Source organism: Peromyscus maniculatus, chromosome 5 (assembly GCF_049852395.1).
Source record: "Peromyscus maniculatus bairdii isolate BWxNUB_F1_BW_parent chromosome 5, HU_Pman_BW_mat_3.1, whole genome shotgun sequence".
Lineage (NCBI taxonomy): Eukaryota > Metazoa > Chordata > Mammalia > Rodentia > Cricetidae > Peromyscus > Peromyscus maniculatus.
The window spans coordinates 144,552,068-144,696,246 of NC_134856.1; the positions used below are offsets into that span (position 1 = coordinate 144,552,068).

General features: G+C 42.8%; 2 protein-coding genes across 14 annotated transcripts; one reads left to right on the forward strand and one right to left on the reverse strand.

Moving 5' to 3' along the window:
- Nucleotides 1-14,643: 14,643 nt before the first annotated feature.
- On the reverse strand, nucleotides 14,644-22,067 carry LOC102903114 (procathepsin L). 2 transcript variants are annotated; one of them, XM_006981736.4, is made up of 8 exons: nucleotides 21,921-22,067; nucleotides 20,860-20,996; nucleotides 20,103-20,225; nucleotides 19,860-20,006; nucleotides 18,680-18,904; nucleotides 18,298-18,460; nucleotides 16,063-16,180; nucleotides 14,644-15,034 (listed from the first exon to the last, which is right to left on the reverse strand). In XM_006981736.4, exons 2-8 carry the CDS (start codon nucleotides 20,983-20,985, stop codon nucleotides 14,932-14,934), a joined length of 1,005 nt encoding a protein of 334 aa, XP_006981798.1. In that variant the 5' UTR covers nucleotides 20,986-20,996; nucleotides 21,921-22,067; the 3' UTR covers nucleotides 14,644-14,931. The 2 variants fall into 2 exon arrangements, with proteins under 2 accessions (XP_006981798.1, XP_076429690.1); XM_076573575.1 differs by lacking the exon at nucleotides 21,921-22,067 and adding an exon at nucleotides 21,900-21,918.
- Nucleotides 22,068-37,709: 15,642 nt separating this feature from the next.
- Nucleotides 37,710-96,237, forward strand: Cdk20 (cyclin dependent kinase 20). Of its 12 annotated transcripts, none has more exons than XM_076573578.1 (13): nucleotides 37,710-37,804; nucleotides 37,880-37,971; nucleotides 39,886-40,051; nucleotides 40,199-40,355; nucleotides 46,178-46,271; nucleotides 89,907-90,020; nucleotides 92,701-92,889; nucleotides 93,077-93,198; nucleotides 93,348-93,410; nucleotides 93,979-94,102; nucleotides 94,400-94,555; nucleotides 95,314-95,507; nucleotides 95,636-96,237. In XM_076573578.1, exons 7-13 carry the CDS (start codon nucleotides 92,761-92,763, stop codon nucleotides 95,883-95,885), a joined length of 1,038 nt encoding a protein of 345 aa, XP_076429693.1. In that variant the 5' UTR covers nucleotides 37,710-37,804; nucleotides 37,880-37,971; nucleotides 39,886-40,051; nucleotides 40,199-40,355; nucleotides 46,178-46,271; nucleotides 89,907-90,020; nucleotides 92,701-92,760; the 3' UTR covers nucleotides 95,886-96,237. The 12 variants fall into 12 exon arrangements, with proteins under 12 accessions (XP_076429693.1, XP_076429692.1, XP_076429691.1 ...); XM_076573577.1 differs by having other exon boundaries at nucleotides 39,937-40,108; XM_076573576.1 differs by having other exon boundaries at nucleotides 39,937-40,051.
- The last annotated feature ends 47,942 nt before the right edge of the window (nucleotides 96,238-144,179 follow it).

Consider the following 144,179-nt stretch of genomic DNA (forward strand, 5'->3'; position numbering starts at 1 on the left):
GTCTTGGCAAAGCTGGCTTCACCTTTATGGATCTACCTCAGGGATGTGTCCACTCTGCAGCACTGTCATAATTTAGTCATCGGGGCTCTTAATTGCTTCTCCCTTCCAAAAGACACACTGGTCCGTGACTCTTGATGACATTATACCGATTGGAACTAGTGAGCAAGGACCATCTTCATGAGGTGTTTGTGTCATGTCACCTTCACCTCAATAAAAGTGCTGTGTCCAGTTATGTGCATATGTTGAGAGATACCTCTTCCAAAGTGAAGAGATTGCTATATCCATCCCCTCTGATAGCCACAAAAAATACCGAACACTTTTGGGACCCCTTTGGATTGTAAAGAAAACATATTTAGCTGTCACTATGGCCCATGTCTTGAATAACCCTAAAGCTGTGGCTTTTGAATGAGGCCAGATGAAAGGAGACTTTGCAAGAGCTTCAGGCTGCTGTCTATGCTGTTCTACCACTTGGACAATATGACCCAACATTCCACGCCTCAGTGATACACAAGGAAACGTCTGAGACAGGGATAAAGTATTGACAGGGCTCCTAGTGGTAAAGCAGTCTTAGGAAGCCCTGGAATTACAGGCATGTGCTACTTTACCTGATTTTGTATATGTTCTGGAGAACCTGAACAATTTCTTGCCCTTACATGGCAAGTGGTTTTACCCACCATGCTATCTTTCCAGGTCAGTTCTGGTTTAGGTCTTGTGCCATCTAGTTACCCTTTGAACTAAATTGTTTGCCATAAACTGGGTGTTGTCTGGTCTACCATGACCTAAAATTTGACCAAATGCATTGCATCATCAAATGGAAGTGGTGCATATGGTTGAGCTTGATAACCAGTAAGTTATGGAGAAATATGTTTTAAATGCTGATGGCACTTGGTTCTGTTATTTTCTCTCCAGTCACAAGCAGGGTATTATGGAAAACTATAATTAAGAGAAAACTTGGGTCTTGTTCACAGGAGTTTTGGAATACTATACCTACAGCACCAGAGTGACAGTGGCAATACTATATTGGAATGTCCCTACAGGACAGGGTGAGGGAAACCCTGGTAATTCATTTTGCTTGGAAAGGGAAATGGCTAGACACATCTATATACTGGTTTCATGGTCTGTGGCCAAAGGTTTGACTGGTCAGAAACTTGGAAGGAGCAAATAGAAGACAGTAGATATGTGGGTCTAACTCTCTGTTAAGGGCAAAAAGAAAAAAAATGGGTAGGTAGGTGATGATTATATTCTATGAGAATTCTCAACAAATTGCAACCTCACAGGAGAGGATTTTTCATACTCAAGTGAATATACCTGTTGGTCTTCCCCTGCAGCCACACAGTATGATCCAAACAAGTGACCATGGTGACAGAAATGAGAGTTGTATGTGTGTGGCTTGGGAAGAACCATGATTATTCATTTCATTCTTTTGTTCCCAGAGGCAGCTCAGAGTTGTTACCTAGGTGTCTAATGGACATTTCAATGAGTAAACAAGAATTATAAAATTCTTAAAATGTAGGGAGTAGGCCAGTTCTGAGAATGACTTCATTTAAAAATAGAGGATAAGGAACATTTGTACATTTCAGTGTTTACTTCTATCTTAGGTATTTTTATTGACACTATAATACACCATAAGCAAGGCAAGTTATAAAAGCAAGCAGTTAATTGGGGGCTTGCTTATAATTTCAGACATGGCAGGAAGCATGATAGCAGGCAGGCAGGCAGGTATGGCACTGGAGCATTAGCTAAAAGCTTACACGTTGAGATAACAACTATGAAGAAGAGAGCTAACTGGAATGGCATGAGCTTCTGAAACCTCAAACTCACCACCAGTGACACACCTCCTCCAACAAAGTCACACTTCCTAATCCTTCCGAACAATTCTACCAACAAGCATTCAAACATAACAGAATATGGAGTCCATTCTCATTCAAACTACCACAACATGCATGCCTCACCCCCAGTAAATAAATGTAATAAAGAATTAATTTTAAATGCCACAGGCAAAACACAAACATGACATGAATGTGCTATGGAGGTTTCCTGTTTACTCTAGGTTCCTGCCTACTCCAATAAGATGCCTGTGTCATAGCTCACCCTGTGACCTGAGCTGGCCATCTTGATTTGCACAATCACTTTTTACCTCTCTATACTTCCACTGCAGTTTAACTAAGATATTTAGATGCTAGAGTCAAGAAAACAATACGGTAGGTTTGTGCTACTGACTTGATTTTTCATGCCTATCAGTATCTTTGAAAAATGTTTAAGGGGCTCTGTGGTGACTTAAAAGAAAATAGCCTCCAAAGGGAGTGGCACTATTAGGAGGTGTGGTCTTGGTGGAAATGTATCACTGTGGGGGTGGGCTTTGAGGTCTCTTATATGCTCAAGATACTGCCTAGAGTCTCAGTTCATTTCCTATTGCCTGCAAGATGTAGAACTCTCAGTTACTTCTCCAGAGCCATGTCTGCCTGCACACTACCATGTTGCAACAATGATAATGAACTGAAACTCTGGACTGTAAGTGAACAACTACAACTAAATGTTTTCTTTGGCCATGGTGTCTATTCACAACAACAGAAACCCTAACTAAGGCAGGCTCAGAGGTTAAGATCACTTGCTGTTTTTCCAGAGGAACTGAGTGTGGTTCCCAGCATCCATTATCAGATTGCTCACAATAGCCTCTAAGTTCAACTACAGGGAATATGATGCTCTCTTCTAGTCTGTACATACATGGCAAATGTACACACACACACACCGACCTTTTAAAAAAGTTTTCAGATGAGAAGCGTGGCCTGTCATTTTTGAAAATGACAAAACCTTCATGTATCATTATATTTCAAGACATCTCAGGGCTCTGCTCAAACAGTCTTGAAATTGTGTTTAAATAAGTTGCCACATACTCATCCAACTAAGTGCTTACAGTCTAGAGTTGGTTCAGCAGTCTATGATTAATGTTGAATTATACTGCTGTGAAGAGCTGGGTAAAGAAACCTGTTTCTGACCCAGGAAGACAGCTCTGTAGTGATATTTTGTTTGTGCTGTAACAAATAAAGCTTTCCTGAAGATCAGAGGGTAGAGCTAGCCATTAGCTAACCATAGAGGTCTGGAGGACTGTATAGAAAGACAGGAAGTGATATGGCTAGGCAAAGAGAGTAAGTGATAAGGAAGGATGGAGACAGGAGCTCAGCTCTTTTTCAGTCTGAGTCATTGTGGAAGTAAGAGGTGACCTTGGCTGGCTCCTTTACTTCTCTGATCTTTCAGCATTTACCCTTATATCTGACTCTGGGTTTTTATTATTAAGAGCAATTAAAATTTTTGCTACATCTGGCTTCCAACTTGTGGGGCACAAATTCATGAAAAAGCTGCTTGCCTATGGCTTTGCAGCCACCCACACAGGTCTGAGCGGCATGCCAGAGTCACTACCCTGCCAGCTAGATTTTCCATTCTTTTCTGCAAGCCCTCTGAGTTTGGGATTTTTCTGTTGCAACCTCTCTGCAGCAAACCCCACAGGCCTTTGGGTTCTGAATGCTGTCAGAGTTAGCTTCTCACCACCAGCCAGCTCTGACTTTTAGGCAGCTCCCAACACAGGTGTTTCTTCCCTAAGATCTCCTGCATTTTCCAGACAGTGGGTTTCCTCTTCTGGTGGGTTGTGGGTTTCCCTGAGCCCCCTCCTAGGGCTGCTGCCAAACTAGGTAGGATGCTTGGGCTTCTTCTGTTCTATGCAGAAGAAGTCAGCCTCACATCTTTATCGTCATCATTGGCAGATTTGGTGAGACAATTGGGAATTCTTAAAAGGGGGGAATTAGTTAAAAGAGAGTTTTTATCCCACATTTAAAAATGGGAAAAGACTATTACAATGGAGGGAGTTGGGTCTCTATATGATAATATGGTGGACAATTTGAAAATGGAACAATTAAATGAGAGGATAATTTATGTAATGTCATTATAAACATTATAAACACTAAAAAAGTTGATTAATATGAACACTAAAATAAAAGTTTTAGAAAAACTTATTAAAACAGATCATAGAGATAGAACCAGAAAGAGGAACAAAGGAGAACCACTCTCAACTTTGCATTATAAGGTTAAAGAACAGCCTATGGTTTTTCAAACACCAACTTAAATTTATCCAGTAACTTTACAGAAATTACCAAATGATAGATATCCTCAAGGCTGTGTAAGAGCTGAATGGATTCCTATGGAAATATTAGATTTAAGGAAAGTCAAGGAAGTGATAGTCTCTACAGCATGCATTCACCTTTTTTGAAGCAGTTGTTGAACTCATGGTGAACTTGTAATAGAATTATCTCTCAAGACTGGAGAGACTTGGTTATAGCAGTCTTGGAGCCTGGTCCTCAATTACAGTGGAGGACCTGGTGGAAAGATGAGACTAGGACTATTGAATAGTGAAGTAGAGCTAGAGGTATAAAAATCTCCCAAGACCAACTGCTGTGGGATAATGCTTTTGTACACTGTAAAAAATTGTCACTTGCATTGGTTTAATAAAATGCTGATTGACAAGTAGCCAGGTAGGAAGTATAGGCAGGGCGAGCAGACTAAGAGAATGCTGGGAAAAGGAAGGGTAGAGTGAGGAGTCATCAGCCAGACACAGAGGAAGCAAGATGAGCATGCCAGACTGAGAAAAGGTACCGAGCCTCATGGCTGAACATACATAAGAATTATGGGTTAATTTAAGTGTAAGACCTAGTCAGTAATAAGCCTGAGCTAATGGCTGAGCAGTTATAATTAATATAAGCTTCTCTAATAATTTGGGAAGTGGCTGCTAAGTATTTGGGAGTTATCGGCAGAACAGAAACTTCTGCCTACAACCAACTTCTTGGAGAGGGAGGTTATGCTAAAGTAGAAAGCCAATCTCTATATGAAGACTACACCTTGGCTTTATGCCATTTGGCAGTTTTGAATGCTTGGGACAGAATTGAAGAAGTAGGAAAGAAAACTGAGTTATTTACTAAGTTATACAGGGCCCAGAAGAAACCTTTACTGATTTCTTACAAAGATTGATTTCAGCAGTAACTAGAATGATACCAAATTCAGAAGCTAGGCAAATAGTAATTGAATCTCTGGCTTTTGAAAATGCTAATGCACAATGCAAAAGGGTAATTAGGCTGTTAAAGGCACGATTAGCATCCTTAGCAGAATAGATCCAAGATATGGTCAATATTGAATCTCATAAAAATTGAAATGTCAAGCGTTTCAATTGTGGCAAACAAGTTCACACACACACACAAAAAAAAAAAGATTGTAAAAAGGCATTCCTAGGAACAATGCTTCTTCTAATAATCCAAACAGAACGCCCCTCCCTTCTGAAGTATGTAGTGAATGTAGATCAACAAGAGACACTCAAGGTAACCCTTTGCCATTGGGAAACACCTTGAGGGGCCTCTCGCAGGCCCCCATGTCAAATTCAGTTCAGTTATTTCTGGTCATCATGGAGGAAACTACTTCCTAGAGCAATTAAAGAACCTAATGCCTATTGTAAAAAAACATACTGCTCTGGATGATAGAAGAGCTTTAGAAAAAAAAAATCAGGAGAAACTGTAAAGCAAATATATTGGCAAACTTCTATAAAAGAACAAAGACTAAAATTAAAAATATGAATAAATGACATCATTGAAGGTCTTATAGACATAGGTGCAGATGTAGCAATAATTGCACCAGAATCTTGCATTTTGGCATTCAAATTGGCCTCTTCTCAGCTTTTAGGGATTGGAATGTTATCTCAGGTAAAACAGAGCAGAAGATGGTTTGAATGTATAGGGCCAAAAGAACAGAGAGGAAAATTAAAGCCTCATGTGGCTAATATAGCAATGAATTTATGGAGATGTGATTTGTTACAGCAATGGAATACTCAGATTAACATTCCTCAGAAACAAACCATAAATTAACATATATTTTGGGGAAAATATTAGAAGGTATTATAAAGAACAATCAATGGTCATTCAGGTTGTAAAAGAACAGGGTACAATAGCTGCTGATCTTTCAAAAGCACCAACAGTCCCACCTTTAAAATGGTTGACAAAACTGTATGGGTTGAACAATGGCCTTTAACAACAGAGAAACTACAGGCCTTAGAACAGCTGGTACAGGAGCAGCTAAATGCTCAGCATATTGAAGAATCAACCAGCTCTTGGAATTCTCCTGTATTTGTTATTAAAAAGAAATCTAGTAAGTGGAGAATGGTAACAGACCTAAGAGCTGTTAATAAAGTGATTCAGCCAATGGGCTCTCTACAGTGTGGAATTCCTTTGCCCTCTCTGTTACCTAAAGGATGGCCTTTTATAGTTATTGATTTAAAAGATTGTTTCTTCACTATAACCTTGCAAGAAAGAGAAAAATTTGCCCTTACAATGCCTATGTCTAATAATTCTCAGCCTGTTAAGAGATATCAATGGAGGGTTCTCCCATAAACAATGTTAAATAGCCCCATCCTGTGTCACTATTTTTTACATCAGCTGTTGGAAATGATAAGTAAGCAATTTAATCAATATATAGTTTGCTGTTATATGGATGACATTTTGCTAGCTGACACAAATGTAGATACTTTAGAAAGAATGTTTGAAGGAGTAGAAAAAAATTGTATTGTTGGAGATTACAATTTGCTCCAAAAAAATATGAAGAGGCGATTCTATTAATTACTTAGGATACAAAAAATTCAACCCCAAAAGGTGCAAACTAGGAGAGATTAAGTACAGATTATTAATGTTGTTGAAGGTTTTTGCTCTCTTCTGGGAGGCCTGCCACCCAGCTTCCAAATAAATCATACATGGAGGCTTATTATTACTTATGAATGCCTGGCTTAGCTTGGCTTAGTTTCTAGCCTGCTTTCCTTAACTTAAATTATTCCAACTATCTTTTGCCTCTCAGCTTTCATGGTCTCTTCTGTATCTTACTCTTACTCCATGGCTTCCTGTGTGGCTAGGTGGCTGGCCCTTTGAGTCCTTTTCCTTCTCTGGCTCCTAGATCTTAGATTCCTCTTTCCAGATTTCTCCTGTTTATACTCTCTACCTGACAGCCCTGCCCATTTCTATCCTGCCTTGTTATTGGCCAGTTCTTTATTAACCATCAGGTGTTTTACACAGGCACAGTAACACAGCTTCACAGTTAAACAAATGAACATAAACAGAAGTAACACACCTTAAAATAATATTCTACTACATCTTAATGACTTTGAAAGATTGCTGGGAGACATTGGTATCTATGGCCCACTATTGGAGTAAAAAAATCAAGAACTTAGTAATTTGTTTCTAACCTTAAAAGGTGACAAGGAATTAAATAGTCCAAGAGAATTATCAGCTGAACCTGAGAGAATTGGCTTTGGTGGGAAAGAAATTACAGGATGCACATGTGGATAGTTTGGAACCAGAGTTTGATTTCATTCTGGTTATCTTACACTCTATGCATTCTCCTACAGGAATATTAATTCAGAGGGAAGATATTATCTTAGAATGGATCTTTTTATCACATAAACAGAGTAAATAATTAAAAACTTATATGGAACAGGTTTCTGAGTTGATTCTCAAAAGAAAATTGAGACTTTATCAATTAGCAGGAATAGACCTAGCAGAAATTTTAGTACCTTTTTAAAAAAGTAATGATGAAATGGTCAAATTATGGGCAGAAAGTGAATCAAATTTATAAAGAGAACTAACTGGATTCTTCCTCACATTGTACAGGGAACATCAATATCTGGAGCCCCTACATTATATTCTGATGCAAACAAATCAGGAAAGGCAGGTTATAAGTCAGGAAATTTAAGTGGCTCAAAGCCCTTATGATTGTGTCCAAAGGTCATAATTATATGCTATTCTAATGGTATTAATGGATTTTACAGACCCCCTTAACATATTTACTGACTCTCAGTATGCAGAAAGTTGTTTTACACATTGAAACTGCTGAATTTATTCCTGATGAGTCAGAATTAACTTTGTTATTTAGCTACAAGAAATAATCAGATATAGAAATCATCCCTTATATAACACATATCAGATACCATATGGTTCTGATAGGCTCTCTAGTACAAGGTAATGAAGAAATTGATCAACTATTGATAGTAAATGTGTTGGAGGCCTCAGATTTCATAGAAAAACATGTCAATAGTATGGGTTCAAAAAAGGATTTTTAGATCACTTGGCAACAAGCCAAGGAAATTACAAGGAGATGTCCTACTTGTTTTTTTTTTTTAATTTGTTGTTTGTTTGTTTGTTTTTTAAGACAGGGTTTCTCTGTGTAGCTTTGGTGCCTGTCCTGGATCTCACTCTGCAAACCAGGCTGGCCTCAAACTTAAGAGATTCCCCTGGCTCTGCCTTCCGAGTGCTGGAATTTAAAAGCATGAGCCAACATTTCTTTTTTTTTTTTTCCCCTGGAGCTGAGGACTGAACTTAGCCAGAGCCTTGCGCTTGCTAGGCAAGCGCTCTACCACTGAGCTAAATCCCCAACCCCTTACTTGTTCTTTTTATACAACCACACTCCACAACCTGCAGGATGTAACCCAAAAGGTACTCAAAGGAATGAAATCTGGCAGATGAATGTGTTTCATTTTATAGAATTTGGAAAATTAAAATATGTACATCACATCACTGATACCTATTCAGGATTTTAATGGGCAACTGCTTTGAGTTCCAAAAAGGCTGATTCTGTAATTACACATCTATTAGAAGTCATGGCCATCATGGGGATACCTGTAAGTATCTGTAAAGTAAGTACCTGTAAAGTAAGACAATGCTCCATCATATGTCTCTAGTAAAATGAAACAGTTTTTTGCTCATTACAATATAAAGCATATTATAGGTATACCACACCATCCTAAAGGGCAAACAGTTATAGAAAGATCAAATTAAACTCTAAAGGATATGCTAAATAAACAGAAAGGGGTAATAAAGACCCCAGAGGTAGATTGAATAATGCTTTATTAACTTTAAATTTTCTAAATGTTAATGAGAAAGGAACAATAGCTGCAGAGAGACGTCGGATAATAGAAAAGACTACAGAGTTAAATCAGCCTGTATACTTTAAGGATGTGCTGACCTCAGAATGGAAACCAGTATATATGTTACATGGGGATAAAGTTTTGCTTTTGTTTCCACAGGAGAATAAAAGCTATGGATGCCATCAAAATTGATAAAGATTAGATTTGAACAAGGAAGACCTCTTGATTAGAAGATGTGACAGTTCATCAACCAGCATGGTAATTCAATCTAAACTAACTTTAAAACTTTTAAAACTAACAAAAGCTTTTCATTTGATCAGCTATTACTTGACAAAAGGGAATCTCCCCAAAGTTAGGGTTGGGGCAGGGTTTGTTTTTGTCTTTTCAGGAGAATGAAGTCATCCAACTAAGGAATCTGAAGATCACTGAACAAATGAGACATGTGAAGAAAAAGGACAAATCATCCAGAAACAAAAAATGTCCCAAGAAAAAGAATAAATTGGCCTATTGATATATCATATCACCAACATGATTAAAATTTCATAAATCTTCCTGTTTTTTTTTCTGCTGTTCTCTACAGACACAAAACAAAAATAAATGATCTTTTTATAGTCCTAATCCGATTGAAAATTAAAGTGGGCTTTGGAGCTGGAGTGTGGCTCTCACCTTTTCTAAACCCAAGCATGCTTGTTAAAGTAAAATCCAAAAATTTCTTTCTCATGTCAGAAGAGCCACCTGGTATGGGTCAGAAGAAAAACTAAAATTTAGGGACTATTCTATTGCCACTAATCTCATAATCCTTTGGTTTGATTTTGACTCTTTAATACTTTGAAGGTATAAATATTATCTCAAAATTTAGAAGATTTATATACTTTAACTTTTGTCATGATATTGATCATATACAGTACTAATTCCAGAAAAAAAGTTTTATCTATCTTCCTGTGCAAGATCTTGTTTGAGTCTCTTATCAGTTATCTAGGAATTACATTTTTGTACTCTGAATGTATGTAACAAATTATGGTCCTTCAACCTCTTCAAGATCTGCTGCATAGGACATTTAAAATGTTTAAGTTTTCTGCAGTGAACCATGACCATGCCTACCAGTGATCTTTGAAGTCTCCAAAAGGAGAATGGGGCCCCACAACGATGATTCCACTTGCACTATGATATCGCCACTAAGCTGGCAAACACTCCCCAAAGATCAGCTTTGGACTACAAACTGCTCAGGACAATTTTGAGATGAGATGATCTAGCCTCACAGACTACTCTAGCCAGTACTTGAAACAAGCCCTGCACTTTAGCATTATGCAGAGACTGGATAACAAATGATACAGCTACCTCTCCTAGGACTGGACAATTAACCCTAATTTTTCTTTTCAGGATCCCCTAAAGATGTTGTTGCCCCTAGACAGCAGGAAGTAATTTTAAGAACACAATGCCCACATTCCCAAGAGGTAGGGAGGATGGTTTTTGATCATTCAGTGGGTTATGGATAGTTGTCATTGTTTAGGGTGGTTGGTTTTAAGTTATTATTGGTAATGGTCAGGAAAAAAGTTGTACCAAGGAGTTTAGATTCAGGGTTCTTCTGAAAAAAAAAGGGGGGGGGGAGGATATAGATATGAAAGGATATAAAGGCAGATTATTGAATCTAACTGAAAAGAAAAAGGGGGTGATATAGAAATAGGATAAAAAGGTGGATTACTAAATCTACTTTTAAACCAAAAGAGCAAGTAATAGTCTTAAATATTTTACATTGATATGGATCTTTGTTTACTGATACAAATTTAAGGTCATTTTTGCTAGAACATACTGTATACACATTTCTAGTTTTGTTCAAGGTATTGTACCTATACAGCTCATTTAATAGTCCTTGAAAGTTATTATTACCAACTATTTAGAATTAGGAAATGCAGGTTAGTAATCAGTAACATACAATCGAACTTGTAGTCATATTAGGTATGTTTTCAAGGTCAGAGCTATATTTTTAGATAGACAAGTCATCTTCAAACACTTCAGAGATCTACAAACTATGGTATCTAAGATGTTTTAATAACATTGGTTCTTTTTCATGACAATGAGACATGTCTGCTCCTGGCAGCACCAATCTACTTCAGAAAAGATGGGCAAAGGAACTCCCCAAGGAATTCACTTTCTTTGTAGCAAAGGTTAGCGACTGGGCATGAAAGTGCTCATCTCAACTGCTGACAGTATGCTGTCCAAATTGGATAAGCAGGACACAAGAGTGACTGCCAAACCAAGACAAGGCAGGACAGTCCTTCAAAAATTCTGTTTCATACAAGTCTGTCTTATATTCTAGGCCTGTAGGCTGAAGATTGATGCCCCAGCATTACAGAGGAACCTTGGTTGACTGTCCAGGCAGCCAGCCTTTTCTGTCATCTTTTTTGGAAGTCACCTGCTTGTACTTCCTGGTTACTCAGGTAATATTTCCTTCTCTGATCTATGATGGAGTTGAAGACTTTATAGTTATAGTTTCCTTTGTTAGCAGACTCAGAAAAGAAACTCATTAAAGAGGTGTAAAGTATATAGCACTGAGAGATGTTAAAGATAGTTTGGTAATGCAAGTTAGACTAGAAAGTAAATTAGGTAAAGCCTTCTGGACTCACCAAAATAGCATAGACAATGGAGTATTTTCTCTGAATTTGTCAAATGTTTATGGACTAAGGCATTGTTGATGTAGTTATTGCCTGTATATATTGTATATAGTTATTGTACTTACTACATATAGTTTTTTATTAGTTATAACCTTTTTTAATTTTAGACAAAAAGAGGGAAATGTGATATTTTGTTTGTGCTCTAACAACTAAAGCTTGCCTGAAGATCAGAAAGTGGAGCTAACCATAGATGTCTGTATAGACAACAGACAGGCAGTGATATGGCTGGGCAGAGAGAGACAGGAGCTCAGCTCTTTTTCAGTCTGAGTCATCGTGGAGTTAAGAGGTGACCTTGGCTGGCTCCTTTACTTCTCTGATCTTTCAGCATTTACTCCTCTATGTGACTCCGGATTTTTATTATTAAGAGCAACTAGAATTCGTGTTACACAGCTCAGCAGATTTCATGTCCCAATGATTCTGAGGGTGAAGGACTTGTTGCTGAGCATAATTTTAGTCCTTGGCACCTATATGGTAGGAGAGAAGTGACTCCCACACCTTTTCCTCCAACCTCCACATGCACAAATGTATGTGAACACACACATATCCCCCCTCAAAATAAATGTATAATAAAAAAATTAAAGAAAATTAAGCACTGGGCATTTGTGGCACATCATGTCTTTAATATCAGCACCAGGTAGGCAGAGGCAGGCAGACCTCTGAATCTGAGGCCAGACAAGTCTACTTAAGAGTTCTGGGATAGCAATGGTTATATAGAGACCTTGTCTCAAAAAAATGAATGAATAGCCGGGCGGTGGTGGCGCACGCCTGTAATCCCAGCACTCGGGAGGCAGAGCCAGGCGGATCTCTGTGAGTTCAAGGCCAGCCTGGGCTACCAAGTGAGTCCCAGGAAAGGCACAAAGCTACACAGAGAAACCCTGTCTCGAAAAACCAAAAAAAAAAAAAAAAAAAGAATGAATGAACAGAAACTCTTTTTTAGAAAAATGCAGTCTGGTAGATGGCTGTGAACTAAAGTCACTTCACAGTATCTCATGCCTGTTCCTCAGCACCCATTTCCTTTACAATAGCTTATGGCTTTGGTAAGTATTTCACCAGGTTATCACTTGCATTTCCTTATTTGACTGAGGACAGAGGTAGGTCTTATACATTTTACACTTGCACAAACATTTGGCTCCCAGAATGTAGGGATATTTTCACTATCTTTTAAACAAGAAAATACTGCTGGGTGTCATGGTATATGTCTTTAACCCCAGCAACTGGAAGGCAGAGGTATGTGTATTTCTGAGTTTGTGGCCAGCCTGGTTTAAAGAGCTCCAGGACAGCCAGGGCTATAGAGACCCTGTCTTAAAAAACAAACAAACCAAGCAACAACTACACCACAAAAATAAAATGCTGTTTTAGTCACATTTTCTGGCTGTGTAACTATGTCAGTCTATTTTATTCCCTTCCAAGGTTATTTTAAGTCAGGGATTAGGTTACTGACGCTTATTTGGCCTAGAGACTTCTGGCCTGTCCTTCCCTCATGGTTTCTCAGTCATCTTCCAAAGCCCGAGAGCAACTTTTGTGGTCTCAGCTGATTTTGCATGGACCTTGAACATACTTCTCCATGTTACCAAAACCTGAGATATGTTAATCCCGACTGTTCAATGTATTGTTGCCAATCCTGGTAGCATGAGGTGGATATCAGCTGAGGTGACATGACAAAGCCCAGTATCCTGGCAACCCACTGTGTCTGGTCTTTGCAGTATTGTGGTCTTCATCTATAATGTAAGGAGCTTCCCTAGCACCTCAGAGCTTCATCACCTAACCCCCTTCTAGTCAGCAAAGCAACCTCCTAACATGGAAAACCCACACATCTGCATCTGCATGTCTGCTCACTCTCTAGAAGTCTGTGGTTCAAGACTCCTTTGGCAAACCTGTCTCCAAAAATATTTACATTATGATTCATAACAGTAGCAAAATTATACTTATGAAGTAGCAATGAACATAATTTTATGGTTGGAGGTCACCACAACATGAGGAACTATATTAAAAGAGTTACAACATTATGGAGTTTGAGAACCACTATGTAGAACAATTTGCACTTATTCTTCTGAATTTGTTAAGTTTTGCCAGATACAAGACTTGAGACTGAGTATAACAACACATGCTTGTTACTTTAGCCCTTAGAAGGCTGAAGGAGGGGATCATGGGTTTAAGACCAGTCTAGGCTACATAATAAGACTGTCTCTAACAGTAATATACTGTGTACTTTAAGAACAGCTAAAAAAGATAAATAAAGAAGTGATAAATGAGGTGAGCTTATTAACCCTATTTAATCATTTCATATTATACATGTATCAAAACATTATATTGTATTTCATAAACACATGTAATTATATGGCACTTAAAACTAGTGGGGCTGGCAAGATGGCTGTGTTAAAAGGCACTTGAAGCCAGCCTGACAACCTGATTTTTTTTTTTTTTGGTTTTTCGAGACAGGGTTTCTCTGTGTAGCTTTGCGCCTTTCCTGGAACTCACTTGGTAGCCCAGGCTGGCCTCGAACTCACAGAGATCCGCCTGCCTCTGCCTCCCGAGTGCTGGGATTAAAGGCGTGCGCCGCCGCCGCCGCCGCCGCCGCCGCCGCCGCCGCCGCCGCCGCCGCCGCCGCCGCCGCCGCCGCCGCCGCCGCCGCCGCCGCCGCCGCCACCACCACCACCCGGCTCTGACAACCTGATTTTAATCCCTAAAACCAACACTGTAGAAGGAAAGAATGGACTCCTCCAAGTTGTTCTTTGACCCCCAACATGTATCGAATCTAACACACACACACACACACACACACACACACACACACACACACACACACACACACACACCCCCAAAACCCCCTAAGGCCCCCAAAACCCAATTATCCCATAAGCTAGATTCACCTACATATACCTGATGGGAAGCTGATGGAAAAAAGTCTATGTATCCTTAAAACCAGAAGGCCTCAGCAGCACCTGTTAGCCTTTTCATACTGTACAACGACACCCTGAGCCAGTCTTTAGTCCCAAACATTTAACACATTACAAAAAGAAGTCCCACCTATACACACTGAACTAAAATTTATTTTCAAAAGCTAAAGAAAGCTTTATACATACATCCTTTATAAAACAAATATTCCAGACTTGGAATTAAGCAATGAGTGTTCAATATTATAAAGTTGTTTATAAGAGCAGTTTAAGTAGTGGTAACATTTAACCATGTATAAATGTCACAGAATTCAAATCATGACTTGGATCTTCAATGATTCAAGTACTACAGTCTCAATAAAGGTTTGGTCAATTTTAAGATTAAATTCCGTAGTGTCTGTGAGTCTGTAATTACCACTTTCCATCATTTCACGGTAGGATAGCTGGCAGCAGTGGCAATTCCACAGTGGTTGTTCCTGTCTTTGGCTATATGGAAGAAGCCTTTCATGCCCCATTCATCACCCCAGCTGAAAGAGATTCAAGGAAATGAGAGTGATTAATAATTAACACTTAGTTAGCTCTGAGTGCTCCATATCTACACATAACTATACAGAGCACTCATTCCTGTCGGTCTAACTGTGGAAACTATAGGTAGATGTTGGTGCTTTCCTCTAGCATTCTTTTACTTTTTTGAGACAGGATCTCTCACTGAACCTGAAGTGACATCCCCTCAACCGCCCAGCATTGGGGGTACAGTTGTTATAGTACATGGCTTATATGTGGGTGCTGGGGAGCCAAACCTCATGACCGAGTGGCAAGTACTTTATCCATAGAGTCATTGCCTCAGCCCCTCACTTATTTTGAGACAGGGTTCTGTGTAGCCAAGGTTAGCCTCATTAACTCTCTAAAAGAGGATGCCCTTGAATTTGTTGGATCTCCTTCCTCCATCAGTGTTGGGATACAGGCACGCCCACCACACTACGTTTTACGTGGTGCTGGAGACTGAACCCAGGCTTCTGCATATTCCAGGCAAGCATTTTACCAACTGGGCTACATCCTTAGTACCCTCTTAACTTTTAAAAGGTAAATGAGGCAAACTGGGATTTTAATAGAATGCTGTGTCTCCACATTCAATGTTATGCTATATCTCAATGAAAAATAACTAGCTGGAAGACTTAATTCTGACAGGTTTTAAGGCTGGTGAGAGCTGAGAACAAAATGCAGATAACACAGGGAAGCACATGTGCCAAGGTTTCTGCTGGCCATCTCTTGCTGAAAACTAGAAAAAGAAAAGCAGGCTAAAATCACACAGGTCTCACAGCCTTATTTTAATTTTGGGGCCAAATTTGGAAATTCAATATTACAAATATGTATGAATCTCCCCCAACAAGCTTAGTTCAGAATCTTAAACACAAATCCTTCACTCTAAATGTGAGAAAGACTTCCAGGATTTTATAATTTGACTGCATTGAAATATTGACACACACACCCCCCACCCCACCCTCCGCACCAAGAACTCTCTTTTCAATTTGAAATACAACATTTAGAATCTTACCTGTTCTTGACAATCCAAAATCTATTCTTATTTGAATCTGTCCCTTCATATCCATAGCCAATCACCAGAACCCCGTGGTCAAGTTCCTTGCTGCTGCAATTCGGTTCATAGTAAATGCCTGGCAGTTAAATGAACACTGGGTGAGAGGTTCCAATCACCATAGGACAGTGACCCACCCTGTCCCCCACAATGTCACAGATCCCAATTCTGTAGAAGATACTAGTTAAAAAATGGTAGTGGTGCATGCCTTACTCCCAGCATAGCAGAGACAGGTCTCTAAGGCCAGGCTGGTCTACATGGAGAGTTCTAGGCCGGCCAGGGTGACAATAATAAAATCCTATCTCAAATACTGAGTCCAAGCTGCTCTCCAACTTGCTTTGTAGCCAAGGATGGGCTTGATTGCTGTGGGATGCTCTGTATGTCAAATGTGTTGCTCGGAGAGGTTAATAAATAAAGCACTGATTGGCCAGTAGCCAGGCAGGAAGTATAGGTGGGACAAGCAGAAAGAATTCTGGGAAGTGGAAGGCTGAGTCAGACAGACACTGCCAGCCGCCACCATGAGAAGATGTTAAGATACTGGTAAGCCATGAACCATGTGGCAAGGTCTAGACTAATAGGAATGGGTTAATTTAAGATAGAAGAAATAGACAAGAAGCCTGCTGCGGCCATACAGTTTGTAAGCAATGTAAGTCTCTGTGTTTACTTGGTTGGGGCTGAACGGCTGTGAAACTGGCGGGTGAAGAGAGATTTGTCCTGACTATGAGCCAGGCAGGAAAACTCTAGCTACACTTGATTGCTTGGTTTTCCTGCCTCTGCCTCCTGAGTGCTGGGATTACATAAATGAATTACAACACCTGGCTCATGTGGTGCTGGGACTGAACCAGGGCTTCAAGAATGCCAGGAAACACTATTGACTAAACTACATTCTTATCTCAATTAAAAAAATTCTATTGTTTTAAAGCCTATGGTGTCAGGACCCATTTTCTACCTAGTCCCTGATGTATGAGCTGGCTCTTTGGAACCTATTCCCCATGTTGGGATGTCCTGGGCAGCCTTGATGCAGGGGGGAGAAGCTTGGTCCTGCTACAACTTGATATGCTTTGTGGATTCCCAAAGGGAGACTTTATCCCATCTGAATGGAGAGGGAGGAGGAGTGGATGTGGGGGTAAGAAGGGAGGTGGGGGAAGAAAATGGAGGAGGGAGGGGAAACTGGCTAGTATGTAAAATAAAAAAGGAAAAAAAAAAAGATTAAAATGTGTTTCACAAAGATAAGGAAAAAAAAAACCTTTAATGCCAAACTATCCCACTCTAATCCCAGCATGGTAAGAAATTTTGAGAACCACGTATCTTGTGTTAGATATCTTGGTCGTAGCATTGGTATTGGTATGCTTATCTACTAGCATGCCAATTACCATAACCCCTGCTACTCTTAAATCTAAAGACAAAGCTTATCAATGAGCAAGCTTTCTCTCCCCTCCCCCCGACAACTGAACAACAGACCCCTAAAAGTCCTAATTATAGCAGTAAGAAATCTTTTGGAGAAAGATCCAGCTATTGGAGAAAGAGTTAGGTAAATTAGGTTCTATCTATAGAAGCAATTCACAATATTTAAATATTCAGATGGTAAGATGGCTCAACCAGTAAAGGTGCTTGTTAAGAAGGCTCAGGGCTGAGCCGGGAGGTGGTGGCTGCACTCCTTTAATCCCAGAAGAGGCAGGCGGATCTCTGTGAGTTCAAGGCCAACCTGGTCTACAAAGTGACTTCCAGGAAAGGCGCAAAGCTACACAGAGAAACCCTGTCTCAAAAAAAACCAAAACAAAACAAAACAAAAAAAGAAGGCTCAGGGCCTGAGTTTGATTCTGAGGCCACACACAGTGGAAAGAACTGACTCCTGCAAGTTGTCCTCTAACCCCATATGCATGCATAGACACATTCATCCCCCAAGAGGGTGCTGGAGAGATGGCACAGCAGTTAAAGGTATTCCCTGCTCTGAAGCATATTAGGTGGCTTACAATTAATTGCCTCTTAGTCCAGATCCAGGGGATCTGATGTTTCAGGACTCTGAGGGTATTTGCACTTACATGCACACCCCCAACATATTTAAATAAGATAAACTTTGAAAATGCCTAATCAGTCAAATAGAAACATCTGCCCATTAAATGCAGACTCAAAATTCCAACAGTCTTGGGAAGCAAAACATCATAAACGCAGGGTGCCACTAATTCTAACAATTACCTTTACTGTAGAACTGGAAAGACGGATGGCTGGCATCTATAGCGACAGCAATAGGCCCCACAAGTGCCACAGCCTTCATAAGGGCCTTCTCCAGCTGAGGGATATCCACGTAGCCTGTGTCATTAGCTGCAGAAAACTCAGGTCTGTACTTACAAGTTCCATCCTTTGAAAGTTAAAGGAGAGACTTGATCATTACCTGTTTACTTTTTAGAACATGAGTTCTAGAAACAAAACACTGTGATGTGCAGCTCACAATGTTAGGTCAATACTCAAAAACCATCCCTCGAAACAGAATGCTATTAGTTACCCACAAAGTACAAACTCTGAAAACCAGTCTGGTAATGTTTCCTTTTCTGAAACAAAGATGAAATAAATCAATTACCTTTCCTTCATAGGGATAGGACTCCTCTGAATCCAGACCTTTGTTGTTAAAAACATACTGGAAGGCATAATCCATCAGGCCACCATTGCAGCCCTGATTGCCTTCAGCCTGAGAACAGTCCACAAGGTTCTGCTCACTCAGTGAGACGAGTGTGCCAGTCTTAAGGTACATCTGTGCTTCTAGGGCCCCAGTCGCACTAAAAGCCCAACAAGAACCACATTGGCCCTGAAAAGAGAAAGAGGTCAGTGGTTTACAAGACAAAGACAGCCAACAGCTTTTACATATGCATACCTTAAAAATAGTAAACAGGAAGCTGGGTGTGGCCATATATGCCTGAAATCCACCTGGGAGATTAAGGCAAGAGGATTCTGAGTTCAAGGCCAGGCTAGACTCTATAGTGAGATCTTGTTTCATTCATGCTCCAAAGATGTAATGCACCAAGGATCAGACAGATCAGAATACTGCATGGGGTCAAGGCTAATGCACAGAGAACAGAGAGAGGGTCTAACAGGGCCTGGCCCCTCTCAGGAGCTACTGGCACTTGATGGCTACTGGGGGAGGGAAATCATCTTCAGTGACGTCAGTGTAGAGTGGCCCATGCTCTAGTGGGTGGACAGCTATGTCACACCCTGTTCACGGCAGGCTGGGTGGCCCTGGTTAAACTCCATGGGCTACAGAACGAAAAGACTTGAGGGTGGGATGGGGACTCGTTGGGGGTGTTGGTGTTGGTATGGTTGACAAGGGGATGTCAGGGGCTGAGTGTATAAAACCTCCAAGGAATAATAAGAACTCGCATATCACACTGCATTATAGCAAAGCAAACTCCAATTCCTCCATGGCCTTTATGCAGGAGAAGGTATGAACCAGGCATGGTCACACCTGATTCTTTAGGGGAAAGGGGTAGGTATGTATGTATGCCAGAGGCCAACCTTGGGTATTGCCTCAGTCACTATCTACCCTGTTTTCTGAGACAGGCTGTCTTAATTTTATTTAGCTGGAACTCATTGATTTGACCAGGCTGGTGGGCCAGTAAGCCCTGGGAACCTATCTGTCTGTCTTGCTTCCTACTCACTGGCATTATAAGAGCTACCACATTGACTTTCTCTTCCAAGTGCGGACTCTGGGGATCAACCTCAGGTCCTCATGCTCGTACAACTGAGACTTCTCCCAGCCCTCATACCTGATTCTTTATGGGAGTCACACAACCTTTTTCTCTCCAGTCCACAGACTTAGGGACCTGAAACAGCAGAGGCTCCTGAAATACCTTCCCCTTCCTGTGCTTCTGGTGTTTATAGCCATTCACCAACTGCCGGAACTCCTCATTGGTCTTCCAGGAAATGCAAACAAAAAGTTGAAAAGGTGAGATAGCTTTGTAAAAAGAAAATGGAGAAGGCACAGAGAGTCTGCATCATGTCACACTTACCATGTCACCAAAGGCATTCATCTCCATGGTGAAGCCATGCTTCCCCTCACTGTATTCCCCATTGTGCAGCTGGATCATTTTCATATTCTTCTCCCACACTGCTCTCCTCCATTCTTCCTCATTCTAAAAGCAAACATGGAACTGGCAGTTTTTATTTTTGTTAAAAATCCAGGGGAAGCCAGGTATGCTGACACATGTCTTTACTCTCAGCACTGGGGAGGCAGAGGCAAGTGAATCTGAGTTCGAGGCTGGTCTCCAGTGAGTTCCAGGACAGTAAGAGTTAATAGTGAGACCCTGTCTCCCCCCAAAAGGGAGTTGGCTAGGGGCCTGGAGAAATGGCTCAGTGGTTAAAACCGCTTGTTCTCATGGAGGACCCAGGTTTAATTCTCAGCATCACATATAGATCACAACCGTTCATAACTCTAGTTCAAGGATGCACATGATACAGACATAAATGCAAGCAAAACACACACACACACACACACACACATATACATACATACATATTAAAATAAAAGTCTTTAAAAAATCCAGTCCTCCTGACCAAGCGGACCTACTGTAACAGGGAGAGCTATACACTCTGGAAAACATTCCTCCTCCCCAAAACACACAACAGAGATATTTGTGCTCTATTCTGTTCACAATGGGTATGTGATTGGGCTATTCCTGCTAAGAGCCAGCTTCTAGAGACTACTCTGGCTATAAACTTCCAAGAGCAAGGAGGACCGTTCTTGCCGACGCTGTGAACGTTACAAACCGTGCCATACAGCCTTCTGTATGTGGACTTCCACTGGTGCCACTGGGCATCAAATGTTTGATTAAATTTTGGAATGCCTAAGGCTGTTCCCAAGCACAGGATAGCCAGGAGGAGTAAAAGATTCATGGTTCAAACACCTAGGGAAGGAAAAGAAGAGGAAATGAGAATCCAACAAAGCCTTTTTCTTTTATAGACAGGGTCTCATGTAGTTCAGGCTGGCTTTGAGCTCTTATTTGGCCCTATCTCTCAAGCGCTGGGAATTTAGTCATGAGCCACCAGCCCAGCAGCAAACCAGTTCATTTAAAATAGTTAAAATCACCTTATCAGAGCAGAAATGTCTTTCCACATGTTAAGAAGTGTGGGTGTTGAGTGGAGAAAAACAAGCCAGGAATTAATCTTTGAAAGCTATTCGATTCAGCTGTTGAAATGAAAACCTGCCAAGTAAGTGGCATAGGAACTGGGATAAACTCTTTTCCATTATAGTGCCACAATAGTCTTGAGTCTCCTCATAAACTTAAGAGGGCAACTTGGTCCAGGTTATTTACTGACAGTATTTTGTGACCTCAAATGGGGACACAGGAGTCCCTAGAGGTAGGATGCCATCTCACACTTTAAGTAATGCACAGCTGGAGAACTGACTTTCCAGAACTGAAGCCTCCGGCGGCGATACCTCCCTGGGTGATCCTGGTTCGGGTTAGGGTCCAGGCTGGGCCGGGCCGAGGGCTTGACGTCCGCTCTGCCTTCGTAGCCACCGCCCACGGGTGTTATGGCGGCACAGGGAGCCCTGGGCCCGTGACCGGCTTGAAGGGGTCCTGCTGCCCCTTCGGGTCCCGTCAGGCCCGGAGTCTCGCGGCCTGACGACGACTCCGCTCGGCAACACGGGCCCGTCCCTCCGCGGAGGCCGAGGGACCACCCCTACCCCGAGGTCCTGGCCCATCCTGAGGTCCCCAGAACCGGTTGCAGATGCTGTGGTCCCCAGACGCTCCATTTTCCTCCCTATACCCGCTCGCGCAGCGTTCAGGCCCGCTGGGGTCACTCACCTGGGGCGGCCAGATACTTACAAGGACTCCGAAGACTCAGCTCCTGAGAGGTCGCTGAGGTCCGAAAATCTGGCGGAGCAGCCCTGGGCTCTGGCTTTAAAGCCTCCCAGGCTGCGGCCCCGGCAGCGCCCGCCCCCGCACCATCATTGGCTGTGCCTGCCTCGGGGCGGAGCCTGCGGGACTCCAGGCGCGTGACGCCGCGGGTCCTAACCTGTCCAGCTGGGTGATCGCCAGGGGCCGAGGAAGAGCTCCTCCCTGGAGGGTGGGTGTCCGTGTGGTGCCTTGGTCCAGTAAGATAGGCTTAGGAACAAAGGTCTGCTGCGGAATAGCCACCCAACCCTCCGTTTTTGAGTCTTAAGAGTTTTAGATTAAAATCTGCTGGGTGGAGAGCTTTTTTAGCCCACAACAAAGCTGGGTCTTAAGTGGAAGAAGGCAGGGCCGAGGGCAACAGTCTGAGCGGGCTTCCATAGAAGTTAGAAAAATCTAGAGATGGGAAAAATAAATCCAATACGATGAAGCTGTGGTCAGCGCGTAGCTCCTCCTAACGCCGCACTTCCTGCCTTACCTAGTCACAGACTGTTCCTTAGGAGCCTTTCTTTCAAGCCTGCTAGAAATTATTCACGTGGCGGGCGTGTGGGTGTGGGTGTTGGGGGGTGGGTGGGGGGGTGGCTTTTAAAAAAAAGAAAAGGAGTTGAGAACGATGAAAGCTGTTTTTCCTTCCTTCCTACTCTGCGTTATGAATTATTTTTCATCTTAAAATGCTTCTTCTGGAATTTGATAAATTCGATGAAAATGTATATATATTTGTTTTAGATAGGGTTTATAACGTTTCACTATGTAGACTAGGCTGGGTTTGAACTCACAGAGATACTCCTGACTGCTTCTCAAATATTGGGATTAAAGGTATGAAACATTACACACACACACACACACACACACACACACACACACACACACACACACACACACACTCTTACACCCTCAAGAAATTTTGATGCTATCCACTTCAGTTTTCTCCAGCCTCCCCTCAGTTGAGAGTATATTTAATATGAAGGTTGTAGTTGTATAGTTTGAAGAAATTCTTGGATAGAGGGGAAAAAATACAGATACAAGTAAGGATTTAAGGACAATAATTCAGAAAAGTGTAATTTTTTTAGTCAGATAAGAACTTTTTCTATTGGCTATTCTGTTTAGAAGTTCATTGAGTTGTATAATCTTTCATTGAGTTAATTTCAATATGTGATTTTTTTATTTGCAATGTCTTTTATAATGAAGTTTAACATTCTATTTTTATTTATTTATTTGGTTTTTTTCAAGATAGGGTTTCTCTGTGTAACAGCTCTGGCTGTCCTAGAACTTTCTTTGTAGACCAGGCTGGCCTTGAACTCACAAAGACCTGCCTCCCTCTGCCCCCAGGTGCTGGGATTAAAGGTGTGCACACCATCACCTGGCTAAAATAGTATTAAAAAAATAATTTTGTCAGGCAGTGGTGATGCACACTTGGGAGACAGAAACAGGGGGATCTCTGAGTTCAAGGCCAGCCTAGTCTATAGAGTGAGTTCCACAACAGGGATACACAGAGAGACCCTGTGTTGAAAAACAAAAACAAACCAAAAACAAAACCAAGAAAAAAATTTAAAAGTCATATTCAGGGCTTGGTGAGATTGCTGAGTATTATGGTTGCCTGAAGCCAAGCCTAAGAACCTGAATTCAATCTCAGAGATCTATATGGTGGAAAAAAAGAGATTTGACTCCCTAAAGTTGTCCTCTGGCCTCCATAGGGGTTTTGGCACATGCACATCTACAAAAAATGAGTTTTTAAAAGGTGTCTTTAAAAAACTTTTAAAAAAGCATATTCATGCTGGCCCTGGTGGCAGATTCCAGCACTCTGGAGGCAGAACCAAGTGGATCGCTATGATTTTGAGGCCAGCCTAGTCTACATAGTGAGGTCCAACCAAGGCTACATAGTGAGACCTATTTCATAAACAACAACAAAAAGCATATTTGTTTTCAGAAAAAAAATTAGAAAAATAAACATTTCTTGTCTTCCCCATGGTCCTTTTCTAGTTTTGTTTTTTTAAACAAGAGTGAGGTGATGCCTCAGCTTTTCCAGAGGAATCTGAATCCGTTCCCAGGGCCCAAACTGTGGTTCATAACTGCCTGTAATTCTGAGTCCTGGGGGATGATGCCCTCTCCTGGCTTCTGCAAGCACTCCTGGCATACATATAACTTGTGCTCACACACACACTCACACTCACACACACACACACACACACACACACACACACACACACACACACTTACTGTGCCTATGGGTAAACGCTTAGTGAAAAACTAAATTGAAGGATCTACATAAATTTTGTGTCTCAATTTAAAAACAACAAAGAGAAAAGGCCAGGCTTTCTAGAAACAGGCAAATTTTTTTTGAGACAGGGTTTCTCTGTGTAGCTTTGTGCCTTTCCTGGATCTTGCTCTGTAGACCAGGCTGGCCTCGAATTCACAGAGATCCGCCTCGCTCTGCTTCCCGAGTGCTGAGATTAAAGGCATGTGCCACCACCGCCCGGCTGGTTTGTTTGTTTTTTGAGAGAGTCTTACTATATGTAGTCCAGCTTGACCTCAGTCTGAAAATCTTCCTGCTTCAACCTTTGGACTGCTGGAGTTACAAGTATGTGCCAAAGAATTCAGCTGGAATAAATTCTGTTGTTGATGGAACATGGTCTTGGGCAAGACTACTAAGTTACATTTTCATGCCACCTCTTTTATTTTGAAATGGTCTCTCTGTGTTGCCCAGGCTGGCTTTGAACTTGTGATCCTCCTGCCTCAGCCTCTTGAGTAGCTGGGATTCTAGGATGGAGCTACCAGACCAGGATTCAAACAAGTGTTGTGTGTTTGTTTGGTTTGGTTTGGTTTTTCAAGACTGTTTCTCTATGTAGCCCTGGCTGTCCTGGAACTAGCTCAGTAGAGCAAGCTGGCCTCAGATTCAGAGATCTGCCTCCCTCTGCCTCCTCAGTGCTGGCTGGGGTTAAAGGCGTGCGCCACCATGACCAGCCAATTTATTGAAATTTTTTATTGACATCCTTTGACTGCTAGAGAGGCTGTTCTAGAAGTTCTCAGCTGATTAAAAAAAAGTACCTCCTAACCCCAAATTAATCACAGTTTTCTTTTTTAATTTTTTTTAAAGTAGCTGGATGGTAGTGGTACATGCGTTTCATCCCAGCACTTGGGAGCCAGAAGCAGGTGGATCTCTGAGAGTTCATGGCCAGGCTGGTCTACAGAGTGAGTTCCAGGACAGCCAATGCTACAGAGAAACCCTATCTCAGGGACTTTTTTTTTTTTTTGTAAAGCTCTTTCTGATGGCAATAATCAGTTTTCAAAACAGTCATTCATGGATGGGAATAAGTACCCACCACCTCTAGCTGGGATGGGGAGCAGATTTAGAACTTGCTATATAACAAGGAGATAATGTAAAGGAAGAGAAGATGATGCTTTAGGGTGAGGGTGGGGACCCAGTTGGGTATGCCCTGACTGATTGTTGGCTGTCACTTGGATGCTGGGGGAGGAGTGACCAGAAATGGAACATCCTTGTGGTTGATTTGGGGACTTGGATTTGGAGAACATACCTGGTGTTGTCTAGTTCATCTGGGGTGGTAAGTAGAGGGAAAAAATGAAGTCATCAGCTATTGAGTAAGTTTTGAGATTCAGAGCTATTCACCTAGGCAATGGTTTCTTTTCTTCTTTGGGTCAGAGTTCTGTGCTGCTTAGTTATTCCATTGTATGTTTGTTTACTCAGTCTATCACAAGCAATCTAAGTTATTTTAACACGTGGGTTTTACAGCTGCCCTTGGGCCACAGCTCACAAGATTGCACTGGGCGGGAAAAACCTGCCTCTGCTTTAAGCTCTACACCTTGAGCAACAGATTGGCAACAGGTCAAGCAGAAGTGCCCTAGAGAATGGCACCCCCTTGCCTTTTGGTGTGTGATATGGTTACCCTGGAGAAACCATCAGGTCCTTTTATGGCCTCCAAATCTAACTTAAGCCAAAGAATATTGAATATGGGAGACAGCCACTAAATCTTGATGAATGCCAATTATTAAAACAGTCATGTTTTAGTCATGTGGCTGAGCTCCATTTTTTGATAAAATACAGTTGGCTGAACTTCCCAACTCCTATTTTCTTGACGTGTGTGTGTGTGTGTGTGTGTGTGTGTGTGTGTGTGTGTGTGTGTGTGTATACTGACATGTTTAATGCAGTGGTATTCAAGACAGTGATGCCACTTTATATTGATCTCCAATGTAACTACCCTTCCAAATTTTTAAAATTCATGAAGCCGAGGATTATTCTTTAAAAACACTATCCAAACTGGGGATGTAGCTCAGTTGGTAGAGTGCTTGTCTAGCAAGCATGCTTGGAGCCCTGGGTTTGATCTTAGTACTGCATAAACCGGCATAGTGGTACATGCCTGGAATCTCAGCTCTCAGGACTGTCCAGTGTCTTCCTCTGCTACACATTAAGCTCAAGGCCAGCTTGGGATATAAAAGAAATAGAGAATGAAAGAAACAATATGTAGTTGTTCCCCCCACCCCCCATCCCTCCACACACTGTGCAGACCGGAACTGTATTCATTATCTCACAGAAATGGAGGTCAGGAGTCTGAAGTTGTCCTCACTGGGCTGAAAACGAGGTGTCAGCAGCCCCTGCTGCTCCTTTGGCTGACAGAGCACCACTCTAATCTCTGCGATAACACTGTTTTCTTCTATGTGTGTCCTATCTTTCTCTGTCTTTGTTCTCCACAGACACAGTGACTGCCTTTGGGACTCAAACAGGTAATCATTCAGGGACAATCCTTCCTTCCCAAGATCCTTAAAAACATTTGCAAAGACTTTGCTGTAGAAGATAAGTTCCTGGTTGCAGGAATTAACATTTCATATCTTTGGCAATTATGTTCATTCTGTCACTTGTAGCCTAAGTAAAAGTGCCCTCCCTTCTTCTCTCTTTCCCTCCCTCCCTTCATTGACAGGGCCTCTTGTACCCCAAGCTGTCCATATATAGCAGAACTGATCTTCCTGCCTCTACCACCAAATGCTGGAATGATAGGTGTTTGCCATCTTGTCTGGTTTATGTGGTTTAGGCATTCAGCCCTAGGCTTCATGAATGCTAGGCAAGCACTCTACTAAACTATAATCCCAGCCCTAGGGTCAGTTTCTCAACAAGTCTGTAGAACACTCTGTGCTCCCTATTAGTTGGGGCTGTTCATGCTGGGTGGTGGTAGCTCATGCCTCTAACCCCAGCACTTGGAAGGCAGAGACAGGCAGATCTGAGTGAGCTCGAGGTCAGCCTGGTCTACAGAGCTAGTTCTGGGACGGCCAAGGCTACATAAAGAAACCCTGTCTCAAAAAAACCAAAACCAAACCAAAACAACAACAAAGTAAAAAGTTGAAGCTGTCCTAACTAGGAACTTCCCATACTGTCATACTGTCATTTTTTTGTTCCATCTAAGTCTCAAATCTGTGCCTCATGTGCCTTCCTACAAACATCTTTCTTTCTTTGTTTCTTTGTTTCTTTGTTTCTTTCTTTCTTTGTTTCTTTCTTCCTTCCTTCCTTCCTTCCTTCCTTCCTTCCTTTCTTTCTTTCTTTCTTTCTTTCTTTCTTTCTTTCTTTCTTTCTTTCTTTCTCTCTTTCTTTCTTTCCTTCTCTCTCTCTCTCTCTCTCTCTCTCTCTCCCTCCCTCCCTCCCTCCCTCCCTCCCTCCCTCCCTCCCTCCCTCTCTCTCTCTTTCTTACTTTCTTTTCCCAGAGCTGAGGACCGAACCCAGGGCCTTGCGCTTGCTAGGCAAGTGCTCTACCACTGAGCTAAATCCCCAACCCCACCTACAAACATTTTCTGCTTCAACTTTCCCTTGCAATGTTTGACCCACTGTTAGAAAAAAACTTTAAAAAAAAACCCAAAACATTATAAGTGTGTATATGCACATAAGCCATGGTGTGCATTCTACATGACTTCTACCGTCAGAGGACAGCTGCAGGAGTTGGCCTCTTGTTCTATCATGTGTGTTTTGGCAAATAAACTCAGTTTACTGGGCTTGGTAATAAGTGCTGATACCCAGTGATCCATCTCACATCTGGCCTTTTGCCCAGGGTTTTAAGTAAGTTTCAAGACTCCCTACACAAGAATTTTACTAAGACCTTTCCTCTTTCCACAGCCATCCATCTGATGTACTCTGCCTATGAAAGAATTGCTTCAACCCAGCCTTTTTCTGAGGTGTTTCCGGTTCAGGCTAGGGGAATCTCTCCATTACACTAGACCCAATTAATAAATTATTCCTTTACTCATGCAAGGACTTGCTCCCCTCCGCCCCCCGATTTCATGTCTCTCATTATGGTTCATGGTAAAGACAGTGAAGATCTTTGTACTGTGACAGTCAGGTGCACACACACCTGACCTGGGTTGTTTCAGGGGAAGAACGTCACCATGTGTGAGAACCCAGCACTATGGCAGCGAAAGCCTTGCTAGAGCAAGCTGTGGTAGTGCTGATTCAGGTGGTATCATAGCTGAGCAACTCTGAAGCTTCAGGCACAGTTCTGAGCACTTCACACATGCTCCTGCTGTCATTCCTGTAACAACTCTGAGATAGTTCTCAAACTTCCTGGAGGGCTTGGGAAATCAGAGAATTGAAACTCACCCCTGGATCTTTTTGTTCAGTAGATTTGGGACAGAGCTCTAGAATTTTGCTTTTGTGTATGTAGGTGCATGTGTGTATATGTGTGCCCACAGATGCTTGTGCATGGATGTGTGTGCACAAATGTATGCACATGGAAGCCAGAGGTCTTAAGTCACTCTCCACATTGTTATTATTATTATTACTATTATTATTATTTACTGGAGATCACCAATTTGGCTAGACTTGTTAGTCATCCAGCTCCAGGGATCTGCCTGTCTCAGCCTCTTTTCCCCACCCAACTCTGGGTTTACAGCCTCGTACTCCTGTGTCTGGCTTTTATGTGGGTGCTGGGGATCTGAACTCAGCTCCTTATGCTTGAACAGCAAACACTTTACCCATTGAATTAATCTCCCTAGCCTCTAGAATTTGCTTTTTAAAAAGTTCCTAAGAGGTGCAGGTACTATAGATTGGTAACATGTCAGGTCCCTTTCTAAAGTGAAGAAGTAACTTAAGTGAAAGACAGGACAGCATGGCCTTTAAAAAGGAAGCCGAGCTTTCGGGCTTTTGCTGTCTACCTTTCTGCTAGCCCGCATCACTAACAAACTCAACTCTGGGAGTCCCAGGGCACCTGGGGAAGCAGAATGTGATTACTGGGGCCAGAGGAAGTGAAGCTTCAAGACTCCCCTGGGCCAGTCTCTTGACTCTGATGCAGATGCTAGCTCATCTGGTGTCACCCTGGAAGGAGGAAAGACAGGTGAGCCATGTAGAAGGTATGCTGCCTGGTCTGGACTGATATCTGAACTTTCCTGCCCCACCAGACTTCAGGAGGTCATTTCGCCTTGTGTCTCCTGGGTGTGGCTAGGAGACAAAAGCCCTGCACCTTCCCTAGGATGGATTCAAGGTCAGGCTTATAAGCCTAATTAGGTACCACACTTAAGTGACAATCTCAGGTACTAAAAAGTGGGGTTCATTTATTCATCGGTTCCAAAACCCAATACATAAAACATTTTATATATGTTATATAAATAGACAAATATATTTGAGATCACAAAAAAGAACTAGAACCATGTAGTCGAGCATCTCAGGTTCTCTCCAGGATTCCCTCAAAAACCCAAACCACAATATGCTTTGGAAGTTTTGCTAAGTTATTGACTCCACAGTCTCCTAGTCCCTCCCCAAGTTTCCCACAGCAACAGCTGTTGCCTCCCTAAATAGGTTTCAGACCCATGACTGTGGTTTAAGTAAGTGCAACTGAACTTCATCCTGAAGTCTACATGCTCTCACAAAGAAGCCATGTCTTTGAAGAACCAATCTCTTTCTGAATAAGGAAGCTATTGTTTCCTGGGGTTCACTGCTAAAATGACAGCTGAAAAGCATAGGAAGAGCTCAGCATATAACACATAGTCTGACCCACGCAAGCATCACCAGTGACCAAGGTTTGGGCTGGGTGTTTCCAGGTTCTTGGTGCCATTTACTCATTTGTTTAGTTATAGATAATTTCACTCATTTATTCTGTATTTCTATGAGTGTACACAGGCATGTGCCATGGCATGCATGTAGAAGTCAGAGGGCAACCTGTGGGAGTTGGCCTTCTCCTTCTACCATGTGGGTCCCAGGGATCAAACTCAGGTTGTCAGGCTTTGTTTTGTTTTGTTTTGTTTTATTTTATTTTAATGGGGTCTCAAGAAATGAGAGGCTGGTTACTAAAGTGTATAATCTGAGTAGTTCTCTCTACTAGGGGTGTTTTTTCTTTCTGGTTTTATGAGACATGGTTTCTTTGTATAGCAACAGGAATCCTCGAACTTGCTCAGTAGACCAAGCTGGCCTCAAACTCAGAGATCCCCTGCTTCTGTCTCTCATGTGTGTGCCAAAACCACAGGGCTTTTTTTTTTTTTTTTGACAAGGTCTTTCTGTTAGAGCTTGGGCAGGCCTGGGACTCACTATGTAGACCAGGCTGGCCTCAAATTTATAAAGAGCTGCCTGTCTCTGCTTTCCGACTGCTGGGATTAATGGTCTGCAGCCCTGACTCTACTCTTTGTTTTTGAGACAGGGTTTTGCTGTATCTGGTTAGCCTAGAACTCAGAGTCTGCCTACCTCTGCCTTCCTAGGGGTAGGACTAAAGGCATGTGTAGTAAGCTTTATCATTGGACTTGCTTTGGGCTGCCAGCCGCAAATAATGACACAGAGACTTATTATTACTTGTGAAAGCTTGGCTTTTAGCTTAGGCTTGTTCCAACCTAGCTTATAACTTAAATTAACCTGTTTCGATTAATCTATGCTCTGCCATGTTGCTTTTTACCTACCTTCCTTCCATTCTGAATGTCTGACTCCCTCTGTGTCTCAACGGTGTCTCTCACATGCCTAGATTAATCCTGAGTTCCTCTCTTTGCCCAGAAGTCTGCCTAACCTCTTCTACCTAGCTATTGGCCATTCAGCTCTTTATTAAACCAATCAGAAGGTGCCTTAAGCAGAGACACATCTTTATAGTGTACAAAAAGATTATCCCACAACAGGCATGTGCCACAATGTCCAGGGGATAGTTTTCTATTTTGATTGATTGATTTGAGTCACATAATCTTGACTGTGAATGTTCCTTCCCACAATGCATATGACTTTAATTTTATACACATCCAATTATACATATGCATAAATAGTAAATAGAAAATTCTCCCTGAAAGCTCACTGGAGCACACAGTTTATTTTACTGCACACATACCCAAAACCAGTTCAGGCTGGATCGGTGGCCCTTTACTATCCAGTTTCAGCTGTAACTGGATAGAAATTGTTTGCACTTGATGGTTGTCAAGGGGAAGAGAAACTTATTCCATTGTTTGGAGCAGGGAGTACATGCAGTAGATGGGGTGCTTGGTTGCTAGGTGCCTTATTAGGAGAGAGGTGTCTGTGCACAGCATGCACAGACTGGGGTCCTAGATTGCCAAGTGTATAGACAGAAGAGGGGTGTGTGCCTAGCCCAAGCCAAGTGCAATCTCAGGTTGCTAAGCTACTCTCTGCATTTGTCTGCCTTACAAGTAACAATTGCTTTTTAAAAAATGCATCCTGTTCATAAAATCCTCTGCCCAGATGTTGCCCACCCCCCTCAGATGACAGCAGAAGAAGGTATCCTGGTTTTGTGACCTGGCCACATGGTGATGCAGTGAGCCTTGGAGACTGGCTGTTCTACCTCAGTGTCTCCTTGGCCAGCACCCTAGGTTTTCTGTCTAGGGAGCAAGGATGACACAGGTGGGTATTCTCAGGCTGATTAGCATGTATACTGGGATAAGGCCTCTGTGTTCCACAAGGTACCCATGCCTCTGCACAGCCCTCCCACCCCCATACACTTACCTAGATTCTAAAGGAGTTCCACATGAAATGTTGCTGCTGTGTGACATTTAGTACCTCCATTCAAGGAAGGTCACATCCAGGGAGCAAAAAGAAAGTCAGCAAGATACCTCAGCAGGTTAAGGTGCCAGTAATGTGCCTGTAATACCAGTGCTAGAGATTCAGACGAGGATTCCTAGAGTTTGCTGGCCACCCTATCTATCCTAATCAGTGAGCTCCAGGCTCAGCAAGAGACTCTGTCTTAAAAAATAAGGTGGAGGGCTGGGTGGTGGTAGCACAACCTTTAATCCCAGCACTTGGGAGGCAGAGGCAGGTGGATCTCTGTGACTTCGAGGCCAGCCTGGTCTACATAGTGAGTTCCAGGACAGCTAGGGCTGTTCCACAGAGACACCTTGTCTTGAAAAACAAAACAAAACAAAAGGTGGAGAGAGTAACTGAGGAACAGACTGACATCAACTTTTACCTGTACATTTACATTTACACGTGTGAACACACACAAACATATATATATACATTCTGCAGACACACAGGAAGAAGCAACAAGGGAGTTCCAAGCTCCCTGGGAACATTTCAAAACTTACAAAGGACATGAGAAAGGCACAGGATTTATATGTCCTGGGACCAAGGGTTTCCTGAATCCATTTGAGACCTGTTGAGTTCTGGGGTCGTGTCCCAGGATCTCAGGAAACTGTAGCCACATTGGCAACAGTTTCTCTCTTAGCCTAAGAGATGTCACCTGTAATGCTAATTTAGTGTGTGTATATCACAGATAAGACCCAGTGTGTGAAACAAAATCTCTGGCCTTGAATGCTTCTGTGGAGATGGATATGTAACTTAGTTCTGCTTTTCCTGCAAGAGGAGATGATGATGATAACAATTATTATTATTATTTGTTATTATTATTGCAGTGTGGTGTGTGTGTATGTGTGTGTTCTAGTGCTATAGCATACATGTAGAGATCAGATAGAAGTCAGATCTCTCCTTCCACCTGTAGAGCCATCTCATCCACCCTCACTGGAAAAATAATGAACCAGTCAATACAAGGAACAACTTTCATTATCATTTGACCCAGTTTACCATTCCACTCATGAAGACTGAAATGCAAGCAGAAACTTAAGACCAGTGTTGTGCTCTTTTCAAGCCTTGGCTTCATCTATTATAAAATAATGAGTGATGATGACCTCATAAGACTATGAAAAATGAGATGGGATAACAGTGGTGTATAAACCAGACACTTTTCATAGTTTCTCTCTCGAAGATGTATATATCCTTGAGAAATGAGTCACCAGTCAACATAAAGCCACACAAATACTGCAGCTGAATACAGCAAATTTTTCTCATTCCTCTTTTTCCTCTCTTCATTCTTTCCTTCTTCCTCTTCTCCCATCCCTCCTCTCCCCTCCTCCTCTACCACAGTTTCCTCTTCTTCTCCTCCCTTCCTCCCCCTCATTCTTTTTCCTCTCCCACTTTCTCCTCTTCCCACTCTTCCTCCCCTTCTTTCTTATAAAATATTCAAATTCCACTGGAGAAAAGGTGTTGGCTTTGAGGTAGAGGGTCTTGAGTAGTTCAGATTTGATTTGCTTAGTGCTCACTTGGGGAAGGAGGCCAGAATAACGCAGGAGACAGACTTGGCTCTGACATCTAGTGCTTTGGTCAGATCCATGGGACTTGACTCTTCCTTTTCTAGTAGCCTCCACATGTTTCTGGTAGGGAGAAAGTGTAATGTGTTGAGATGGAAAGAGCGGGGAGCTTGGGATGATTGATGCTCACTGTATGGACGCAGGAAGTGGTGGTTTTCTGTTCTTTCATTTTGAAAATCCTTGAGTCTCTTCTTTGTCAGGCCTCAGGATTACCTATACCGCTATACTCCTGTGCTGGGTGGTTTACAATCCAATGAAGCAGTAGATAGTGATCAATATTTCCTTTGAATCATTTTTTTCTATTGAACTAACATCCCAGGTAATTTTCTTATTTTGGGGATCCCTAAGTGGTGAGATATTCTAGTTTATTTTTTGTTGCTATAATAAAATACTTGAGGCTGGATAATGTATATAGAGAAGACATTGACTTAGGCTCACAGTTGAAGGATAAAGGTCTAGTAGTCATAGGAAGGGTTTCCTGGCTATGTTAGAGAGATGGAAAGGAAAATGTGTGTTTTCTTAAGGGACACATGCACAAGAGAATGAAAGAACTAGGGAGGGGGCCATACTCTTGGTTTTATGTCATTCTACTTCTGCAGAACTAACCCAGTCTTGTGAGAACAACATTCCTTCCAAGAGTGGTGGCCTGATTATCTAACCACCATTCACTAGGCATTACCTCTCTCAATAACATCACAATGGAGACCAAGACTCTAACACAGAAAGCTTTGGGAGAACAAATTATATCCTTACATAACATAAGGTTCACATAGACACCAAATCTCTCTGATTGAGGGGTCTCTGCCCCCTGAGATTTCATCGTGTAAAAGCCCAAATGTGTTGTTTGTTACTCACTGTCTTTAAAGACACTCTGACAAAGCTGGCTGGTGCCCTTCATCGTGGATGGAATGTGACTCTATGAGTCAGGTATTTCTGGCCCACTGTAAGGGCTCACAGTCTCACTGGCTCTGCCTCAGCTCCTTTGGTAGTGACCTGGCATCTGGTCCTAGTTTTCAAGGAGTCTATAACTGCAATTGAGAGGGAGGTCCTGCGCAGCTGTCGTGGTGACCTGGAGAACGAAGGAGGATATTTCCACTGGAGAGAACAGGTGATGGTGGGTATGGCGTAGCTCTCAGGCTTGCAGACATGGAGTATAAATCAGACACTGTCAGACCTTTCTCAGAGGCCAAAGAATCATGTTAGCAAAATAGGTCCTAAAAACGTTACAGTCTTAGCAAATGTCTAGGATCTTATATGGCATCAAAATTGCAACTTTTTACAACTAGTGTCACACTAGTTTTTTTAAATTTTTTTGGTTTTTCGAGACAGGGTTTCTCTGTGTAGCTTTGTACCTTTCCTGGATCCCACTCTGTAGTCCAGGCTGGCCTCGAACTCACAGAGATCCACATGCCTCTGCCTCCTGAGTGCTGGGATTAAAGGCGTGCGCCGCCGCCGCCGCCGCCGCCGCCGCCGCCGCCGCCGCAGCCGCCGCCGCCGCCGCCGCAGCCGCCGCCGCCGCCACCGCCCAGCTGTCTGCCTCTGTTTTACATCTGGTGTCACACCATAGCTGTCTTTGTCTATTTTATCTATCTATCTAAATTTTTGAGACAGGGTTCCACTGTGTAACAGCCTTGGCTGTCCTGGAACTCTGTAGACTAGGCTGACCTGGAACTCAGAGATCAGAATGCCTCTGCCTCCTAGGTGCTGGAATTAAAGGTGTGCACCACTACCATGTGGCTTATTTATTTTTATTTTTAAAATTATTTTTTACTTTATGTGTTTTGCCTACATGTATGTCTGTGCACCACATTCATGGTTAGTGCCAAAAGAGGGCATCATAACAGCTGGAACTGTTACACAGTTAGGAGCCACTATATGGGTGCTGGGAATCCTCCGGAAGAGCAGTCAGGGCTCTTAATGGCTGCGCCATCTCTCCAACTGTTCTACTTTACATCTGGTGTCACCAGGGGTGTCTTCCTCTGTGTCTTTTATATCCAGCATCACCATGGATATCTTCCTCTGTCCATTTTATGCCTGCTGTCATACCATGGATGTCTTCCTTTGTCAATATTTACAGAGCATTAATTCTTAGACTACGGCTTCCTTGGGGAGAAAGAGAAATCCTCCCATGGTCTTGACTTTTCCAGAGAGTTCTGGCATCCTTTTCCTGATGTTCTGTTCTTCCTAGTCAGCCCACACAACTGTACCAACCATTTCTTTGCAGTAAGTCTGTTAATAGCTCCTCCTGCTTCTGCCTCCTGAATACAAGGAGAATGTGCTCAGATGAAATTACTGAATATATGCAAATTGGGTTAGGATGCCTGTGAATTGTATGTATAACACAATTTACAGGTTAAATGTGCTGGCCAGGAAGCAGAACAGGAAGAATAAAAAGATTTCTTGTTGGCTAGGCATTGGTGGCACAAGTCTTTAATCCCAGCACTTGGGAGGCAGAGGCAGGCAGATCTCTCCAAGATTAAGGCCAGCCTAGTCTACAAAGCAGATGCCAGGACAGCCAGGACTATTACACAGAGCAACCCTGTCTCATAAGAAAAAAAAAAAGAAAGATCTCTTGTCACCTGCTGTACTTGATGTGGTCTCATCCAAGGAAGAAGTTAATGAGATACTATAGACAAAGACTGCAGACGTGAACTGGAGTCAGCGTGAGACTCCGTGTGTTGGCCTAGGTCTAGCTTCTCTGGAAGGAAGGAAAGAAGGGGGCAGGGAGGAGAAAGGGAGGCCAGGAGGGAAAAAGGGAAGGAGGGGCAAAGGAGGGAGTCAGGAAGAGAAAGAAGGAAGAGAGTAGTGAAGGAGGAGGAAGAAAAGGAAAGAAGGCAAGCAGGCAGGAAGGAAGAAGGAAGGAAGGAGGCAGGCGTAGGTCTGTGAGCAGGGATGTGTGATTTTGAACAATAAAAACCCTCTCTGGGTGTCAGTTCCTCCATTTATAAAACAGAAAAGAAAGGCATTGAACCTTGGACCTTTTATGTGACTGCCTCATTGGGCTGTACAATCGAGATAGTTTATATACAACAGAATTCACCAATTTTAAGTGTATATTTTGATAATTTTCAAATACTTAAAAAATACATAGTTATGTAACTATCACAATCATGCTAAGGAACATCTCCATTCCAAAAACCCCCTCCTCCACACCTGGCATCAACCCATCAGCTCTCCATCCCTCTAGCTTTGCTTTTTTTATTTAATCATATTAAATTTAATTAATTAATTAATTAATTAATTAATTTTTGTGTGTGTGCTATGTGTTTTCAAGTGCCCACAGAGTTCAGAAAAGGAGGTTGGATTTCCTGAAGCAGGAGTTAAAAGAAGGTGTAAGCTGTCCAACCTGGGTTCTGGGAGCTGAGGTCCTCTGGAAGGGCAGCAAATGCTTCTAACCACTGGCACAATCTACAGTCCCTGGCTTTGCTTTTATTAGAATTTCATATAGCCAGGCATAATGACACATGTCTGTAATCCCAGCACTTGGGATGTGGAGGGCAGTAGGATCATGAGTTTAAGGGCACCTTGTACTGTATATCAAGTTTAAGACTAGTCTGGGCCATATGAGACTCTTAAAAAAAAAAAAAAAAGGAAGGCAGGAAGAACCTCATGGGAACAGGCATGTGTAGTATGTCTTTGTTACATCTTTCATTTAGCATGTGGTATTATTTCACATTGTCTTTTTGTATATCTTTAAAAAAAGAAAACAGACTGTTCATGTTCTTTGTACATTTTCTATTGGGTCATTGGTCTCATTATAAATTCATTTTTAAAGTAAGTTCATTTTTTGAATGTCAGTGAGTAATATAAAGGTTACTTCTAGTTTTTCTAAAGTTTCTTGGCTATGTTTTCCCACCCAGTGGCTGTTGGAAGTGCTTGGTTCCTTCTCCTCCGTAAATTGCTTGGGGGTGCACGCTCTTTTGTGCCTCCCTGTTCTGAATCTCACCAGTGCCCAGGGAGGTGGGTTCCTCAGAGGAGGGTTGGCGAAGACCACTTCAACCACTGCTTCTTGTCTCTCATTCATGTGTGGCTTAACTCAGTCAAGGTTACAGCTCCAGCCCCCGATGTTTGTTATCTCTGTTTACCAGAGCCTGAGACCAGACACCCCACGGTCAACGGACAGAAGAACTTTGACCTCATCATGCTTTGTTTCTTGAACTTTGAACACGTGGAGGGCAGGGCATCTATCTCCACAGCAGCGACTTCGCAATTCTTAGCGAGAATAGCACACTGGGCAAGTCTGTGGAGTAGGAAACCTACTGTGACAGGCAAGGAGGTTTCTCCATTCTTGCTCAGCACCAAGGGCTGGCTGGACCCTGACTCCCATTTCTCTTCTTTCTCAGGCTGCAGTATCCGGAGGCACTAGGGAGACCTCTCTGTTACTGGGAGCCTTGCACTGGGCAGTGGCAGGGAAGTGCAGGCCCTGATTCTGTAGGTGAGTGCCAGGCTTCCTGGGGAAAACTTTCAGCCTACAGGGGTAGGCTATAATGTGTAATTGGTGTGACATTCTCTTATGGTATCTTCCCTATCAAGAAGCTGCTATGTACCAGCAAGCCTCGGTGCCCAGCTACCATGCACAGGGTGTCAGCAGACATCCATCTTGTTTTCAGGACAGGCAACTGGCCCCACACTAAGGACACAGGGCTTGCTTATAAACTGCTGTGTTCCTGTTTAAGTCCTATAGGAAGCTTGAGTGTGCTCCCCAGAAAGACATGGGAACAAATGGGTGGCTGTCTGTCTGCCTGCCTGCCTGTCTGTCCATTTTTTGAAACAGGGCTCATGGAGCCTAGGCTGACCTTGAACTTGTTATATGGCCTGAGAACAGTCTCATATTCCTGATACTCCCAAGTACTGGGTTGACAGGTACATGTCGCCGTTCCCACTTTACACAGTGCTGAGAATGGAACTCAGGGTTCTGTGCATGCTGGGCAAGCACTCTACTGAATGAATGGTATCTCCAGCCCTAAGAAACAACTTAGTGCTGTTACCTGGTTTTTCTTTCTATTCTTCCTCAATGTAGCACAAAAGGGAAATGAAGAGGGTGTAAAACAGTGAGGAGGAATTTGGAATTAGTGATAATAGAAGAAAATGGTCTTGGTGCAACTCCAATGTCCACTTAAAATGCTTTTAGTCAGGAGCTGCTGACTGGAGATAACTGGGGTTACAGACACACCTTGATATGTTCGGATTTTGTGTAGATTTTGAGGATTCAAAGTCATACTTGTACAGCAATTGCCTTACCCATGGAGCCATCCCCTCAGTCCTAGAATTTCCTCATGGAATTTTCTGAGATTTCAATTTCTTTCTTTTTCTTTTTGTTTAAGATTTATTTATTTAATTTCAGTTTTTTAGAGATGGGGTTTCTCTATATAACAGTCCTGCCTGTCGCTTTGTAGACCAGGCTGGCCTCGAACTCACTGAGATCCTCCTGCCTCTGTCTCCAGAGTGCTGGGATTAAAGGCGTGTGCCCCTACCACCCGGCTTATTGATTTATTTTCTATGCATCAGTGTTTTGCCTGCATGTATGTCTGTGTGAGGGTGTTAGATCCTCTGGAACTGGAGTTACAGACAGTTATGAGCTGCCACGTAGGTGCTGGGAATTGAATATCAGTCCTCTGGAAGAGCAGCTAGTGGGCTGCTATCTCTCCAGCCCAGATTTCAATTTCTTTTTCTTTTCTTTTTTTTAGACGGGGTTTCTCTGTGTAGCTCTGGAGCCTGTCCTGGAACTTGATCTGTAGACCAGGCTGGCCTAGAACTCACAGAGATCTTCCTGCCTGTGCCTCTCAAGTGCTGGGATTAAAGACAAGCACCACTACTGCCTGGAACAGATTTCAGTTTCTTAACCCAAGAAATCTCCCCTGAAATCTGAACACTCTCCATATCTTTAGAGTTGGTGATCAATAAATACATTATCCTCAGTCAGGGACATTATAAAAGGATTTTGGAGAGTTTGGTTCAGTGGTTAACAAAGACCTTTCCAAATTCTTTTTTGTTTGTTTGTTTGTTTGTTTTTTGTTTTGAGACAAGGTTTCATAAAGTCCAGGCTGTTCTTAAATTCATTACATAGGGGGCTGGTGAGATGGCTTAGCAGCTAAAGGCCCTGGTGAGTTCAATCCCCCAAATCCAAATAGTGGAAGGAGAGAACTTATTCCTGAAAGTTGTCCTCAGATTTCAATATGCACATCATGGCATGGGTGCAACCACACATACATAGAAATAAATAAACAAAATGCAAGAATTTTTAAAAATGTACATGAATAAAATGGTTTAATACTTAGTAATTTAAAAATGAGATACTATGTAGCCAAGATGACCTTGAACTCCTGATTTTCCTCCTCTTCTTCCCAAGTGCTAGGATTACAGGCACAAGTCATCATAGATTGCCTTTCTAAACCCTTAGAGTGTGATTCTGGGGTCCTGAAAGAGACTGGGAGCCTTTCTCAACATCTCTTGTGTGGGAAGACCATCTGTTCCATGCTCCTTTGCAACACAAATCACCATTGTGCAGCCCCACGGTGAGTTTCAGTGAGTCGGTTCTACCACGTGTGACACAAGTAGGCTTGGACTCACAGGTATGTTTGTTCTATGGTTCATATTCAGATGTGTGGCCCAAGTAGTTTACTTTAGCAACTATATTCTTTGTCTTCCTTGTGCTCTCCCAGGCATTGAGCATACTGTCATCTCCGTGTGGGTGCTCTGCAAATAGTAATTGATGGTGACCAGGATAATGATGTTGATGAATGGCTCCATGAAACTGTTGAGTCACTTGACTGGAAAGGCTCAGGCATAGCAGTTATGTAATGTTGCTTCACCAAACAGGTAATGTTTCATACCTCAGAGCAACACAGGACATTCTGCCTGACAGTGCTTAGTCACTGTTTCTAGTCTAAGCCCCAAAGGTATCTCTGATTAGAGACTTTCTGAAGGCCAGTGGTTGTGTATGGTGACTGTTTATTCAAGGGACACAGCTGATTCTTTTGGCTCAAGATCCACCAAAACTTACCAAAACTCCCACAGAAATTAGCCATTAAGCAAATGAGAAGATGAAGCCAGAAGTCTGATTCAGACAATAAAAATAGTCTAACTGACATGAGACACACATATACACTTTATTGAAAATTCAAATTTTGAACATAGGATTGCCCTACTTAAAAATCCAGTAATTAAATCAACATTTCCTTAGGCAATAAGATTCTTCATTGTTTTACATGAAGAGTATATTGGAAGCCAGATGTGACTTGCAGACTCATGGTGGTCAGTCAGCCCAATGAGTACTCCAAAAAGACAAGTCCTTTAGAGAAGGTGAATTCTCTACAGAAAGCATCTATTTGCACTTTTGGAAGGACCCCGCAAAGCACATCATTCCCAGTCTTCTTCTTAGGGGACGAGGATGCCTAGAAATTCCTCCTCCTCTCACATGAGGAGAGCCTTTTGGGTCAAGCATTCAGAGAAGCTAGCTCCTTCTGTAGATTCTCCACCCCCAGGGCCATGTCATATTGTCAGTGTGAGCAGAAGGGAACACACTTCCAGGAGATAAGTAACCCTTCAAAACCCAAATATGTACCTCAAAATATCTTTCAAGCTTTTAAACAAATTCATGGTATTTGGTACTGATGACAGGGTAGAGAAAGGGATATTTTTATTTGATGGTAACTGGTGTAATTATTGTTTTTAGACAGGGTCTCGTGTATTCTAGGCTGATTTCAAACTTGATATTCAGTATCCTATTTCTTCTACATAGGAGTAAATAAATTTCTTCTATATAGCTATCTGCTGATATGCTCAACTGTGATCTATTTCTGTAATGCCAGAAAATTGGGAATGTTTGTAATTAAGAAAAAAAATGCAGCTGGCTATGGAGGCTTGTGTTTGTAATTCAGAAAGTTCAGCCAGGAATATTGTGAGTTCAGAGCCAGCCTGGGCTACATAGCAAGTTCCAGGTCAGCTCAAGATGCACAGTAAAACCCCATCTCAAACAATAAAACAAAGCTGTATATACTGTTTGTCTCAACTTATATCTTATTAAAGCAGTTGTCTAAGTGGGAGATCATGTGCTTCATGTCATGATTTTTCTCATAGTATAGATTGTAATAGAAAAAAAAAGAAGCCTGAAAATAACCTAAAAGCCCACCAATAGAGAAATGTGTAATTATTGCTACGTATGACGGTTAAAAAGACTAGGACAAAGGGCTGGAGAGGTGGTTCACTGGTTAAGAGCATGCACTACTCTTCCGGAGGACCTGTAGTTTGTTTCAGCACCCATGTTGGTGGCTCACAGCTGACTATAACTTCAGGTCCAGGAAAATCTGAAGCCTCTGACCTCCTTCCACATAAACATACATACAACAATATATTATGTGTAAGAGACTCATTTTGGGGGTCAACAAGATGGCTCAGCAGGTGAAGGTACTTACTTCCTGGCCCATTAATCCTTGGGCCCACTTGTAGGAGAGAGAAAATTCCCACAGATTAGTCTTTGGCCTCAACACATACAATGTGGCAGGAGTGTGTGTGCACTAAATATATAAAAAAAGATGACCTTGAGGCTCAGTTTGCCTTTGGAATATACATAGACTAAAGTGAGAGCAGGAGTATCTGTGGATGTATCACAGAAAAAAAAGGCTTTAAGTTAAAAAAATGTAGTAAGAGGGGCTAGAGAGATGGCTCAGTGGTTAAGAGCATTGGCTGTTCTTCCAGAGGACCCAGAAACACACACACACACACACACATACACACACACACACACACACACACACACACGGCAGTTCACAACTGTCTGCTTAATTATAGTTTTAAGCACACACATGGTGTATAGACATATATATATATATATTATATATATAATATATATAATATATATAATATATATATAAGCAAAACATCCACACTCATGAAAATCAACCAATAAGTTAATTAATGTTTAAAAAGATGAAAGAATCCAGCCAGGCTTGGTGTCTAATTTTTGTAATCCAGGCACCCCAGCACTTGGACGGCAGAGATAGGCAGATCTCTGTGAGTTCAAGGCCAACCTGGTATACCTAGCAAGTTCCAGGCCAGCTCAAGATGAAACTTATCCATGTGGGTAAAAATGTTAGTATAATCTTGCTCAAGGCATACATCCATAGAAACATAAATCAATAAAAAGGGATAGTCACACTCTCATGTTGACTTTTGTGTAACACATGGTTGCCAAGATCAAACCATGTGCCCATTAGTGGGTGAGTGAGTAAAGAAAATGCTTACATATGCATCAAGACTTCTTTTCAAAAGGTGGGTGTGGTGGTCTATGCCTTTACTACCAGCCCTTGGGAGGCAGAGGCAGGTGGATCTCCATGTGTTCGAGGCCAGCCTGGTCTACGTAGAAAGTTCCAGTGATAAATATGGAGGACATTCTGCTAAGTGGAACAAAGCCAGCCACAGAAAGACAGACTACATGACTTCATTTACTTGTGTAATCTGGAAAAGTTGAGTTTATAACAGGGAAGCGGTGGTGTCCACCTTCTGGCTAAGGTCAAGAACAGAACAGTGATTCTCAGAGGCTAGGATTGGAGGAGGAAGATATGGGGATTGTTGGTCAAAACACATAATTTCAGAGAGGCAGGGGGATATCTATGACCATAGCAACCTAAACTCACTAGGTTGCTTCAGACAGGCAAGATGAATAGGTTTTGAGATCTATATATAGCACAAAAGGGTGACAGAGTCAGTAACATTGTATGATATTTTTCAGAATACTTACATTTCAAATGTATCATTAAAAAATAATATACATGACTGAGGACATGATAATTAGAGTCAGTCTTGCCACATTGTGTGTATACATAAAAATGATTTGATATGTATGATGTATGTATGTATGTATCTCTATCATCTATCTATCTATCATCTATCTATCTATCTATCTATCTATCTATCTATCTATCTATCTATCTATCTATCTATCTATCATCTATCTATCTATCTAGTGTATATAACTATGCTTTGTGAACCAAAAGCAGTATACATTTAAAAAGTGAATGTAGTATTGAGTGAGCACTGAAGGGAAATGAGATGTCCCAATGTAGAGATTTTTTTTGAGCTTCAGAAGTCTATTTTCATTTGTTATAAATGAAACAAGATCTTTCCATTTAAAAGTAAAGGTGGTGTTTATTAAGAATAAGATTTTAGGGCCCGGAAATGTATATCTGTTGGTAGAGTGCTTGCCAAGCATGCAAGAACCCTGGGTTCCACCCCCAGTATTAAATAAAGTAGGTACAGTGAACATGCTTGTAATCCTAGCCTTTACAAGGTAGAGACAGAGGACCAGGAGTTCAAGTTCTTGGCTAAGGTAGTGAGTTTGAGGTGAGCCTGGAATACATGAGACCCAGGCTCTCTCTTGCTCGTTTTTTCAAGACAGGGTTTTTCTGTGTAGCTCTGACTATCCTGGAACTCACTCTGTAGACCAGGCTGGCCTCAAACTCACACCAGCTTTTTCCTCCTAAATTCTGGTATTAAAGGTGGTGCCACCACCACCCAGTTAGACCCAGTTTAAAAAAAAATTAAAACAAAACAATTCTTTTGTTCTCTCTCTCTCTCTCTCTCTCTCTCTCTCTCTCTCTCTCTCTCTCTCTCTCTCTCTCTCCTCCCTCCCTCCCTCCCTCCCTCCCTCCCTCCCTCCCTCCCTCCCTCCCTCCCTCCCTCCCTCCCTCTCTCTCTCTCTCTCTCTCTCTCTCTCTCTCTCTTTCATTTTCAGCTTTTCAAGACAAGGTTTCTCTGTGTAACATCCCTAGCTGTCCTGGAACTCACTTTGTAGACCAGGCTGGCCTTGACCTCACAGAGATCCACCTGACTCTGCCTCCCAAGTGCAGGGATCAAAGATGTGCGTTACCACACCTGGCTCTTGATTAAAGCAATTCTTAATTTAAAACTTACATTTATTTTTTTTATTTACTGTGTGTATGGTGATATGGATTGTGTGTATGTGTGTGTGTGTGTGTGTGTGTGTGTGTGTATGAGTATACTTATTCAGTTGTATGTGTGCAGTATTTATATAGCTATGTGTGTGCAGGATGGTACTTATTTAGCTGTGTGTGAGTATGTGGTACTTATTCAGCTGTGTGTGGGGTGGTATTTATTTAGCTGTGTGTATGGAGGGTTGGCATGCATTCAGCTGTGTGTGAGGTGGTACTCACCAGCTCTAAGTGTGTGGAGTAGTACTTACTCAGCTGTGTGTGTGTGTGTGTGTGTGTGTGTGTGTGAGGTGGAACTCATTCAGCTGTGTGTGAGGTGGTACCTATTCAGGTGGTACTTACTCAGCTGTGTGTGTGTAGGGTGGTGCGTATTCAGCTGTATGTGTGTGGGTGGTATTTATTCAGGTGTATATGTGGGATGGTACTCATTTAGGTGTGTGTGTGTGTGTGTGTGTGTGTGTGTGTGTGTGTGTTACTTATTCAGCTGTATGTCAGGAGGTCATAGTTATTTCCCAGCAGCACTTGTAAAGCTAAAGTGTAGCCAGAAGTTTTTCTGTGTCCTGTCCCTCAGCCACTCAGGCCCAAATAAACACACAAAGGCTTATATTAATTGCCAACTCTATGGCCATGGCCTATGGCTCAAGCTTCTTGCTAGCTAGCTCTTATAACTAAACTCAGTCCATTTCTATTAATCTGTATGTCACCACATGCTCCGTGGCTTCAACTGTGTGCCATTACATGCTGCTCCCTCGACCATGGGATGGCGTCTCCCCTGCCTCTCCTTTCTCCTTTTACTATCTGTTTGGATTTCCACCTGCCTCTAAGCTGCCTTGCCATAGGCCAACGCTGCTTTATTTATCAACCAATCAGAGCAACACATATTCACAGTGTACAGAAAGACATCCCACAGCACTAAAGAATGATTTAAAAAGAAGTCGTCGTCGTCGTCGTCGTCCCCCCCCCCCACACACACACACACAGGGTGTTAGCATTCAGGCATCTGTACTGGCTTGCCCTTAGGGTCCTGACAGGACACATCCTCAGCTGCAGCCATTAAGAGCACCCCCTGTGTGCATTTGCTATGTTCCCTTATAAAAGGCAGACCATGCCTGGCTTGCCTCTCCTCTTTCTCTTCCTTCGAGTTTCTGCCCATTCTCTCCCCTCCCTTCAATAAACCTCCCCCTGTTGTATGGTGTTCCCGCCACTTTTAGAATACAACACAGGGTTTCTTTGTGTTGCCTTGGCTGTGCTGGATTTAGCTCTGTAAACCAGGCTGGCCGCAAACTCAGAGACCTGACAGCCTCTGCCCCCCCAAATGCTGGGATTAAAGGCGTTCGCCGCCGCCGCTGCCACCACCACCACTGGGCTTTAAATTATTCTTAAACTGGGCGGTAGTGGTGTACACCTTTAATCCCTCAGGAGGCAGAGGCATGTGTATCTCTGTGAGTTCGAGGCCAGCCTGGTCTACAAAGCAAGTTCCAGGATAGCCAGGATTGTTATACAGAGAAACCTTATCTCGAAAATCAACCAACCAACCAACCAACTAACCAACAAAAGATTTAAAAATTGAGACAAAAATAGCTATTGTAAGCAAGAAATCCATGTTAGCAGATAGTGAACCTGCCCTCTCAGGACTGATTTTGCTATAAAAAGAAACACTTCTATCTTTAGCTATCCATGCTTCCTTTCCAGGAAGACCTTCATAAGGCTTGTCAGTGTTATCTGCTCATGTGCCTGGTCCTTGGCCCCTCAGCACACATGGAACTGAATCTCTGCCAACAACCATGTGAGTCTGACACCAGTTGCTTCCCTCATCTGTCCTGTATGGGGCCTTGTACGTCAGGTGCCTGAGTTATAGCCTCACAGGAACTTGAGCAGAGGACCTGCCAGGTAATGCCTGGACCTCTACCCATAATAATGGTGAGATCAGAAGTGTTGTGTTGTGAGTGACTAAGCTTGAATTCATTTTTTTATGCAGTAGTAGTTAACTAACATTTGAGACATCTTACAGCAGCTGTGGATTACTGGATTTTCCTTGTTTTGAAGGGTGGTACAATGTCATGTCACTAGCCAAGAGCACTTGGAACACAATTCCTGGGTTAAAAGAAAGGAAGGTCTGGGGATGTGGCTTATTTGGTAATGGTCTTGTCTTGCTTGCACGGGCCCTGGGTTCAATCCTTAGCACCACAAAATGTGAAGGTGGTAGAGCAACCTTGGAATCAAAGCACTGGGGTGATCAGGAGTTAACAGTCAGCCTTGGTGGAGTTTGAGGCCAGCCTGCGATACAAGACTGAATAAATGAACAAATGAACAAAATCAAGAGAAATTAAATAGAATAAGCTAGGCTTGATATTGCCAGCCTAAGATCCCCAGCTACTTGGGAGCCCGAGGTAGCTGAATCCCAAGTTCAAGGCTCTCTGGACAACTTTGTGAGACTCTGTCCAAATGCAAAATAAAAAGATAGCTCAAGATATAGCTTAGTGATAAATTAGCTGTTTACATTGGGGCCTCACAGTGTGTGTGACTCAAGCTGTGTTTTGAAGTATGTTTCCACTTTTAGGTATTTAAGATCTGGATGTAGCTCATCTCTGGGACTACCACAGAGATCCTAGGGATAGTTGCCCATTAGAAGACTTTTGCTTTCAAAAAGCTTCCAGGGAGGGATGCACTGTGGTATGGAGCTTCTATTGACTTATCAGAAAAAGTCAGTGTCCTAGAATGTGGACAGTTGGACAGTATTCTAAGGAGTCATGTGGTCAGTTGACAGGCACACACAAGGCTTGGGTGTCACAATTTTAGGAATGGGTGTCATCAGATAAGGGTGGATGAAGACCTCCCACATGTTACCACAGGGAATGCAAGTATCCTTTGGCTCTGATTCGTTCTTAGCTAGAATCTTGCTTCCATTTCCTTCAAGGAACACAAAGCATTATTCAACATTTAACAGTCTGAACAAAGTAGAAAATGTTGCTCGTGATTACTTTCTGATCACTTATTCAGCCCAGGTATTGTGCCAGTGTGCCTGACACACTAGGGTTGGCATGCTGCTGTATGGCTTGGGCACTTGCCTAGTTTGTACAAGGCCTAGGTTCTACCCCCAGCACCAGACTGAAATCAGTAAACAGAGTGAGGAGTTTCATTCTCTACTATGAACTGCAATTCTCCAATCTTTTGAGGAAAACTTGCCCTGTACTTTTAGACAGTATGTGGTGGTGCACACCATTAATTCTGGCACCCAGGAGGCAGAGGCAGATGGATTTCTGTGAGTTTGAGGTCTACATAGTGAGTTCAAGCCAGGAAGATCAGGAGTTCAAGGTGCTCTTCTGTTACATAGGATCAGCCTGTAAGCATACTCACATCAAGAGAGAAGACATTTTAAAGAAAGAATGTAGCTGGAGTTTTCTCTCCCGGTCCCGCCAAGCCCTGGCAGTCTGAAAGCCCACTTATGAAATAAACACACAGATGCTTATATTATTTACACACTGTATGGCTGTGGCAGGCTTCTTGCTCACTGTTCTTGTATCTTAAATTAACCCATTTTTATTAATCTATAAGTTGCCATGTAGCTCGTGGCTTACCGGTATCTTAACATCTGCTTCTCATCATGGTGGCTGGCAGCGTCTCTCTGACTCAGCCTTCCACTTCCCAGAATTCTCTTCTCTCCTTGTTCCGCCTATACTTCCTGCCTGGCTACTGGCCAGTCAGTGTTTTATTTATTAACCAATCAGAACAACACATTTAACATACAGAACATCCCACAGCAAAAGACACTTGAGGTACCAGGCTACTAAAACAGTGAACCTCAAAAAATTAATGAATGGCTAAAGTCCTGGTGTCAGTCAGAGGAACATGCCTCACAGGAAGAAAGTTCATACACTTATCAGACTACCTTGTAGGAGAGATTGCAGCTGAGATAATGATGAGTCAATGATGGATACGAGTGCTTGACCAAGACTGCTGAATCATGTATCCTCTTGGTCTGTTTAAACCTAACCATCATGTTGGTGTCAGAAATAGACATTTTTGGTTCTTTGCAATGTGACCAGGTTGAATACATCTTTCTCTCCTTTTTTTTTTTTTTTTTTTTTTGTTTTTCGAGACAGGGTTTCTCTTGTGTAGCTTTGCGCTTTTTCCTGGAACTCATTTGGTAGCCCAGGCTGGCCTCGAACTCACAGAGATCCTCCTGCCTCTGCCTCCCGAGTGCTGGGATTAAAGGCGTGCACCACCACCACCACCACCACCACCACCACCACCACCACCACCGCCCGGCTTCTTTCTCTGCTTTTTACTGTAACTTACCTCTTTAATGGTGTGTTAAAAGTGAGTGGCCACACCTAGCTTGTTGGGGCCACCTTAGGCTTTGACCCTTAAAACTCAAGTAACTTAAGCTATACCAGACCCTGTCTCAAACCACAGAAAACAACAAAGTAAATACTTTGAGTATTGAAAAGAAAATCGGGCTGGGGAGATGGCTCAGTGGGTAAAGTGTTTCTGCACAAGCATGAGGAACCAGAGTCAATACCCAATACCCACCTTATAAGCCATGTTTAAGGCATGGTGCTTGGTGAAGCAGAGACAGGAGGGCTTCTGGAAGTTTGATGTCCAGTCTAGCTTAATAGAGGAGCTCCAGGGTCAGTAAGAGACACAATCTCAGAAAATAAGACAAATAGTGACAGAGGAGAACACTCACACCGGAAAAAAAGAAAAGAAATTCTATAAAGGATGCTTTTTTGATACAACTTTTGCTTTTTAGAACTTCTGAAAAAGGCAGGTAACATGAACAGAATTTCTAGAATTTTGAGTGTGGGACCCTCAACACTGGTAAGTTTAAGGCTGACGGTTGCTGCTCAGCAGTCTAGCAGTTGCCTGGCAGGCACAGGACCCTGGTTTTGACCCCTCACACTTCATCATTGGGGAAGAAAAAAAAAGATGAATACTTTTGTAGCCTATGGGCATAATTTTTCATGGGTTTATTTGGACTCCAGAAATAACAAGCTCACTGGGCTTAGGAAAGCTTTGCTTGTCATCTGGGCTTGGAATACAGCTGTGAGGTTCTGCTTGACTGCTGTCTGTGAGAGGAACTCCTCCTGATTCTGGCATTCTGATTGCCTGGAGGTGCCCCTCCCCTGGAACCGGATACTGCTTGCTGCTGGCGATTTGAGCTTCAGCACAAATTGTACTCCACTCAAAGCAGCCAGAGTCTCAATAAACAAAACTCAAACTTTGATCTGGAAGACTGTGAAGAAACCTGGTGGAGTCTCAGACAGCATGGATGCTGGAGGGACGGTGTGGTCATACACAGACGCCCAGGGTTATACACAGACGCCCACAAGAGAGGGCTTGTTCTCTAATGGAGCCTTCTGCTTCAGGCTTCCCATTCCACTAATACAAAAAACTAATTGCATTCCTTTCTTGTGATGTCTGCCAAAACTCACAAGTTCAGGCTGGCGCATCACGGGGCCATGAACACCCCACTCATTCCTGGCAGACCGGACTCCTGACCTCATTTTGGGGATGGTTCAATGAAGTCTGTTAGCTGTTACTGCTAGCGTTCCAGATTGTTTCCAGTTTGCAATAACAGACTTAGATGGATTGCACTTTCCTTCTGGTACATCGAATACTTTGGTAAAAACAAGTGTTCTTTACAGTGCAGCAATCCCTGAAAAGGAATCTTTTCTAGGCTGTTCTCTTAATGAGCCATTAAGAAGAAAGATTGGGAAGCAATGCAAGCATATTTAGAAAATTCTTCCTAACTCAGGATATCCATTCTGCCCATTCTGGAACATGATGTGTCTTAGTGAAGTTGTGTAAAACATTTTCTAGTGATGATGCTTTTACAAAATCTCTTCCTGATATAATGTCTGAACGGGAATTGGGGATGATTTTTAAAATGTAGAATTATGACTGGTGAGAAGCATTTAGTGATTTTGCAATCACAGAAGGAAAAAAATACCCCATTCCGAGAAGATACAGTGGAGAGCGATTATCAAGTCTGTTTTTCAAAACTGTTCTCAAAGGCTCATCCCTCCTCTGGAAGGAAGGGCCTCTCTGTATTCTTTGTCCAGCTGGGAGGATGTTTTGAATTCCAGCTGACTCCTGACTCTGCATCATGCCCCACAGTGCTGACTCTAGTCAGAGAAAGCTGAGAAGAACAGAAGTTAAAAACCCAAAAGGCAAATTCTGTTCAGGAACTGTTGCAACAAGGGAAGAGGGAACTCTGTAGAAAGAGCTCTTCTCCAGACACAGACACCAGTACAAATTAGGATTTGTGGTCAGGACTGGGAGGGGCCAGTGGATGGGAAATTACTAAATAGAAACATTAGAAGTGACTGGGGTTCTAAGTATATTGACTTTGCAGTGTTCTTGAATTAGCAGGCCAGGGAGCAAGGACAGAGTCCGGGGTTGGGTCTGTAACAACTTAGTGAGGTCTCAGTGGTGTCAGAGCAAGGCCAGTGTGTCTGTCTCTTGGAGGAACAGCTGCAGAGCTTGCTGGTTTTTTTTTTTTTTTTTTTTTTTGAGACAAGTGTACTGTGTAGCCCTGGATGGTCTTGGACTCACTATGCAAACCAGGCTGCTCCTGAACTCAGAGGTCTACTTGCTTCTGTTTCCTAAATACTGGGATTGTAGATGTGCACCCCCGGGCCTGGCTGAACTTCTGTGGTTTTGTTTTTGTTTTTTTTTGTTTTCCAATGAAGGACACCTCTAGCTCATTCACACTCATAGTCCTGAAACAGGTGAATTGTCCCAGAAAAATAAATCGGCTGTTTGCAGTTCCTCTAAACTAGCAACCCAACTACGAATTTCAGAGGGAACTACAGATCCTGGGGTAGGAGACTGGCTGCTCCCCTGTAGAAAGCCACAATGTGGCTTTTCTTCTACATGCTCTGTTACATGAAGTTCAGGTGGGAAAGGCTTCCAGTCTTTCTCTGCTAACTTCTTCCATTAACATGTTAATCTTCCTAAAATAAGTTTTTATTGTAACATTTATTCTTTATTTTTGTGTCTATGTGAGGGTGTGGGGATGTGCATGCATTCTATGGAGCATGTGTGGAGGCTAGAGGAAACTTGCAGAGTCAGAATTTTCATCTTCCACCACGTGGAACCGCGCCAAGCACCTTTACCTGCTGAGTTATCTTGCCAGCTCTCAGATGTTAACCTCATAGCTTTTTTTTTTTTTTTTTGGTCTCTACTCTGCAGCTACAGACAGTATTATTATCTGCCTGAGTCGATGCCTCAGATAAGTTAAAAAAATATTTAAAGGAAGTCAAATAGAAAGCTACTTAGCTTTGTTAGTTGATATTTTTGTTTTCTTGAGACAGGATCTTGCTATGTAGCCCAGGATGGCCTCAAACTCACAGTGCTCTTCCCCCACAGCCTCCCAAATGCTGGGATTGCAGGCAGATGCCATCATGCCCAGAGCCACATTACTTTTGTTCTCTAGCCATTTCCTTGCAACAGAGACGTGCCTTCCTGGGCTGAGCAGGAGTCTCATAAGTGTAGCATGAATTCTAATTAGTCTTAATAATAAAAACGCAGAGCCAGATATCAGGGTAAATGCTGAAAGATCAGAGAGACAAAGGAGCAGGGCACAGCCACTTCTTACCTCACCAACTCCTCAGCCTGAAAGGGGTGAGCTCCTGTCTCCTCCCACTTTGTATTCCTCCCTCTGCCCAGCCATATCACTTTCTATTTCCTCCTCCCAGTGCTGGAATTAAAGGTGTGTGCCTCCAAAGTACTGGGATCAGAGGCATGAGATCCCAGGTGCTAGGATTAAAGGTGTGCCACCACTGCCAAGCCTCTGGTTAACTAGTGGCTGGCTCTGCACTCTGATCTCCAGGCAAGCTTTATTTGTCAGAGCACAAACAAAACATCACCACACCTAAGACTGAGGAAACTAATGAAACTCACAAGGCTGAGGAAGCTGAGGAAGTTACTGGATTAAAAAAAAAAGCTTGACCTGACCTTATGAGACAAGGAGTCTCCAAAGATACTGTTGAGTTTCGTTTTGTGTTGGCCGTCTACTGCTGGGCATGCAGCCTACCCTTAGGAGTAGTTTGTTTCGTGCCGGCAGTGGTGGCACATGCTTTCAATCCCAGCAGAAGCAAGTGGATCTCTATGAGTTTGAGGCCAGCCTGGTCTACAGATCAAGATCCAGGACAGGCTCCAAAACTACACAGAGAAACCCTGTCTCGAAAAACCACCCACCCCACACACAAAAATGTTTCCTGAGTGAGACCCCCTTGGAGAAAACTAAATTTTCATTTGCAAATGGTTATCAATTGGAGATAGCTTCTAGGTTAGTAGGTGGGGGCTTGTGTCCACTTCTCCTTCAGCTCTAGGATCCCATGAGCGCAGATCTATACAGGCCTTATGTTACTGGTACCTACCAGATATGACCACTCAGACACAGTTTATAGCCAACCGAAAGTCTTTATTCCACATGTGCCTCCTGCTTTGGTCTCTGTGAGCTCTTATGTGGGGCGATCCTGTTAAAGTGGAGGGCCTTGTTTCCTTGTGTCCTTGATCCCCTGTGGCTCTTACCCTCTTTCTGCTTCACCTTCCATAGAGTTTCCTGAGCCCTGAGGGGAAGGATTTGATGGAGACATCTATTTAGTGCTCAGTGTTACAAGGTCTCTCACTCTCTGCATATTAGTGGTAGGTCTTAGTATTTATTCTTACCTTCTCCTAGAGAAAACTTCTCTGATGATGACTGAGTAAGGGACTCATCTACAAGTACAGCAGAATGTCATTAGGAGTCATTTTATTGCTTTCTTCTCCTCCTCCTCTCCCTCCTCCTCCTCCTTTCTCCTCCTCCTCCTCCTCCTCCTCCTCCCCCTCCTCCTCCTCCTCCTTCTCTCTCTCTCTGGTTTTTTTGAGACAGAATTTCTCTGTGTAGCGTTGTGCCTGTCCTGGAACTCACCCTGTAGCCCAGGCTAGCCTCGAACTCACAGAGATCCTCCTGGCTCTGGCTCCCAAGTGCTGGGATTAAAGACGTGTGCCACCACCACCCGGTACCATGTTCTTTTAGTAGAACAGTAGTAATTGGTTTTACTCTGGGTTCCTGAGCTATGGGTTTCAAGTTCTTGGTCACCCAAACAGCACTGGGTATGGGTTCCATCTCATGGAGTGGGCCTTAAGTCAAACCAGATATTAGCTCATTACAAGCAGGACACCATTGTAGATCAAAGGGTTTGTCACTGGGTTGATGTTTAAGTTTTTCCCTTGGTAGCATGAAGAGTACATCCCTAAACCAAAGATGCTAGCCTGTAGGGGTGAAGGCTCTATGTAGGCACCAGCCTGACTTGTCCATATTCAGTGAGTTGCTTTGGTGTTGTCTTCAACAATAGGGTCTTGCTTAAGTTTGTGGAGAGCAACCGGTAGTCTTGGCAACAGCATAGGTTGTTTAGGGGTTTCCATGAGACTCAATTTGATGTAACCTAATCCTTGTACTGGAAGCTTCTTTGTGCCAATGAGTGGGTCTCTGAGTCTATATTGGTTTCTTGTGCCTTTTCTTGGACTCTTTTCCTTCTGTTTGTTTTGTCCTATTATGATGTATTAATTTTTGTTTTATCTCATATTTTACTTTATTATTGTCCCTTCAAATTCAGTTTGTTTTCTAATGAGAGACAGAAATGGGGTGGAACCAGATGTGAAGGGAGGTGGGGAGGAACTGGGAGTAGAGGGAGGGGAAACCATAATCAGGATATAGTATCTGAGGGGGGAAAATCTATTTTAAGTAAAAGGAAAAAAAAAAGAAAGTTACAAGATTCACAAGACCCTTCCTCGAGGTTGTAACTGCTAGGCAGAGGAAGTTCTCCTGCTGGCTGGGTTGTCTGCACATTGGGTGAGATAGCTGCTGGATGCAGTGTTCATGACTTGTCACCCACGTTGAGGTTGGGTATTCAATGATGCAGCTGCCTTCGAGTCACCCATTCTCCTGTAAGTAAACCAACTAAGCTGACTAAACCGAACTTGAGTGCAATCGTTTCTTTGATCTGTTATCTGTGCCTGATCTGGGGTAAAGAGGTTTTCATGTCTTCCCAGGAAAAGCCTCATACCAGATTTCCAATACAAAGCTACATCAGTGAGGTTTGTTTTAATTCCCAAGAGACATAACTGAGATCAGTTGTGAAGGCTGGTTTCACTGGGCTGCAAAGGACTTAAATTATACATAGCTTAGCCGAAGGCCTGTCAATAAATGGTTCTGAAGAGGCTGATGCAGCAGCTCTGAGATGCCTTCTCAATTCTTCCTGCTTGCAGGGATAATTCTTGGTTGAGACCTGATAGATTTTACAGCCACTTTCACCAACCAGACCTGATACGAATAATTTATTGCAACTAAACTGTTTGTATAAACAGCGTGCTTCCTCTGAAAACCTGGGGGTTTTGCAGCTGGAAGGCACTGTGTGCTGCTGGGAGCACCCTGAACTTGGCTGCTGAATCTGAGAAGCCTCTGTGGTTGACAATACTTAAACACATCCTGTGCGACTGCACTGTGGAGAGCAGCCAGAAGCTTCATTTCCCCGGAATTCCCTCAATGTGCCTTTTCCCTTTGTTTTCTTTCACGGGAGCAATAATTGACTGTGAGAATAACAGTGCCTGTGAGTCTTTCCCATGAATCATTGAACTTGATGGTGATCCTGGGGGATTTGGACAGTCTTTTCTCTAAAATCTGTTCTGTTCTTTCTTTTTAAAATAATATTTATTTATTTATTTATTTACTTATTTACTCATTTATGTGTGTGTGTGTGATATTTATATGGTTGCCTATGGAGGCCAGAAGAAAGCATTGGGAGCCCTAGACTTAGTTAGACCTGAACTTAGTTCCTCTGGAAAAGCAGCAACTGCTCTTAATCACTGAGCTGTCTTTTTGGAAAAGTGTATAGAATTCCATGATTTTCATAGATCCTTGAAGATCTAAAACAAAAGAAATATACGTAGTTTCTTTCTTTCTTCCTTCCTTCCTTTCTTTCTTTCTTTCTTTCTTTCTTTCTTTCTTTCTTTCTTTCTTTCTTTCTTTCTTTCTCTCTCTCTCTCTCTCTCTCTCTCTCTCTCTCTCTCTCTCTCTCTCTCTCTCTCTCTCTCTCTCTCTCTCTCTTTTGCTGTTGTTGTTGAGACAATTTGACTATGTACTCCAGGTAAGCCTCAAATTCTCAGCAATCCTCCAGTGCTGGAATAATAGGTATGTGTCACCATGAAAAATATTTCTATATTGCTGGGCCTGGTGGTGCATGCCTTTAATCCCAACACTCTAGAATCTGAAGCAGTGAACTCCGTGAGTTCGAGGCCAGCCTCATTTACCCAAGTTTCAGGCCAGCCAGAGCTACAAATTTCTATAACTTTTCTATATAATATCATAAGCCTTTCCCAATACCTGAGAGTTAAGGTACTTGAAGACAGCAGATAAAGCTATAATTACCTGCAAAGATAATGTGTTTTTCTTAATGTCATCACAAACACAGATGTTAAGAACAACAAATTTGAAGCCTGAATGACAGCTTATTGGATAAAGGCAAGCCTGACTTGCTGAGCTCCCACCCTGGGACCCACATGGTGGAAGGAGAAAACTGACTTCTACATGCTGTTCTCTGACCTGCCACCACACTAAAAATAAATAATAAGATGTAAACAATATTACCAACAACAAAGGACAGCTGGGTGTCAGAGCTGAGTCTGTAATCCCAACACTCAAAAGGTTCAGGCAGAAAGATCATTATAAGTTTAAGACCAACTTGGGCTCTAAGATGAGTTCAAGGCAAGCTCAAGTTATATATAAAGGAAAATTGAAACTACAGCAAATGAGCCTTGCATCTTAGGTCAGAATGTTCGTGATCTTGAGTTTTGCTGTATTGGCATTCCTCTCTCACCTCTACATCTAAATAGTATGCCTCATAAAACCACCTTACAGTGTCATTTACAAAAGGAAATTCTTTTAATTAATTTGAAAACTATATTTATTTATTGTGCATGCACATGTATCTGGATATAAAAGGATAACTTCTGTGAGTCAGTTCATTTCTTCTACCTTGTGGATTTTGGGGAAGAACTTGAGTTGTCAGGCTTGGTGGTAAGTTCTTTTACCTGTTGATCCATCTCTCCAGGCACAAAAGGAAATTCTTTTTTCTTTCCTCTTTCTTTCTTTCTTTCTTTCTTTCTTTCTTTCTTTCTTTCTTTCTTTCTTTCTTTCTTTCTTTCTTTCTTTCTTTCTTTCTTCCTTTCTTCCTTCCTTCCTTCCTTCCTTCCTTCTTCCTGTCTTTCTTTCTTTCTTTCTTCCTTCCTTCCTTCCTTCCTTCCTTCCTTCCTTCCTTCCTTCCTTCCTTCCTTCCTTCTTCCTGTCTTTCTTTCTTTCTTTCTTTCTTTTTCTTTCTTTCTTTCTTTCTTTCTTTCTTTCTTTCTTTCTTTCTTTCTTTCTTTCTTTCTTTCTTTCTTTCTTTCTTTCTTCCTTTTTTGAGACAAGTTTTCTCTGAGTAGTCATGGCTGTCCTGTAACTTGCCCTATAGACCAGGCTGGCCTTGAACTCACAAAGATACACCTGCCCCTGACTCCTGAGTGCTGGGATTAAAGGTGTGAGCCACCACACAAAAGGAAATTCTTTAAGATGGGAGAAATAAGTAGAACTGACTCATTTGTTTTACAGTGTCAAACTTCACATTTAAGCTTTGCTTAATGTTTAAACCATGTTGAAAGTGTATCTTTTAAGGAATATAATTTAGAAAGCCACAGGATCATATATGTAGCCATTCTAGACACCTAGAAGCCTGTACCCATGTCTCAGGGACTTGTACTGCCCTTTACCTATACAAATCTGTCTAACAACTTAATAACCTTGATTCTTGATCTGGCTGAAATGCTTTTCTGTGATGTGGTCAAGGATTTGTCTTTACCTGATGTAGTTCCAATGAAAAAGACTCATAAATGCTCATATATTTGAATGCTTAGTCACCAGGGGGTGGAACTGTTTGGGAAGGTTAGAAGGTGTGGCCTTGTTGGAGGTTGTGTATCACTGGGAGTGGACTTTGAGGTTTCATAAGCCCACATTTGTAGCTGGAACTTTCTCCAGTCCCATCCAGCCCCCACGGTCCAGCAGCCACTTATAAAATAATCACTCAGAGGCTAATATTAATTATAAACTGTATGGCCAATGGCTTAAGTTTCTTGCTAGCTAGTTCTATCATCTTAAATTAACCCATTTCTATTCATCTATAAGTTGCCACATGACTGTAGTATTGCCAGTCTGTTGGCACGTTGCTCCTTGGGTGGCGGGCTGGCGTTTCTTCCACCTCTGCTTTTCTTATTCCTGTCTCTCTCTAGGATTTCCCACCTGGCTATAGCCTATCTCACCAGGGGCCAGGGCAGTTTCTTTATTAACCAATCATAGCAACACATATTTACAGCATACAGAAAGACCATCTCACAGCACTTCCCCTTTTCTGTCTAATCAAAAAGGAAGGTTGTAACTTTAACATAGTAAAATTACATATAACAAAACAGTTATCAAGTAAGAATTACAGTTACAATATCTAGTCTATTTGTATTTGGCAAATTTAAAGAAAATATTCTATCATCTGTCCTATATTTGTGAGTCTAAAGTTTCATATCTAGTTTATATTTTATCATAATGAGTGAAAATTATAACTGTCTATATGAGATGGTCCATCATACTACACTTCTAGCCAGAATCTCAGACAGTTCTCATCCATTACTGAGACTGGCTGTGGACTCAATGGCTAGCTATATTAAGACCTAACTATCTAAGCTTTCTTACAGGACCCCACAGAGATATCATTACCCCCTAAACAGCAGGAAGTAATTCTTTTTTTTTTTTTTTTTTTAAGATTTATCCCTACACACCAGAAGAAGGCACCAATCTCATCATAGATGGTTGTGAGCCACCATGTGGTTGCTGGGAATTGAACTCAGGACCTCTGGAAGAACAGCCAGTGCTCTTTAACCTCTGAGCCATCTTTACAGCCCCGTAGGAAGTAGTTCTAAAAAAATGATGCCCCTCTCCCAAAGGTTTCATTTTTCTCAGGGTTATGGATAGATGGTTGTAGGGTTGGGGTTGGAACCATAAAATTTGAACTTGGCTTCTCCTTTAGAAAAGAAGAAGGGGAATAGATAGGTATAGGATATTAAGGTAGATTATTGTATTTACTACTAAATTAATTCAGTAAAATATCAGCCTTACATAATTTGCACTGATATGGATTCTTGTATATTGGTACAAATGTAAGCTATTCTTATATTCCTATTTAAGATAATTTGTATATTGATACAAATGCAAACCTATATTTGTTGTATTGTACACATATTCCTACTCCTGTTTGAAATATTTTGTATATTGATGCAAATGTAATATTATATTTGTCATACTGTACATATGTTCTATCTCTGTTTAGGACATTTTGTATATTGATACATATTTAGGATTATTGTCATATTGCATGTTGCACTATACATTCCTATGTCTTTTTAAGCTATTTTGAGGTCATTGTCCTTATATGGTACATCTACTTTACAGACTGTTTATCTTGATATTGTGAAGCCTTAGTCTTTAGGTTATTTAGGTAGATAAGACTTCCAGATTAATAGTCACCCATGCTTGTCATTTCTATAGTTATGCTAGTTAGGTTATCCAGATTTACAGAAACATATGTCAGACAAATAGGTAATCTTCAAACACTTCATAGACCTAGAGAATATGGCATTTAAATGTTTTGATAACTTAGAATTCTGTTGACGTGAGACATGATTGCTTCTGGCAGCACTGATCTAATTCTGAGGCAATGTTGGGCTTCTGAGACATTTCCATTTGGAAGTTTGTCTTCTTCTTGGCACAAATTGGCCTGCTGGGCAAAGAACTGCCCTTGCCTCGACTGCTGACAGTATGAACACTGTCCTTTCTGGATGAGTGGGACACAAGGAAAAGCGACTACTGAACTCTGCCAAGAAGGGTGAGAAGGTCTTTCAAAATTCCTGCTTCTGAAAATGGTCTGTCAGATTCTAGGCCTATAGCCAAATTGGTTGCCCCAACGATGCTGAGAAACTTTAGGTGACTGTCCAGGATGCCAGCTATCCCTGTCTATCCTCGCAAGAATTTTGGAAATTGCTTGCTTGCATTTTCCGTTTTCTCATGTATTATTTTGTTCCTTTTCAGGTCTTTGATGGAGTTGAAGACTAGATAATTACAGTTACAATCTTCTCATATCTTAGCTACAAGATATTAGTACTAGAGTTAGAATCTTCAAGACAGGACAGCTATAGGAGTAATCTCAGTAACTTGACATTTATCCATATTCTGGACATTTTAGCAAGTCTTTCTTGTTTGATGTTACTCTTGTTGGTTGTAGTTCCATTTTTTTGTTTATGTTAATACCCTTTGTTTTTCCTGGACAATACTTGATAATCATTCTTATTGTATATAGTTTGCATTGAGATTAGAACCTTCAGGAGCTGGAGAGATGGCTCAGAGGTTAAGAGCACTGGCTGTTCTTCCAGAGGCCATGAGTTCATTCCCAGCAACCACATGGTGGCTCACAACCATCTATAATGAGATCTAGTGCCCTCTTCTGGCATGCAGGCAGAACACTGTATACATAATAAATAAATACATCTTAAAAAAAAAAGATTAGAATCTTCTAGTGCAGTGATGGCGCACGCCTTTAATCCTGGCACTCGGGAGGCAGAGGCAGGCAGATCTCTGTAAGTTCGAGGCCAGCCTGGGCTACAGAGCGAGTTTCAGGACAGGCTTCAAAGCTACACAGAGAAACCCTGTCTCGAAAAACCAAAAAAAAAAAAAAAAAAAAAAAAAAAAAAGATTAGAACCTTCTTACTTAGACAAAAAGGGGAAATGTAGAAGTATTTGCTCCGCATGAGTCTCTGTCCCTCTCTCTGCCAGCTGCCTGAGGACCAGGATTTAAAGCTTTCAGCTACTGCTTCCCCACCATGATGATCATGGATTAGCCCTCTAAAACTGTAAGCAAGTCCTCAATTAAATTCTTTTTTTTTTTTTTTATAAGAGTTGCCTTGGTCATAGTGTATCTTCACGGTGATAGAACACTGATAAGATGTCTAAGTAGAGGTGGTGGCTGTGTCTCCTTGCCATCCCTGCCACCTCTACCTCTGAAGTGCTGGGATTACAGGTTTGTACCACTACACCTGCTGTTTTTCATCCTGTGATGATAGACATTCTGACTGACGTGAATCTAATATGGTTTAAGTTTTCTTTCCCCCAATGACCACTTGTATTTTTCATTTGAATAATTTTTGATTGGATTATTTTCTCTTTTGTTGTTTAATTTTTTGAGTTCCTCAGGGTGTTCTATCACAGCAACAGGAATGTAACTAATATAATCATGATAAACTTCCTGTTAACTTATTACTCATACACATTTGCTTATGCCACAGTTAGTTTCCAAATAAAGTGACATGTTCATGCTTCTGACTCACATGCCACAACCATCATGCATACAATTGAAATCTCTTCCTAGAAGACGATGCAGACTCTTTGTTTTTTGTCTTAGTCAAAGTTCTATTGCTGTGAAGAGATGTCATGACCATGGCAACTCTTATAAAAGGAAAAATTTAATCAAGGCTTACTTATATTAAGAGGTTTAGTTGATTCGTCATGACAGGAAGCATGGTGGCATGCAGGCAGACATGGTGCTGTAGAGGTAGCTGAGAGTTCTACATCTTGCCAGGCAGCAGAGATAGAGTGACACACTTCCTCTAACAAGGCCTTGCCTGCTCCAGCAAGGCCACACTGTCTCACCCCTGTCAAGGTAGCACCACTCCCTATGAGCCCATGGGGGTCATTCTTACTCAGACCACCACAGCATTCATTCTTCGCCATGGTGTCTCAAACTATGAATACCCTAAGGAGGATTTAGTTACTTATTTGCTTGTTTAGGCAGGGTTTCATGTAAATAAGGTAGTCTTGAACTCCGGATCCTCCTGCCTCCTCCTCTCAGGTGTTGGGATTATAGGTATGTGTTCTGGTGGAAGGTCCACCTCAACTCCCTTTCCCCATTTCTCTCCCCAAACCCGCCCCCTTAAAGCCCTACAAACACAGCTCCTCTCCCAGAGATGTTCAAGACCACTCCCACAGAGTATTTAAACAACATCCCAGAAAACAGACACGTGGTTTTTCGGTCTTTTGTCTCCCCCACCCATGTCTCCTCTTTGAGGGGTCAGAGAATCACCTGGGAATGCTTTGCCCATTAAACCAGGGCTTTTTCTAATTTGGTCTGATTTGGATTGCTGCGTCGTTGGAGAGGTTACTGGGGTGCAAACACTTTTCAATGTGCACTACCACACCTAGCTCCGTTATATAAACTGAATCTATCATATGTTTATATGACAAAGGATGAGAGGACGAATCAAGGTAAACATACACAGACATATACATACACACAAACATGCATAGCAAAACAATGAAAACTATTCTAACAGTGTAGTTTTTCTTTCCATGTCTGCCCAGGTTCTCATTCCTATTGTCGTCCTCTACACGTTCTACATTTCCTTTGCCGGCAGCTTGACCCTCTGTCAATTATCATTCTTTTTTAGATAAGGTGACTCACATATTTTTTTCCTGATAGCTCTGAGCCATGATTAACACTGCCCGAATCGAGTTGATGCAGTTTTCCAATGACTTTAATACTTGGTTGCAACTGTGCTAAAAATCGCCCTAAGGGATCTACTGTGATCCAGATGCACACTTCTTTAGCACGTTGAGGACAGCAGTTTCTTGGAAATCAGAATCAGTTGCTCCAATAAACAATTCCAGTTTTGCTTGTTGATTTAGAGGAACAAGAAAGCCAGAAGGCCAGGGAGCAGGGTTTTGGTTTTCTTTCTTTCTTTCTTTCTTTCTTTCTTTCTTTCTTTCTTTCTTTCTTTCTTTCTTTCTTTCTTTCTTTCTTTCTTTCTTTCTCTCTCTCTCTCTCTCTCTCTCTCTCTCTCTCTCTCTTCTTTTTGCGTGTGTGTGTGTGTGTGTGTGTGTGTGTGTGTGTGTGTGATACTGGGGTATCTTAGTTAGGGTTTCTATTGTTGCAATGAAACACCATGACCAAAAACAATTTGGGGAGGAAAGGTTTATTTGGCTTACACTTGTGCATTTTAGTCCATCATTGAAGGAAGTCAGAACAGGAACTCATGAAGTGCAGGAACCTGGAGGCAGCAGCTGATGCAGAGGCCCTGGCAGGGTACTGCTTACTGGCTTTTTCTCCTCATGGCTTGCTCAGCCTGCTTTCTCATAGAACCTAGGGCCACCTGTCCAGGGATGACACCACCCCCATGGGATGGGCCATCTCACATCAATCACTAATTAAGAAAATGCCCTACAGGCTTGCCTACAGCCTGGATTTTATGGGGGAATTTTCTTAACTGAGGTTCCCTCCCCTTTGATGACCTTACCTTGTGTCAAGTTGACATAAGACTAACCAGTAAGGGATTGAACTCAGGGTCTTTTTGAGTGAAAAAGAGAAACAAAAAGGAAAGGAAACATGATTGCTCCTAGGCATGGTGGAGGAGAAAGTTTATTTTAGATATGTGGGAGAACATAGCCAGAGGCAGGGACAGGGGCATCTGGAAGAGTCCAGAGTGGACATGACCAGACTGAGCTTTGCATGTGGGGAGATGGGGAGTGAAGGCAGAAGGGAGAATAAGGGAACCAGGGTAGCAGTCAGGAGCCCAGAAGATACAGAGTGGATAACCAAAATGGATGGATTATATAGAGAAGATTTTGAGACAGGGATTCATGGAGTTGCCCAGGCTGGCCTTGAACCTGCAATCCTCCTGAATCAGACTTGCAAATAGCTGGGGTTATTTACAGGCCATGCAGTCAGGAACAGTTTTAGCATTCAGTTCAGTGGTATTGATTTTGTGACCTGTAGGGTAGCAGGATATAAGGCTGCAGGGACAAAAGCCAAAGGTTACTGGGGGAATGGTGCCACCTCTATTTCCATTCCCTTCCTGGATCTGTGTTCCTGGGGGGATGGTGCTGCCTCTATTTCCATTCCCTTCCTGGATCTGTGTTCCTGGGGGGATGGTGCTGCCTCTATGTGCTGCTTCTGTTTCCATTCCCTTCCTGGCTCTGTGTTCTGGGGGAATGGTGCCGCCTCTATTTCCATTCCCTTCCTGGACCTGTGTTCCTGGCTCTGAGAGAAGCAACAATCCTATACTGAGTGCTGATTAAGAGCATACAGAGCCTTCACTCTGACTCTTGGATTTTAGGGATAGAGGTGAGAGGAAGTGGGTGGTTTGAGAGAGGAAGGCTGAGGCCAATTGTCCCTGAAGGGAGAGCTTTATAAAGAATTATTACTGCAACAGAAAGCATAGTTCTGAAGACAGAGAAATCTTTCATTTTCACCACACAAAGTGGGGTTCCCCACTCTTAAAGATTTCTGAGCAAGAAAGGAGGTCCTATATCATGTAGTTAGTAAGTAGCCCATACTTGGACCATGCTTGTGGGCAGGTTGACTCTAATTCCTGGGAGGCAAGCAGGGTAGGGTAGGGCAGGGTAAGACTATAGGTCACAGCTGTTGTTGCCTTCCAGCTCCTTGCAGATGTGAGGGTAGAGCAGCTGCAGAGGATGTGGCCTGATCTATGAGATGGCAGCACCTGCTTTCACACAGCCCTCTCTACTGCTGGTTGTTGTCGAAAGTTTCTCGGTCCCATCAGGTCCTGAGGTCCGGACAAATATCTCCCACCCACGATCCCACAGCCACTTATAAGACAATTACACAGAGGCTTATATTAATTACAAACAAATACCTGCTCTCTCACATCTTGCTTCTCCTGGCAGTGGCTCGCAGCTTCTCTCATTCTACCCTTATTCATCTCCATCTCTAGTTTGACTGAACCACCTAACCTTATTCTGCCTCAGCATTGGCCAAACAGCTTTATTATTAACCAATGAGAGCAACACATACTCACAGCATACAGAAAGGCATCCCACAGCACTTCCCCTTTTCTGTCTAATCAAAAAAAGGAAGGCTTTAACTTTTTTTTTTTTTTTTTTTGGTTTTTCGAGTCAGGGTTTCTCTTTGTAGTTTTGGTGCCTGTCCTGGACCTCACTCTGTGGACCAGGCTGGTCTTGAACTCACAGAGATCTGCCTGACTCTGCCTCCTGAGTGCTGGGACTAAAGGTGTGTGCCACCACTGCCAAGCAGGAAGGTTTTAACTTTAACATAGTAAAATTATATATAATAAAACAGTTATCAAGCAAGAAGTACAGTTACAATATCTAGTCTATTTGTATTTGGTAAAATTTAAAAAAATATTCTACCATCTATTCTATATTTGTGAGTCTAAAATTTTAAATCTAATTTACCTTTTATCATAACTAAGAAAAATTATTATAACTAGTCTTCAACTCTATCAAAGACCCCAGAAGGTATATACCTATATAATATTACCTAAGTAAACAGGAAGTGCATTGCAAGCAACTTCAAAAACTCTAGAAATGACAGAGACATTTGGTTGCCTGGACAGTCATCCAAAGTTCTTCTGCAACATTGGACATCCATCTTCAACCTACAGGCCTAGAGTCTCTGGCAGTCTTTTTAGTGAAGCAGGAATTTTGAAAGATTGTCTTGCCTATTGGCAAAGTTCATCAGTCACTTTCCTCTGTGTCCAACAGAATGTCTGGCAGTATCTTCTGTGAAGTAGGAATCTGAAAGACCATCTTGCCTTGTTTAGACAAAGTTTAGTAGTCATTTTCCTATTGCTTCTGTATGTTCCATTTATACAACATATTGTCAAGCAGTCCAGGCAAGAGCAGTTTCTTGCCCAAATAGCCAGTTTTGCCAAGAAGAAGATAAACTCCATATGGAGTGTCTTTGATGCCCATCTTCTTCTTTGAAGTAAATTGGTGCTGCCAGGAGCAGACATATCTCAATGTCCAGAAAAGTCTAAGTTTTTAAAACATTCTAAATGCCATATCCTGTAGGTCTTTGAAGTGTTTGAAGATTAACTACCTAACTGAAATATATCTATGTATACCTAGAAAACTTAACTAATATGACTATGTTTGATCATCATAGATGACTAATTATTATCTGTATTTCTTAATTATACATTACAATTTTAAATGAGTTGCATAAACATAATACCTTAAACAAGAGTAGAAATATATATATAATATATATAGTATAACAAAATTAACTTTAAATTTGTATCAATAAACTAAAATCCAGAGCAGTGTAAAACATTTCAAACAAGTTGTTGCTCTTGAAAAGTAGATTCAATAATCTACCCTTTTCTATATTCTATCATGTCTATATTCCCTTTTCTTCTTTAGAAAGAGATTGCATTTATAATCAACCCCTTTAGATAAATATAAACATTTTAAAATAATATTTTGGGAATTTGGGTGTAGCTTTTCATATTACTTCCTGCTGATTGGGGGTGCTGGCAATCTTATGGGGACCCTGAGAAAATTTAGGATTATGGTCAAGTCCTGATTGGAGTAGTCTGTGAGGCTGGATCATCTCAGCCAGCAGTCTTGAAGCCTTTCTGGATGTGGAACTCAGAGGAAACTGCAACAGAGGTATTTTGAGATGCTGAATCATCTGGGTTATTTGTTTTCATTGGTGTCTGGTTTCCTCATCCTGAAAATACATAAACTTTTAAAGGTAACATACATATCTGCATTAATATAAGTATAGACTGTGTATTGTACATAGCCAGCCAAAGATAATTTCTTGTTATGTGTTATGAGCAGGTAAAATATACATCACGTGTCTTGTAGTTCTTTCAGGTTTATGTTTTTATGTCTGTAGTCAGGATTTCAGGGGGTCTTCCTCGATCAAATCTGATCATATTTAATTTTAAATGAATCAATAGCCTTTCATTTCCTGTGAAAACAAAAAAATATAACCTCTCCCCCAAAGTGGCATGCCTTTTAACTTAAATTTTGGAGCCAAGATATTTTTAAAATATGTAGGTTGGTTTAATCCAGCAGCTTTTATAATTAAATGTCTCATAGCAGTCAAAATTTTTTTATTTTTATTTATTTTTTTAGCAGTCAAAATTTTAAAGACAACACAATACACATAATCCAGACTTTCTGTGTATTTCCATCCTCACATGGCTCATTTTCTTTATATGACTTTACTTCCCATTCTAAGGACTTTATTTTACTATTTTAAAACTACATATTTCTTTTTTTTTATGACTGTCTATACCTTCTCTTTATTCTCCCAAGCCTATGTACATTTTTAAACACACTGTAACCTGTTCAGAGTCTTTTTCCATCTGAATCTGTCTTATTGTGTATCTGTAATCCTTTTCTGATCAGGAGAGTTTTAAACGGCTAAGCTGCATGACCAGGACAAAAGCGGCAGCAGCCTTGGCTGCTGGCTCTGTTCTGCTCGACTTTTTGAGTCACACTTACCTCCCTGATTCTGGGAAGCAGTATTAAGTAGCAGGCCTGTGTTTTTAAGCCTGTGGTTGTGCTCCCAAGCCCGCAGGCAGCAGCTGGGAGAAGCCTCTGTATCTCAGCCCTTGAGAGACCACAGGAGTCTGCCACTGTAGCCGGCCCAACCAGGGGGTGCTCTCTGGCCTCTGTGCTGCCTCTTAACGAGAGACACGAGCTAGAAGGTGCTCTCATTCCATACTAGAATCTCTTCTTCTTTTTTTTAGAAAAATTTTAAAATTTTATTTATTTTTTGAATCTCTTCTTAAGTTCTCTCGGGTTTTAGGTGGAAACTCTCACTACCACATATGGGGGTCTGCTGTTGTTGAAAGTTTCTTGGTCCCGCCTAGCCCTGAGGTCAGGACAAATCTCTCCCACCCGAAGTCCCACAGCCATTTATAAAATAATTACACAGAGGCTTATATTATTTACAAACTATATGGCCTATGGCTCAGGCTTCTTGCTAGCTGGCTCTTACATCTTAAATTAACCCATTTCTATTAATCTATGTGTTGCCACGTGGCCATGGCATTACCTGTCTGCTGACATCTTGTTGCTCCTTGGGCAGCAGGTTGGCGTCTCTGTGACTCCACCCTTCTTCATCTCCATCTTCAGTTTGACTGTATCACCTAAACTTATTCTGCCTCAGCATTGGCCAAACAGCTATATTTATCAACCAATGAGATGAGAACAACACATATTCACAGCATATAGAAAGACATTCCACAGCAGCTGGTGTTGTAACTGACTCTACAAAACCCATTACACTATTTTATGAAGCTGTCTCAGTGTGGACATGGTAAGAACAGTGAGTTTCAAGAGCATGGGCCCATGCTATCTTCACCTGATCAGAAATCTGTATGGAGAGCCAAGATAGTATATAATGTTGGTGTTAGGAACAGAGACATAGTGTCATTTCATCCTTCATACCATCAAGAAAGGCTCCCTTTCCCTCCAGGACCTCCATTCAGGTAAAACCAGGATTCATGGCCATAAGGAAGAAAGGAATTTCAAAGTGAGCCAGTGTGAAGCATTTGCGATTTATTAAAAGATGTCATTTTATTATTTACATTTATTTTTATTTGTGTGTGTACGTACACATGAGCATACATAAGCTTTATGATGCACACATGGAGATCAGAGGACACTTTCAGGAATCCTCTCCTTCCATCATGTGGGTTCCAGGGTTCAAGCCTAGGAGCTTTTGTGGCAAGTGCTTTTACCCACCAAGTTATCTTGCAGGCCCTAAAGGACATTCTTTTATATCAGTGGTTCTCAACCTTTCTAATGCTACAGCCCTTTAATATAATTCCTCATGTTGTGGTGACCTCCCAACAATAAAATTATTTTCATTGCTACTTCATAACTGTAATTTTGCTACTGTTCCGAATTGTAATGTAAATATTTGAGTTTTCTGGTGGTCTTAGGTGACCCCTGTGAAAGGGTTGTTCAACTCCCAAAGGGGCCATAACTCACAGCTTGAGAACCCCTGATTTATCTAGCTCTTCAACACAGGGCTTATTAGAAGGAGGGGCACTCAGAGAGAGACCAAGACACAGGCAAGCATGGGTGGAGACTCCTGCAGGGAGGGCCACACTTAAGCTTCTTTCATGAACATGTGTAGGATATGGCGTTGGTGGCTCTCAAGTTATGTCTCTAAGTTAAAAAGTTACTCTTCTTCTTGAAATACTGTTCAGAGATGTAATTTAGAGCAAAGTTAAAGAAGTTTCTTTTGTGAACAAAACCGGAAGCTCAAAAGTAGAAGTTCAAATTTTTGAGACTCTGTATAACCAAGCCGTTCCTTTCCACTGTGGCTGGGCAAGGTCGGAGGTGGCTGGGGGTGGGGGCATTGAGAATCTGCAGATTAGATTATCCAATCCTCCTGATTGCTAAAATCCTTTCATAGTACAATGAGATATGTGGGGGTGTTGTTTAGATTTAGGAACTGGAGGGGAATGCTAGAAACTCAAGATTGTACATTATTTTGGCCTAAGTAAGCACAATTTTATTATCTTTTACAAGAAATTTTTAGGAAAACATTATGTTGTCTCTGTAAGCAATTTTGGCTTTATCAGCAGGGCCTGAAGTTTCCTGACTCTGTCATCAGGACAAAGAGCCAGACCAGAGATGAGGGGAACCCGCCCCCCCCCATTTCACTTCTGTGTCCATAATTTTCCCTGTCTTTCTGCCCTGCCTAGTATAAGGCATTCTGTAAAAAGTTCTGAATGCAATGAAGACACATCTGTGTCCAGAGACAGTGTCTATTCCGGATTGTTTACTCTGTGATAGGAGGGTCCAGTATGATTAACCTGCCACCATGTAGGCAACAGCTCTCTCTGGGAATCACTCCATATTGGAGGCTCAGTTTTGTTCTCAGCTGTTGGCAGACTCAGCGTGATGATGGGAGGAAGAAGGTCTGACTTGGTGAACAGAAATTCATGTTGCTGAGGCCCTGTTTAACCAACCCCTTCCACCATGGCTGGGCAAAGAGGCTGACCAGAAGCTGCAGGTTGGACTATCCGGTGCTCCGGGTTATTAAATATTTCTATGGGCTGGTGAGACAGCGCAGTGGGAAAGGTGTTTGTCACCAAGCCTGACCACCGGGTTTAATCACTAGGACCCAAGGAGAAAACTGACTCCTGAACATTGTCCTCTGACCTTTACACATATTCTGTGAAACATGCATGTGTGTGTGCACACACATACTCATGCACACACACACATAAATATAAATAAATAAATGTAATAAAAAAGTGTTTCAATGATGAAATCTTTCTTTGGTGAAAATTCACATAAGACACAAAAATCTTCTTACTTTTTTTCTTCTCACTTGGAGAGGTCTGTGCGTAAATGTTGCCTTTCTCTTTGTCACCAGTTTTGCTGTCATGGTGTTTTTAAGTCCCTCATCAGCCACAGACTGTGAGTCTGTCCACAGTCATATGTCTGCCCATTTCTCCACATAAGCAGAATGACTTGGTGGTCACACTGCTCCAAGTCCTGCTTACTGATGGGATTTCCTTCCATTACTGCATTTCAGGGGTGTCAGCATTAGTTGTGAACTTGACACAGCCTGGAGTCATCTGAGATTTGAGTCTCATTAAAGAATTCCCTTGATCAGATTGTCCTTTGAGGATGCTGTGGGAGATCATCTTGATTGTTAATTGATACAGAAGGGTCTAGCCCACTGTGGGTGGCACCATTCCTTGGGTAGATAGTCCCAGGCTGAATAAGAAAGCTGGCTAAGCATAAACCTGTAAGCAAGCTAGCAAGCAGTGGTCCTCCAAGGTTTCTGCTTCAAGTTCCTTCCCTGACTTTTTTCAGTGGTGGACTATCCAGTAATGTAAGCTGAAATAAACTCCTTCCTCCCTAAGTTGCTTTTAGTCAGTGTTTTATCACAGCAAGAGAAATAGGGGATATCCCAAAAAGAGACTATGGTGTTGCAGCTGTTCAGTTCCAGGAACTTTTGTAAACCAGCCCCTAGTTTTGTGTTTCTTATTCATTTCATTTTGGGGAACCTCTGACTTCAATGATCTGTAGTTGTGGATGGATGAAAGTTGTGCAGCAGGGATGGAAACCTTAGGCCTTTGGGATATTTCCTTATGTCACATATTGTGCCTCCAGGCCGTAGCAAGACTCTGAGAATGGAGTGTTGCATACTAGCCAAATTTTATGGGGTGAGTCAAACAACATCTGGTTCATGCTGGGAAGCCCTAGTTGCTAGGTTACTAGGTGGCTTATTGTATTTGTTGATCTCTAGAAAACAGAACCAATAGAGTGACTATATGTTACAGTAGGGTATTTATTACACTGGCTTACAGTATAAGGGATGGGTAGTTCAAGATTGTCTGTCTGAATTTCCAGAGGGGCTGAGAACCCCCTGGCTGCTCAGTTCACAAGCCTGGATGCTTCAGCAGTCCCATTTTGGCCTTCTCTGTCAGTTACTACTTCCTGGAAATGAATGACCTTATAGACCTGCTCAGATACAGGTATCTTAATTGATTCCAGATCTAATCAAGTTGATAATCAAGATTAACAATCGTATGTATGATTAAGCATTCAGTATCTATAAGGCCCCACAGCAACCAAGAGCTATCTCTTGAAGAAAGAGTGACCTGCAGAGGGTTTACTCATAATTCCTAAGGACTCTATTGCAGTTCACTCATGGGGCTGCCAAGAGCTCCAAACGGTATCCCTATCTGCCACTGACATTTCACACACATCTATGTTCACTGATGCTCTATTCACAATAGCCAGAAAGGAGGACCAGCCCAGATCCATCAGATGTCCATCAAATGATGAATAGATAATGAAATTGTGGTACATATACAAAATAAGATTTTATTCATTTGTAAAAAAAATGAAATTATGAAATATTCAGGAAAACATACTGAATGAGGTAGGCCCAGATAGACAAATGCTGCATGTTTTTCCTTAAATATAGAACCTAGATTCAAAGATTTAGACTAGTATTGTGGTAGTTTGAATGAGAATGACCCTCATAGGCTCGTATATCTGAATACTTGGTCCCTAGTTGGTAGAAATTTTTGGGAAGGATTAGGAGGTATGGCCTTGTCAGAGTGGGCATGGCTTTGTTGGAGGTAGTTGGAGGGTGTGGGCTTGGAGATTTCAAAAGACCATGCCATTTCCAGTTATCTCTCTCTGTCTCATGCTTGTGGATCACCATGCCTGCCTGCTTGATGCCATGATTCCCACCATGATGATCATAGACTCTAATCTTCTGGAACTGTGAGTCCCAATTAATTCTTTTATAAGTTGCCTTGGTATCTCTTTACAGCAATAGAAAAGTAACTAAGATAAGTATGCCTAGCTTGGACTGCCTATAGTGGCCAGGAAGCTAGAAAGGAGCCATTAGAGGGGGAAGGGGGAAGAGGGGGAGAAGTTAAACACATGTGATATGAAGTAGAGTGGTAGTATACTGGAGGTGGAAAGGTTTAAGTGGAGAGAGCAGCAGGGGGTGGGGACAATGAGGCAGGGAATGGTTAACTAAAACTAAGGATGTGTGAAAAAATCCTATGGTCACCTAACATTTTGTAAGTCTATTAAAAGACATAACTTTAAAAATGTTTGAATGGAGGCATCCTGTGTGGGTGGATAATGTTCCTTCCAGAAGCAATAAGAAATTAAATGAAAGTGCAAGTACCAAGTGTTGTATGCCTTTCTAAGAGTTGTTGGTCAGGGAGGCTCTGAGCCTCCCACTCCCAACAATATAGGCAACTGCCATTGCTCTTGGTTGCCCACCAAAACTAGCTGGTAAGACTTTACTGTTGAGACACCATATACTTTGGTTGCAGGACATAGAGATATGGTGATATTTTATTTGTACTAAAATGTGATTTGTATGTTAATAAATAAAGTTGCCCGGGGGTCAGAGCTATTAGCAAACCATAGCAGAAACTGGGTGGTGGTACACGCCTTTAATCCCAGCACTTGGGAGGCAGAGCTAAGAGGATCTTTGTGTGTTCAAGGATGCAGCCAGCATGGAGACACACGCCTTTAATCTCAATACCAACCATAGAAGACCTGGAGGTCTGTACAAACAGGCAGTGACTAGGAGGTCATGTGGTTGGGTTTACAACCAATGAGAAGGCAGAACAGAAACACTATAAAAAGACAGACACACAGGAAGCAGGTCTCTTTTGGAGAGGTAGGACCACCGTGAAAGTGAAGGGTAAGGTTTTTAGCTCTTAGCTATTGCTCTGACCTCTTGGCTTTCATCTTTGTATTGCCTTTGTGTTTCTTATTTAATAAGATGGTTGGTTACATCTACATAGAGAAGTATCCTTATTTCTGGCTAGCTTTCATAGTCCCATGGAGGATGTTGGGGGAGACGTTATCAATGGTCCTACCTAACTGTGGAACACACAAGTTACACAACAACCTACCCAACTAGATATGCCCATTTTTGCAGTAGGTACATGACTGTTATGGGAATAACCAACTGTTTTCTGGTTGGATTTGAGTCCCTTTCTGTAGGAGGGGATTCATTCATGGTACTATAAACCTGGTCAAGAGCCTGAAGCTGGAGAGTCACAGGCCTTAGGGAGAAACCTACTGTTTTGTTTTTGTTTTTTGTTTTCTAAATGGCATATTTTCAAACTGCTTTCTAAATACTCACATTGATACCCATAGATTAGTGTGGCTCTTACCCTTGGGTACAGAAGCCAACACTACAGTGGGAAGCAGTTAATGCACAGACTCATACCTGGTCAGTGTTGAGAATATATGACTATGAGTGCTAATCCCTAAACAGGATTTCTATATCACCTCCTCCAAGTCTCAGGAAATATCATGGAAGAGAAGGCAGATATAAGAGCCAGAAGATAGGGAGGAATGTTGAGAACAGTGTCTTTTGGACAGGAGATGGCTGTTACATCCCAAATTCACTGTAGCTATGATTGTCTACTCAAAGCTGCACAAGACTGGACTCAGTGGTCAACATTCCATCATAGATGGTGGGGGGCTCATGAGACTCCCACCCCTCTCTCCCTGAGGTACAATGGGCTAGTAACAGTTCTTGGGGGGAGTGTATTCTCCACTAGTGTAGCCACTGATAAGTTGTCCATACTCCATTAAATACTCCCACCTATGTTCATTTGAGAAACTATAGCTAAACTCAGTGGGTTGTGTGTGAGGATGCACATGCACACATGCACACAGTGGGAGAAAGTGGGGCATGAGAGAAGTTAATGGATGTGTGTGAAAATGGTTAAAATTCACTATATACATTAAAATTCATATATATATATATATGTTGGTGCAAACAACTCATTTTATCAGTTTCCCAAAGATTTGAAATTAATTCTTTTCAAATAATGAAAAGGTTCAGCAAGCTAGTAGAATTCAGTATAAAACTGATGAGGATTAACTTGATGTTTTCAGAAAAGTAATTTAAAACATGCATTAAAAATATTGATTGCAAGCCTGGTTGCTCATTCCTTTAACTCTATTACCTGAGAGGCAGAGGCAGGTTGATTTCTGTGAATTTGAGGCTAGCCTAGTCTATATACTGAGTTCTAGGACAGCCAGGGCTACATATTGAGACCCAGGTCAGTGGCAGAGCAGAGCAGAGCATTATCTGGCCCTGAATTTGAGTCCTCAGAACTGTATGAAGGATGCTGATGACAGTTATCATTTTAGATAAGTATTCAGACACCCTATAATCCCAGCACTTGGGAAGTGGAGGCAGGAAGAGTTAGCTTCAGCTACATAAGGAGTTTTAGACTAGCCTGAGTTCAGTGAGACAGCTGTCTCTAAAAACAAACAAACAAAAATCTATACACATATGTATCACAATCAGAAGCTCCAGGAATATACATCAGAATAAACTTTGTAAGAAATATGTAAAGTCTATTTAAAATAAACCTGAAGAATTTAACAGTAGTCTAAATCAAAGGGAAAACCATCTGGATAGACCACTTCAACACTGTAGGTCAGCTGTCTGAGGGACACCTCAGCTGAACAGCTCTCTTGCTCAGTTAATGTCCTCTCAAGGCAACAAGAGTGTTCTTTTAGTTGTTTTTCTGGTTGTAGATAAGTTGCTACTAAAGGCTATTTGGAAAATAAGCCCAAGGCCAGTAAACACTGAAGAGCATTTGGGAAGGGTTTAAACTTTAACACACATTAAACTACACTATTTAGTTTGTACAATTAAAACAGCAAATAGGGCCACGGAGATGGCTCAGCAGGAAGGGCTGTTGCCACCATAGCGGGGGAGCCCAGAAATGAGGAGGGGAAATGGAGTGGAAATTTTCCTCTTTTGGCCTACAGTTAGTTATTGTGAGGGGTAACCAGGGAGTAGAAAGTTAATCAATGCTGGGTGATGGATAAGCATCTTTCCTGGCTGGTGATTAAAGAGGGTCCATAGGGTAGGGAGGGCAAGAAAAACAAATCACTCAGTTCTAGAAACCAAATTACCTTAGTTCCAGGAACTGCTACAATTTAACCAAAATGAAGTTGCTGTGCACATGGCCAGGCCCTGCCTAACACAGGGCCGTCCCAGCTTTGCATCCCACCAAGCTATGACTAGCACACAGCCTCCTGTTTCTTCCCCTTTCTTTCTGGTTCATTGTTCACTAAGTCCACACACTGTGAAAAGACATATCTGCTGTGCTTCCTTCACTTGGCAACACCTCTGCTCTGTGACTGGGCTTCATTTCCTTGTGTTGCAGTTTGAAAAGTGTCCTCAGGCCTGCATTCCTCCTCCCTCCCCTCCTCTCCCCTCCCCTCCCTCCCCTCCCCTCCTCCCCTCCCTCCCTCCCTCCTTCCTTCCTTAATGTGAAGGTCTCAGTAACCCAGGGTAACCTTGAATTTGCTAAGAAGCTGAGAATGACCTGGGACTTCTGATCCTCCTGCTTCTGTCTTCTGAGTCCTAGAATTACAGGCCTGAGCCACAACTACTGGCTTATGAGGCGATGGCAATAAACCTAGGACTTGGTATTTGCCAAGCAAGAACAATACCAACTGAACTATATCCCCTGACCTCCTGGGTACCGCTCAAGAATGTGAATAATGGAACTCACAGATGATACTCATTCTCTTTCAATAACACTTTTTATTATTGTTATTGTGGGGTACCCACCAAAGAAGACTGCTCCGACATGGATTTAAGTCAGTAGAAAGTCTTTATTAGCTGGTTGGTGACTACATTGGGTGTTTGGGATCCCAGTGTAGCACTGAGCATTTCTCAGGGTGAGCTTTTAAGCACAAAAATCACATTCTTGGTTGACACACTTCTACTAACAAGAACAACTAATCAGAAGGATAACTGCAGAAGCCAAAAAGCAAGGTTAGTATATTAGTGACTTTCCCAGAACTATGGACTTTGATGGATTAGGTCTTTGGTTTCATTTTGGTAGGTGGTGATGTCTATGTGCTAAAATTTATGTACTGAATGGCACTTCCATCATGGAGTCAGTTGTGCTAAGGTATGGGGATCTGTTACAATTATTAATTTGTGTGTGTGATGTTCTGTGTGTGTGTGTGTGTGTGTGTGTGGCCACAGAGCAGGTATAGAGGTCAGAGGACAATTTTGTGGAATATTACAAGGCTTTCCTTCCTCCCTTTCTTTCTTCATTTTCCTCTCTTCTTTTCTCTTCCCCACCTTCCCTTCTCCTTTCTTTTTCCTTCCTCCCTCCCTCTCTCCTTCCTTCCCTCCCTTCCTCCCCTTTTCTCTTCCTTTCCATTCTCTCCTTCCTTTCTTTATTTAAAATATACATTGGAATTACGAATTGAAATTTTCCACGATTCCAAGAATAAAACACATTAAAAGGCCTTCAGACAGACATTGCAGTGTTAGTGGCACAAAACATGCTGATGTTTTGACAATATAAACCCAATTTGTGTTTTTTTGTTTTACCTCCACTTTTATACAACTCATTAATACGTATTTTTTTCAAGATTAAAATACAGCCATGGTAAATTGAGTACAGGATGAAAGGAAGGTTGGCACGTGACACACAGTTACACCTGACTGAAGGGTCCTGGAACTGTGGAAGACAAGATTCACAAGCCAAGAGAGTTGGAAACAATAGGGTTTAAGTGCCCCAATTGCAGGCTCTTCTTACCACCATGCATTAGCAATTGTATTATTTTTTTTTATTTTATCCTTTTTTTTTTTTTTTCCAAGACAGGGTTTTTCTGTGTGGCCCTGGCTGTCCTGGACCTTGCTCTGTTGATCAGGCTGGCCTCAAACTCAGAAATCCATCTGCTTTTGCCTTTGAGTGCTGAGATTAAAAGTGTGGGCCACCACTCCTAGCATAACACAAACATAGTTTAAATGTGAAGACACAGATATGCTAGACAACAATGATCTGGAAGACAGAGTATGCAACATCAAGCCTGGGAAGAGTGTATATTAATTTCAAATTACAAAGCTTCAAGAAAATGGATGCTATAGAAGAAGAGAGATTCATAATGGTAAAACCGTCAATTCTTTAAAAAGTAGCTATTGTTAATGAATATTCAAATTATCTCTGAAAACTTCAAAGTACATCAAGTAAAATCCATGAGAACAAAAGGGAAAGTTCAACAATGACCATGTTGGTTATTTCAACAAAGTTTTCATAGTAACTAGTTAAATAACTAAAAAACCAGTAAGAATGTAGATCTAATTAGTCAGTGTGACTTAGCTAATATTTATACTGCAAATGCTTGTTTGGATAAACTCTTACTTTGTAGCTCTGCCTGAACTCACTTAGCTCAAGTTGGCCTCCAACTTGAAGAACTCATGTTTTAGCCTCCCAAACGCTGTGATTGCAGGAATGGACTACCACATCTGGCAGGGTATTCATTTTTTAAAAAAGACATTTATTTATTTAGCTATGTGCATACGTGTATGTCTACATGCAGGTATGTGCAGGTGCCTAAGGAATCCAGAGAAGAGCATTGGTTCCTTTGAGCTGAAGTTACAGGCAGTTGTGAGCTGCTCCTCTTTAGTGCTGGGATTCACTCAGGTTCTCTGCAAGAGCTATCTCTCCAGTCCAGAATATGAATTCTTTTAAGTACAGGTAAAAGGTTTCCCAGGTTAGTTTATATATTGGTCCATAAAAGTAAATATTTAAAAACATTAAAACCATACAATAATAGTATCATTTTAATTATTGGGTGGGGGTAGAGAAGACTTTGGGAAACGTTTATCTGCTTGATAGTGATAATTGTTTTGTGAGTACATATGTATCTCCAGACTGATAGAAAGGATAATAGTAAATATGCACAGCTTTTCATAAATCAGTCATAGATCAATAAAGTGGTTTCAAAACTGCTCTTTTGGGGGCTGGGGAGGTAGCCCCACTGATAAAATCTGCTGTGTCTGACTTCTGTGTTAGTCAGTACCTGAGGGTCATGGATATATACTCGTGATTAGGAAGACTGAATTTCCCCTCTTTGCAAAAATAAACTCTATTTAGTATCTTGTGGAATTACTTCCTCTGGGAAAGATAAGAAACATTCAGATATGCAAAACCAAATAACCGAAACAAGGCCATATGTCTGCAATACTTCTTTTGGATTAAATGTAAATTTTGTGTAAAAATCATTAAGTCTTTAGTGAAAAAGCTAAATGGGACTGTAGTGACTGTATGGTAAAGTGTGGACCAAGCCACATGAATTTGCTCAACACAAACAGGATATGCTTCATGCATGTGTAATCGTGGACAATCATGAGTCATCTCTCTGTTAAGCAAGGCTGCTACATAAACCTCATTATTCCTTTAACACATGTATTGCTTACTTTTCTTCTCACTGAAACGAAATACCCCACAAGAAGCAACTTAGAGGGGGAGGGTTTGTTCTGGCTCACAGTTTGAGGGGATATGGTCCATTATGGTAGGGAAGGCATGGTGGCAGGACTGTGAGACAGCTGGTCACATGCTTCAACAGGAGCAGAGTGTAAACAGGAAGTGGGGGCTGGGCTATAAAGCCTCTAGGCCCACCCTCAATGGCCTGCTTTCTCCAGCAAGGCTCCACTTCCTAAAGGTTCCACAACTTTTCAAAACAGTGCCACTTTCTGGGGACCAAGTGTCCAAACATGAGTCTTGGGAGGACAATTAATATTCACACCACAACAATAGGTGATAGGTTTTCTGTTTATTTTATGTTGAATTTATTCATATTTGTGTGCCCCCCACCCCCGCACCCCACTTTGTAGACAAGGTCTTGCTACGTAGCCTTGGCTGGCTTGGAACTTAACCCTTTATGTAGACCAGTTTGGCCTCGAACTTGCTTCAATTTTCTTGCCTCAGCCTCTCCAGTGCTGGGATGACAAGTGAGAGGTACCAGACCCAGCTTAGACTAGGTTTGTATCATTTCTCTATGATGTGCCAAATGCTTTGCAAGTGAGCTCTTCCTCATTTGTGCTGTAATTGCCACTGTGGTCCAACCTTGGCATATGTCCCCAGGCATTATTTTTAATACTCTGTAGTAGTTGTTGTTAGCTAAGAGTTAAGTTTTGTATAATCAGGTGTATCCAGATATATCAGTCTTTGATGTGTGTGTGTGTATGTGTGTGTGTGGTGTGTGTGTTCACATGTGTGTACTTGTGTGTGATATATTTGTTTTGAGATAGGTCTCACTCTGAGCTAGGCTCTTTCCTTTACTGCCAGCAATTACTGATTAAAATCTGTTTTTATTGCCTGCTGTCTGGCTATGTTTATCTTTGACAAAGACAGATAAATCACAGTAGTGTGCAGGATGTAATTTATTGGTGAAAAAGAAAATCTACCTTCTGGGACTCTGAAGATTTACCATCAAGAGCCCAGGGTGAAGGTCCATAGCACATCTGAGAGTCTGGGAAGATGCTTCTAACCACTGCCTCCAGCAAGGTGTCTGCAGTCCCTGGGATAGCAGGTCCAAACACATCACTGACAAATTGAAATAAGATAAAGTTGCCAGATTTGTTTTTACAGATTGTTGTGCCCAGATCGTGACCCCCAGAGAGACCACCGAGGACGAGGGTACCAGAATGCAAAAGCAAGGTTTATTTCTGCTACAAGTCATGACAGGGAACTATAGCATGAATTTCTAAAGGGTCTTATTAATAAAATCAAACCTGAGCCAGGTATTGGGGTAAACACTGGAAGATCAGAGAGACAGAACAAGCCACAGCTAACCTCACCTGGCTGACTTCTCAGCTGATCTTGTTTCCTCAGACTGGAAGCCTCTGTGTCCTCATATCCAAATGGCTCTCAGCTGAACTGTGCTGCTCAAAACCTAAAAGCATAACCAGTGAAATGCTTAACCAGCCAAATGCTTCTAGTTTCTGGTTCTCACGCCTTATGTACCTTTCTGCTTTCTACCACCACTCCCTGGGATTAAAGGTTCGCTTTCTGAGAGTCACCATGCTTGGTTGTATCCTTGAACACATGGATTTCTTCCTCTGGAATGCTAGGATTAAAAGCGTGTGATATCACTGCCTAACCTTTATGTTTAATATTGTGGCTGTTCTGTCTCTGACCCCAGATAAGTTTATTAGCGTGCACAATATTTCGGGGAACACAATACCACCACAGGGAACTCATCTCAACTCACTGGCAGTGAGGCAGGGAAGAGTTACTCTTTCTTGGGGTAGTTAGTTTTTATAGGCAAAACCCACAAAATTTCTTAGAGGGGAGGGGGTTAGTATGGGTCCATCCTTGATTGGTCCAGTTTTTCCCCGGGCCTGGACTTTGTCTTATTCTAGCTTATCTGTTTGCCCTGTCAGGAGTTTTACAACCCATCTCCGGGGTCTGGTCATGTTATCTCCGGAGAGGGGCATCTCGTGGTTAATCGGTTACCATCAGACATCCTGACTTTGTTCTTTTGAAAACACCTGACTTCACCCTCTCCAGGAAGGGGGAACTGACTCAGTTTTGTTTATTTTTAAGATATCTCTTTCCTCAGCTCTTTTGGGTTTCTGGGGGAACTGTGTCTGGGTCTTTGGTGGGGGTCTTTCAAGATGACACAAGGATGAATTTGTAGCAAAAGGACAATAAATTGATGGAAACCAGCAATCACACTGATTGGTGCCAGGGCAAACCCACATACTGGTAGAATGGTTGGTAAAAGCAGCCAGCTAGACAGGACATAAATGGAGGAAACCCACGTGTCTGCTAAGTGGAGGTTGTGTCTCTGTTGGGGAAAATGGTGGAACAGATTTAACAGAGGTTCTAGAACAAGAGATTTCTAGCTGGAGAAGCTGCAGCCCTGATTGACTGTAAGCGTGTTCATGAAGAACAAAGACAGTGTGACTGATGTATGTGGGAACAGGTTAAACTTTGAACACATTTCCTAAACTTCACAGACCCAGGGGCAGAGGGTGGAAGCCTTGGGTATTCAACTTTTTGAACCAACCACAAAGTTAGAAAGTCACCTGGCCAAATGAGAAGAAGCTATGCTAACAACTAAAAATAAGAATTGAAAAAAATAAAGTTGAGTGTGGTGGTGCATTTCCTTTGGAGGCAGAGGCAGGCAAATCTCAGAGTCTGAGGCCAGCCTGGTTGACAGAGTTCTAAGACAGCCAGGGCCACACAAAACAACCCTGTCTTGAAACATAAGAAGAAGGAGGAAGGGGAAGAGGACGAGGAAGAGGAAGGAGGAGGAGGCAGTGGCTACAGCAGCAGCAGCATTTGGGGCTGGTAAGATGGCCTGTCAGGTCAGGCACTTATCAAACAAGCCCAGAGGTGACATGAGTTCAATCCCCAGAATCCACAGAAAGGTGGAGAGAGAGAGAGAGAGAGAGAGAGAGAGAGAGAGAGAGAGAGAGAGAGAGAGAAGAGAGAGTTGTTTTTTGACCTCTATATGTACACGATGGCACACATGACCCCCTCACTTATTATGCACACATACACACACACTAAAATAAAATTTAAAAATGAGTATTTGAGGTCAGCCTGACTACGTAGTGGGTTCAGGTCAGCTTGGGTTACAGAATGAGATTCCCCAGTTCAATACAAAAAAATTAAAATAAAAAACAAATAAATGAATAAAGCTAGTGGTAGGAATGGCACATTTCTAAAGGCAACAGATTATGAAGTTTAGTTCTAAGCAAGTAACTAAAGAAAAATAAGAATACAAAGGCACTACAATATATTTCCTAAAATTTGCAGTTTTTGGCAACAACAAAAAAATGATAAGACATGCAAAACAGCAGGGCAGTGGTGGTGGAGCATGCCTTTAATCCCAGGCAGAGGCAGGCGGATCTCTGTGAGTTTGAGGCCAGCATGGTCTACAGAGCGAGATCCAGGAAAGGCACAAAGCTACACAGAGAAACCCTGTCTTGAAGAAAAAAAAAAAAAAAAGACATGCAAAACAAAGCAAAGTGTGCTCCAAACTCAGCACAAACATGCACAACCTCCCCAAACAAACAAATAAACAAAAAACTGAACCAAATCCCCACCCGACCACTCACTCAACCAAGCAAACAATGATGTCAAGTAGATCTAGATATTCAACTTAGCAAACAACTCCTTCAAAATAGCTGTCATCATTTATCCTAAAGATTAAAAGACATTGTCTAGGCTAGGGTTTCTGTTGCTGCGACAAACACCATGGCCAAAAAGCAAGTTGGGGAGAAAGGGTTTATTTGGCTTCCACTTCCAGATCATAGTCCATTGTTGGAGGAAGTCAGGACAGGAACTCAAGCAGGGCTGGAGCCGGGAGGCAGGAAGGAGCTGGTGCAGAGGTCATGGAGGAATGCTCCTTACTGGCTTGCTTCCCTGGCTTGCTCAGTCTTCCTTTCTCCCTCCCTCCCTCCCTCCCTTCCTTCCTTCTTTCCTTCCTTTCTTCCTTCCTTCCTCCCTCCCTCCCTCCCTCCTTTTCTCCCTCCCTCTTTTCCTCCCTCCCTCCCTCCCTTCTTCCCTCCCTCCCTCCCTTCCTCCCTTCCTTTCTTTTTCTTTTTTGAGACAGGGTTTCTTTGTGTAACAGCTCTGGTTGTGCTGGAACTCTCTCTGTAGATCAGGCTGGCCTCAAACTTACAGAGATCCCCCTGCCTCTGCCTCCTGAGTGCTTGGGATTAAAGGTGTATACCACCACAGCCTGGCACAACCTGCTTTCTTATAGAATCCAGGACCACTAGCCCAGGGATGGCACTATCCACCATGGGCTGGGCTCTCCCAAACTGATCACTAACTGAGAAAATAACTTACAGCTGGATCTCATGGAGGCATTTCCTCAACTGAGGTTCCTTCTTCTCTGATGACTCTAGCTTGTGTCAAGCTGACATACAAAACCAGCCAGTACAGACATTAATGCAATTTATGGTTATTTTGAAGGCTTGTGCCTACACAAAACCAAGGGAAAAACTGTCAGAATGAACTTTATGAGTGCTGAAAAAATAGGAGCTAAACCAAGGAAAAGGCAACTTTAAAGCAGTCATGGGCTGGGGACGTCTTAGTCAGCAAAGTGCTTGGCATGCAAGCTTGGGGACTGGAGTTCAGTTCTTAGACCTCATGCAAAAAGCCTGGTGTGCTAGCACCAGTTTGTACATCAGTGTTGGGGAGACAGAAACAGGAAGATCCTGGGGGCTTGCTGGCTAGCCCCCCAACCTAATCAGTGAACCCTAGTCCTAGTGAGAGACTTTCTCAAAAACAGAGTAGATGGCTCCCAAGGAACGACACCTGGTATTGCTCTCTGGGCCTCCATATGCATGCCCTCCCCCCATACACACACACACACACACACACACACACACACACCACATACATCACACACACATCACACACACACACACACACCACACATACACTTCAATCACAACCACACTTACCCCACATACACACACACACACACCACACATACACACAGACACACACAGACACATCACATACAACACACACATACACCCCAATCACACACACTTCTCCCATACCACACACACACAGCACACACCACACATACATCACACACACACCACACACACACAATATCACATACACACCACACACACACACCACACATACATCACACACACACACACACACAGACACATCACACACATATACACTCAACACACAAATACAGGCATATACACACTACATACATGCATACATACATACACATATACATCCCACACATACACATCCGCACATATATATACAACACACACACACACACACACACACACACACACACACACACACACACACACACAAGCTTTGTGATGTTTCTTGTTGGCCTTTTGCTTTACCCCCTTCCTTGATTGGTGGCCAGTCCTCTTGAAGCTTTCATGCCTCTAACAAACCATGGTCTAAACAAGAGATATTATTTCTTTAAAAATTATATTTACATAGCTCGGCAGTGGTGGCACACTCCTTTAATCCCAGGATTTGGGAGGCAGAGGCAAGTGGATCTCTGAGTTCAAGGCCACCCTGGTCTACAGAGTGAGTTGCAGGGCAGCCAGGGCTACACAGAGAAACACTGTCACAGAAAACAAACAACAACAACAAATTATATTTACATAAGCATGATTGAATTAAAAATATTTATTTTATTTTATGTGTATAATTGCTTTGCCTGCACATATGTACATGCAACTGTGTGCACACCTGTTGTCCACAGAGGTCAGAAGAGGCATCAGATCCTCTGGAACTGGAATTACTGCATGGGCCACAATGTGGGGGTTGGGAACTGAACTTGGGGGCCTTCCTAACCACTGAGCCACCACTCCAGCCCCCTATTTAAAATTTCAAGTTAATTTACAATTAACATACTCAGTAGGTATTGATCTTTTGTGGGTCAGGCAGTGCTACATCCAGCATGGCTGGGATGATGTGGGGTGGCAAGTGAATGAAGAAAGGACAGACTTACAGACACATATTGAAAAGCTGGGATTGGGTGGGACATGCTACACTGGTGGGGTGTACCTACTACGAGACAACCCAGGATCTCAGGGGGTTTATTATGTATAGCATTAATTAGCCAGTTTGGTAGGAGGTCTCTGCAGGCCAGCAGTCTCAGGTTGTAAACCTCCAGGAGAGGGAAGCTGTAGTTGCTAGTTTTTCCACATACTCAAACTCAGACCAGAAGAAGGCTTTGCATCCACCTGAGTCTGACCCAAACACTCCCTGGGTCTGAGGCACTGAGTCCTTGACATGAGTTAATACATATTTTATTTATTTATTTATTTATTTATTTATTTATTTATTTATTTATTTATTTATTTATTTATTTTTTTGAGACAGGGTTTCTCTGTGTAGCTTTTTGCCTTTCCTGGAACTCACTTTGGATACCAGGCTGGCCTCGAACTCACAGAGATCCACCTGCCTCTGCCTCCGGAGTGCTGGGATTAAAGGCGTGCGCCACCATCGCTTGGCAAGTTAATACATATTAACGCAGGACTTCATCTATTCCTTACACATTCACTCAGGGATTCCTTAGCTCCACACAGTGCAGCCATATCCCTGCATTTGGGTCAGAAGTAGCTTTCACAAACCTGTGTTATTAGGGATGAAGCAGTTATGCACGATTAGATATCTTTAAAGACACTGTGTAGCCCTGATACTTTCTTTGTAGGACTAGGCTGGCCCTGAGTCCACAGAAATCTGCCTGCTTCTGCCTCCAGAATGCTGGAATTAAGGGTGGGTACCACTACTCCTGGAAGATAATTTCATATACTTTTAAGGGAATAATAAAGATTGATTACAAATTGCTTTTTTAACATTTTTCATTACATTTTAATTTAATTTGTGTGTGTATGTGTGTTGGGTTCATGCTACAGTACATATACGAAGGTCAGAGATCAGCCTGTAGGATTCAGTCTCTCTATCGTGTGGGCCCTGGGGATGGAACTCAGGTTGTCGGGCTTCATGGCAGACACCTTTACCTGCTGAGCCATTTCACTGGCTCCGTGCTTCCTTTTTTTCTTTCTTAAAAAACAGTTTTGTTTTGAGCCGGGCGGTGGTGGCGCATGCCTTTAATCTCAGCACTTGGGAGGCAGAGGCAGGAGGATCTCTGTGAGTTCGAGGCCAACCTGGGCTACCAAGTGAGTTCCAGGAAAGGCGCAAAGCTACACAGAGAAACTCTGTCTCGAAAAACCAAAAAAAAAAAAAAAAACAAAAAACAAAAAACAAAAAACAAAACAAACAAACAAAAAGAACCAAACAAACCAGTTTTTTTAAAAAGATTTATTTATTTTATTTTGTAGCAGATAAAAAGGTCCTTGTATAAAAACACAGATGCTGTCTCTTCAAAGGAGGGAGAAGTTTATATGTTTCTACCCAGAATGCTGGCAAAGGATGTAGTTTACAACCTGGTGATCTTTTGCTGTTTGTAGGGCCAGGCTTCACCAGAATCCCCCAGAATATTATGTTTGTTTACCCTTACTAAATCTTGGGCATTGCTTCTCAGTCCATAAAACCATCCTTATGAGAGATACCACCTGTGCTTTACAACAGCCTAAGTAACTTCTGTTATCTCAGGGCCAGGCCAATCCTGATGGCCACAGGTGTTATGTCCACCTCAGTCTTTCTACCTAGACCATTATCTTGAACATTGTTTCTTAGTCAACATCTTTATGGAAGAAACCATGTGTATTCTGTAAAGAGTTTTAATGTAAACATGTCTTAAGCTTTGTTGTACACATGGAATTGAGTTAATTGTCATCAGAAAACTCTTCCAAAATTGTGCTGTGCTTAAGTATGGCTAAAATAAACCAGTTGGTGTCAGACTCCAGAAGTTTGACCAAGCACTGGCTAACTAAGTTGTCCTGAACAGAGTGGGTGTTTTGTTCAAATGTATGTCTGTGCACCACGTGCATGCCTGATGCTAGAGGAGCTCAGAAGATGGTTTAGAATCCTGAATTGGAGTTATGGACAGTTATGAGCTGACATGTGGGTGCTAGGAATTGAATCTGACTTGACTAGCACTGTGTATTAGTCAGGGTTCTCTAGGGCAGAATTTATTGAACAAATGAATCTATCTATCCGTCTATCTATCTATCTATCTAAAGGGGATTAATTAAGATGGCCTATAGGCTATGGCTAACAAGGAAGGTCCAAAAATCTCATGAGGCTGTATGTTTCAGCTGGTCTTCAGTATATGCCAGAATCCTGAAGAAGTAGGTTCTAACGCTAGTGAAAGAAATGAATTTGCTATTGAAAGTTAGCAGGCAAAGAGAGAGAAAGCTTCCTTCTTCCATGCCCTTTATGTAGTCTGGACTCACTTCAAAGGATTTAACTAAGAAAAAAGTCCCCCACATGTATATCCAGTTGCTTTCATTTTAGTTAATTCCAGATGTAGTCAACTTGACAACCAAGAATAGCTATCACACACTGAGTATTTAGCTCGATTTCTAGTGCCAGGTGTGGTTTCCCTCTTGTTCCCGTAAGTCTAATGGAGAACTGTTGGTCACCACCAATGTATTATGTCACTCTTGCACCCTTAGAGCTGTCACTCCACACTCCAACCAACAACTCTAGTCTGACACGCATACTCAAGTGGAGAGCATAGCACACAAGAGTTGACACGAACCAATATTACTGATTTACAGGTTTTGATAGTTGTCAGCTGTGCCATTTTGCTGGGGTGGTGGGTCATAGCAACAAGGAAAAGATCTGGAGCATTTAAAGAAACAAAGCACAATAACTAAGGACCAGGCAGGTAATAAATGTTGTTCCTAGTTTTGACTGCTCAGGCCTGCCATACTTCAGACACTAGGTGTCAGCAGAATACTTTGCCTTTCTCTGATCTCTATTGTCAGTTGGAGACAGTTCTCTCTCTCTCTCTCTCTCTCTCTCTCAAATTAAATACATTTTTTTTTTGCTTTTTGAGAATTTTATACAATGAGTACTATATATAATTTCATTCCCAACTCCTCCTGTGCCTCCCCTTATTTCTTCTTAAATTAATAATCTCTTCTTTATTTATTATTGTTACATATATGTATATATACATGCATAAATGTGCATATATGTATATGTATATGTATAGATATACACGAGTGTATGCATACACACATATATGTATATCTATCTATATAGGACTAAGTTTATTTAGTGTTGCTCTTATGTACAGGTATGACCACTTGGTATTAGATAACCTACCAGGGGACTTATCCCTGGAGAAAACTGATTTCCTTCCTTTCTTAGAACTCTCTCAGTCATTGAGACAAGTCTTACTTTGTAGTCCAGGCTGGATTTGAACTCATGATCCTTCTGCCTTTCAGCATCCAAAAGTACTGGAATTACAGGCTGTATCACCTGGTAGTGGGCTGATACTTTTTATTTTTAAGTATAAGAAGTTTTTATTTCCTTTTTTAAAGTTTGTTTTAGGACTTTATACATATTCAGCTCAAGATACTGGCTACTGATGAACAAAAGGAAAGGCTTCAGCAAAGATGTGGAACTCACAATATTGTGGGGACAAACTCTTCTAAGAAAATAGTCTTGTCTTGGGAGTCAGAGGCAGGTGGATCTCTGTGAGTTCCAGGCCAGCCTGCTCTACATACGGAGTTCTAAGCCAGCCAGAGCTACACAATGTGGCCCTGTCTCAAAAAAGAAAAAAGGAAGAAAGAAAAAAGACGCTCTCATGATATTATGAGTAAAAAGAGAGGCATGGTAGCTGACATATTGATTTTTCTCTACTTATTGGTGTGTCCTCATATATGAAATTATAATAAAATACAGTGTATCAGTTTGGATGTCAATGCTACATTCTCCTTAATTCTGAGAAGTAACTAGCCTACTAGAGCTAAACTCAGCATCAAGTCAAGGATGATCTTGAATTCCTGGGCTTCCTGCCTCTACCTCCCAAGTGCTAGAAGAACAAGGAGTACACCACATCTGTTTTTTTCTTTTTAACTTGAGGCTCTTCCTCACACTGCAGTCCAATCTTGAATTTTCTGTTTTCCTGATTTAGCCCCATGAGTAGTGTGCACAGGGCTTGCAAAACTTCTATTTCATGCCCAGAGGAGGGTTCCACAGCCATTCCAAAGGGCCCAGCCTCACACTCTGTTTAAAGGCCTTGTTTGTTTTGTGTCTGAGACAGTCTCACACTGTAGCTCATGCTGGCATTGAACCTGAGGCAATCCCCCTGCCTTAGTGTACTTAGTGTTGGGATTGGAGGAATGAGTCACCATGCTGGCGCACATATCAACAAAAGCACGAAAGGGTTGTATTTCTCTGCATCATTGCCTTCCCAGCATTTGGAGCATGCTCCTTTCCCTCTCCTCCTCTGCCTTTCTTGATTTCTCTTTACTATGTTCGCACTTAACCATAGCCTAACTGGCTTCATACTTGAGATCTTCTTAGCCTCGTTCTGCTGGGTACTGGAATTATAGGCAGGGCAACCACACCCTGTTTATCATCTAATTTCCTGATAATAATCATCCTAAAGGGTGTGAGATACCTTACTGTGGTTTGATTTCATTTCTCATAATTAGTAGGGATGCTGTCATTTCACATGCTTATTGGGCATTTCACTCTATTTTGAGAGAAGGTCTCAGTGCAGGCTGCTTTGATCTGACTATGTAGATGAGGATGACCTTGCCAAGTATTGGGACTGCATATGTACTTTAGTGAGACCAGTTTATGTGGTACTGGGAATTGAACCAACGGCTTTGTGAACTCTAGGCAAGCACTTCATCCCCAGGCCTAGTATGCTCTTTTAAAAGGTACTTGGATTCATGATGCCTAGTGGAGAGATCAGAGGCCCAAGTGATTCTCCACGACTCAGCTCTGGGCTTGTCTCCAACACTAGGTTGAGTCAGTTACAAAGAGGATCATCTGCAGCTAGTGGCAGACTAGATTCTTGCATTGGGTACTCCTGCCTGCTTCTGGATGTCCCCAGCCCGCGGCACCTCTCTAGCAGAGGCCCCGCCCCTGAGCGCGTGAACACACCCTTCACTTGCGTGGCCCTGCCCCTCCCGGCCGCACGCAGTAGCGTTTGTCACGTGGCGCCGTGGCCGGATTTGTGGAGTTAGATCATTCTCCGGTGACTGCCGAAGTGTTGGGAAAGTGCTGCCTAGTGGGGATGCAGATTCCTGACTGAGCTCAGCGTGGGTCTTTCCGGTCACGTGCTGTGGGGAGCAGCTGCTAGACACGTTATTGCTAGGCAACGCTTGCACGCTCTGTCCCGCGCTGGATCCCGGCAGTGGAGGATCTGGGCGCCGCTGGCCGACATGGACCAGTACTGCATCCTCGGTCGCATCGGGGAGGGCGCCCACGGCATCGTCTTCAAAGCCAAGCACGTAGAGGTGAGGCCAGGCCGCACGCGCTGTCCGAGGGGTGCCCGCTGCGTTCCCCCTGCCTCAAGCCGCGAGCTGCGGCCTTTTAGTGCTGAGACCTCCCAGTGCTCGGGCCTCAGGGGTCTCTGGTTGCTTGTCCCGGTCCCTTCTGTAGTGATCCCACTTCCAGCGGCGGGACTGCGGGAGCGCATCCCCTAGCGGACGGTTTAGATATTCCCGACCTGGAGGGTTGGGGATGTGGAGAATCTCTGTAGGTATCTTGTTCCTGGTGTGTTCTCTCCCAGCCCTCCCTTGCTGAAGGTTTTCTGGCAGTGTCTGCACTCTTTCTTGCACAGACTGGAGAGATCGTTGCCCTCAAGAAGGTGGCCTTGCGGCGGCTGGAAGATGGCATTCCTAACCAGGCCCTAAGGGAAATCAAGGCTCTGCAGGAGATCGAGGACAGTCAGTATGTGAGTGGGGCTGGGCTCCGGTGGGCAGGCTGGGCTGCGGTGGACAAGACCGTGGGCGGCAGATTCCAAGACAGCTTCTTGCCCTCTTTCACTCATTCCCATTCCCTCCCTAACACCTACATACACTTTAAAGGATTCCCTGCTCCTGCCTGCTTACCCCTTGTTAATACTCCCAGGTCCACTGTTTGCCTGAGTACTTCGCGCCCCCCCCCCCTCATTTACTCACCCAGTGCTCACACACTCCTTCATCATTTCGCTTTGTGATTTCTCTCTCCTTTCATTTTTGCCCCTCCCCCACCTCTCCCACCTTCCTGTTTTCCTTCCCTCTCAATGCTAGGCAGGTGCTGTGCTGCTAAATTATGTCCCCACACTAATTTCTCAGTAACTTGTACCCGCTGAGCCTCTACTTTGTTCTACAGGTGTGTTAAAGGCTTTATGTGTGCTCACCTGAGTTCTTCCTGCTTTTCAAAGTAGGTGTCAGGAATTTGTTAAGCAAGGGGAATGTTTCATTTTCAGCATCAGTTCATGGGTCCTCAGCTATCCAGTGAAGACTTTGGGTTGAGTGCCACTGGTAGTCTTTCCCTGGGCCTCCTAAAAGTCCTACCTGTGCACAGGACCGGTGACACTGAGGAACTGGTCCCAGTCTGTTTTCTGAGAACATTGTGTAATGGAATCAGTAGGAGGTCACACACCTGGTGTATGTCTGGGTGCTAGTGTGTTGTGAATTCTGGTGGTGTATGTTTCAGGACTGACTGTAGATGAGATATATTTTCATTTCTTATTCCTTTATAAATTGTGTACTATCTGAATGTAGGTGTATGTTTTAATTTGTCCAATGATTATTTATTAGAAAAAAACCCAATAAGATGTTTCTGTTTTGTTGCTGTTGAAAATTAAAGGTCCTTCCAGACAGCCTGTGTGGGGGACAGGGGTGCAAGGTCCACAAGGATACTGATGATAGCCAGCTATTTGAAGTTGCCATTTTAATTAATTAACTAACTAATTAATATTTAATTTTATGTGTATGAACATTTTGCCTTCATGTATGTGTGTGTACAGTGTGTGTGCCTGGTGCCCATGGAAGCCAAAAGAGGGCATTAGATTCCCTGGAACTGGAGTGATGGACGGTTGAGAGCTACTATATGGGTGCTAGGACCCAAACCTGAGACCTCTGCAAGAGCAACAAGTACTCTTAACCACTGAACTTTCTCTCCACCCCAAAGTTTTCATTTTAAAAAATGCACTAGGGGGTTGGGGAAATGGCTCAGTGGACAGTGTTAAGCAGGTGAATGCCAGGTGGGTGTGGTACCCCATCTGTGAGTCAAAGTTTGTAAGGTACTGGATGGGGGATCCCTGGAGCAAGCTGGCTAGTCAGACCAGCGTATTGATGAAGCTCTGAATTCAATAGAGACATTGCCTCAACAGATAATGTGGAGAGCAATTACAAACGACTCCTGACTTCAGCCATGGTTCTCCACATGTTCATGTACACGCATACACCCAAACACAAAGACGTGTAAAAAAATAGATTTGTCCCCAGCCTTTATCATCTTCTTCACTAACTACCACTTCTTAGGTGTCCCTTCAGGGACTAGCATCTGTCTAGGTTTCAGGAGCACAGGACAGAACAGAAATGTTCATCAGCTGGATGTTGTGGTTTACACCTGTAATCCCAGCACTTAGGAAGTAGAGGCAGGAGGATCCAGGTCATCTTATGCTGCATAGTGAGTTCAAGTCCTTTCCTCCCCACTGTTCCAAAAAGACACCTATTTTCTTGTCCCTCTAGCCATCTCTGCTAGCCTTAGGGCCTTGTTCTTTCTGCTTTCCCTGCTCAGACCTGCTTCCTTGACATTTGCATAACTGGCTCCTCCCCAGACCTACCCCTGACCAAACCCTTCTAATAAAGTATACACATTTTCTTTGCTCTCTCACAATCACACTGCCCTGTATTCCTACACCTTATAGAACCTAAACATATATTCCCTTTATTATCTATGGTCATTTATTCCCTGTTCTGTAAGCTCCCCTGAGTCCTTGCATCCTAGCTGGCTGCTCTGAGCAGCTGGGCCTTAAGACTTTGGTAGCTACTCTGTGTGATGTATCTTCATTGTCCCAGTCCCAGGGAAGATGTGATTCCTGGTTCTGTCCCCAGGGTGCTGGGCTTTAATGTTCCTAGAGGAAATGGGTGACAGTTGGTACTTGAATGTGCCTCTCCAGGTGATCTGCAGGTGAGTGGGCTGGGTTGAGCAGTGGGTTGCTGCTGCCCACTAAGTGACCTTCTGACCTTTTTCCTGATTATTAGTGGAGAGTTAGAGTGGAGACCACTTGTCTCTGGATAGCAGAGCACCATGAGCCCTGAGTTCCCTGGCTGTCTTTGCTTGCCTGGCCCTCTGTCAGGGCCTGGCTGATGGTACTGCTGGTGGTGGGGCAGGAGCAGAGGAGGTCTGGAGGCAGTCCAGAGCAGTGGTCTCAACCTTCCTAATGCTGCAACCCTTTAATACAGTTTCTCATGTTGTGATAACCCTCACCCATAAAATTATTTTCATTGCTACTTCATAACTGTAATTTTGCTACTATTATGAATCATAATGTAAATATTTTTGGAGATAGATGTTTGCCAAAGGGAGACCCACAGGTTGAGAACCATTGGCTTAGAGCCTGATAGGATTTCTTTCCCCAGGTGGTGCAGCTGAAGGCTGTGTTCCCACATGGTGCAGGGTTTGTGCTGGCCTTTGAGTTCATGCTGTCGGACCTGGCAGAGGTGGTGCGCCATGCCCAGAGGCCACTGGCCCCGGCACAGGTCAAGAGCTACCTGCAGATGCTGCTCAAAGGCGTTGCGTTCTGCCATGCCAACAACATTGTGCATCGGGTCAGTACCAACAAGGGCTGCGGTGGGCTAGAGTGAGCTAATCCTTGAAGAGGGTACAGTCAGGGGGTCTTAAGGTCAGCAGCCAGGGCTGTGGCTTTAGAGGAGATGGTGGCTGGGCTGCCTGTTTCCCTGTCCTGAAACCCTGTCTAGGTACAGGGGAGACTGATATCTCCTTTTGTATGCACAGGACTTGAAGCCTGCCAACCTGCTCATCAGTGCCTCAGGCCAGCTCAAGATAGCTGACTTTGGCCTGGCCCGGGTCTTCTCTCCAGATGGTGGTCGCCTCTACACACATCAGGTGGCCACCAGGTAGTGGGGCTGTATCCCTTCCAGTCCTCTCACTGGGGAAGAGACACCTCTGTACCTTCTGTCCAGGCATGGGCTATGAGGCTGGGATGAACTTGTAGCTTCTCGTCAGAACAATAATCCACTTGTGATCTCAAACCCCTTTCCTCCAGGTGGTACCGAGCTCCTGAGCTCCTGTATGGTGCTCGGCAGTATGACCAGGGCGTCGACCTATGGTGAGACACTTGGGGTAGATGAGGCAATGTGTGCCATGGGGATGTCCTCTCTGGTTAGACTAGTCTGAGCAGCTTGGGATCTATGTTCTTCACCCTGATGTTTTTGAGTTTGTTGGGGGAAGGTTAGGAGAGTGGTAATCTCAGGCAGGAGGCTTCTGGGAATGGAGGGTGAGGTGGTCTGAGGAACAAGGCATGTGGTATGTTTAGGTATCTGACTTGAGGATAAGACAGTGGTAAGCTAGAGTGAGGCTAGTGTCCCTAGGTATGAAGGCTCAGCATTTTGGGGGGCTAGGGAGATAATTTGTGGTGTTCAGAGGTCTAAGGTTTGGGTTATTTTGCGTTTCTGCCCCCCAAAACAGAGGAGGAGCTGGGTGTCCCAGACATGAGGCTCTAATTGTATTGGAGCTGTCAGGGGCTGCTCTGTTCTAGAACTGATGTCTGAGGGGGAATAATAATGCCTGCACTAGAAACCTCTGGACCTTGACCCTGGCATGAAGTGTTAGTGCTGTTGTGGGTAGCTTGATCACCCATGTGTGAGATGTCTAGTTGCTTAGATCTGTATCCACAGGGCTGTGGGCTGCATTATGGGAGAGCTGTTGAATGGGTCCCCTCTGTTCCCTGGAGAAAATGACATCGAGCAACTCTGCTGCGTGCTTCGCATCCTGGGCACCCCCAGTCCTCGCATCTGGCCGGTTAGTAGCAGCCATTGCTGGGTGGGTGGGGGGCATTCCCCAGTAGGAAGTGACTCCTTATGCAGATGTCCCAGGGCCCCAGCCTCCCTTGATCAATGAAGATCACTTTCTTGGCCTTGCAGGAGGGCCAGGTTTTGTCTGGGTAGCATTTCAGCAAGTTGGGCAAGGAGTGGGCCTCAGAGAGGGTGAGAGGGGCTAACGGAGAGCATGTGTGGGTGATGATGAGCCCTGACCTGAGTGCATCGGGAGTGGTGAGGCAGGGGCTGCTCTCATTGCCTTTTCCTCTTCTGGGCTCAGGAGATCACAGAGCTGCCTGACTACAACAAGATCTCCTTCAAGGAGCAGGCACCAGTGCCCCTGGAGGAGGTGCTGCCTGACGCCTCTCCCCAGGCCTTGGACCTGCTGGGTCAGTTCCTCCTCTACCCTCCACACCAGCGTATCGCAGCCTCCCAGGTAAGGTTCAAGGTTGTGGTCACTGTTCTGATACTCTGCCCTCAGTAGCCATGGGACCCTGCCAAGTCGGTGACTCTCAGAACCCCAGGAGATGGGACTTTACAATGGGGTGTTTTTCAGGAGGCTTCAGGAGAGTAGTCAGTGACCTTGCCCTCTGTCCATCTCCTCTCTCTTGTCAGTGGTTCCTTCATGCAGTTACAGGTGTTGGAGGTGTGAGTGTTGTCTCCCTCGTACCTTATCCGATTGCTCTTCATGTCCTTATCCCTCCTGTGCTTGCTCCTTCCCTCGGGCTTGTGCTCCTGTGTCCTAACCCTTCAAATCCTGCAGCATCTCTCTGGTCTTCAGCCTTTCTCCCCAGCTCTGTTATATGACTTGTCCTGGGAGACATGAACAAGTGTCTGTTCACTCCAGGTAGACACTGATAACAAATCTGACCTGAGTCTAGTCTCAGTTTCAGGTGCTTCCTGGGACTTGTGAGTTTTCTTTACTTCCTGAGTCTTTAAGGAGCCTCCTGCCCAGAGGGAATGCTTCAATTGGGAGGAAATAGCTACACAACAAGCTATCATTATAGCTGAGGACATACTATGCATTTTGCCCCTTCCTCTGTTGGCAAGACTTTTAAGCTCATTGCCATGTTCCCAGCTGCTGGAACAGTGCTCCAGACAGGCACACAGGCAAGGTTTGCTGAGTCAGCTGAATGATTCTGGGGCCTGGTAGTGACTGGATTTCTTCTACTGACCCTTATTTGCTACCCTCAGGCCCTTCTGCATCAGTACTTCTTCACAGCTCCTCTGCCTGCTCATCCATCTGAGCTGCCAATTCCTCAGCGCCCAGGGGGACCTGCACCCAAGGCTCACCCAGGCCCTCCCCATGTGCATGACTTCCATGTGGACCGGCCTCTTGAGGAGTCACTGCTGAACCCAGAGCTGATTCGGCCCTTCATCCCAGAGGGGTGAGATGCTCGCCCTATCCTGCTGCTTACCCCAGGAGCACCTAGACAGTCATTCCTCTGCTTCTTCCTTATTTGCCTCCATGGTCTCCCCAAAGCTATACACACCACACCTTGTCCTTACTCCTTAGCCTGCTTGAGGGCTGGGCTCCAGGAGGCAGAACCGTGAAGATGTCCAGCCCAGCAGAGAACAAGACTCACAGCCTCCAGAGACGACTAGCTGTGTCCTTCCCCAGGGCTGCCACTCAGTGGTGTCACCTGCCTTGGAGATGGTTCTCCAGGCTCTGTCTCCTGCTCAAGTACATTGCTATTAGAGCATCACCCGGGGAGGCACAGCTAGGAAGACAGGCTTGCTATGGTCTGGTTCCCAGGGTCCTCTGAGCCAGGATTTGAGATTCATATAAAAGCCCTGAGTATTTCTGCCTGTTTCTATTAGGGAAATTGACAATGGTGGCCCCTTAATTCATAGGGGTCAGTCACCCAGAAGGTGCTTCCAGTCAGGGCCACTTTGGTCCTGAGGCTTCCTGTGCCATCCTTGTGACTTGAGTGCTCACCAGTCAGGGTCCAGAAGTTGAGGCCCAGAGACAGACAGTCTGGCTCCCAAAGCACACTTTCCACATGTTGGGTGGTTAGTCAGTTTTTCTGAAGGATAAGGGTGAGCCAGAGGCTGCTGTGAAGATTTGAAGCAGGCATTCCTGGAATTCATTCAGTAAATAAACGCCAGTGTAACTCAGCCAGCTTGTTGATTTCTGTTTTGTAGGAATATAGAAGATAAGTCTAAAACAGTTCTCAACCTTCCTAATGCTGTGACCCTTTAATACAGTTCCTCAGGTTGTAGTGACCCCCAACCATAAATTTATTTTCATTGCCACTTCATAGCTGTAATTTTGCTATTGTTATGAATCATAATGTAAATATCTGATATGCAGGATATCTGATATGAGACCCCTGTGAAAGGGTCATTCGACCCCCAAGGGGTCATAACTTATAAATTGAGAAACACCGGTCTAAATGTTACTGAGATGTCAAGGACCAAGAGGAGGGAGCAGACAGAAGATGTTGAGAGGACTTGTATAGCAGATAGTAAGACTTACTACAAGGTTATATAACAACTAAGACAGGATATTGTTTCAGGAATTGATTAGACTCTTAACTATCAATTATTCAGATACCTAATAAAATATGCTAGTGGTTTTGGCATATACCTGTAACCATAGCACTCAGGGGTCTGAGATAGGAGGGTTCTCAAGAGTGGAAGGCCACCCTGGGCTACAGTGGGAGATCCTGTCTCAAAAAGAAAAAGTGTAGATGTGTATACATGTATATGTGTAAGCATGTATATAATATACACACAAAGGAGACACATATTCTTAAAATATTTATTTTAGACCTAACATGTATTGGTTGTTGTGTGAGTTTTGGGGACACAGAGGTGACTAACAGATTTACACTATACTGTGCTGTGGATATCATTCTATATAAATAAAACACTGATGGCCAGTGACCAGACAGGAAGTATAGGCGGGACAAGGAAAGAGGAGAATTGGGGAAACAGGAAGAAGGGGGAAAGACACTGCAGCCACCGCCAGGACAAGAAACATGTAAAGACGCTGGTAAGCCACCAGCCATGTGGCAAGGTATAGATTTATAAAAATGGTTTAATTTAAGATATAAGAACAGTTAGCAAAAAGCCTGCCACGGTCATACAGTTTATCAGTAATATAAGTGTCTGAGTGATTATTTTATACAAGGATTGTGGGACTGTGGGGCTTGGTGGAGCCTGGAGAGAAGCCCTCCAGCAACAATACTGTGCTCAGAAAATCTTGATGTCTTCATAATCCAACCTCCTTTTATTTCTCTGGTCACGTCTTTGTAGACTCTAAGGTTAGTCGGGCTCCATTAGTTTCTTGTAGCTCTTATGTATGCACAGGTGACAACTTGTGTCTGGACTCTGTTTGGAAACAGTTAAAAGGTACAGGCTGATAAAAATGTAGTCCATTTGGTGATTTACAAACTGGTGCCTTCAGTGATCTCTGAAAAACCTTCTCTAACTCCACATTGCACAGTGATATTCAGGCAAACAATAAAAACAGCAGAACACTAGCTCTCACCAGATGGTGCGACCACCACACTTGGTACTTTCTAGAGTAATAAAGTAGAACAGTGTAGGCATTATTGAAAGCCATGTAATACATACGACAAAGCACAAATATACAGCATACAGTAGGGTGGTTGTTTCCCCCCCTCCTCCCTCAAAAAAAAAAAAAAGAAAGAAAAGGTTTTATTCAACTTGTTCTTTTCAAGCTGAGATGATGAGCCTGGCTTAGAACTCCTTTTGTGAGTGAGATGACTTTGATGTCCTGTCTCTAACTTTTATTGGGATCACAAGCTTGTATCACCACATTCCACTCATAGTAGTAATTTAAATGCAAAGAGTACATGTTGTAGCTGGAACAAAGGTGATTACTTGTATTAAAAAGGGAGTGAAACATATTTTCAAGAGTGAAATTATAAATATAAATCAAACTTTTAGAAGTAAAAGAATTAAAAAATGTGGTATAGTTTGATGTCAGAGTAGACAATTACTAGGGATAAATATTAAACTCTATAATGAATTGAAAAAAATTGCTACATATGTATGCACACAATACAGATCTTTTTCCTCTTTTTGATATTGAGTCTTATGTAGCTGAGGCTAGCATCAAACTCATTATGTAGCCAAGGTTAGCTTCAAACTCACTGTGTAGTCCAGAATGGCCTTGAACTCATCCTGCTGCCACTTATCATGTGCTGAGGTTGCTGGTGTGAGCTACCAGTTCTGGATTCAGCAGTGCTGAGGATTGAACCCAGGGCTTTGTGCATACTGGATATTCCAGCCCTTTCTCTGAGGGCTCAACAAGGCCTTGCTGTCTAGTCCATATTGTCCTGGAGCTCATGCTTCCTAGACTCTGGTGTAGCTGAGTTTATAGGTGGATGCCACTGCAGCTGACTTCACAGTTTTAGATGTGAGCAGTGAGAGAGCTAAAAATAGACAAATCCACTTTCAAGGTTTAAAGTTAGGTCTGGTATGGCTGCTAGTGGTGGCATACAATTTTAATGCCAACACTTGAGATGCAGAGGCAGGCAGATCTCTGTGAGTTCAAGGCCAGCTTGGTATACATAGGAAGTTCCAGGCTAGCCTGGTCTACATAGTAAGACCCTGTCCAAAAAAAATGTAAGTATAATTGGATTCATGGCAGGCAAGGCATAAGGAGAAGATTGGTGTGTGTGTGTGTGTGTGTGTGTGTGTGTGTGTGTGTGTGTGCGCGCGCGTGCGTGCAAGTACATGTGTGCCTTAGTACATGTGCAAAGGTCAAAGGACAACTTTTCAAGAGTTGGTTTTCTCCTATCATGTGTGTCCCAGGGATTGAGTTCAGGTCATTAGGCTGGGTGACAAGTGCCTTTACCAGTAGAGCCATTTTGTTGGCCCCATGTATAGGGTTTATGTAGATATTTCATTCACATAAGGGACCTGAGAATCCATAGACTGATAACTGCAGGGTTCTGGAAGCAAATCCCTGTGCACACTCATGGATGACTGCATTTTACTACAGTGCCAAAATACTTGGTGAATTTAGTAAAGTGAGACATTTGTTTGTAGTGCTGCCATTATATTGAGTCATAGTATTTCACAGGCTATTTTTTGTCTCCAGAGGGGAGCTGATTCACACCCTGGTTGTGTGAATTTGAGGAATTTCCAGAAATTACCTGCAAAGTCCTTACCCAGGACTGGCAAGTCTTCTCTATCTAGAAACAAATGTTCATGTGTAGTGTGTATATACTAGTAAACAAACTTAGTAAAATAGCAACCTTAGATAATTTGCACTGTAATTTGTACTGTTATAGATTCTTATATGTTGATACAAATGTAAACTATTTTTATACTCCTGTTTAAGATAATTTGTATATTGATACAAATACACAACTATAATTGTTATAATGTACATATATTTCTACTCTTATTTGAAACATTTTTTATATTGATACAAATGTAAATTTATATCTGTCATACTCTATATATGTTCTATTTCTGTTTAGGATATTCGGTATATTGATATATATTTAAGATTATTGTCATATTGCATATCGCACTATATATTCCTATCTCTGTTATAAATATCTTGTGTATTGTCACAATTTTGAAGTCATTGTTCTTCACCATACATTTGCTTATAGACTGTTTACCTTATTTACATGAAGCCTTAGTCCTTAGGTTATTTCGGTAGATAAGATTTATAGATTTATAGTCGCCTATGCCTGTCATCTCTATAGTTACGTTAGTTAGGTTATCCAGATTTACAGATACATAGGTCAGATGGGCAGGTAATCTTCAAACACTTCATAGACCTAGAGAATATGGCATTTAAATAACTTAGAATTCTGTTGACGTGAGACACAATTGCTCCTGGCTGCACCAATTGATCCCGAGAGAATGTTGGGCTTCTAAGACATTTCCATTTGGAAGTTTGTCTTTTTGGCACAAAATGGCCTACTGGGCAAAGAACTGCCCTTGCCTTGATGGCTGACAGTACAAATGCAATGCTGTCCTTTCTGGACAAGCGGGACACAAGGAAAGCGACCACTGTACTCTGCCAAGACAGGGTAAGATGGTCTTTCAGAAATCCTGCTTCTGAAAATGGTCTGTCATGTCAGATACTCTAGGCCTGTAGCCAATTTGAATGCACCAACAATGCTGAGAAACATTAGGTGACTGTCCAGGCTGCCAGCTGTCTTGGTCTACTCTTGCAAGATTCCCGAAAGTTGCTTGCATCCATCTACCATTTCTCAGGTACCATTATGTTCCTTCTCAGGTCTTTGATGGGATTGAAGACTAGCAGTTATAGTTACAACTTAGTATATATAATATCTTAGATAGAACATATTAAGTATTAGATTCAGGTTCTTTAGGATAGGACACCTTTGAATGATCTTTATAACATGCCGTTTACCTATGCTCTATACTTCTCTGGATTTTAGTATGTGTTTCTTGCTTGATATTGTTTGCGTTGGTTGTAGTTACATCTTATCTAGGTCATTATCCCTCATTATTTCTGGACAATATTTGATAACCATTCCTTTGTATATAGTCTTGTATTAGTTTAGAACCTTCTTATTTAGACAAAAAGGGGGAGATGTAGTGGGTAGCCATTCCAGCTTGGATCTGGAAGTTCCAACCCCCATTGAGACTCTGGCAACTGTCACGCCTACGAGGCGGGGTGAGGGGAGGTGCCTGGGGACCCGAGAGCTGGATGGGCCAGCGCTCTCTCTGTGCGCTCTCTCGGTGCCGGGACGCGGAACGGTGAAAGGTGAATTGTGCAGAGCTCCGGAGAACACCGCTGGATTGCAATACACCTTCCCCAGACCCTGTGACCTACCCATTACTTAATTTGTGAGTTACGCCATTAAATAAATATCCTTTTAACTACGTGGAGTGGCCAAAATAATTTCACCAATATTCATGTCTCCGGTTCACCAGGAGGCTTCATCCAGGTGGAAGATTTGCCTGTGACCTGGTTCTTGGTCTCTCTCCATTACTAACTTGGGCACTAAGGATGGGATTCCAAAGCTATCTGCCATCTTCCACCCCAGCCTGGCTGAGACATCCCTTTCATTTGGGAATTCTTTCCTTCTGGAGGCCTGGAGCCCCACCTCCATCCACTCAGCAGGTGCACCTGGCCCATCCCTGGGCTCTTGAGAGAATCCCAGCCTATCCTCAGCAGGTGGTCAAAGGCTACGCTTGGGATTGAGGAAGCTCTTCAGAGGAGTCTTTTCTCTGAATGGAACTTGAGAGAGAGAGCATCTTTCTGTCAGGTTTTAAGGGTATGGAGGGACTGGAAGAGTATCTGTCCTCATATGACAAGAGCAAGTGCTGTGGGATGTTCTGTATAGCAAATGTGTTGCTCTGATTGGTCAATAAATAAAACACTGATTGGCCTGTGGCTAGGCAGGAAGTATAGGCGGGACTAACAGAGAGGAGAAAAGAAAAAACAGGAAGGCAGAAGGAGTCACTGCCAGCTGCCGCCAGGATAAGCAGCATGTGAAGATGCCGGTAAGCCATGAGCCACGTGTCAAGGTATAGATTTATGGAAATGGATTAATTTAAGCTATAAGAACAGTTAGCAAGAAGCCTGCCACAGCCATACAGTTTGTAAGCAATATAAGTCTCTGTGTTTACTTGGTTGGGTCTGAGCAGCTGTGGGACTGGCAGGTGAGAGAGATTTATCCTGACTGTGGGCCAGGCAGGAAAACTCTAGCTACAAGTAAGCCTAATATTAGGCTTCAGGGGTAAATGAAATTCATAAGGAGAATAAAATTGGAAGGAGAAAGAAAGTACTAATGATTTTATGTGCTTGTGAATGGCAGGGACTTTTAACAGTGGGAGTGAGTCTCAGTATTAACAAGGATCTAAGACTGGAAAAAAGAGAAGAGAAGAGATAGACAGAGACAGAGACATAAACTAGCTGACCTCTGGGTTTTTCCTCTGGTTGCTTAGAAATAGTGTCTGCCTGATCTTCAACTTCACACCTTTCTCTTCCTTCAGTCTCTAGAACAGAGAGGCTTCATACAGGTGACAGATTTGCCTATGACTCCCGGTCTCCTCCACTGTTTTGTGACACTGTTCCTGGAGACATCTATTTACCCCAGCTAGGGAACCAATAACAGACCAAGATACAAATATCACCAAAGCTCAACTTGGTGAAACAGTGTTGCTGAGTGTGGTGGATTGAAAGAAAGGGAACACACCAAAGGGGATGGTTCACGCCTTCAATCCCAGCACTTGGAAGGAGAGGCTGGCAGATCTCTGAGTTTGAGGCCAGCCTGGTATACAGAGCAAGTTTCAGGACAGCAAAGCTTAGGCAGTGAAAGATAGGAAACTAGTGAAGATGTGCTTGAATGAGGGGCCGTGTTCTAGCCCCAGCAAGCAGCAGAACTTGGCAGCTTCAGCCGTGTGGTTCTGGGTTTAGAGTTAAAGATAGAAGAAAGAAATTATGCAATAAAGCCGCTGAGGCCAGGTATGTGTCAGTGGTGTCCCTGAATGGAGGCCTAGCGAGGCCATTGTGTGAAGCTATGAAATTGAAGCCTGGATTGCCCTCGAGAACCCAAGATGTTGGAGATGCTAGAGCCAAGGAGAGCAGGGAATGGAATCAGCCCAAGAAAAAGTGTGTTGCAATCAATAAAGCTGAGCGGAGTTAGAGATCTGAAGAGCATATTGACATCAGACGTGGAGATTCAGAGTTTGGAGTTTGCCCAGCTGGTTTTCTGTTTTGCTTTGGTCCAGTATTTCCTCACTACACTCCCTTCCCTACGTTTTTGGAATGATAATGCATATCCTGTGCCATTATATGTTGGAAGTATGCAATCTGCCTTTTGATTTTGATTTTTTGATTTTTTTTTATGTGCATTAGTATTTTGCCATGGGTGTCAGGTACTCAGGAACTGGAGTTACAGACAGTTGTGAGCTGCCATGTGGGTGCTGGGAATTGAACCAGGGTCCTCTGGAAGAGTAGTCAGTTCTCTTAATCCTTGAACCATCTCTCCAGCCCCCTTGATTTTGATTATAGTTAAGAGCTTGCCATGCATCTCAGAAGAGACTTTGGCTTTTTTTATTTTTTTTTCTTTGAGACAGGGTTTCTTTGTGTAGTTTTGGTGCCTGTCCTGGATCTCACTCTGTAGACCAGGCTGGCCTGGAACTCACAGAGATCTGCCTGGTTCTGCCTCCTGAGTGTTGGGATTAAAGTCATGGGCCACCACCGCCTGGTGAGACTTTGGCCTTTGAAACAAGTTTGAGACTGTTATAGACTATGGGGACTTTTGAAGTTGGACTGAATACATTTTTTTTTTTTTTTTTTTTGCGTTTTGATATGGCTATTATCATTTTGGGGCCAGGGAGAGGAAAATGGCCCCTACATGGAGTGGCACTATTAGGTGTGGCCTTGTTGAGTAGGCATAGCCTTGTTGGAGGAAGTTTGTCACTATGGGGGTAGGCTTTAAGGTCTCTTTTTCTCAGGTTTCCCTCAATATGACTTTCAGAGCACTTCCTGTTGTCTGCAAGATGTAGGACTCTGAGCTACTATTTGAGCACCATATCTGCCCACACACCACCAATGTTTCCCATTGTGATGATGATAATAGACCAAACCTCTGAAACTGTATGCCACCCCAATTAAATGTTTTCTTTATAAGAGTTGCCATGGTCATGGTGTTTCTTCACCATAGTAAAAACTCTAAGACATTGGGGTTATTTACAGGAATATGGGTTAGGGGTTACTTACAGAAGCAGAAATGACTAAAAGACTCCCAAACCCACTCCAGCATGGGTGACAGCTCATGAAAGCTGGAAAGCAGGAGTGCACTGCACAACCTTCAGGCAGCGTAGCTGGTGGAGATTCTTCTAGACAGCCCGGATTATCTGATGATGTCTCTTAGGAGTTCTTACAGTTGGTAAATGTTTGGGATGGGGGACACCTTGTGAATCTGCCCTGATTTTGGGACCTGAAGCCTTTGAGTTGTTTACTTCTTGAAGACTCCCTTCAAAAGTCCCCATAGTCTATAACAGTCTCAAACTTGTTTCAAAGGCCAAAGTCTCACCAGGCGGTGGTGGCCCATGCCTTTAATCCCAACACTCAGGAGGCAGAATTGTTTACTACAATTCCTTGTAGGATGGAATGTTTTACTCCCCCTTAGAGCATCCTGTGTCTTTACAAGACTCCCTTCAAGAGGGAGGGTTTTATTTTGGAGGAAACTGCTACACAATCACCACTAATTTGGGGCCTTATATAAGATTCTGAAGCAACTTCATCTCCCATCCCATCCTGGGGTAAACTCATGAGATTCAGAGAGCTAGCTTTGCTCTGCAGCCTAGAAAACACAGCATCCAGCCTGCTAAGAGGGGGCTAAAGCCAGCATATGGATGAGAATGTCAAAGAGCATTCTCCTTCCAGTCTTTAGATAGTTTTTGGGTTTCATCTAATTTTGAAATGTTTCTGATGTGAGGATTGTGGTGGTTTGGGGAACATTCTGACCCTCTTGGGGATCTTCCTGTGTAGATCTTTTCTATACCTGGCCTGATGCTCCCTGATGAGATGTGAATCTACAGATGGTTTGAGATTGGCCACCTCTGTGTCAACTGGAAAAAAATGAAGGATGTATCTCCAAAGTTAGGTGCAATTTTATTAGGCAGCAAATACAATTTAATGCTGATTTAAAATGATGACAATTCCTGTTTCTCTGTGATGGGTTTGACAGGCAGATAAAGCAAATGTGGAATTTGCAGTTGCCATGAGGCCCAACCAGATAATATGGGCTGGCGTCAGAATATGCAGACAGTAGATGGCGCCATTGGCTTGTGATATGATCTACATTGCATGCTCTAGAGAATTGAGTAAGGACGTGGGAGGAGGGGAAGGAGCAGAGGAAAACATGAATTTCCTAAACTCTCTGAGGCCCACGAGGCCTAGAGGACAGGAAGGCATTCCTAGTACACCAAATCATGAGACTTAGACACAGCCTGAACAGGGCAGTTTCCCCCTCAGGCTGCCATCTCCTCAGAGACAGGGGCCTCAAAGCCATCAAAGGGGGCTGCCACCTTCAGGATAAGTTAGAGTACTGTCCTTGTGAGGAGGGACCTTGTCAGAACCTGGTCATCCCAGGAACTGATCATTGCAAAGGGTGGGGCTGAGGGACAGTAGGGCAGAAGAGGGGCGGAGGGCTTGTGGAAAACCGACCTCAGTGCTGATATTTCTGCTATTTTTACCACCTTAAGGTAAAAATAGGGACAAATACCGTGGATCACCCATGAAATAGGGACTTTGACAAGAACATAAGAGCCATCCACATGATGAGTAGATCACTCCTGGGCTATCTGCCACTCTGAAACATCTTGGTTCCTTCTTGCCCACCCCAACCTGTCCCACCATTTCTGTTTCTCTTCATACTGGGGATTGTTCCTAGTGGTTATTATTTTCTTTTCTTTAACACCCTTTTCCTTTTTATGGGTCTATTATTTTGCCTGCAAGGATGTCGGTGCACCCTGTGTGTGTCTGGTGCCAGCAGAGGTCAGAAGGGAGCATCATGTCCTCTGGAACTGCAGTTACAGATGGTTGTGAGCAGCCATGTGGGTCTTCTGGAAGAGCAGTCAGTGTTCCTAACTACTGGCCCATTACTCCATACCTGCTGGTGGTAGTCTTTAGAATTTTCCTGGAAGTTGGTAATGCCAGAGCCATTTGTTTCTGTTCATCTTTATTTAGGTCTTGGGGAGACTATGATCTAGGCCAATGTAATAGCAGCTCACCAAAGAGCAGCTATGCTTAACTTCTCTTATAGGATCATGGCTTCGTATCTGTGTACCTTTCAGTATCATTCCTTATACGTGCATACTTCCCAGGATCACATCTTCACACAAGTGTATCTTCCAGGATAATTTCTCATAATGCATACTTTCCAGGGCTATGGCTTCATACACATGTACCTTCCAGGATCATTGTTCATATATGTATCCTTTCCTGGATCATTCTTCATACACACACTTTTCAGGGTTATGGCTTCATACATATATGAAATGCATATGTATATGTATACCTTCTAGGATAACATCTTTGTTTACTTATTTATCACTTTTGAGTGAGAAATATTTTTCTCCTTTTCCATCATGGCATTTATAATGAAAAATGAGGAAATGGGGCTGGGTATGAGGCTCATTTGGTGCCATGCCTATTCACCATTCACAAAGCCTTGGATTAATCTGTAGTACTACATAAAGTGAACCTGCTGGTACATACCTATAATCCTGACACTTGAGAGGTGGAGCAGGAGTGTAGAGGGTAGCTGTTCCAGTGTTGACCAGGAAGTACTACCCCCACTGAGGCTTCCAATAACTGTCACGCCTACGAGGTGGGGCTGAGATGGGAGCCCTTAAGACCCAAGATCCAGATGGGCTGGCTTTCTTGGTTCCTGGTTCCTGGACGTTGGATGTAGACAGAGCAGAGTTCTCCAGAGAACACTACTGGACTGCACTTCACCTTTCCTGGACCCTGTAACCTATTCCTTTACTTGTAAGTTACCCCCCAAAATAAACCTCCCTTTTAACTACGTGGAGTTGCCTTAATATTTCCACCAATACAGGAGGACCAAAAGTTCAGGGTTAACCCTTGGCTACATAGAAAGTTCAGGGCTACATGAAATTCTGTATCAAAATAAATGAACAAAAGCCAAATCTAGATGAATGTATAGAACAAAATGTTTCTGGCTTATAATATGCCAGTTTAGTTGTTCATAGTACCTGTCTGCTTTGTGTTTTTCCTTCTGTGTGTATATTTATGTGCAAAAAATGTATTGCAGGTATGTACAGTGCTGATCATGCAGAAGCCAGAAATCAACACTGAGTGACTTACCACTTCTTGCCATATTCTTTTTGAGATAGGGTCTTTTCTTGAACCACATAACTAAACTGACTGGGCAGCAAGCTCCAGCTTCCTCTTGCCTCCTCCTCTCAGTTCTGGGCTTACAGACACACACTACCACAGCTGGTCTTTACAAGGACACGGGGGATCCAAACTCAAGTTCCAATGCTTGCATAGCAAGCTCTTAATGTGTTTATTAGGGTGACAACTTGGCTAGCATCTTTCTTTTCCACCAGATGATATACTGCAAGAGGAAGAGCCAGTTCATGTGCCTCCCATTGTACTGCCATATCCAGCAGTCTAGTGGAAAGAGAGAGAGAGAGAGAGAGAGAGAGAGAGAGAGAGAGAGAGAGAGAGAGAGAGAGAGAGAGAGAGAGAGAGCACAGTATGTTTGGAATAGAGTACAGAGCCTTGACTATGGCTTACACAGCTTTCTGTGACTGGGCTTGGACCCTTCAATTTCACCATAGTCTTTGGGAATGACTTCTAGAGAAGTGTAGATGCCTAGACAGCACCCTGGGAAGTGAGATTTCCTGAGAGCAGAGCAGCTTTACACACTAATCAGGTACTCACTAGGAATTTTGGCTTTATTTTTATACTTAAAATTTATTTATTTATTTTGATTTTTAGAGACAAGGTTTCTCTGCATAGTCCTGGCTGCCCTGGAACTCATTCTATAGACCAGGCTGGCCTTGAACTCACAGAGATCTGCCTGCCTCTGCCTCCTGAGTGCTGGGATTAAAGGTGGCACAATCATACCTGGCTCAAATAATGGCTTTATTTATTTTTCTGAGCTTTTAATTTTATTTTATGCGTATGAATATTTTGCCTGTATGTATGTATGTGCACCAGATATGTACCTTGTGCCCTTGGAGGTGAGAGAGGGTATCAGATTCCTTGGAGCTAAAGTTGCCCATGGTTATGAACCACCATGTGGGTGCTGAGAACTAAAAATAGGTCTTCTGCAACCCCTGAGCTATCTCTTGAGCCCCTTGGTTTTGTTTTTGTTTTCTCTGAGGCAAGGTCTCACTGTTTTAGGTGAAAGTTTTCCTGTGTCCCACCTGGCCCTCTGCAGCTTATAAAATAATCACTCAGAAGCTCAATATTAATTACAAATTGTTTGTTCTGTGGCTCAGGCTTCTTGCTAGCTAGCTCTTTCATCTTAAATTTACCCATTTCTATTAATCTATATTTTGCCACATGGCCATGGCATTAACAGTCTGCTGGCATCTTGTTCCTCCTTGGGCAGCTGGATCATGTCTCCCTGACTCCACCCTCTTCTCTCTGTATCTCTCTTGGATTTCCTGCCTGGCTCTTATCTTGACTTACCATGGGCCAAAACAGCTTCTTTATTAACCAATAATAGCACACATTTTCACAGTGTACAGAAAGACCATCCCACAGCACTTCCCCTTTTCTGTCTAATCAAAAGGAACGTTTTTAACTTTAACATAGTAAAATTACATATAACAATACAGTTATCAAGCAAGAATTACAGTTATAATATCTAGTCTATTTACATTTGACAAAATTAAAGAAAATATTCTGTCATCTATCCTAAACTTGTGAGTCTAAAATTTTATATCTAATTTACCTTTTATTATAACCAAGGAAAACTATAACTACCTAGTCTTCAGCTCCATCAAAGACCCCAGAAGGATATAATATTACCTAAGTAAACAGGAAGTACATTGTAATCAACTTCAAAAATTCTAGAAATGACAGAGACATCTGGCTGCCTGGACAGTCATCCAAAGTTCCTCTGCAACACTGGACATCCATCTTTAGCCTATAGGCCTAGAGTCTCTGGGAGACTTTGTAGTGAAGCAGGAATTTTGAAGTATTGTCTCACCTATTGTCAAAGTTCATCAGTCACTTTCCTCTGTGTCCTGCAAAATATCTGGCAGTATCTTCTGTGAAGCAGGAACCTGAAAGACCATCTTGCCTTGTTTTGTTCTGGTAAAGTTCAGTGGTCACTTTCCTATGGGTCCTGTATGTCCAGTTTATACAACATATTGTCAAGCAGTCCAGGCAAGAGCAGTTTCTTGCCCAAATGGCTAAATTTTGCCACAAAGAAAGCAAACTCTATGTGGAGTTTCTTTGCTGCCCATCATCTTCTCTGAAGCAGATTAGTGCTGCCAGGGCAGACATGTCTCAATGTCCAGAAAAGTCTAAGTTCTTAAAACATTTTAAATGCCATATTCTGTAGGTCTTTGAAGTGTTTGAAGATTATTTACCTAATTGACATATATCTATGTATACCTAGAAAACTTAACTAACATGACTGTAAATTTGATTATCATAGATGACTAATTATTAATCTGTATTTCTTAATTATACATTACAATTTTAAATGAGTTGCATAAACATAATATTTTAAACAAGAGTAGAAATAAACATAGTATAATAAAATTAACTTTAAATTTGTATCAATAAATTGAAATCCATACTAATGTAAAATATTTTGAGATTAACTGTTGTTTTTTGGATTAAAATAGATTCAATAATCTACCCTTTTATCCTATAATTTTTATATCATACATTTCTATATCATATCCATGATTATGAACCACCATGTGGGTGCTGAGAACTGAAATTAGGTCTTCTGTAAGAGCAGCAACTACTCTTAACTACTGAGCTAACCACCCCCCTTTTTGAGACAAGGTCTTACTGTGTTGTCCACACTGGCCTCAAACTTGTGATCCTTCTGCATCAGCCTTACCAGTGCTGGCATTTAAGGAATGCAGCACCACTCCAAGCAGCATTAGGAGGTTTTGGTCTCCTGGGTACTGGGGAGGTAGCAGTGACACAAACAGACATTAACCTGTTTCCTGGAGTTTACAATCTAAAAACGGAGATAGACTTTTTCAAGATACATTCAAATTTGAGTGAATAGATACAAACCAAGGTCAGCAGGCATCTCAGAGAATGTCCACCAGTGGAACACAGCCTGAGTGAATAGTGATGAATATGGACAGCTGGCTTCTGACCCTTTATATACATGTCTCCACTGAAATGTCTCATCTATACTATGGTCAGAGGAAAGAGCTAAAAATAATTGTCATGCTGAAAGTTTGAAAAGCAGAGGCTCCTCTCATCAGCTGGAAGCAGCAGTACTTTGAAAGCTTTTACAGCCAGCTTAAATTTAATGGCCCCATGGATGATCCCATTTAAGCTGACAGTGACAAAGGCCTTATGAACTTTTCAGGTTACACAGAAAGCAATTATTACCTCACTAGATGTCTATGTGTGCCTGAAAAGTAATTTAACTTGTTTTTTATTTTATTTTATGTGGTATTGGGGATCAAACCCAGGGCCTTACACATATTAGGAAGTACTTTACTTCTGAGCTACATCACAAGCTTGGAAAAACAATTTAGAGTCGAGCAAATATCCATCAAACCAAGGCACTACAAAAATTTCAACTCAGGATTTTAATTTAGCATAAATAGAAAATTATTGTAGGCATATTTTTTTCCACAAAATATAGATTCAAATTTTAGTTTGAACTTTGACCCTGAGATTCATATTAGTGAATGTACTTATCCATTGTAAATTTATTTTTGTTTTTCTAAAGGAATGCTTAGGAGCAATTTCAATGGTCAATTTTAGGCCCTTTCACTTGGGACCTTTCAGTTTATTCTTTATCTTCAATTGCTCGTTTTGATTCATCCATTTCACCTAATTCCTTCCCAACATATACTTAGAAAAACATTAAATATTTTCATGATTTTAGGAAACTAAGGTGATAAACTTAAAACAAAACGAAACATTGCCCCATGTTCATGGCTTAAAGATTATTTTTCAGCAAGCATGTGGTGCAAATGCTATTTTAGCACACAGGAAGCAGAGGTGGGAGAGATGCCAGTCTGCTCTACATAGTTAGTTCTTGGTTAGCCAAAGCTACACAGTAAGACCCTACCCCAAAACAAATAACTCACTCTCTATTCAAAATTTAGAATTATAATAAAAATGTGATACCAATAATTAACTCAGTGACAAAGAAATCAGGAAAACAGTCCCATTTACAATCCCCTTCACCTATGTATACATAAACCTAACTAAGGATTTTAAAGATCTCTACAATGAAAATTATGAATCATTGAAAAAAGAAACTGAAGAAGACAAGATGGAAAAATACCTCCTATGGTTATGAACTGAGAAATCAACTTTATAATGTCCATGCTACTTAAAGTGCTCTATAGATTTAATACAATCCCCATCAAAATATCAATGCCATTCTTCACAGAAATAGAGAAACAGTCCTGGGGTGGCAAGATGGCTCAGTTGGGTAAAGGTACTTGACTCCTTCACAGCTTGATGATCCGAGTTTGGTCCCCAGAGTCCACATGGTGAAGAGGAGAATAGAATCCTGCAAATTGTCCTCTAATTTCTACATGTGCCCTATGGCATCTTCTCCCCCACCCTTCTAATTAATGTAAAAAGAGACTTAAAGAAAATCCTGAAATTCATATGGATGCACAAAAGAACAAAAGTAATCAAAGCAATCTTGAGCAAAAGAGAATCATAAAAACTTTATTATTATAATTATTATTTTTGAGACAGGGTCTCTTTACATAGTCCTGGCAATCCTGGAATTTGTTATGTGGACTAGACTGGACTTGAGCTCACAGAAATCTCCTTCCTCTGTCTCCTGAATGCTGGAATTAAAGGTGTGTGACCCTACACCTGACTATAAAGCCTGATTTTAAGACAGGCTACAGAGAAATAGGCAACAAAATGGTATTAGAAAGCTAGTGTGGTGGCGTACACCTGTCATTGAGGCACCCAAACAGCAAGCAGCCTAATAAAAACCAAGCAAATGATTTGAATAGACACTTCTCCAAAAAAGAACTGTAAAGGGCTGATAATACATGGAAAATGCTCAACATGTCTGGAAATGCAAATCAAAACTACAAGGGACTCTGAAATATCTCAAGTCTGGGTTAAGGAAGAATTCACATTTTATTTATCCATTCTTCAGTTGAAGGGCATCTAGGTTGTTTCCAGGTTCTGGCTATTACAAACAATGCTGATATGAACATAGCTGAGCAAGTGCCCTTGTGGTATGATTGAGCATTCCTTGTGTATATGGCCAAGAGTGATATAGCTGGATCTTGGGGGAGATTGATTCCCAATTTTCTACGAAAGCACCATATTGATTTCCAAAGTGGTTGTACAAGCTTGCATTCCTGCCAGCAGTGGAGGAGAGTTCTCCTAGCTCCACATCCTCTCCAGCATAAGGTGTCTTCAGTGTTTTTGATCTTAGCCATTCTCACAGGCGTTAGGTGGTATCTCAGAGTTGTTTTGATTTGCATTTCCCTAATAATTAGGGGTGTTGAGCAATTCCTTAAATGTCTTTCAGCCATTTGAGTTTCCTCTGTTGAGAATTCTCTGTTTAGTTCTATAGTCCATTTATTTGGCCAAACACCCTAATTGTCGTGCTAGAAACCCCATCCAATGACTGAGGGAACTGGATGCAGAGATCCACAGCTAGGCCCCGTGTGGAGCTCTGGGAGTCCAATTAGTGAGAAAGAGGAGGGTTTATATGAGCGAGAATTGTTGAGACCAAGGTTGGATAAAGCACAGGGACAAATATCCAAACGAATGGAAACACATGAACCATGAGCCAATGGCTGAGGGCCCCCCAACTGGATCAGGCCCTCTGAATAGGTGAGACAGTTGATTGGCTTGTTCTGTTTGGGAGGCATCCAGGCAGTGGGACCGGGTCCTGTGCTCATTGCATGAGTTGGCTGTTTGAAACCTGGGGCTTATGCAGGGACGCTTGGCTCAGCCTGGGAGGAGGGGACTGGACCTACCTGGACTGAGTCTACCAGGTTGATCTCAGTCCTCAGGGGAGGCTTTGCCCTGGAGAAGGTGGGAATGGGGGGTGGGCTGGGGGGAAGGGGAGGGGGCCGGGAGGGGGGAGAACAAGGGAATCCATGGCCGATATGTAGAACTAAATTATATTGTAAAATAAAATAAAATTAAATTAAAAAAAGAAAGAAAGAAAGGATTCACGGTCAACCTCACTGGAGTGACTGTTGGCTAGAAACACCTTTCATTGTCCTGTGGGTCTTTCCTTCCTCAGAGTGCGGTCATCGAGGGGTGGGTAGAGAAAGGAAGAGAAAGACAGAACAGTTTTGTTTTTTTTTTAAACCCCATCTCCTGTGACAGCTTGCTCTTGCTGTATTCTAGTCACTAGGGAGCAGCCTCCCACAGTGTGGGCAGTGATCTGAGGGTCAGAGGAAATGTGGGAGTCCAGACCTGGGATGAGCAGACTGTAGTTTGGACTAGCTGATCTTCAGGTGTTGGTGAACACAGATAGAAGACAGAGATATTTAGGGGTGACACTGATTTGAGACAAATGATCTATTGCTGAGCAAAATCCCTAGCTGAGAATGGAATAGTCCCCTTCTTCCTTCCATTCTCCTCCTCCTGCTGTGGATATCGTTCTATATAAATAAAACACTGATGGCCAGTGACCAGGCAGGAAGTAGGTTACCAGGCAGGAAGTAGGTGGGACAAGGAGAGAGGAGAATGCTGGGAAGCGGAAGGCTGAGGGGAGAGACACTGCAGCCACCGCCAGGACAAGCAGCATGTGAAGACTCTGGTAAGCCACCAGCCATGTGGCAAGGTATAGATTTATAAAAATGGGTTAATTTAAGATAAAAGAACAGTTAGCAAGAAGCCTGCCATGGCCATACAGTTTATAAGTGATATAAGCGTCTGAGTGATTATTTTATAAGTGGATTGTGGGACTGCGGGGCTTGGGGAACCTGGAGAGAAGCCCTCCAACAACATCCTCCTCCTCCTCCTCCTCCTCCTCCTCCTCCTCCTCCTCCTCCTCCTGAATGGTCTCATGTGGCAGGCTAGCTAACTCCCTAGGTTTCTGAGAATGACCTTGAGCTTCTGATCCACCTGCCTCTACCTCTTGAGTGCTGGGATCACGGGCAAGCACCATCATATCTTGTTTATGCAGTGTTGGGAATTGAGCAAGAGGTTTTGTGCATGTTCAGCAAGCATACTGCCAATTGAGCTACACCCTCAGCCCAACAATCATTTTTTTAAAGCATCTCTTAGTATTTGATCTGACAGCTATGATTCTGTGGCTGGGAATCTGCCAGGCTAGCCAGTGTGCTCTGTTCACACACTCACACACTGAGAGGTTCATGGAAGTACAGTAAATGGAGACACTCATTCTTGTGCCTTGAGTTCTGCACATAGCAGGGAATATGCCTTTGCTGATGCGTGGTGACTTTTAGTGACCCAACTTCCCTGCAGCCTCCCTCTCCTTAGTGAACACACTCCTGAGAAGCCTCTCTGTGGCTTATGAGGCACAGGCACTTTATGTGATTAGAATTGAGGAAGAATTTGTGCATGGTCATTAGTGACATCTTTAGTGAGGTATCTGTGACACCTGTGTATCTTGAAGATATCATTGCAAGATTGACTCCTAGTTGATAGATGACATTGTCTGCAGTCCCTATAACCAAAAGAAAACCCACCCCAATCCATGAGCCAGTAACCATGGAGTCAGTGAACCCTCTGAGCACTGTGAAAACACAAGCAAGCAGCCTAGTGGAGCAGCATCATAGAGAAATGGGACATAAACCACTGTACAAGCAGCACATGCTGTGTGGGCACCTGAATAAATCAACCCCCCACTGCAAGCGAGAGGTGTTTCAATATGCTTCATACCAAATTACTTTTGATTACAAAGCTTATTCAGGAGCTAAATGCAGATTACCTCTAGGTATGCTTCTTTTAGCCAGCTGTTGAGGATTTTAAAGTGCTAGGGTTCAGCATTCCAGCAGCTCATTTTCTGCAAGCTCAATGATGCACTGAGTCCTTAAGCAGGCATTTGGAATGTGCTTTCAGAGTTGTGGTTTTCAACAGCATAGCTGGGAGTTCAAGAGAGTGATGGCCATAATGAGGTTGAAGTAGTTCCATGTGTTCAAGCTTTATTAAGGTGGTTGTATAGATAGCATATACTCTAGGCGGACACATGCTGGTTATTTCAGTTATGATTAACTGTGACATGAATTACTAAACTGTCTTACAAAAACCAAAAAAACAAAACCCGGGAGCCAGATATTGGGGTGAAAGCTGAAAGATCAGAGAAACAGAAAAAGCCAGACATGTTCTTACCTCTACAAAATCCTCAGCCTCAAGAGAGTGAGTTCCTGTTTCCTCACATCTCTGCCCAGCTATCCTACTTCCTGAGATTAAAGGCATGTTTGCTTCCCAAGCAAAAGCATGAGATCTCAAGTGTAGGGATTAAAGGTGTGTGCTACCACTGCCTCAGATGAGTCTATATGGCACTGTGGTGGTTTGAAAAAGAATGGCCCCTGTAGATTCATATATCTGAATGTCACCATGGAGTGACACTATTTCAGAAGGATTTGAAGGTGTGCCCTTGTTGGAGGAAGTGTATCACTGGGATAGGTTTTGAGGTTTTAAAAGTCCATGCAAGGTCTAGTCTCTCTCTCTCTCTACCTGCAGATCAGATGTAGTTCTCAACTACTTCTCCAGCACCTTGCTGCCTTGCATGCTGCCATGCTCCCTGCCATGATGATAAAGGACTAAACCTCTGAAACTATAAGTAATCCCCACAATTAAATGTTTCTTTTATAAGTGCTGACTTGGTTGTGGTGTGTCTTCACTGCAATAGAACACTGACTAAGGCAGAAGCTGATACCAGGAGGTGATGGAGTCATTAAGAGGTAGCATCTGGTAGAACAAAGTTAGGTGACTAGAGGGTATGTATTATGAGAGAAACTGAGTCTGTAGCTCTTCTCCTCTCTCTTTCACTTCCTGTTTTCCACAAACCCAAGCAGCTCCTTCCATCACATACTTCCATCCTGATGTACTGCCCAACTGCAGCCCATATGCAGAGGAGTCCAGCAACCCATGGGCTGAAACTGCTGAAACCAAGAGCCAAGACTCAAATATTTTTGTTATGGTTACAGGAAACTGACTGTATTGGTGTGCATGACACCTCACTGTTTTCTTTTCAATTCCTTCCAAGACTCTTAATTGCTTTGTGAAATGTCATTCCAGGATGTTTTCAAACATAGCTTTCATTCATTCTCTGGCAAAAAGGACATTTATAAATATCTGACCACTCTGCCATGATCCTGTCACTTTTTGTCCTATGAGAGAATAGATAGTGAGATGGGGAAAGACAACATGCTATCTGAAGTGGAACCTCACAAAGCAAGCACAACACCACTGTTGTTACTTTTGACCTCAAAACTCCTGCTCATTCTCTCCCCAGGAGCACTTCTCAGTTACTGGTGCTTTGTGGTGAAAGTGCAGGAGAAACCAAGGACAGGTCCATTCCTTGAATGCTTAGTGTTTTAAAAATCAAGGTCAAGAAGGATGCCATGTCATCATTTTTATGTAGGAGTGATCCCACAGGAGAGACAGGGTGGCCTGGTTTCTTGCTGGGGAACACTGCATTTTAGGAACTGTGAGGACTCATCTGAGACAGGATACAGGAGTCATTTACACTACATGGCCATAGGAGAGAGGCCTCTGACAAACCTGATAGTTTATCTGTTAGTTGAGCATATAAAGTTCTTCTTTTCCTTTATTTTTATTTATTCAGTGTGTTTTTCACATTGTACATCTTGATCCCATTCATTTCCCTGTCCCTTTGCATCCATCCTCTGCATCTGCAACTCCTCCCAAAATAAAACAAAACTTGAGAGGAAAAAAAAAGAATAAAAGGAAAAACTTAAAAATCTCGTCATGGAAGCTGACGTGTGATACAGTGAGTCATGCAGTAAACCCCTTGTTCCAAATATCTTTACTTGCAAATGTTGGGTTGCAAAGAGCCATCGGTCTGATTTGAGGCCTCTGGTTTCTACCACATCATCGACGCTAGGCCTTCACTGAGACTCTTCTTGGATATCCTGCTGTTGCTCTGTGTGGTGGAGATCCTGCATCTTTGAGTGTGTGGGTCAGGACCCTTCACATGCTCCATTCAGCAGATCATAGATGGGGTGGATGTTGGGGCAGGCCAAGCCCTAACCCTGGATCTGGGCCTGGGCAGCTGCAGGGCTGGTCAGCCTGCCAGCTCTCCCCCATCCTCACCACCAGCGTGAGCTCTCCAGCACTGGCCCAGCCAATCCACCCTTAGATCAATGAGTGAGGGTGGGGCCAGTTCTCTTGCTGTCATGCCTCAGGGTTGGCTTTCTCCTATGCACACCTCCAGAGCCAGCTTTACTGTGATGTCCAGGTGAGGTGCAGGGGCCACTCTCCCCAGTGATGCAGCTGGTGAGGGGCAGCAACATCCCTCCTGCTCTTATGACCCTAGGGCCAACTCCTCCACCTGTCTCAGGCATTGATGGGCAGGGGGTGGGGAGGGCATCACTCCTCTGCCCATGCCACCACATGTCAGATGAGTAATGGGGACAGCTCTCCTTTGCTTGCAACATCGGAGCTGGCTCATCCACACCTCTGACAACATAGTTGGCTCTATTATGTTGCCCAGGTGAGGTGCAGGGCCTGATCTCCCAAGTGTTGCAGCTGATGGGGGTCAAGAACAGCTCACAGTCTTATGACTACTGGGTCATGCTCTCCCACCTGCTTCAGGTGTTGATGTCGAGTAGCTCCCCCTCATGCCACCTCAAGACAGATGAGTAATGGGGAGAGCTCTCCTTTGCTCACTACTCTGGGGTGGCTCACCCACACCTCTGCTAGCAGGGTTGGCTCTATTGTGCTGCTCAGGCAAGGTGCAGGGCCTGCTCTCACATTCTTGTGACCTTAGAGTTAGCTTTCCCACCTGCCTCAGGCATTGATGGGTAGAAGGGGAAGGACATCTTTCCCCCACCCATGCTGCCATAAGACAAATGAATAATGGTAACAGCTCTCTCATGCTCCAAACCTCAGGGGTGGCTCACCCACACCTCTGCTAGCAGGGTTGGCTCTATTGTGCTGCTCAGGCAAGGTGCAGGGCCTGCTCTCCTGAGTGTTGCAGCCTGTGGAGGGCAGGGACACTCTCCTACTCTTGTTACCTCAGGGTCAGCTCTCCCACCTGCCTTAGATGTTGATGGGTTATGGGAGGGGGCATCCCTCCTTAGCCCATGCCACCATACAACAGATGAGATATGGGTCTAGGTCTCCCATACTTATGTTCTCAGGATGGGCTCACCTGTGCCCTTGTCAGCAGGGTCAGCTCTGGTATGCTGCCCAAATAAAGTGCACTTTCCCAAGTGTTGCAGCTGGCAAAGGGGTCAGCTCCTGCGCCAGCTGGAGGCCATATGGGGGAAAGGCATCTTTACCTCGTCCTCTCCACCTCACTGCAGAGAGGGAGGGGTACCAGCTATGTCCCTTTCATGCTCTCAGGGTTGCTCTCCTGTGCCCATCTGCAGGGTCAGCTCTACTGTGCTTCCCAGGTGAGGCATATGGCCTGTTTTCCTGAGTGCTCAGCTGGTGAGGGGTTGGGCCAGTCAGGTCCCCCACCTGCTGCAGGTGGCAAGGAGAGGAGGGCATCTTTCCCTCACCCATGCCACCACATGGGATACAAGAGGGGCATGGCCTGCTCCCCTGTTCCCATGCCCTCAGGGCCATCTCGCCCATGTCCCTGTGCGCAGGGTCAGCTCTATTGTGCTGTCCAGGTAAAGTGTAGGACCATCTCTCCTGAGTGCTTGAGCCAGTAAGGGGAGGAACCATTTCTTCCTAGTGTTGCAGCCAGTAGGGTCAGGGCCTACTCTGTACAGCCCTGTTCTCTTGGCTTTTGGTGGTATAAGGGGCTGTGTCAAGTCAGGAGCCCAGATGTGGGTCCCAACAGCAGTCCAGACATCACCTTGGCCCTGGGTGGCAATCAAGTCACTCACCTCAGACTGTTCCCTTCTCTGGCCTCTTTAGATGTGCCTCTCTCCACAGGGGACATGAACCATTCTGTCTGTCTTTCTCCTATATTACACTGTAACTAGAGTTTTTCTCTCTGGGTCCCGCCAAACCCCCACAGTCCCGCAGCCCACTTATAAAATAAACACACAGACACTTATATTATTTAAACTGGCCTAATGGCTCAGGCTTCTAGCTATCTAGTTCTTACATCTTAAATTAATCCATTTCTATAAATCTATACCTTGCTACATGGCTCATGGCTTACCAGTATCTTACATGTTGGTACTCATGGTGGCGGCTGGTAGCGTCTCCTGACTCAGCCTTCCTGTGCCCAGAATTCTCTTCTCTGCTTGTCTCATCTATACTTCCTGCCTGGCTATTGGCCAATCAGCATTTTATTTATACAAAGCAATATCCACAGTACCACACCATACCTCTGCTCACTCTAATAGTGCTCATCTGGTTGGTGCTGCAAGGTACCAGGTGGGCCCACGTTTTCTTCTTGGAGCCCCAGGTGGACAGCCATGGTGTCTCCTTGTCCCACTCAGTTCACCTTGACTCTGGGCTGGGCCGTGTTTTCCTCATCACAAAGAGATCATTATGGTGCTAGAATCCTCGCACCCTGTTTGGCTGAGCTCCACCTACCCCAGTCACATGGCATAGGGCAGAGGCACTGCTGGATTTCTGTGGTGGGCCAGGCCTAGAATCCCTGAGTGTGTTTCACATTTAAAGTTCTATCAGAAAAGATTACAAACTAATGATAAATCTTCTGAAGGCACAGATGCTTTAATAACTATTTCTGAGATTTATGTTCAGAGCAATTACCGAAATCTGTGAAATAAGAATGTTAATCACTGGGTGATTATTTGACACTTGGAGTGTGCTGTTACTTGTGATTAGGGTCATGTGAGCAGAGGATGCCAGTGGACTCTTAAAAGCAGTCTCATTACATGGAGTTCAAAATTTGTGGAAAAATCAGAAATTTATATAGAGATGGGTTTTTCTCATTTAAGATATTTCTGACTTAACTGTTACTAAATTATGGATGAGCAAGAGTTGGAGATGAACAGCACCAAACCCCGTTTGCTCAGGAGCCCCAAACAGTAATTAAGGGAAGAGAAACCTCATAACAGTAATCAAAGTTTCAAAAACGAGATAGTTTCTCTGCCTAATTTTTTACCCACAGCTATTAAAATGTTACTGGGACATTTTCCCGTGCTAGTCTAACCACTTTATTTATTTGCTATTTTTTGATACTTATGTATTTTTATTTCATGTGTATAGGTGTTTTGCGTGTATGTGTGTTTTCGCACCACACATCCATGCCGTCCCAGTAAAGGTGCGCATCCCCTGGAACTGATGTTACAGATGGTTGTAAGCCACCATGTGGGTGCTGGGAACCAAATCCAAGTCCTCTGGAAGTAAATCAATTCTCTTAACCACTGAGTCATCTCTCCAGCCCCATTTAACCACTTTATTATCCAACCCAATCCAGCTCATTAACTATGTATACAAAGTTTTATCATCTAATAAATAAGATTTTTTCAGCTTTGAACATCTTTGTATCAATTTTTATAAAAGTTTTGAGTTCATTATTTGTTAAAATAATTATTGTTACTTCTTTTTTTCCCTCTAGTAGGATATTGCTGTGTCTGGTAGAGGTATCTGGTATATGTTATCTGTGTGAGGCTAGATCTCAGAAGAATGCCAAGGCCCTCCAAACTCAGCAAGTGGATCTGAGCTCTCAAGCAGCCAATTCTGTTCTGTTTTTCTTTATTTTTTTTCAGTTTTTCTTCTTTCTTTCTATATTTACTTTCTTTCTATACTTTTTTTTTTGAGGATGGGGTCTCATTCTACAGTCCAGGCTGGCCTGAAACTCTCTATGGAGCCCAGGTTGGCTTCAAATTAGAAGAAATCCTCCTGTCTCAACTCCCATGTCTTCAGCATTCAACTATGATATACATAGACCTCACACACAGCAAAAGGGCAAGATTCTGACAATGTTATCCCAAAGGACTAGGAGGGAATATAAGAAAAATGTGAATCACGGCTTGGAAAAATGTCATGAATAGTGTGTAAATCAAAGTTGAATTAAAAAAATGTGGCCTCATTGCCAAACAGTGGGAAAGTACTTGTCTTATGATTCCCGTACAGACTGTGTGTAGTGGAGAAATTAAGTAGTTCAGGAAATAGCCTGACAGAAAATGGCCATCAGAACTTTATTATTTGTTTGGAGTCAGGGTCTCATATAGTACAGGCTGGCCTTGAACTCACTATGTGTCCAAGGTTGGCCTTGTAAACCCTGATCCTTCTCCTTATCTCTGCCTCCTGAGTGCTGGGATTATAGCATTGGCTACCAAGATGGATTTCTGTTGCGGACAGAACCCAGGACTTTATGTATCCTGGCAAGCATTCCCAGCTCAGCAACACCCCTGTTCACCATTTTGGGGTCACCTCTGGTAGGGACCTGTCATTTTCCAGCTTGTTCCCTTGATTATCTTGCAAGGCTGGGCATTCCTGGAACCTTTTTGGTGGTAAGGAAGTGATTTATTTTCACTCACAGGTTAAACTGCTTTGAAACCCAAATACCTAGTCAGAAAAGCCAAGCTCTGGCACTACAAAATAAATGTCTACTAGAGTGTTTATTATTATTATTATTATTATCATTATTATTATTTACTTTTTAGATTTCAGAGTAGTAAGAGCATTGGAAAAGTCCCACTTTCAGATCACTGTTTTTTTCCTAAGGGGACTCCAGGAACTGAAGGAGGTGGAAGGTAACTATAGTTACAACTAAGGTAAATATAGTTCTGGGTCCTATTTGGAAAAATCCCTCTTTGCTATCAATCTTCATGATTATATATAAGCCAATTGGTATTTTAGTAATATATGGTAATAATAAAAGCTGAGTAAGTAGTTCTTCTGGAGCATTTGGAATCCAAGGGTTGATGGCATTCTGGCTGTGAGGCCTTTTGTTCTTGTTTACATAGCAAATGAGGCAGTATTAATGGACCTGGAAAGCTGCCCTTTGTATTTAATACTGAGTTCATCTGGTACAAATAGAAAACCTTGAGGAACCCTTCTTCCCAGAGGACATTCATTATGCAAACAGTGTCTTAGTTAAGGTTTTTGTTGCTATGAAGAGACACATGACCATAGCAACTCCTATAAAGGAAAGCATTTAATTGGGGCTGGCTTATAGTTCAGAGGTTTAGTCCATTGTCATCATGGTGAGAAGCGTGGTGGGACACAGGCAGACATGGTGCTGGAGAGGTAGCTGAGAGTTCTATATCTGGATTGGCAGACAGCAGGAAGAGAGTGCCACACTGGGCCTGGTTTGAGCATCTGAGACCTCAAAGTGACATACTACTACCTCCAACAAGGCCACAACTACTCCAACAAGGCCATACTTCCTAATAGTGCCACTCCGTATGGGCATATGGGGGGCCATTTTTGTTCAAACCACTGCATTCCACTCCCTGACCCCCATAGGCTTGTAGCCATATCATAATTCAAAATACAGTTAGTTCAACTTCAAAAGTCCCCATAGTTTATCACAGTATCACCACTGTTTAAAAGCCCAAAGTTCAAAATCTTTTCTGAGACTAAAGAAATCTCTTAATTGTAATCACCTGTAAAAATCAAAATAAAAAAGCAGATCACATACTTTCAACATATAATGGCAAAAGATACACATTATACTATTCCAAAAGGGAGGAAAGGGAGCATATGAGGAAATACTGGACCAAAGCAAGACTGAAAACCAACTGGGCAAACTCCAAACTCTGCATCTTCATGTCTAATGTCAAAGTGCTCTTCAGATCTCTAACTCTTTTCAGCTTTTTTGACTGCAGCAGACTTCTCTTTCTTTTAGGTTGGTTCCACTCCTTGTTAGCAACTCTCCTTGGCAAGTATCCTACAGCTCTGGCATCTCTAACATCTTGTGGTCTCTAAGGCAATCTAGGCTTCAACTTCACAGCTTCACAAAATGGCCTCTCTAGGCCTCCATGCAGGGACACCCCTGCCATATACCTGGCCTCAGTGGCTTTCCTTAGTCTTGGAGGGAGATTCAATAACTCATTCCTTGTATCCTGACTCTAAAGCCAGAACCACATGGTTGAAGCTGCCAAGTTCTGCTGCTTGCTGGTGCTAGAATATGGTCCCCTCATTCAAATACATTTTCACCAGCTTTCTGTTTTTGATGATTTTCTTCAATGCCTAAGCTTGGCTGTCCTGAAACTTGCTCTGTATACCAGGCTGGCCTCAAACTCAGAGATTTGCCTGCCTCTGCCTCCAGAGTGCTGATATTAAAGGCATGAACCATCACACACAGCTCTAAGTTTTTCTTTATTTCCTTTTCACTAGTTGGAAGCTTAGCTGGATAGGATCTTGCCCTGATGTCACCACTCCCTTTATTCCATTTAACATCAGACTTTTCTTTAATCTGTTCATCTCCTTGAACACAGGGCTTAGCTTCATTTCATTTCTTGGTGCCTCTTTTCAAATTATATATTTTGTATTTTTCCTTTCTTAGCTTGCTCCATTTTCATTATAGATCTGTGTAAGCATGGCCAGTAATAAAAACACAACACAGTCCATATTAGGCTGTTTTGAAATCTCTTTTGTAAATGCAATTAATCAAAAACTCTTTAATTTAGCCTTGGGCAGGTTTTTTTTTGGACAAGAGCAGAAATCAGCCATATTCTTCAATGAAATATCACAAGAACAGTCTCTAAGCCACATACTAAAATTCTTCCCTTCTGAAACCTCTTGAGCCAGGCTCCCACATTTCAAATAACCCTCAGCACCACTGTCTTCCATGCTTCTACTAGTATTGCTCATTAAGCCACACTTAAAGTATTCTACTGCTTTCCTAACCAAAGTCCCAAAGTCCACATTCCTCCACACAGAAATATGGTCCAGCCTATCATAGCAATACTCCAGTACCCAGTCTTATTTAGGACTTCTATTGCTGTTAAGAGACACCCTGACCATGCTAATTCTTATAAAGGAAAGCATTTAATTGGGGCTGACTTACAATTCAGATGTTTAGTCCATTGTCATCATGGCTGGAAGCATTGTGGGATACAGGTAGACATGGTGCTGGAGAGGTTGCTGAGAGCTCTATATCTAGATTAGCAGGCAGCAGGAAGAGACTGCCACACTGGGCCTGGCTTGAGCATCTGAGACCTCAAAGTTCACTCCCAGTGGCATACTTCCTCCAACAAAGCCACACCTACTCCAACAAAGCCACGCCTACTCCAACAAGGCCACACCTACTCTAACATGGCCACACCTCCTAATAGTGCCATGCTGTATGGGCCTATGGGGGCCATTTTATTCAAACTATCACTGTCAAACAGAAAACCCTTTTCTTGTTCTCTCTGGCTCTGGAGGTCCCAGCTATGTAGCTATGTAGGTGGCCCATATCCAACTGAGCCACCCAGTCAGTCTGTGGCAATCAGAAAGCTCTGGAGTCACTTTTGAAACTTCAAATTGTCTTCAGATATCCCATCTGTTCAGAATCCACCCTTGTCCCCCATTTAGCCATTCTTTATTGACTCAGCTACTCCTTTGAGTATTCTATGATTAGTGGGGCTTACAGTCATTGGTTACTGGAGTCAGTCATACCTCCTCTACTCATCCCTCATGTCTCCTATCTAAGGAGCCTGTGGCTAGTAATTCTGCTTACTACCTCTGTGAAAGTCAATCTGATATTTCTAATGGCTACATCCATAGTGTCCTGGTGTGGTGGTATTGTGTTCCCCAAAAGATTGTGCACCCTAATAAACTTACATGGGGTCGGAGGACAGAGCAGCCACTAGATACAGAGACTAGAAAATGGTGGCACTCACGCCTTTAATCCTAGCATTCCAGAGGCAGAAATCCCTCTGGATCTCTGTGAGTTCAAGGCCACATCAGAAACAGCCAGGCATGGTGACACACACCTTTAATCCCAAGAAGTGAGCCTTTAATCCCAGGAAGTGAGGGTAGAAAGCTGAAAGGTATATAAGGTGTGAAAACCAGGAACTAGTCTGGTTAAGCATTCAGGCTTTAGAGCAGCAGTTCAGCTGAGATTCATGTGGATAAGAACTCAGAGGCTTTCAGTCTGAGAAAACAGGATCAGCTGAGAAGTTGGCCAGGTGAGGAGGCTGTGGCTTGTTCTGCTTCTCTGATCTTCCAGCATTTACCCCAATACCTGGATCTGGGTTTGCTCTTATTAATAAGACCATTTAAGACTCATGCTACATCCTGGTGTGCATTTATCATTTGAAAAGCAAGAAGGAGAGACTGAGAGTATAGTTAGTTGGTAGAATGTTTTCCTAGCATGCATGAAACCCTGGGTTTGATTATGGGCATCACATAAACCAGGGGCAAGTGAAGGCAGGAGGAACAGAAGTTCAAGGTCATTCTTGGCCAACTAGTGAGTTTGAGGCCAGCCTGGGCTGCAGTGGCCTACATAAAAAAGAAAGCAAAGCATAAGATGCCAGCACAATGCACTCAGGAGCAACTGGTAAGCAACCATTGGGATGCTTTCTGAATATTAAGTGTGTATGGTGTGGAATCTTAAATGTGGTGACAGAAACCATGATGAAGAGATGGGCTCTCATTGGTTGTTAGGTTTAGGGAATTACTCTTTGCCAAATGGTAGGATTATTCCCTTTCCAGATTTATCCTTCTCTTACACCTAAAGAATTGTTATTTTTATTAGCATTTTATTTTAATTTTGTGTTACTCTTAATGTTATTTTAATTTTAATTACTTTAGTATTTTTATTGATATATTAGTCAGGTCATATTATATATTTATTTAAAGACAACATGATTTTCAAATTTCTCCACATTTGCTCAACAATCCCTCAGGGATCTTTAATTTTTTTCATTAATTCTTTAAGAATTCCTATAATGTATTTTGATCCTATTCACCCCCTACTCCTCCCAGATCCACCCTCACCTCCATAACCACCTCCAGCTTCATACCTTCTTTTAAAAATTATTATTTGATAACTCACCAAGTCTAACTGTGCTGTCCATACACTTTTGGAGGTGGAGTTAGTCACTTGAGCTTGGTTGATCTACCAGGGGCCACACACTTAAAAAAACACTTAGTATTTTCCCCAAAAGCCATCCACTGTCCTTAGCTCCTCAGTTATGGGTGGGAGTCATGAACCCCTTTTCACATTGTGCTGGAATGTTGGCTCACTTGATCTTGTGCTGACAGTCATAGCTGCTGTCACGCCCAGAAGACACTGGAGCAGAATTCTTTTTTTCTTGTTCTTTTTTTTTTTTAATTAAGGAATTTTAAAATTCATTTTATATGCCAATCACAGATCCTCCTCTCCTCCCTCCTCCCTTCTCTCCTGCCTTACCTCCCCAACCCACCCCCCATTTCCTCCTCCAACAAGGCAAGGCTTCCCATGGGGTGTCCACAGAGCCTGGTACATTCAGTTGGGGCAGGTCCAAGCCCCTCTATTGGTGAAATTATTAAGGCCACTCCACATAGTTAAAAGGAGATTTATTTAATGGCGTAACTTACAAATGAAGGAATAGGTAGGTTGAGGGTTCTGGGAAAGACGTAGCAGTACTGTGGCGATGTTCTCTGGAGAACTCTCCTCTGTCCACCTCTAGCATCCGGGCTCTCAGCAGCAAGAGAGCACGTCCCAATCTCAGGTCTTCAGGCCCTCCCTTGGCCCCGCCTTGTGGGCATGATAGTTACTAAAACCTCAATGGGGGTTGGAACTTCCAGACCAAAGCTGGAATGGCTACCCACTACATCCCTCCTCCTGCATCAAGGCTATATGAGGTGTCCCACCATAGGCAGTGGGCTCAAAAAACCCAGTTCATGTACCAGGGATAGATCCTAATCCTACTGCCAGGGGACCCTTAAGCAGATCGAACTACACAACTGTCTCACTTATGCAGAGGGCCTAGATGGAGCAGAATTCTTAAAATGTCCTAGAGGGGAGGAAGAAGAAACAGTGTCTGTGGTCACTCAGTCAAATGGCTAACAGCATTCTGACAAGAAGCTGGGAACCTCAGAGCAGTTACTTCAATGTACTTGAACTGAAAGAACACGGTAAGTTACATGAAACTGGGCAGGTAACACATGCCTATGACCCCAGTGTTCTGGAGGCCAATGTAGAGGATGGTGAGTTTGAAGGCAGCTTGGGCTAAAAAAAAAAAAAAAAAAAAAAAAAAAAAAAAGAGTTACATTCTGTGTGAACATATCTGCAGTCCCTACTGAAAAAATGAAATTGATTAAAATCTGTAAGGCAATTATTGACAGCATGATAAACTGAGGAGGTACCATGCTCCTTACATCTTGGCTGTGGACACCCTCAGCTGAGTGATCTTGGGCAAGTTTCTGAATGTCCCTGAGCTTCAGTAACCTCATGGTTCAGTCCATACGTGAACCTATAAGGGATGCTGTGAAGAGCAGCTGTGATAACGACCTTGAGGGTTGTAGATGTAACCAACCGTCTTATTAAATAAGAAACACAGAACCAATGCAAAGAAGAAAGCCAAGAGATCAGAGCTAAGAGCCTTACCCGCCTGCTGCAGCTAGCCTCTTCAGCCAAGAGACCTCTCCGAAAGGGACCTACTTCCTGTGTGGTTGTCTTTATATAGTCTTCTGTTCTGCCTTCTCATTGGTTGTAAACTCAAACACATGACTGCCTTGTCACTGCCTGTCTGTAGAGACTTCTAGGTCTTCTATGGTATTGAGATTAAAGGCGTGTGTCTCCAATGCTGACTGTATCCTTGAATACACAGAGATCTACCTAGCTCTGTCTACCAAGTGCTGGGATTACAAGTGTATGCCACCACCGCCCAGTTTCTGCTATGGCTTGCTAATAGCTCTGACCCCCGGGCAACTTTATTTATTAACATACAATTAAAATCACATTTCAGTACAAATAAAATACCACTGTAGAGGGTACTGAGTGCCTGCCTAGCATGAACCAAGCATGGTGGGACACATCTATAATCCCAGTATTCAGAAGGTGGAGCAGGAGGATTAGAAGTTCAAGGTCATCTTCAGCTACACAGCAAGTTTGAGACCAGGTTGAGCTATTGGAGATGACATCTCAAAAGCAAACAAAAACAAACCACACATAACCACATATACATACGTACACACCACGCATCCATATGTGCACACTTGTGCACAACACACATATATACACACACACACACACACACACACACACACACACACACACACACACACTACAGTAAACCTCTTACTGCATCTCAGCCTTTGAAGAGTTACCATTTCATCTTTTTACTCTTGTATTTGTAAACTATATGATGTGTCCCTGTCAGTTAATGCCTGGTTTATGCTCTTGAAACACTGAGCAGTTAGGTTTACACTTATGACATTGTGAAGGGTCTGGCCAGGCTGGCATTCCCAGGGTCACAGCTGTCTTCTCATCACCAGAGTTGACAGACACCTTCAGGACCAAGGCTGGAGCCTGATGATCATAAGTAGCAAAGCACACTGGTCCTCTGCTGTCTCCACACTCGGGGCACTCAGAGAGTGCCCAGCAAATGCCAGTCAGTTTTGCTTTCAGATTAGCGTTGAGAAAGCTGCAGGGTAGCTTCCAGATCAGTGTGCTGCTTTTCCTCCATGTGCGTTTCTCATCCTCTCCAATTGTTCCAAAATCTCAGTAGTTAAGTGAGCCTTCAAAAGATCTGACTTCAACGGCCAAAAGGTTTAAAATGGAAGTGTTGGGGAAACATGAGGCGTCCTTAAGAATCACTTCTCAAGACAAAAACAAAGCCAAAAATCTAAAACCACTAGTCTTCTTTTGAGGGTATCCATCTTCCTTGTAAAGACAGGCAGAGTGGAAGGGATGAGAGTGAACACCGCAGTGGCCTCTTTGGAGGTTGTGCCCTCTGACCACATCTGTGTGTGAGCCTGTGTGAGCATGCATGGAGACTGGAGGAGGATGTTGGGTGTCCTCTTCTGCTGCCCTCTGCCTCATCTCCTTTGAGCTTGTCATTTAGCTAGAGAAGCCCCAGAGATCCTCCTGCCCATGCTCCTAACAACACTAGTGTCACAGGCATTTGAGAGACCACACCTGGCTTGTCACATGGTTGCTAGTGTCAAACTCAGGGTATTCAGCAAGTGCTCTTAACCACCAACCCATCTTTTCAGCCCCCACAGTATTTACACACGCATGCACACACTGTCCACATGTGAAGCCATTATGAGAAAACCACACTCTAATAGGGAAAGATGTGCAAGTACAGATGGTTAAATACAGACACAAATGGCAACCACTTTTAAGCTGACAAACTTAAGATTTGACAACAAACCCATTAATTTAATGGAATCCCAAACCAGAAGCTTTTGTGTGGGGAGATATACCTTTGTAAAGGTCATAGTAGACATTAGTGTGGGATAATAAATGTAATGATGTTTTAAAATTTTAGTTAATTAACTTTTTTTGAGACATCGTTTCTCTCGGTAGCCCTGGCTGTCCTTGAACTTGCTCTGTAGATCAGTCTGCCTCTGTCTCCCAAGTGCTTGGATTAAAGGTGTACACCATTACAAAATTTATTTAACTTTTATTTGATTGGTATAAAGGTGTCAGATCCTCTGGACCTTAAGTTACAGACAGTTGTGAGCTGCCATGTGGGTACTGGGAATTGAACTCAGGACCTCTGGAAGAGCAGTCAGTGCTCTAAACCACCAAGCCATATCTCCAGCCCCCATAATGATTTTTTTAAAATGAAAATAAATAATTATAAAATCCCATTCCTTGAAAAGTGTTAAGCCATTTATAGTCTGAAACACTGGGGCCAATTTAAAGAACAACAACTCACTTGCTCTCCTGCCCTCTCTAATACCACTTCTTCCTTCCTTATAGGGTCTCATGTGGCTTAGGCTGTTCTTGAGTGTAGTTGAGGATGATCTTCAGTTTCTGATCCTACTTCATGTATTTTCCGAGTGTTGGGATTGCGGGAGTGCTTGAATTCATGCAGTGTTTGAGATTAGGCCCAGGATTTTCACATGCTAGGCGAGCACTCTGCCAAGTGAACTAACCACCAGTCCCTCCAGTAAGATTTATTTATTTTTCTAAACAAAGATATTTACCTACAAGGAAATATATCCCAAGGTTTAGGGAGGAGTGTGTGAATGAGGCTGAGTTCTATTTTCTGCTCCAGAGGGCATTTAGACAGTGGCCATAGAAATGAATACTCTGTGGCCAAGGAAAGGGGAGGTGAGGGTCAGGCTGACAGTGTGAAAGGGAAACTGTGGCAGAGGTGACGAAAGCAGATTTGTATCTACAAAACTGGGAAGCCAGCAGATAGATGGGAAACATGGGACTGTGAGATGGCTTCTGGTCACTGGAACCTTTGGCTCAGTTGGGTAGTGTCTGGACACAGTGACAGTGAAGGACAGGTGGAAGGAGGTTTGGACGGTGACCTCACAGCAGGCGCCTCTGGGTCTTTCATCACCTTCTGGGCGGAGAGCTGGAGGAGTTATCTCAGCACGCGCTGCTGATCCTGCAGTGGGGACCTTTTGCACTTCTTTCTGTTCCTGTCTTTTATCCAGGAGATTAGTGTGTTCTTCATCACATTCTCTGTGAGAAGGATGGGGATGGGCAGAATTTGGAAGAGTCCTGGGAGATGCTATACTTGGAGGCAGAGGGCATCTAACCCTAGCTTTCCCCCGATAATCAAGAGAAACTGCAGAATGTGAGGGTAGGTTGCCATTTGGAGATGTTACCTACACAAGATTGTGGTTGGAGAATTTCTCTCCAGCTCTCACCAAGCCCTGGCAGTCCGATAGCCCACTTATAATATAAACACACAGACGCTTATATTATTTACAAACTGTATGGCCGTGGCAGGCTTTTTGCTAACTGCTCTTATAGCTTAAATTTATCCATTTCCATAAATCTATACCTTGCCACGTGGCTCGTAGCTTACCAGTGTCTTCACATGCTGCTTGTCATGGTGGCGGCTGGCAATGACTCCCTCTGCCTTCCTGTTTTCTCTGTTCTCCTCTCTGTTAGTCCCACCTATACTTCCTGCCTGGCCACTGGCCAATCAGTGTTTTATTTATTGACCAATCAGAGCAATTTGACATACAGACCATCCCACAGCACAAGATGCTTGGCCATGTTCATGTCACCAGGTGTTCTTGGTCTTCATGGGAGACCACTTCTCAGATAGCTACAAAGTTAACATACATCCTGAGTAATCAAATATCAAGTGTACCAAGGTCTTATAATCACAGGCTGTAAGTCTTCCCACTTCCTATGGCTTTGTACATGGTGCAGAATGACCAGAGATCTTTGTTTATGCAGTGTCAATGGTGCTACGACAATGGAGGTTGCCTCTGAAACCACAGCACTGAATGCTATACTTAGTAAAGTGGAACAAAGATTTTGGCATTGTGCCAGCTACTTTTTTTGTTGCTGTGAACAAATATCTGACAAAAGAAACTAGAGGAAAGGTTTGCTTTGGCTCACAGTTTGAGAGTACAGAATATCATGGTGGGAAAGCACAGACAGGAGCAAGAGGCAACATTTCATCTATAGTCAGGAAGCAGATAGATGGATGCTGGTGCTCAGATTACTTTCTCTTTTTTATTCAGTCTAGCTCCTTAGTCTATGGAATGGCACTACCCACACTTAGTTTCTACCTTCATGAATCCAGTATAGAAACTCAGTCATACACATGTTCAGAGGCTTCTCTCCCAGGTCTAGGACACTTGACTTTAGATCCTATCAAGTTGACAGTCAAAATTAACCATCATGAGTACCAAGGATAGATACTAAATTTGGCCTGGTCTCTACTGGCTCCATTGGCTGCTTGGTCTTCTGTGTTTCCTCCTCATCTGTAGAATTGGGGTGCTGTTGCTGCTACTATTAATCTCTAGTGTAATGAGTGGTGCATCATGGTTGAAAGGTCATATCAAATTTCTTGCTGAATCATGGTTGGAGTATATATTAGTTATTTTTCTGTTGTTGTGATAAAACACTATAACTATGGCAACTTATAGAAGGAAGGGTTTATTTTGGACTTATGGATCCAGATAAGAGTCCATTGCCATCATGATAAGGAAGTGTGGCAGCTGCAGCAGACATGGTGGCTACAGTGGAAGCTGAGGGCTCACATGTCAAAATGAATTCAGGAAGCAGAGATAGTACACTCAAAATGGTGGTCTCAAAGTCCACCTCCAGTGACATCCTTCTTCCAATAATGCCACATCTCCTAAGCCTTCTCAAACAGTATCACCAACTGGGGACTAAGTATTCAAATACCTGAGAATATGAGGGACACTTCATTCAAGTCAAAACAAACTCTAGGTCTTTTTTTCTGAATCACTCCTGTTTGGCCCCATAGCAGGGGCTTCCTGGAGTCAGGTGTGACAGAGTTTCCCATGAATGTGGCAGGTTCAGATGCACCTCAGTTTCCAGGGAAATCCATCTTTAGACTCCACCTCTAACTCCAGATAGGGACTTTTCCTGCAGATGTGGTAGGATCAGGCAGACTAGCTTGTACAAAAAATTACATTTCTTTACAGACAGAACAAAATGCTTGAGCAGTCTGTTCTTAGATTTAATTGAAACCTTAGAAGAGTAAACTCAAAGGAGAATCTATTATTTTCAGTTGAATAGTCAATGTTGGCTTTTGTGACAGGTGAAGTGGGAATTAATAGTTGTATCAAAATTGTTTTTGTACTTGAGAAAAGAGAAAAATGAAACCACTTCACTGTTGGCTTTAGTTTTCTTAAGATGAAAACCAGGAATTCAGGCTAACACAGAATCAAGTGATTTCCTACAGGCGAACTGCACTTTTAAAAAATTAATTCTTCATTTAATTCCTTATGGATGAGTGTATACTGGGATCCTACTATTCCTCTAGGCCAGAAGTTTTCATTCTGTGTGTTTTGACTCTTTTGGGGGATCAAATATCAGATATTCTGCATATAAGATATTTACATTCTGATTCATAACAGTAGCAAAATTGCAGTTATGAATTAGCAATAAAATAATTTTATGGGTGGCCAGTGACGAGGCAGGAAGTAGGTGGGACAAGGAGAGAGGAGAATTCTGGGAAGCGGAAGGCTGAGGGGAGAGACACTGCAGCCACCGCCAGGAGAAGCAGCATGTAGAGACTCTGGTAAGCCACCAGCCACGTGGCAAGGTATAGATTTATAGAAATGGGTTAATTTAAGATAAAAGAACAGTTAGCAAGAAGCCTGCCACGGCCATACAGTTTATAAGTGATATAAGCGTCTGAGTGATTATTTTATAAGTGGGTTGTGGGACTGCGGGGCTTGGGGAACCTGGAGAGAAGCTTTCCAGCTACAGTTGGGGGTCAGCACAACATGAGGAACTGTATTAAAGGGTCACCGCATTGGGAAGATTGAGAACAATTGCTCTAGGCTCTGACTGCTGCCCTCATGAAGCTCACAGTCCAAGTGAGGGTGACAGATACCCATGGAACAGCCACATAACATACTAATGTGAGACTGGGGGCAGGCATGACAGGGCCCTGGATTTGAAAAGGTTCTCTGAATAAGTGAGTTTGGGGGTAAAGGATGCATCAGCTTACCAGCAAAAGAGGATGGGATCTTTGAAAGTATTTGTACTACATTATAGCTAGAGTTTTCCTGCCTTGCCCACAGTCAGGACAAATCTTTGTCACCTGCCGGTCCCACAGCTGCTCAGACCCAACCAAGTAAACACAGAGACTTATATTGCTTACAAACTGTATGGCTGTGGCAGGCTTCTTGATAACTGTTCTTATAGCTTAAATTAATCCATTTCCATAAATCTATACCTTGCCATGTGGCTTGTGGCTTACCAGCATCTTCACATGCTGCTTATCCTGGCGGCGGCTGGCAGTGACTCCTTCTGCCTTCCTGTTCTTTCTTTTCTCCTCTCTGTTAGTCCTGCCTATACTTCCTGCCTAGCCACGGGCCAATCAGTGCTTTATTTATTGACCAATCAGAGCAACACATTTGCTATACAGAACATCCCACAGCACTAAATTACAGCAATATGAGAAAGATTTGAATGATCCCTGCTCAAGGATGATGAGCCAATGGTTGACATTATGCATTTTGTACAATAAATGCTATATAATGTTTTAAATGTTAAATTTCATATGATTCATATTCTATTGACATTTTAAAAAGATTTATTTTTATTTTTAATTATGTGTCTGTGTATGTGTCAGTGTGTATAGGTATGTGCAATTCCTATGGAGTCCAGAAGAGGGAGATTCCTTGGAGCTAGAGTTATTAGAGTTACAGGTGGTTGAGAGCCACCCCAGTACAGGTGCTGGGAACTGAACTCTGGTCCTCTGGAAGAATAGCAGGTACTCTTAACCAGTGAGCCATCTTTCCAGCCACCTTAAACTACATTTTAACAAAAGGATCAGTAGGATTGGGAAGGTCTATTTGCAAGAAGAGGGACTAGAAGGCACAGTGTTGGTGGACCATCAGGAAAATAGAACAATGCTCTGTCTGCCTCAGACAACAGGTGGTCCCCTCTGATGAGCAGCTGACACAGTTTTTTCTTCTTCTGAGTAGATGTTCCCCAAGCTATACTTGTTCTGTGACTGAGCCTTGGCTGAGCCATCCATGGGGTATGTGGTAGAGAAATTGAGGTTGGAGGCTGTGGGGAGATGGCTCAGTTGTTAACGTGCTTGCTGTGCAAACAGGAGGACCTGAATTTAGACCTGCAGATCCCACAAAATAATCTAGGCACAGAGGATCATACCTATATACCCAGTGCTAGGAAGATAGAGACAGGATGATCCTAGGAACCTGCTGGCCAGCCCATTTAGTTGAATCTATAAGCCTTAGGCTCAATGAAACCTGAGTCAGTAAGTAAGGTGAAGAGTGACTGAGGAAGATACCAGACACCAATCTCTGGCATGCTCCACACATATGCATACACATATGTGAATGAATACAGACACACACAGAGACACAGAGAAAGAGATATACACAAATACACACAGACACAGACACACACACACACACACACACACACACACACACACACACACACACAGATACACACAAACACCACAAAGCAAAACAAGCAAAAAACTTAGCCCCTCGCCCCCAGAGCGGGTTTAGATATGCACAGCCACCTTTGCATTCAAGTCTGATCCTTTAGACTCATGGGTGGTGGCAATTATCAGAAAGCCTCTGAAATGTCAGCATTGAGATGTCAGGTTGAGATCCACCCAAGGCAGAACAGTACTGTATTTGTGACCATCCACCCTCCCTTCCCCTAAATCACCTGTACCTCCTAGGACTGTCTTAACCCTACTCTGAACTAAGCTCACTCTTTCATGCCCCACTGATGAAAGATGTGTAAAGGTTCCCACTGAATAATCAAAGGTCAAAAGAATAACACATAGGGCACACCACTTAGGCAACTAAGCTTGTCATAAATACCTGACATTAGTCACACATGCCTTAAGAAATAAACATTTGCTGGATTGAATGACAGCCTGTTAATTACTATTGGGGGTGGACTTTTCACACAGTTTACAAAAGTGTCCAGACCAAAATCAGGGGCAGATTTAGACACCCATCTCTCTGGAGGTGGCTGGTCACACTCAATTGAAAAGTGGATAAAGATGAGTGAATGAGACATAGTGTTAACACCAATGTCTCACCCTCAGATCTGAGGTGACTATGTGCTGAGGAAAATTTGTTTGTCCACAAAAGTGAACCACAATGACCCTGGCATGTCTACAAAAAAGCAACTCGATATAAATGAGGCTACCTATAGATAAATATGATAAGCATGTCTAAGGGAAACATTCTGTATTGGCAGTGGGAGGCTGTAGCATACCAGGAGTGTGGGAAAAGAGCCTACTAAAGGGCAGTGTGTGATATGTGCTATGCTGACTCCACACTTATCAAGTACCATTTGCTTCTAAACTTGGGTTTGCATGTGCCTTTGCTGTAGTAGAAGGCAGCACCTAACAGCCTGCATGTTGATTTCGAGCTACTCAGTTAAAATATTCCTTATTGGAAATTGCTGCAATGAAATCCAGATTCAGATGAGCTTGTTCATATGTTAATGCTAGTCAGTTTGGTAGTCTTTGAATTGCTTGTCTCTTTTCCAGTCTGAGAGGAAGCAGAAGACTTTAGATTTATCAAAGAACAGTATTTTAGTTGACTTAAATCATGGTAAATGTGAACTTTGGTCTGTTTAAAGTTCTACTTCATATCAGGTGAACATGCTGTCTTCTGTGTTGCTCAGAGCATACCTGGGAAACCTCCTTCCTCACTGTGAGCATACCTTTTATATACTGCAGAACTAGTTTTGTTGTTAAAATTAGCCGACCTCACTTTTTCGGGTGGAGTGATGGTAGTGGTGTCTGTCCTAGGTATTCCTTATTATAAATGAATCTATCAGTCTTGTCTCTGGAACCTGATGTGACTGACCACAAGTGGGGACAATGACTGGAGATCTTTAAGTACTATTTACTTGTGTGAAACAGAGCATTGCAAACAAAGAGAGTAAGATGCTTAAAGGAGATAGACACAAAATGAAGGCAGAAATGTCTGTTTGTAGTTACCTTGTAGGACCAAGTAAGGAATTGATGCAAAGCCAGTTTCTAAGTGTGTTGCACTAATATATAAACAAGAGGAATTGTGGAATTTTTCAAGACAGAGTTGTGCTTAAGTCTTAATAATAGCATATGGGCTGGGGAGATGACTCAATTTGTAAAAGAGCTTGTCCTGCAAATATGAAGACCTGAGTTCAAATCCCCACAACCGGTGTAAAAGACAGACACTTAGCTTGAACATCTGTAATCCTAGTATTCGTAAGTAGAGATGAGAGGTAGAGATAGGGGATTCCCTGGCAGGTCTCAGGCCAGCTCACTTGGCATGCACAACAGTGAACAACAGAGACACTGTTTTTTAAAAAAATAATTCTTTGTTGATTCTTTGGGAATTTCACATCATGTACTCCAATCCCATTCACCTCCCAGTCCTTCCATATCCACCTCTCACCCCTGCAGCATGCCTCTCTAGCCCCTTGAAAATTAACTAAAAACAAAACAAATAAACAAACAAAAAACCCACCTTGCTCCTCTGTCTTTCTAACACCTCTTCATTCATCCTAGTGGCATAGGGAACTGTGATGTGTCACCCACTACCCTTTTGTCCAATCAGCCCCACCCTTAAATGTTCATTGCAACGAGTCATTGGTCTATTTCAAGGTCTCTGGTACACCATCATCACTGGACCCTCACCAAACTCCTCTCAGATATCCTGCTGTTACCTCGAGTCATGGAGATCCTACTGTTATTGTTCCACATGACCAGTCCCAGTCCCTTCATGCACTCCAGCAGGTCATAGATGGGGCAGATGTTAGGGTGGACCAACCCAAGGCCCAGGATGTGGGCCTGGTGGTGGCTGAGCTGGTCAGTCTGGGCCACTGGGATCACCCCACTCAGGTGAGGGAAAAAGGTCTCCTAGGCCCATGCCATTGAAACTAACTCTTCCACACCCATAGTGAGGGGTAGGGACATCCAGAAACACTGTTTTAAACAAGGCAGAAAGTGAGGATGGATGTCCAATGTTGTCCTCTGACCTCCACATGTGTACCATGGCGTGCATTTCTGAATTCACATACACAAATGCACACACATGGATGTATACACTCACCAACCACACACTACACACACACTACACACACACACACACACACCTTGTATATAGCTGGCCAAGGCAGGGGGATCTCTGTGAGAGTCCAGCCTGGCCTACATAAGTATGTTCCAGGATAGTCAGGACTACATAATCGAAAGACACTGTTTCAAACAAAACAAAACAAAGCAAAACAAATACCAAAAAGATTAAATATAAAGTGTTTTAATATATTTATTGTTTTGAAGAAGAGCTGCAGTTTATTAAGAGATCTTAAATGCTATGATAAAAAGAAAGATGCAAGAAGGAAAGAAATCACATTTCAGGAAATTTGATCACACTGTGAACCTGAGATTGCATTATTTACCAGAAAAACAAAAACAAAACAAAACAAAAAACAAAAACTCTTTATAGTTGTGGTGTGGCTCAGCCCTAGCACACACCTTTAATCCAAGAGCTTTCTACTTGAATATTGTAAACAGGACTAAATAAAGTCAAACAGGTCAAGATGTGGAGCAAGCAACCAGTTGACAGGAAGTGAACACAGGATGATTAAGAAAAATACCATAGAGAGTAAGAGGGAGTTAGGAGGATGGGTAGAGAGACTTGCAGGAAGTAGAAAGGAGGGACATTGAGTTTGAGGGGACTTGTTTGAGACTGGAGGAGAGAGAAGAGGCTTCTGGGACATCAGCTGAGGAGAAGGTTGGCCAGGTGCTTTCTTTGCCTCTCTGAGCTAGCAGGCTTTCACCCCAGCATCTGGCTCCTAAATCTTTATTGGTAAATTGAACGATTGAAATTTTATTAAAAAAAATCACATTGGGAAATGTGGGTATGGGCTTCTCAGAGGAGAGTCATCTCAATATGCTTATTTTTAAAAAGATGTATTTACTACAATATATATTTAAAATAAGAGATTTTATGTGTGTGAATGTTTGCCTACATGTATGCACCACATGCACACAGTGTCCATGGAGGCCTGAAGAATGCATCAGATTTTCTGGAACTGGAGACACAGATGATTGTGAGTCACCATTTGGGTGCTGAGAACTGAACCCCAGTCCTCAGGAACAGCAGCCAGTGCTCTTAACTGCTGAGCCATCTCTTCCACCCAGAACTTCAGCTTTAAAGTAGAACATGGACAGTTTTTCACATAATCCTTTCAGAATTCCTGTGAAGTAGAATTTATTACCTCATCTAGAAGGTGATTGTGTTAGCCAGCTTTCTGACATTATATTAAAAAAAAAATCTGAGATAAGAATTATGAAGAAAAAATATTTTTTTTCTTTTCTTTCTTTTTTTTTTGAGACAGGGTTTCTCTGTGTAGCTTTGATGCCTGTCCTGGAACTTTCTCTGTAGACCAGGCTGGCCTTGAACTCACAGAGATCTGCCTGGCTCTGCCTCCCGAGTGCTGGGACTAATGGTGTGTGCCTCAGTTTGGGAGATCTTATTCCTGATCACTTTGCTTCATTGTTTAATCTCTGGTGAGGCACACATTGTGGTGGGAACACATAAAAAAGTAAAATCACTTACATCAAAAGCAGGGGTCAGGGTGGGCCTGGGTGACCAGAAGGCTCCTTGAGAAAGGTACATGCCATGTTAGCCTAGAGAACCTGAGTTTGATTCTCAGAACCCATGTGAAGGTGGAGAACTGATGCCACAGAGTTTTCCTCTGACCTCTAAACCTGCCCTATGACCCTCCCCACTAATAATAAAATAAATAGTAAAACCCCCAGGGCAGGGCCCCACAGGTCTTCTGGGACGCAGCCCTAATACCTCAGCACCTTCTACTAGGCTCCACCTTTTAAAGACTGCACCACCAGCACACAGCAGCAGGCTGGGGATCAGGCCTTTAACACGGGTTCTTTGGGGGGACATTCATTATCCGAGCCAGAGCAATGAGGAAACTGATGCTGACAGAGGTTAACGAACTGGCCTGTTCTGTGGCAACACAGAGATTAACTCCCAGAGTTGCCTGACTCCAAAGCCATGGCATTTAATCCCCAGGCTCTACAAATAACAACTGGTTATTTGTGTTAGAGTCTAGGTCCAGTCTAGTCCAGCAAGCAGCACTTAGAAGCCACATTTGTAGATTTCTCTTCATTTGCTAAGTACTCTCCCAGCTTGCTGCTGCACCCTGGACACATTAACTGTTGGCTGTTTATTGCTAAATATTTACTATAAAATACTGTAAATTTAATCTTCTAAAAATTCTTGGGAGAAAGACCTGGTTAGGCCACACTTTGTATGAAGTGAGCTTCTGTTAATCTTTTCTGTTTTATTACTACTACTATTATTATTATTTTTGGACAGAGTCACATGTAGGCAAGGGTAGTCTCAAGCTCTCTCTGTTGCCATGGATAACCTTGAACTTCTGATTTCCTGCCTCCAACTCCTTAGTGCTGGGTGCTATCATGTCTGATTTCTATGGTGCTAAGGATCCTACCAGAGCTTCCTGCATGGTGGACAGGCACTCTACTAACTGAGCTACACTTCCTTTTCCTCTTTTATTTGTTTTAAAACCAAGTTTTAACACCCAAACTCAATCTCTTGGCATAGTCCTCCCCATCACAAGACTTCACAGAGAGGTGAAGCATGAGAATTTAGGTAACATATCTGAGTTCCCCACTCATCATTATATTTAGAGCCACCCAAGTGAAGAAAGTCAGAGTCCTGCCCTAGGCTGTATTTCAGGTACTTAGCTTTCTGTAGGTCACTGGTGCTTAAAAGGGACAAAGTGATGTTGGACTCAGTGTGTTTAATTGTGTATAGCACAGGACAGTGGGTAACAGAGGATAGAAACAGAATAGCAGGTGTGGTGGTGTGACTGAGAGTGCCTCACAGGCTCAGGTATTCTGACAGCACCTCCATCTTTACTGTGAACAGATCCAGAAGAAGGAGATCTCTTTTTTCTTATGGTTTCAGCCCGAGCAAGACTCTGGCTTTTCCTTGTTAGAGCGCCCAGATCCTTTGGGGCCTAAGCAGAGAAGGTTGTAAACACAGCAAAATCACACACAGCTCACCCTGCCTCATGCTAGGGCATGGAGTAAGGGAAGAGACGGGCAACTTAATGTCTTCTAGGTCACACATTAGCCAAGAACTACTTCCTTACTAAAAGAAAGGTCATCCTCATCACATAGCCTAAGCCATATGGGCCCCATTTCTTACCTCTGTCACATAGCACAGGTCATATACTAAGTCTGCTTCACTGTAGTACAGGACCTCTCCTTCCCTTAGATATCTTTAAGGGAAGACATCTCACGTTGTCTGGCAGGACTGAAGTTCTTTGTAAACTGGGCATGGTGGCATACATCTGTAACTCCAGAACTTAGGAGGCTGAATATCAGGAGTTCAAGATCAGCCTGAACTCAGAAGGGGAAGGAAAGGGAGAGAAAAGCCAAAAAGACAATAAATGAGAGAAAAGAGAACCAGTTGTAGTGGTTTATAATCCCAGCACTGGGGGGCTGAGGCAGGAGGATCAACAGTTCTGAGTCAGCTACTGAGACACTCCAAAAAGTAAATAAATAAAAATAGAAGGAATAGCAAGCAAATAATCCTCATCTAGATGCATTGCACTCAACAGTAACAAAAAGTAGATCTTACTCCTTCAGTTCTAATGTGTCTACAACATCAAAACAGAACAGGTTACAAGAATGGACATAACACCACGTTTTGAAAAATTACTTGCCTATCTTTTTGAGTGTACATGATGAATATTAATCTTTATAATGTCAGCCATGTTTACTGCTACTGGCAGCCTGTAGGTCATTTGTATACTTTTTTTCTTGATTTTTATTTTTTTGCTACAACCATGCAAGTAATTTATTATTTTAGAAGAAAACTCATTACAGTCAAAGCTGATGTAAGAATCTCATGTTAACGATATAATTCCATTTTCTTTTTTACAGTCTGTATATTCAAAAAGAATATTGCATAAGTCAGAGCTGATGGAATGGACTTGGGCTCCTTCCTGAAGTACCCCCTCCTGTCCTTGTCAAGGTCTTGTTCGGAGGCCTGGCCCTGTGCCTGGTCTGCACTTTGTCATGGTGTTTGGGGTGGGGGTGGGGTTGCCCAGTGTTGTATTATAAATGATCCTCTGATTTGTCCAGCTGACTGGGTACTGCCCATCTCTTTTGTCAGCCCAGGACAGTAAATCTTTCCTAACCAGTGTCTCCCGCCTGTCTCCGATATCTCCAGCAACTGGGCTGCCTGTGAGCACCATTGTATCTCTTTGCATTTCAATTCTTTTGCTCTAAAATATCCCAGGGGGCTGGTACATTGTTCTGCAATCTTGCTGCTAAATTACTTTGTGGAAAGAGACACTGCTTTCAATTCTACTGTCACTAATAGAGTGATATTTTTCAGCTGTCCTAAAGAAAAAGGACCTTTTGTTGTACTTTCCTCAGTATCAACAATGCTAGGTGTAAAATTCACTTAGGTTTTTTTTTTGTGTGTGTGTGTGGGACAGGGCTGCTGATCTCACATCTAAATTGGTATAATGTAAGACCTGATTAAAAGGAAAGTGTTAATTAATTTTGTGATTAAAAACATGCAGGTTTGAAGTTGTTAACCAGAAGTTGTCGTATAAACAACTTTTGTATAAAGGTAAATGGTCACTCTGTGAACTTTGCCTCTTGTTAAGATTGGACAGAGTTCAAGATCACTGAAGTGGTGTATTTTCCAAATAAAGCTGTTTGGATAATCACAGTTTTAGCATAGGCAATCCCTCATGCCTGTAGAGTGTATTCTCCACTCTGCTGCCAACGTTACCTCACTAAGTTACTAAGACAAGCTCTTAGCAGGTTACCAGCCTGCTTAGAAACCTTTGATGAGTCTCCATTGCTTGTGTGATGAAGACCAAACTCCTATGGTAGCTTTTAAGGACCTTCCCTTACTTAACCCAGCCTATGTTTCCTTTCTTCTCCTCCAGCCCCATTCTGGCAGACAGAGGCCATTTATTGCCTTTGCTAGCTGATCTTCCAAGACGACCTCATGCACTCTGGTAGTTGACCAGGTCCTCCCTGGGCTGCACCTGCAGAGAGCATCACTTATATTCCTCTTTAGTGTGACCAACAGAATCTGTTTTAGTAGTTCCCCTCATTCCCTTTTATACCTTCTAGGGAACTGGTTCCAAGTCTAGCTGAGCATCCGGGTCTCCCATGTATTTTGATATAAACACAGTTCCTGAATCCCACATCAGATGAGGGTCTCTGAGAGTAGGGCCCAAGAAACCTATGAATTTGAAACAGTTTTCTAGATAATTGGGATTGGTAGGCATGCTTAGGATTACTACTCTAGGGTGAGCTAGGAATTTTCCATGGTGACAGACAGAACACAGAAGAATGGAGGAGATGAGAGCTCAGACACATCAAGGGTCCCCCTGTACCAAGTCCTGTGCTAGGAAACATTACACCTGATAATCTATCCAACCATCTGGAAAGGCACAATGCTAGGTTCATTGCTACCCCCAGGAACCTGAAGCCCAGGAGGCTAGGCACCATACACAGTCCTCACTGGTTAGTAAATTTGGTTGTTAATAGAACCAGTTCAGCAGCTTTTAGATTTCATATTCTTTTTATTTAGCTCACGTTAAATAAGTGTTGGTTAAGATAAATGAACACCTGTATTTTTAGATGTTTTGTGTCTCACTATATCCAACCAATCTGCAAGACCCATGCATTCTATTTGCTCATGTCCTTTATCATGGTGACCACAGAAGTTACCTTCTATTCATCTCCAAGCCATCTCTTAAATCCATTTTCCCAGCTGCAGCCAAATGATCATTTAAAATTGAAAAGCTGCCAAAGCTACTCTGCTCATGGTCCATTTCGCCACATGAAAGATTTTCACTTTCATATAGACAAATATGTTAATTTTTTTCCTTTATAGCTTCAAACTTTTTAGACTTGATAATGAGTATTTAATGATCTGATCTTCCCTTTAGATTTCTAATAAGAATAACAATTCAGGACTTTATATAGTTTCAATGTCTAAATAATTCGTATATTTTAACGTAAAAGACTTACATTAGGAAAATTAGTAATGGGATGGGCTATTGGTATATTAACAGCTCAGTTGGTAGAGTGCTTGCTTAGCATGTAGGAAGTCCTGGATTTGAACCCTTAATACCAAATAAATAGGACTTGGTGGTGCTTACCTGTAACTCCAGCATTGGAAAGGTAGAGGCAGTAGGACCAGAAATTCAAGGTCATCTTGGAACACATAGGAAGGTACAGGCCAGCCTTGGCTACAATGAAACCCCCTCAAAACAAAACAAAATCAAATAAAGCAAAATGATTTGTGGGTGTATACAAAGCATTTTATAGATGAGGAAATTAATTAATAAGCAAATGAAATGTAACCACTGTCACTAGAGGCTGAAAGAACAATGGGATAACACTTTGTCTCCAGGTTAAAACTGCAACACTTAGCTGGGTGGCGGCGGCGGCGGCGGCGGCGGCGGCGGCGGCGGCGGCGGCGGCGGCGGCGGCGGTGGCTGCGCAAGCCTTTAATCCCAGCACTCAGGAGCTAGAGGCAGGTGGATCTCTGTGAGTTCAAGGCCAGGCTGGTCTACAGAATGAGTTCCACGACAGGCCTCAAAACTACACATAGAAATTCTGTCTGAAACAGCAACAACAACAACAACAACAGCAGCAGCAGCAGCAGCAGCAGCAGCAAAAAACCAAACCAAAAATTAAAAAAAAAACAAACCAAAAACAGTAGCACTTAC

Bases quoted from the DNA above. Each gene is read 5' to 3' on its own strand.
- LOC102903114 (XM_006981736.4), bottom strand. From the start codon at position 20,985: ATGAATCTTTTACTCCTCCTGGCTATCCTGTGCTTGGGAACAGCCTTA. The intron at 20,226-20,859 runs GTTTGTAACGTT...GTTTGCTTTTAG, and splicing joins ACAGAAGGCTGTATGGCACG to AATGAGGAAGAATGGAGGAG. The intron at 18,461-18,679 runs GTAATTGATTTA...TAACTTTCAAAG, and splicing joins CCTATCCCTATGAAGGAAAG to GATGGAACTTGTAAGTACAG.
- Cdk20 (XM_042278641.2), top strand. From the start codon at position 89,506: ATGGACCAGTACTGCATCCTCGGTCGCATCGGGGAGGGCGCCCACGGC. The intron at 93,199-93,347 runs GTAGTGGGGCTG...CCTTTCCTCCAG, and splicing joins ACACATCAGGTGGCCACCAG to GTGGTACCGAGCTCCTGAGC. The intron at 94,556-95,313 runs GTAAGGTTCAAG...TGCTACCCTCAG, and splicing joins AGCGTATCGCAGCCTCCCAG to GCCCTTCTGCATCAGTACTT.